The sequence below is a fragment of the Papio anubis genome, chromosome 1 (genome assembly GCF_008728515.1).
Source record: "Papio anubis isolate 15944 chromosome 1, Panubis1.0, whole genome shotgun sequence".
Taxonomy (NCBI): domain Eukaryota; kingdom Metazoa; phylum Chordata; class Mammalia; order Primates; family Cercopithecidae; genus Papio; species Papio anubis.
The window spans coordinates 106,922,720-107,066,898 of NC_044976.1; the positions used below are offsets into that span (position 1 = coordinate 106,922,720).

The 144,179-nt window shown below is 39.4% G+C and overlaps 3 protein-coding genes across 6 annotated transcripts; 1 reads left to right on the plus strand and 2 right to left on the minus strand.

Annotated features, from left to right (window-relative positions):
* Positions 1 to 17,985: 17,985 nt before the first annotated feature.
* LOC108580776 (atherin-like) lies at positions 17,986 to 45,025 on the minus strand. The gene is made up of 3 exons (XM_031651443.1): positions 44,365 to 45,025; positions 38,581 to 38,690; positions 17,986 to 18,600 (listed from the first exon to the last, which is right to left on the minus strand). Exon 1 carries the CDS (start codon positions 45,023 to 45,025, stop codon positions 44,489 to 44,491), a length of 537 nt encoding a protein of 178 aa, XP_031507303.1. The 3' UTR covers positions 17,986 to 18,600; positions 38,581 to 38,690; positions 44,365 to 44,488.
* On the plus strand, positions 44,829 to 119,501 carry FAM102B (family with sequence similarity 102 member B). The gene is made up of 12 exons (XM_009214200.3): positions 44,829 to 45,246; positions 80,675 to 80,795; positions 86,282 to 86,311; positions 92,291 to 92,407; positions 96,471 to 96,517; positions 104,742 to 104,845; positions 108,589 to 108,684; positions 108,817 to 109,006; positions 109,099 to 109,226; positions 110,015 to 110,084; positions 115,276 to 115,358; positions 118,732 to 119,501. Exons 1-11 carry the CDS (start codon positions 45,110 to 45,112, stop codon positions 115,316 to 115,318), a joined length of 1,083 nt encoding a protein of 360 aa, XP_009212464.2. The 5' UTR covers positions 44,829 to 45,109; the 3' UTR covers positions 115,319 to 115,358; positions 118,732 to 119,501.
* Positions 119,502 to 126,882: 7,381 nt separating this feature from the next.
* On the minus strand, positions 126,883 to 142,585 carry HENMT1 (HEN methyltransferase 1). 4 transcript variants are annotated; one of them, XM_009214226.3, is made up of 8 exons: positions 142,509 to 142,585; positions 141,520 to 141,618; positions 139,201 to 139,329; positions 137,330 to 137,442; positions 136,456 to 136,590; positions 129,587 to 129,766; positions 128,775 to 128,952; positions 126,883 to 127,591 (listed from the first exon to the last, which is right to left on the minus strand). In XM_009214226.3, the coding sequence occupies exons 2-8, from the start codon at positions 141,538 to 141,540 to the stop codon at positions 127,166 to 127,168; spliced, it is 1,182 nt and encodes a 393-aa protein (XP_009212490.1). In that variant the 5' UTR covers positions 141,541 to 141,618; positions 142,509 to 142,585; the 3' UTR covers positions 126,883 to 127,165. The 4 variants fall into 4 exon arrangements, with proteins under 4 accessions (XP_009212490.1, XP_003892349.1, XP_009212476.1 ...); XM_003892300.2 differs by having other exon boundaries at positions 142,321 to 142,533; XM_009214212.2 differs by lacking the exon at positions 142,509 to 142,585 and adding an exon at positions 142,366 to 142,461.
* Positions 142,586 to 144,179: the final 1,594 nt, after the last annotated feature.

Below are 144,179 nucleotides of genomic sequence, written 5' to 3' on the forward strand. Positions count from 1 at the left end.
ATTGAAAACATCTGTGCCTCAAAATACATCATTAGAAAGATGAAAAATAAAAGCCACAGAACAAAAATACAAACCTTACAACTAACAAAAGATAGTATTCAGAGTATATAAGAAATTCGATCAATCAATAAGAAAAAGACAAATAATGTAATGAATAAGCAAAGAACATGAAAAGGGACCCCACAGGACCTATAACTTATTCGTGTTTCTACATTATCGCAGTCCTCACCTCACTGTGCTCTCATTTCTTTCCTTACTCCCACTTAGATTCCATGATCCATCATCTTAACCAATACCTTACATATCCCTTTACTCCCTGATGCCTCTTTTATTTCCCTTATTCATTTGGCAAAACCATAACCTTGAGTAAATCCCTGCAACTTCACCTCTGTGGCTAACTGGAGCTATAGGCACACTTCTTCCAATGCAGCTGAAAAACGGGTCCAAATTCGGTTAAGAATTTGCAGATACGGTAGCGGAAAGATGAAGGAGGCCCATAAAATGGCTTCCATGTCTTCAGTGAAGAATGAAGCATGTTGTAAAAGTGAGGATGTAAGGATGTGAGGGAGAGAGGATCAGAAAGACAGGATGTGAGGACCAGAAGTTTGAAGGGATTTGAAGAAGGTATAGCATCATTTTTATGGAGACTGGGAGACTATGTTACCAGAGAAACTGGGCACTATGAGCACCAATTTGCAATCACAATTTTTTAGGATATCAATTCGTGAAACTTGCAGTGCATCAAGTAGCTCACAATTGAGCACACTGATCTTATGTAGCTTCAGTGGACCATTACATCAGAACCTTTTGTCAGAGTATACCAGCCTCCACTATGCTATGACACGTAGTTATTCTAATCTACAATCCGAGAGGCTCTGTGCCGATCTATTCCTCTTAGTGTACAGAGTTTAGGCATTAGGAACTGAACAACAGAGGGATCCAGGATCCTGATGACTACAGAAACTTCATGTCATCCTGGATTACATAGGTTTATGTGTGACAGAAATAAACTCGGATTGGACCTTAAGCCACTAGTATTTCAGGTTTTCTCCACCACCCCCAACTGATTGTAAATCTAACCAATAAAAACCTCCAATGAATAAAGTACAACTATTCAGAGTAACAGATCACCACAAAAATGCCCATGTTAAACCACAGTGAAAACCCTATCAATATAGGGTTTGAAACTGTTAATTAAATTGAAGTCAAAATAACTTTCGCATTTATATGAAATCAAGAGATTAGAAATATCTGTTTTACTAACTTTTATAAGTCCACATAGTAATGATATTTATGAAATAAAAAACTTTGTAAAAATGATAAATGAAGACAGCAACAATTGTGCAAATTACCTCAGCATTTCATTTAGCCAATATTTATTGAGTATATACACAGTGCTACACAGTATGTTGGCTGCTAGGGATATGAATATAAAATAGTCTCTAACTTCCATTGAGGAGCTAACAGAGACGTAAACAGATAACTTTCTCTCTGTTTATTTTCAGTATGGGTTTTTATTTATGAACAGATTTTATAGATTTAGCAAATGGACAAAAAAATATTTTTTTAGCCTTGGAAAAGATACCAATTTTGGTGGGGAAAAAGGCTAAATGTAATTTGTCTCACTGATCAGTAGAGGGTGATAGAACATCAAAATGACAGCTTAAGAATGCCTTTAGACCACATTGTAAGTATTTTTCTATAGACAATTCATTCAATTAATATTTTTCCATAAACTTAATGACATATTTAACTATGAATACAAAAGTACATGAGGAAATTATAAATAAAATGCATTCATAATTTGGAAAAAGCAAGGTGAAAAAAACAGCAATTTTCACTTATTCCTGTTTTACTTGTTATTCTTTATTACATTTTTTTCCTCCATGTTACAATATCAGGAAAGCTCATCAACCAAGGAAATACATTGCATCAGTTTTTTCTCATAAGTGTTACAAATACAGGTTGTCTTATTGGTATCTTTCACGTTAAGGGTCAAGTTAATGAAAGTCAATGTGATGGGTGCATGGCGACAGCTACGGCTGTTGACAAAAGAATGATAAAAATCTTTATATCTGTGGGTAGCATCTTTCTGAAGCATGAAATTTAATAACCCTCATTTATGCCATTCTTTTGACAGTAATATTTCATATATAATATTCACATGATAAAACTCTTTAAAATGCAACTACAGCAAAGCGGCATTTCCTCATCAGAATATATTTTGTTTAAAATTATTGTGAAAGTGCCTCTTATTTATGTTACTATAGTGTATTTTCTACAAAAAGAGAAAGTGGTTTTTCTTCATCCGAATATATTTTGCTTACAATTATTGTGAAAGTGCCTCTTATTTATGTCATTATAGACAATTAACTCTCCCTTTTCAAGGGTATAAATTAGCAGTTATTTGTGGAGCACACACTAGGTGCTCAATTTATGTATGTTGAGAGGAAGAGATTTTTGAAACTTTGAGTTAGGCTAGTATGCTGTTTTAGTTTCCTAGGACTGACTTAACAAATTACTAGAAACTGGGTGGCTTAAAACAATAAGAATTTAGTCTCTCACAGTTCAGGAGGCCAGAAGACCAAAATCAAAATGTTGGCAGGGTTGGTTCCTTCCAGAGGTTCTAAGGGAGAATCTGTTCCCTGCTTCATTCCTGGTTGCCAGCAATCCTTGGCATTCCTTGGCTTGTGGCTTCATCACTCTAGTCTCTGCCTCCACCATACATGGCATTCTCTGTGGGTGTCTGTGAGTTTTTTTAAATATACTTTAAGCTCTGGGATACATGTGCAGAATGTGCAGGTTGGTTACATAGGTATACATGTGCCATGGTGGTTTGCTGCACTTACCAACCCATCATCTAAGTTTTAAGCGCTGCAATCATTAGGTATTTCTTCTAATGCTATCCCTCCCCTTGCCCCTACCCGCTGACAGGCCCCAGTATGTAATGTTCCCCTCCCTGTGTCCATGTGTTCTCATTGTTCAACTCCCACTTATGAGTGAGAACATGTGGTGTTTGGTTTTCTGTTCCTATGTTAGTTTGCTGAGAATGATGGTTTCCAGCTTCATCCATGTCCCTGCAAAGAACATGAACTCATTCTTTTTTATGGCTGCAAAGTATTCCATGGTGTATATGTGCCAAATTTTCTTTATCCAGTCTGTCACTGATGGGCATTTGGGTTGGTTCCAAGTCTTTGCTATTGTAAATAGTCTTGCAATAAACATACATGTGTATGTGTCTTTATAGTAGAATGATTTATAATCCTTTGGGTATATACCCAGTAATGGGATTGCTGGATCAAATGGTATTTCTGGTTCTAGATCCTTGAGGAATTGCCATACTGTCTTCCACAGTGGTGGAACTAATTTACACTCCCACCAACAGTGTAAAAGCATTCCTATTCTCTATATCCTCTGCACCATCTGTTGTTTCCTCACTTTTTAATGATCATTATTCTAACTGGCATGAGATGGTATCTCATTGTGGTTTTGATTTGCATTTCTCTAATGACCAGGGATGATGACATTTTTTTCATATGTTTGTTGGCCACATGAATGTCTCCTTTTGAGAAGTGTCTGTTCATATTCTTTGCCCACTTTTTGATGGGGTTGTTTGCCTTTTTCTTATAAATATGTTGAAGTTCCTTGTAGATTCTGGATATTAGCCCTTGGTCAGATGGATAGATTGCAAAAATTCTTCTCCCATTCTGTAGGTTGCCTATTCACTTTGATGATAGTTTCTTTTGTTGTGCAGAAGCTCTTTAATTTAATTAATCCCATTTGTCAATTTTGGCTTTTGTTGCCATTGCTTTTGGTGTTTTAGTCATGAAGTCTTTGCTAGTGCCTATGTCCTGAATGGTATTGCCTAGGTTTTGTTCTAGGGTTTTTATGGTTTTAGGCCTTACGTTTAAGTCTTTAATCCATCTCGAGTTAATTTTTGTATAGGGTATAAGGAAGGGGTCCAGTTTCAGTTTTCTTCATATGGCTAGCCAGTTTTCCCAACACCATTTATTAAATAGGGAATCCTTTTTCCATTGCTTGTTTCTGTCAGGTTTGTCAAAGATCAGATGGTTGCAGATGTGTGGTGTTATTTCTGAGGCCTCTGTTCTGTTCCATTGGTCTATATATCTGCTTTGGTACCAGTACCATGCTGTTTTGGTTACTATGGCCTTGCAGTATAGTTTGAAGTCAGATACTGTGATGCCTCCACCTTTGTTCTTCTGACTTAGGTTTCTCTTGGCTATACAGGCTCCTGTTTGGTTCCATGTGAAATCTGAAGTAGTTTTTTCTAATTCTGTGAAGAAAGTCAATGATAGCTTGATGGGAACAACATTGAATCTATATATTACTTTGGGAAGTATGGCCATTTTCACTATATTGATTCTTCCTATCCATGAGCATTGAATGTGTTTCCATTTGTTTATGTCCTCTCTTATTTCCTTGAGCAATGGTTTGTAGTTCTCCTTAAAGAGGTCCTTCACATCCCTTGTAAGTTGGATTCCAAGGTATTTTGTTCTCTTGGTAGCGATTGTGAATAGGAGTTCACTAGTAATTTGGCTCTCTGTTTGTCTATTATTGGTGTTTCAGCATGCTTGTGAATTTTACACATTGATTTTGTATCCTGAGACTTTGCTGAAGTTGCTTATCAGCTTTAAAAGATTTTGGGCTGAGATGATGGGGTTTTCTAAATATACAATCATGTCATCTGTAAACAGAGACAATTTGACTTCCTATCTTCCTGTTTAAATATGCTTTATTTCTTTCTCTTGCCTGATTGCCCTGGCCATAACTTCCAATACTATGTTCAATAAGAGTGGTAAGAGAGGGCATCCTTGTCTTGTGCTGGTTTTTAAAGAGAATGCTTCCAGCTTTTGCCCATTCAATATGATATTGGCTGTGGGTTTGTCAAAAATAGTTCTTATTATTTTGAGGTATGTTCCACCAATACCTAGTTTATTGAGTGTTTTTAGCATGAAGGGCTCTTGAATTTTATAGAAGGCCTTTTCTGCATCTATTGAAATAATCATGTGGTTTTTGTCATTGGTTCTGTTTATGCGATGGATTACGTTTATTGATTTGTGTATGTTGAACCAGCCTTGCATCCCAGTAATGAAGCTGATGAAGCTGACTTAATCATGGTGGATAAGTTTTTTGATGTGCTGCTGGATTCAGTTTGCCAGTATTTTATTGAGGATTTTCATAATGATGTTCATCAGGGATATTGGCCTGAAATTTTCTTTTTTTGTTGTATCTCTGCCAAGTTTTGGCATCAGGATGATGCTGGCCTCATAAAATGAGTTGGGGGGAGTCCATCTTTTTCTATTGTTTGGGATACTTTCAGAAGGAATGGTATCAGCTCCCCTTTGTACCCCTTGTAGAATCCGGCTGTGAATCCGTCTGGTCCCGGACTTTTTTTGGTTGGTAGGCTATTAATTACTGCATCAATTTCAGAACTTGCTATTGGTCTATTCAGGGATTGGACTTCTTCCTAGTTTAGCCTTGGTAGGGTGTATGTGTCCAGGAATTTAACCATTTCTTCTAGATTTTCTAGTTTATTTGCATAGAGGTGTTTATAGTATTCTCTGATGGTAGTTTGTATTTCTGTGGGATGAGTGGTGACATCCCCTTTATCATTTTTTATTGTGTCTGTTTGATTCTTCTGTCTTATATTCTTTATTAGTGTGGCTAGCGGTCTATCTATTTTGTTAATCTTTTCAAAAAACCAGCTTCTGGATTCATTGATTTTTTGGAGGGTTTTTCGTGTCTCTATCTCCTTCAGTTCTGCTCTGATCTTGGTTATATCTTGCCTTCTGCTAGCCTTTGAATTTGTTTGCTCTTGCTTCTCTAGTCCTTTTAATTGTGATATTAGGGTGTCGATTTTAGACCTTTCCTGCTTTCTCTTGTGGGCATTTAGTGCTATAAATTTCCCTCTAAACACTGCTTTACCTGTGTCCCAGAGATTCTGGTACATTGTGTCTTTGTTCTAATTGGTTTCAAAGAACTTATGTATTTCTGCCTTAATTTCATTATGTACCCAGTAGTCATTCAGGAGCAGCTTGCTCAGTTTCCACGTAGTTGCATGGTTTTGAGTGAGTTTCTTAATCCCGATTGCTAACTGGATTGCACTGTGGTCTGAGAGACAGTTTGTTATGATTTCTGTTCCTTTACATTTGCTGAGGAGTGTTTTACTTCCAATTATGTGGTCACTTTTGGAATGAATGCTATGTGGTGCTGAAAAGAATGTATATTCTGTTGATTTGTGGTGGAGAGTTCTGTAGATGTCTATTAGGTCCGCTTGGTCCAGAGTTGAGTTGAAGTCCTGAATATCCTTGTTAATTTTCTGTTTCATTGATCTAATATTGACAGTGGGGTGTTAAAGTCTCCCACTATTATTGTGTGGGAGTCTAAGTCTCTTTGTAGGTCTCTAAGAACTTGCTTTATGAATCTGGGTGCTCCTGTAGTGGATGAATATATATTTAGGGTAGTTAGCTCTTCTTGTTGCATTGATCCCTTTACCATTATATAATGCCCTTCTTTGTTTTTTTTAATCTTTTTTGGTTTAAAGTCTGTTTTATCAGAGACTAGAATTGCAACTCCTGCTTTTTTTTTTTTTTTTTTTTTGCTATCCATTTTGCTTGGTAAATATTCCTCCATCCCTTTATTTTGAGCCTATGTTTGTCTGCACATAAGATGGGTCTCAATAATACAACACACTGATGAGTCTTGACTCTTTATCCGATTTGCCAGTCTGTGTCTTTTAATTGGGGCATTTAGCCCATTTACATTTAAGGTTAATGTTGTTATGTGTGAATTTGATTCTGTCATCATGACGCTAGCTGGCTATTTTGCACATTTGCTGATGCAGTTTCTTCATAGTGTCGTTAGTCTTTATATTTTCATATGTTTTTTAGCAGTGGCTGGCACCAATTTTTCCTTTTCATATTTAGTGCTTCCTTCAGAAGCTCTTATAAGGCAGGCCTGGTAGTAATAAAATCCCTCAGCATTTGCTTGTTTGTAAAGGATTTTATTTCTTCTTTGTTTATGAAGCTTAGTTTGGCTGGACGTGAAATTCTGGGTTGAAAATTCTTTTCTTTAAGAATGATGTATATTGGCCCCCCACTCTCTTCTGGCTTGTAGGGTTTCTGCAGAGAGATTCACTGTTGGTCTGATGGGCTTCCCTTTATGGGTAACCTGATCTTTCTCTCTGGCTGCCCTTAATGTTTTTTCCTTCATTTCAACCTTGGTGAATCTGACTATTATGTGTCTTGGGGTTGCTCTTCTTAAGGAGCATCTTAGTGGTGTTGTCTGTATTCCTGAATTTGAATGTTGGCCTGTCTTGCTAGGTTGGGGAAGTTCTCCTGGATAATATCCTGAAGTGTATTTTCCAACTTGGTTCCATTCTCCCTGTCAGTTTCAGGTACACCAATCAATCGTAGGTTTGGTCTTTTCACATAGTCCCATATTTCTCGGAGGCTTTGTTTGTTCCTTTTCAGTCTTTTTAATCTAATCTTGTCTTCATGCTTCATGAAGTTGATCTTTAATCTCTGATATCCTTACTTCTGCTTGATCAATTTGGCTATTGATACTTGTGTATGCTTCACGAAGTTCTCATGCTGTGTTTTTCAGCTCCGTCGGGTCATTTATGTTCTTCTCTAAACTAGTTATTCTAGTTACCAGTTCCTGTAACCACCTATCGAAGTTCTTAGCTTCCCTGCAGTGGGTTAGAACATGCTCCTTTACCTAGGAGGAGTTTATTATTACCCACCTTCTGAAACCTCCTTCAGTCAATTCGTCAAACTCATTCTCTGTCCAGTTTTGTTCCCTTGCTGGCAAGGAGTTCTGATCCTTTGGAGAAGAGGCATTCTGGTTTTTGGAATTTTCAGCATTTTTGTGTGGTTTTTCCTCATCATCATGGATTTATCTACCTCTGATCTTTGATGATGAGGACCTTTGGATGGGGTTTTTGCTTGGGTGTCTTTTTTATTGATGTTGATATTATTGCTTACTGTTTGTTAGTTTCCCTTTTTAACAGTCAGGCCCCTCTTCTCCAGGTCTGCTGGAGTTTGCTGGAGGTCCACCCTAGACCCTGTTTGCCTTGGTATCACCAGCAGAAGCTGCAGAACAGCAAAGACTGCTGCCTGCTTCTTCCTCTGGAAGCTTCATTCCAGAGGACCACCCAACAGATGCCAGCCAGAGTTCTCCTACATGAGGTGTCTGTTGACCCTTGCTGGGAGGTGTCTCCCAGTCAGGAGGCAAGGGGGTCAGGGACCCACTTGAGGAGGCAGTCTGTCCCTTAGCAGAGCTCGAGCACTGTGCTGGGAGATCCACTGCTCTCTTCAGAGCCTGCAGGTAGGAACGTTTACGTCTTCTGAAGCTGCGCCCATAGCTGCCCCTTCCCCCAGGTGCTCCGTCCCAGGGAGATGGGAGTTTTTTCTATAAGGCCCTGACTGGGGCTGCTGCCTTTCTTTCAGAGATGCCCAGAGAGGAGGAATCTAGAGAGGCAGTCTGGCTACAGTGGCTTTGCCACACTGCAGTGGGCTCTGCCCAGTCTGAACTTTCCAGCAGCTTTGTTTACACTGTGAGGAGGAAACCGCCTACTCAAGTGTCAGTGATGGTGGATGCCCCTCCCCACATCAAGCTTGAGTGTCCCAGGTTGACTTCAGACTGCTGTGCTGGCAGCGAGAATTTCCAGCCAGTGGATCTTAGCTTGCTGGGCTCCATGGGGGTGGGACCCGCTGAGCAAGACCACTTCCCTGGCTTCAGCCCCGTTTCCAGGGGAGTGAATGGTTCTCTCTCACTGGTGTTCCAGGTGCCACTCAGGTACCAAAGAAAACTCCTGCAGCTAGCTCAGTGTCTGCTCGAGTGGTCGCCCAGTTTTGTGCATGAAATCCAGGACCCTCATGGTGTAGGCACCTGAGGGAATCTCCTGGTCTGTGGGTTGTAAAAACTATGGGGAAAATGTAGTATCTGGACTGAATAGCACCATCTCTCATGGCACAGTCCGTCGCTGCTTCCCTTGGATAGGGGAGGGAGTTCCTCAACCCCCTGCACTTTCCGAGTGAGGCAACAGCTCACCCTGCTTCAGCTCACCCTCCGTGGGCTGCACTCACTGTCTAACCAGTCCCAGTGAGATGAACCGGGTACCTCAGTTGGAAATGCAGAAGTCACCCACCTTCTGCATTGGTCTCGCTGGGAGTTGCAGACCAGACCTGTTCGTATTCAGCCATCTTGCCCAGAACCCCCATCTGTGTTTTTATATAGCCTTCTTATAAGGATACCAGTCATTGATTTAGGGCCCACTCTAACCTAATATGACCACATCTTAATGAATTATATCTGCAAAGACCCTATTTCCAAAAAAGTTCACATTCTGAGGTTCCAGATGAATATGAATTTGGGCAGACATTGTTCAACCCAGTAGAAGTATAGTAATACTATTTAGTATGTCTTCAAATAAATTGTAAAAAGGAAGAAAATTCCTTTATGGAAATATAATATGAATACTGAATATGTTATATTTAGAATAGACACATCCCAAAGTACATTCAACTGAGTCTTTTTATTTTATTTTACATTATTTTTATATTTATGTATATTTATGTTTACATTTTAAATATTTATATTTATACCTTGCCTTGTTCTATGAGGGTTTTGGGGTGTCTTACAATAAAAAGACTTAGTTTATAATATGCGCAGCATAAAATATATGCTGCTCATTGTCAATAGTGTATAGTTTTTATTAACACTATAAAATTAGAGATTCAGTAATAAAGGAAGATATAGTAAAATCCTTACTATACGTGCAGTCTAAAAAGTTTAATCACATAAAATCCATGTCTACATTATTGCAAAGTTTAAAAAAAAACTGCTCAATTAGTCTTCCAGTTAATGTGTGCTTTATTTGTTTTCATTTATGAGCTGTGTAAGAAATAGACCAATTATTACAAAATATGTAGCATACACTGAGTTGAGAAAGCCCCAAATTATCACAAAGTAGTCACTTCCTGACTCTTCACCATGCAGAACATAATACCTTTAGCTGGTCTTCATTTGAGAATTGCACCCAGGTAAAGAAGGGGAGCCAATTGCCAGTTGAATTCCATCTGAATTTACATTATCTCAGAGATATTATCACAGTTTTAACACAGTCAAGACCAGAGAATGCTGAAATCGAGATGATAAAGGGAAATACAGTCTGTTGCACAATTCTCATTATTAGAAAAAAGAGAATGCATCAGCTCCTTTGGAAAAGCCAAGCTTTGCTATGAGTTGTTTAAAAATGTCTTGCTGAGTGATGAAGGGAGTAGATAATGTCCTTTTAAAATTGCTAAAATAATTGCAAAATCAGCTTTAAAAGACTGCTTCTTATCAATTGTTTTGTTATAGTGGAGGCCATAATGCTAAAACACAACTCGGTCAAGGCAGTTATGGGAAAGGCCAAGATAACACAAGCCAATGATTCCAGCTTATTCCAAGAATACAAGTTAAAGTAACTGGATTGTAACTAAAACAAACACCCTTCAAACTCACCTCCCCAAATATCACCTTCCCACCTAGGCATTTGTTAGGTATGGGATAGTAGACTCTACCTTCCTGTGCTCACTGATGAGAACACAGAAAAGCCAATATTCAGAGCTGCTAAATCTATACATGCTTTAAAAACAAGTGAACTGACAGATAAATTACATATTTCTTTAAATTTTACATTTAGGGGTGCATGTTCCAGTTTGTCAGATGAATATACTATGTAGTGGTAATGTTTGGATTTCTAATGAACCAACCAGCAATAGTGAATATTGTACCCAATAGGTATTTTTTGAGCCCTCATCCTCCTCCCATTCTCCCCTTTTCTGGAGTCCTCAGTGTCTATTATTTCCATTTTTATGTCCCTGTGTTCCTATTGTATAGTTCCCACTTACAAGTGAAAGATTTTCTGTTTCAGAGTTATTTCACTTATGGCCTCCAGTTCCATCCATGTTGCCGCAGATGACATGATTTTATTCATTTTTATGGTTGCATAGTATTCCTATATATATATGACATATTATATAGGAATATATATATATGTCATATATATATAAATATGACATATTACAAATATATATGTCTCATATACATGACATTTTCTTTACCCAATCAACCATTGATGTACACTTGACTTTCCTATTGTGAATAGTGCTGTGATAAACATATGAGTGCAGGTCTTTTTGACATAACAATTTCTTTTCCTTTGGGTAGACTCCCTGTAGATTGCTGAGTTGAATGATAGTTCTATGTTTAGCTCTTTGAGAAATCTCTATACTGTTTTCCACAGGAGCTGTACTAATTTTTATTTCCATCAATAGTGTATAAGCATTCCCTTTTCTCTGCATCCTTGCCAATATCTGTTATTTTTTGACTTTTTAATAATAGCCATTCTGACTGATGTGACATGGTTTCTCATTGTTGTTTACTTTGCATTTCGCTGATGATTAATGATGTTGAACATTTTTTCTGTTTGTTTCACGTTTGTTGGCTACTTGTATTTTGAGAAATGTCTGTTCTTGTCCTTTGCCCACTTTTTTATGGGGTTGCTTTCTCTTGTTGATTTGTTTGGGTTCCTTATAGATTCTGGATATCAGTCCTTTGTTGAATGCATAGTAAGTAAACATTTTCTCCTTATATTAGTCTGTTCTCACACTGCTACAAAGAACTGCCCGAGACTGGGTAATTTATCAAGGAAACAGGTTCAATTGACTCATAGTTCCACGTGACTGGGAGGCCTCAGGAAACTTATAATCATGGCAGATGGGGAGGCAAACATGTCCTTCTGTACAAGGCAGCAGGAGAGAGAAGTGTGGCTCGAAGGAGGAAGAGCCCCTTATAAAACCATCAGACCTCGTGAGAACTCACTCACTACCATGAGAACAGCATGGAGGATACCACCCCCCATGATCAAATCACCTCCCACCTGGTCCCTCCCTTGACATGTGAGGATTATGGGGATTACAATTCAAGATGAGATTTGGGTGGGGACACAAAGCCAAACCATATCACTCCCACTCTGTAGGTTGTCTTAATTTATTCTGTTGTTTCTTTCACTGTGCAGAAGCTCATTCATTTAATTATTTGTCTATTTTTGTTTTCATTGTATTTGCTTTTGAGTTCTTAGTCATAAATTCTTTGCCTAGACCAATATCCAGAAGAATTTTTCAAAGTTTTCTGCTAGGATTTTTGTAGTTTCAGATCTTACTTTTAAGCCTTTAATCCATCTTGAGTTAATTTTTATATATAGTTAAAGATAAGGGTCCGGTTTGATTCTTCTGCATGTGGTTAGTCAGTTTTCCCAGCACCATTTATTGAATAAGGAGTCCTTCCTCCATTGTTTATTTCTGTCAGCTTTGTTCAAGATCAGATGGTTGTAGCTATATGGCTTTATTTCTGGGTTATCTATTCTGTTCCATTCATCTGTGTCTATTCTTGCACCAGTATCATGCTGTTTTGGTGACTATAGCCTAGTAGTATAGTTTGAAGTCCGGTGATGTGATGTCTCTGGCTTTGTTCTTTTTCTTAGGATGCTTTTGCTATGTGGGCTCTTTTTTGGTTCCATATGAATTTTAGAATTGTTTAGAAAAGTTACATTTCTAAGACAATGAAATAAAAATGCAGCCTGGGCAACATAGTGAGATCCTGCCTCTACAAAAATGAAGTCACTAGCCTGTCAAAATACAACTCTAGACAAATACCTGAATGGTTCCTGCAGGGAAACTTGGGATTTCCTAATGAAAAGGTTCTGGGGCCTTCAAGTCCAATACAGTAGACCCAGCACAAAGCTTTTTCTTCTCTACCTTCTGAGACCTAAGGATAACATACAGGTTAACTCAGAACAGTAAAGAGAACAGTAAGAGGGTCACCAGTGGATGAGAGTTTAAAACAACGGAAGACAGAAAGAGACTAGAAGTCTATGGCTAGATAAGACAGAACCAGCAGCCTAGAATGTGCAGTAAAGGGTTTTAATGTCAGAGTGGGTCTGTCTCTATGGCAGAAACCCACAAAAGCCCAGGTCTGAGCTGGCAGGTGCCTCAGAGGTTAGGGGCAGAGGAGAGGTAAAAATAGAAGGGTTAATTGAAAGTGTGTCTAGTGCACAGTCTACACCAGACACCTACCTACACTCCCAACCCTCCTCTCCCACTCCTAAATACACAGAATACCAACTAGTATAGAAACCTGGCCACAAAAAAAAAAAAGTTTCTTTTCTTGAAAAATTGAGTACACTGGTTTGTAACACCATTCCTCCCCCCAAAAACTAAAAGGCTCCAGCATTCTAACTCTAGAATGAACACGACTAGTGGATAAGTCTATTTTCAAAAGCAATGGCTAGAAGTGAGTGACAAAAATTTGTGTTCCTCATTCCTTACTGTGATGCCTCTTGTGGGAGGTAACTTCCAGGCCAGGGACTATATTTTCCAGCCTCGCTTGCATTCCAATATAGTCATTTAGCTACATGGGATATAAGTAGAAGTGATATGTATCACTTACAGGCCAGGGCTTTTAAGAAAGTAGATGTGCCTTTGCACTTTCTTATTTACTCTTCTGCCAGCCAGAGGCAGAAGGCACCAAAGCCTGCAGAGATGCTAGTAGTGCCAGGCGAAAGAGCCTGGGTCTCTGAATCACCACATGCAAGAAGCCACCTGCCAGTCAAGCACTGGACCACAATACAGATGAGAAACAAACATCTGTTATGTAAAGCCATTGAAATTTATATAACTAGCATTACCACAATCAATTATCCGCACCAATCCCCCCGCCACCCCGGGTCCACCGCCCATGTACACAGAGCTCCCAACTACTGGCAGATATCCCATGGGAAAACAGACTTGTATATATCACAGTAAGAAACTCCTAAAAGTTACTTAGAAGTCTCATTCTGAAATATGATGGACAACTAAAGATCACAAGAAAGAAAACAAGCAACATAAAAGAGAAAGACCAAGATAAACAGTATTTATCCTAAGAAAAGAACAGAGATTATCTATGGAATAGAAAAAATTAAATTTTTAATTAGTGATCTCAGAGACATTTGAAAAGATACTGCTTCCAAGAAACTACGATTGGATACTCCTACACCCTATCCTGACTTCACACACACAAACCAAAATAAAAATCCAAAAGAAGAAAGAGTTCTTGGAAATTAAGCATATAATTGCTGACATTTTAAAAATCAGAAGGGTTGAAAGACAGCCTAGAACCTCTACAACATAAAGCAAAAGATGAAAAGAGAGAAAATGTCAGAAGAAAGATGAAACAAAGAGAATAAATCCAGAAGATCCTATATCCAGCAAATAGAAGTTCCAAAAAGAAAAAAACAAGGAATGAAATATCTTTTAAAGCTATAGTATGTATGTGGGTACACACACACACACTATATATGTATATATGTCTCATCAAGAGTTAAAGAAAGATGTAACTATTACCAGTGAAGGGCGTAAATGAGTGCCAGGCAAAATGAATGAAAAAAAGATCAACTAGACACCACATTATGAAATCTTGGAACATTAAATATTAAGAGATTTTTAAGTTAATTAATTACTTTCTTCACTGTGGTAAGAACACATAAGACCTACCTTCTGAAAAAAATTTAAGTTTACAGTACTATTAACTGTAAACACAATGCTATACAGCAGACATCTAGAACTTAATCATCTTGCATAACTGAACCTTCACACCCACTGGACAGCCCTCTCCATTTCCCCCTCCCTCAGTCCCTGGCAGCCACCATTCTACTCCCTGCCACAGAAATGGACAACTAGCTTATTTCACTTAGCGTAATGTCCTCCAGATTCATCCATGTTGTCACGAATGACTGGATTTCCTTTCTTATGACTGAATAATATTCCATTTTATGTATATACCAAAGTTTCTTGATCCATTTATCTATCAATGGACATGTAGGTTGTTTCCACATCTAGGCTATTGTGAATAGTGTTGCAATGAACATGGGAAGACTCTAGAGAGGAAGAGAATAAAGGTCACCTACCAAGGAACAATAATACAACAGCATCAAGCTGCTGCTTCTTTTTATTTTTTCTTCCAAGACAGGGTCTTGCTCACCTCAGCCTCCTGCATAGCTAGGACTACAAGCATGAGCCACAACACCCAGTTTTGGTATTTTTTGTAAAGACAGGATTTTGCCATGTTGCCCAGGCTGGTTGTGAACTCCTGGGCTCAAATGATCCTTTCACTTCAGTCTCCCAAAGTGCTAGGATTATAGGCGTGAGCCACCGTGCCCGGCCCAAGCTTCTTTTTAGTAACACTCCATGCTAAAGACAGTGGAACAATTCCTTCACAGTTCTTAAGGGAAAAAATGTTTGAATATAGAATGTTGTACTCCACCTAACTATAAATCAGTGTGAAGGCATACTAAAGACATTTTCAGATTTTTCAAGTACTCAGAAATTTCATCTCCCATCTGTTTTTTCTTATGAAGATACTTTTGGAGATATTCCAGAGAAGTGAAGTGCAAACCAACAAAAAGGAAGATATGGAATACAAGAAAGAGTAGAACTCGCCCAGGAGTAGAATGAAAAGTCATTTCGGAGTGACAGCTATGCATGGGGTTTACAGAACAATCTAAATCAGAAGAGGGAGTCAGTGGGTCTCAAGTATAACATTGATACTATCTTTGGGAAGAAAAATGAAATGTAGTTTACACAAAAAATAGCATGACCGTGGAAATAGATGATATCAGTGACATGGCAAAGAAAACATGTTTCTTCTCTCAGCAAGATGAAAGAAAGATAATTGGAAATTCCAGGGGGAAAAAAAACCAAGAATTTTTTTTTTTTTTTTTTTTTTTTTTTTTTTTTGGAGACGGAGTCTGTCTCCGTCTGCCCAGGCTGGAGTGCAGAGGCCGGATCTCAGTTCACTGCAAGCTCCGCTTCCCGGTTTACGCCATTCTCCTGCCTCAGCCTCCCGAGTAGCTGGGACTATAGGCGCTCACCACCCCGCCCAGCTAGTTTTTTGTATTTTTTTAGTAGAGACAGGGTTTCACCGTATTAGCCAGGATAGTCTCGATCTCCTGACCTCGTGATCCGCCCGTCTCGGCCTCCCAAAGTGCTGGGATTACAGGCTTGAGCCACCGCACCCGGCCCAAAAAACAAGAATTATATAGAAAAGTCAAGATACAAATATGAAGCCAGCTAAAATGTGGCACAATTTTCAGCAATTTCTGTAATTATAAAAGAGAATTTATTTAATTTAGACTCTAGAATATCCTTCTTCAAAGAGCCCAGAGGTCATGGTCTTGGACCTATAAAAAAAGAAGTGTAATTTTGGCATATTATTTGCCTATGAAATGAATATTAATTAAATAGTCATAATAACATAAATTGGGGGGTTATGTTGATTTTTAACTTCCAAAATCAAACTAAGCAACACATAAAAGATGGGTTACAATAAAGAAAGAAGTTAGCATTAACTCTGAAAACATAAAAACAAAAGTCTAGGCCAGACCTGATGGCTCATGCCTGGAATCCCAACACTTTGGGAGGCCAGGGTGGGCGGATCACCTGAGCTCAGGAGTTCGAGACCAGCCTGGGCAACATGCTGAAACCTCATCTCTATACAAAATACAAAAATTAGCCAGGCATGGTGGAACTTGCCTGTAGTCCCAGCTATTTGGGAAGCTGAGGCAGGAGGATTGCTTGAGCCCAGGAAGTGGAGGTTGCAGTAAGCCAAGATCATGCCACTGTGCTCCAGCCTGGGTAATAGAGCAAGACCCTGTTTCAAAAGGAAAAAAAAATATATATATATATATATATACACACACACACACTTGACAGAATATTATGGTAGGTGGAAGGGTAGAAGGTGGAAGAAAGGAGAAAAGGGCCAATAGTCTCATCAGCGTATCTCCAGAATGTGACCTCTTCTCACCAACTCCACGAGTACCTCCTGATCAGTACTACCCGTATCTCTGTCTTGATGACTGTAAGAGCCTCCCGACTACTCCCCTACCTCCCCCTATGCCTTCCTACAGTTCTCAGCATGGAAGCTATACAAATCCACAAGTCAGACCGTGTCACTCCTCTGCTCAAAACCTTGCAATGGCTTCTCATTGTACCCAAAGTAAAAGCAAAAATTATTTATATTGATCCACATGGCCCTATATCATCTCACCCTGTTATCTCTCTGACCTCATCCTCCACCACGCTGCCCTTTGCTCACTCCATTCTAGCCCTACTAGCCACCTGCAATCCTTGAATGTGCCAGGCATGCTCTTTCCTTGGGGCCTTTGCTGTTGCCTCTGCCTGGAACTCTCTTCCCTAAAATGCTCGCGTGAATAATATCCTCCTTGCCTTTGCGTCTCCTCAAATGTCATCTCTCAGTGAAGTTAAATCTGACCACCCGATTTAAAATTATTATCCCCACTTTCCAGACTCCTGAACTATCTTTTCCTGTCTTACTTTTTTTCTATGTTGAATGTATCGATGTCTACTATATAATTTCTGTATCTGAACAACCCTACCCCCAACTACCATGTAAGTGCCAATGAGCCTGAGAGCTCTGTTTCATTCACTGAGCACTTAGAACAGTGCCTGTCACCATAGTAAGTAAGTAAGTACCCAATAAATAATCATGATTATATAAATACAGCTTGGGCATCAAGAGGTATTATATATGGCTGATGGGACAAAAGCTAGAGGTTTAAGTGTATTATTTAAAGGTATAAAAGCAACCAAGAATAAAACTATAATAATAACTATCAAAAACTGGGAGAGGGTAGCTAAATCCTTGTTTTTATCATAGAGAATAAGTACAACACATAGAAATAAAGTCTTGAAAGATACACACCAAATTACTTGCAGTTGTAACTTTGCAGAAGGCAGTTTAAAGGAATAAAGGGATAAAAATCAGTGATTAAAATTTTAATCTTGGCCAGGCACGGTGGCTCACACCTATAATCCTGGCACTTTGGGAGGCAGAAGTGGGAGGATCGCTTGAACCCAGGAGTTCAAGACCAGCCTGGGCAACACAGTGAAACCCTGTGTCTACAAAAAATGAAAAAATTAGCCAGGCACAGGGGCACACTCCTGTAGTCCCAGTACCCAGAAGGCCGAGGGGGAGGATCCATTGAGCTTGGAAGGTCAAGGCTATAGTGAGCCATGGTCACACTACTGCACTCCAGTCTGGGCAACAGAGTAAAACCCTGTCTCAAAAAAAAAATGCAATTTTTTTTAATCAAAAAAGGGAGGTGGTTTTCCTCTGAAAAGTGGGATTGGGAAGTGTGGCAGACAGCTGTTGTTTTTCAGTATAAACTCCTCAGCACTACCTTATTTTTACTATGTATACATATTACTTTGATGAAAATTAAAAGACAATAAATTTTATTTCAATTTTTTTGCTAATCAGCTGACTTTAGAAAATACATTTTTAAAGAAGCAAAGGAATAAGCTTTATTTAAAAATAAGTTCTTTTTAAACTTATTTAAAAATAAGTTCTAGGTTCACTCTAGTACGTAAACAAACATCCAATAGATTCCCCAAAGTACCATACCTCATAACTGAGATGACGTTGGCCTTGGAAATTTTCAAAGCTGATGTTACCAGTAGATCACTATGGCTATAAAAATAAAAGGAGATATAATAACATTAAACATTTGGTTTTAGGCACTTTAACTCCCTGATATGTACCTGTATGGATTTCAAATTTTTCCTCTATTATCTAAGATAGTCACTGTTTGAAAGCCAAGGCCTCCTCTCCCATCCATCTGTTATCTGCTAGGGGATTAGTATAGTATTTTAACATTTGATCTTATTTTCTCCCTTCTGGATCATGTGGATTGGCTTCGCCATTGTATGAGTTTGCCAAAAGCAAGAGTAACATGCCAAACCAAACATCTGTCACTAAACTGCAGATTTATTATTTTTACCTAAAAGAATACTTGCTACATCAAGAATACTGTAGTCATTAAGCCAGATGAGGCCCCAGGCCAGGTGGGTGGTGTGACCACGGACACCAGGGTCTCAGAGAACACCCTGCTCTTCCCAATCACAGAGCCCTGAAGGACCCAGCCTTTCCTAGTGGAGTGCTGTCAAAAAAGACAACTAAGAGGAAAGTTCTGATGAGGGGATATGCAAATCTACAAAGAGTTATTTGAGTCACTTTTATAGTTTCTACAAAATTTAAAGACTGAGACTAAAAATGGCCCTCAGCCACTTATTCATTGGTCAGCCCTAGCATCTAATATAAATGCTCTTCCACAACCCCTAGCAAGCCAGGAGGGGGTAACAAAGACAGCTTTTGGCAAGACCTCAGGTGAAAGAGAAATTCTGATTCTCAACACTCTATCCCAGGAGGGTAGGGAAAAAAACAGGGAATTAATATCAAAGGACAGTGTTTCTATATCTCCACAGCATATCTTTAGGATGGGAATCAGGCTGTTACCTAGTTTCAAAGATCAACTTACAATAGCAAAGGTAAGGTGACAAGCCATTCAAGGTATTTAAAACATAAGTACTAAAATTTTATCCGTACATTTATGTGTGTGCTTTTGAAAAAAAAGGCCTGTATTGCAGTCCCCACTGGATAAATATATTTTTTACTAAATTTATTAGACATACAATAATTTTAGAAGACATCTGTCAAATACAATAACTTTAGTTTTAGAACTGTTAACATTATGCCATTTATTTTCTAACAGTGTTTATTATAGGCAAGGACTGATTGCCTATAATTACCTAGACTCCCCCCACACCATTATCTAAAAGAGTGGGACAAAGGATCAGAGGTGACCAAGCAAAACAAGTACTTTGTTTTAGAGCCTTTACATTTCAGAAAAATCACTCCCGTGATGCTCAGAGCTTTCAATGCTATTAAACCACAGACTTTTGGCCAGGCACAGTGGCTCATGTCTGTAATTCCAACACTTTGGGAGGCCGAGGCGGGAGGATGGCTTGAGTCCAGAAGTTCAAGACCAGCCTGGCAACATAGTGAGAACCCATCTCTACAATTTAAAAAATGCAAAAATTAGCCAGACATGTGCACACACCGGTAGTCCCAGCTACTCTAGAGGGTGAGGTGGCAGGATCACTTGAGCCCAGGAGCTTGAGGCTACAGTGAACTATGATTGCATCACTGCACTCCAGCCCAGATAACAGTGAGACGCTGTCTCTAAAAAATAAAATAAAATGCATAGCTTTTAAAGCATCAGTAACCAGGAATCTCTATTAAGATTGCATACCATTCTTGTCCTCCTCAACCTCAGTCATCTCAATTCCATCCAGATGTCCAAACCAGAACCCTGGGAGTGATTCTTGTCCTCTCCCTCTACCTCAGTCTCCGTATCAAATCATCCCCCACAAAGCCCTGTTGAATATCATTCTAAAATACATCATGAGCTTTTTCACACTCTCTGGTTAAAGGCAGTCCAAGTCAACACTGTCTTACATTGGGGCTTACATTGGGGCTTACAATGCTACAATCAGAATTTTTAAATAAAAATAGTAGCAAACACCTTATAATCCTTATTATGGGTCAGGTACCCCTCTAAGTGCTTTAAATGCATTAGCTGATTTATTCTTCTCAATAACCCTATAAAGCATTCTAGCACCACTTTAAGATGAAGAAACTGATGCACAGAGAATTGAACTGACTTTCCCAACATCACACAGCTAGGAAGTGGAGGAGCCAGCTGTCCCCTCCTCACTGACCCTTTGTATTCACACCTGCCATCCTCTGGTCTGATTTCCACACAGCAACCAGTGTGATTGTTTAAACAAGTAACTTTTATACAGAACCAGAAACCTTGAAGTGAGAACAGAAAACAACTTCTATTCTTTTCTTCCCAACAGCCTGATCAAACCGGCTCTGCAGGACAGGTTCTTTCCTGGCGCCTGGGGCAAGTCCCTTGACATTTTTTTGGCACTCTCAGTTAATACAAATTCTCTTTTAGTCGCAAATAGTCTCATTTCAATAATAAAAATGCCCAGTTCAATGTGTTGGTTGAACTTCTGAACTTCAGTACAGTTAATACTTTCTCCCCACCACCCATCCAAACCCCAAACCTGCTTGGGCTGGCAGCCTTTGTGGTGGGATTGGCTCCTCTCTCCTGGCCTCCTCCTCTTCATTGTCTCAGCCACTTCAGCCAGCCAAGGTTGGCTGTGGCAGTGGCAGTGGCAGGTGTTTAAAGCTGACTCTTGCTCTCAGGACTTTTTTTTTTTTTAGACTCTGGCCGTTGCAGGTGGCCGTGGCAGGTGGCAGGTGTTTAAAGCTGACTCTTGCTCTCAGGACTTTTTTTTTTAGACAGAGTCTCGCTTTGTCACCCAGGCTGGAGTGCAGTGGCGCATGGGCTCACTGCAAGCTCTGCCTCCTGGGTTCATGCCATTCTCCTGCCTCAGCCTCCCGAGTAGGTGGGACTATAGGTGCCCGCCACCACACCTGGCTAATTTTTTGTATTTTTTAGTAGAGACGGGGTTTCACCGTGTTAACCAGGATGGTCTCGATCTCCTTTTTTTTTTTTTTAAACGCAGCCTAGATAGTCCCTGTAAGTTCCTCTGATTGGAGCTCACTGAAATAGGCAAAGCCTCGACCTTAGCTGGATGCTTACACATCCACTCCAGCCCCACGATCAGCTTGACATGTGAACTGAATCTGAAGACATCTCCAGCCTCTTTCTGCTAAGGTTGTCTGGTGTGGGCAGAAGGTCTCTTAAGCATGATTCCCTTTTAAATGACCACATGTATATATTCCTGCCAAGGATTTCATACCTTGGAGCTGCCAATGAAACTCTCAATACCAGTTAACTTTCCAAATGCAGTTTCTTACTTTGATGACAGTAAGCTATTTACCGGGTATTTCTGTGACCCATGGACTCCATAGGCTACAAATCAAACCTTCCATATGGTCTCCTTGGAGCATCCCTCACTAGCACACCTGAGGCAAGGTAAAAATACCTGTCCTACCAATCTTTCATGGGGTTGTAGGGAAGACACGATGCATTGGAGATTCTCTCAATGGGAATTTCCAAATCTCAACTATCTCCTTGGCCTTTTCAATTTTAGTTCCTATATAGCCTTAAGATAGGCAAACGGGTGAAGATCCACAGAAGTGGTTTTAGCACCTCTTCCATAATTCTGCTATACATGATCCGACTCACTGCACTTTGAAATGTGGGGGTAATTAGGCCCTCAGCTGTGGTGAGTCAGGAAGAATCCTATTTTAACATTCTGTTAGAAATACTAACCAGATCGTGCCTTTCCATTGCCATTAGCATTAAATGCTAAAAAAACACTAATCATATTATGTCCTTCCACTGCTATTGCTATTAAATGCTAACTCTTTACCATGTTCTTTGGAGCACTGCATGATATGGGCCTTGCCTACCTGTCTAGCCTTGTTTCATAACTCTCTTTTTCAGCTTTAGCTGCATGGGTCTTCTTGTAGGTCCTTGGATTCTCTAAGCTCTTTCCTACCTCAGGACCTTCATACATGCCTAGAACATTCTTTCTCCTACCACTCTTGTCCTCATTTGTTAGGTCTCAGCTTAAATATTATCTCATAGCAAAGGACTTTCCTGAAGTATTATAGCTCTCCACCCCCAGCCAACTATTCTCATTCATATATATTATTTTACATTACAGCATTTACCACAAATTGTAAATGTGTGATTGTGTATTTTCAAGTTTATTGCCATATGGCCAGAAACTGGTTAACGATTTACCAAATTATTTCTGCTTTCCTCCAGGACATACAGTTGAACTACATATCCCAGCCTCCCTTGCAGTTAGGTACAGCCATCTGACTGTTGTAGTCAATGGAATGTAGGTAGAAAAAGAATACTTCTAGGCCTGGCCTGCAAAATCTTGCCATGTCTGATCCCCCATTCTTTTTTTCCATTCACCAACTTAATAGAGAAGATTCAAAAGACCCAAAAGAGCATAGAATTACAAGAGGAAAGTGATCTGAGTTAGTGCTTAGAGGGGAGAGTCCAGTATAGTCAAGACATCAGCAGCGGCCTCACTGGACTATTGTTTGAGCAAAAAAACAAACTGTTATTAGGTTAAGTCATTGAATTTTCTCTTATAGAAGTATTCCAGCAAGTAAATTGAAGAAAGAATGACAGAATTAGATTACCACTATATTAAACCCTAATGAATTCACGAATCTAGACAATGATCATCAATGGCTATTATTTGTGATGGGAAGAGGAAGCTTTGAGAATATTCACAGATATTAAATATATTTCATTGCATCCTGGGCTCTCTTTTCTTTCTTTTGTTTTTTTCAATTTTTATTTTAGATTCCAGGGTACACACACAGGTTTGTTAGAAAGGCATGTTGCATGATGCTGGGGTTTGGAGTATGATTAAACCCATCACCCAGGAAGTGAGCATAGAACCCAATAGGCATTTTTTCAACCCTTGCCCCCCTCCTTTCCCATTCTTATATTTTCAAGTGTCTATTGTTCTCCTCTTTATGTCCATGTGTACCCCATGTTTAGCTGCCACTTGTAAGTGAGAACATGTGTTATTTGATTTTCTGTTTCTGCATTACTTCAGCTGCATCCATGTTGCTGCAAAGAACATGGTTTCATTCTTTTTTATGGCTGCATAGTACTCCATGGTATATTAGTATTAATGCCACATTTTCTTTATCCAATCCACTGTTGATGGGCACCTGGGTGGGGTCCATGTCTTTGCTATTGTGAACAGTGCTGCAATGAACATACAGGTGCATGTGTCTTTTTGGTAGAATGATTTATTTTCCTTTGGGTATAAACTCAGTAATGTGATTGCTTGCTTGAATAGTAGTTCAACTCTTATTTCTTTGAGAAATCTCCAAACTGCTCTCCCCAGAGGCTGAACAAATTTGCATTCCCAGCAACAATGTATAAGCATTCCCTTTTCTCCATAGCCCCAACAATATCTGCTATTTTTTGGCATTTTAACCAAACCCATTCTGACAGGGTGAGATGGTATCTCATCGTGGATTTGATTTGTATTTCTCTGATATTAGTGATGAGCATTTTTTCATGTTCATTGGCTGCTTGTATATATTTTTTAAGAAGTGTCTGTTCCTGTCCTTTGCCCATTTTTAATGGGGTTGTTTTTTGCTTGTTAATTTAAGTTCCTTATAGATTCTGAATATTAGACCTTTGTCAGATACATAGCTTGCAAATATTTTCTGCCATTCCCTAGGTTGTCTATTTACTCTGTCGTTAGTTTCTCTTTCTATTCAGAAGCTCCTTGGTTTAATTAGGTCCCACTTGTCAATTTTTGCTTTAATTGCAATTGCTTTTGAGGACTTAGCCATAAATTCTTTGCCAAGGCTGATGTTGAGAAGGATATTTCCTAGGTTTTCTTCTATAATAGTTTCAGGTCTTACATTTAAGTCTTTAATCCATCTTGAGTTAATCTTTGTGTATGGTAAGAGATAGGGGTCCAGATTCATTCTTCTGCATATGGACAGCCAGTTATCCCAACACCATTTATTGAATAGAGTCCTTTTCCCATTGCTTACTAGCTGTAGATGTGTGGCTTTATTTCTGGGTTCTCTATTCTGTTCCTTCCATTGGCGATTTTCTATTTTTGTACCAGTATCATGCTTTTTTTAGTTACCGTAGCCTTGCAGTACAGTTTGAAGTCAGGTAATGTGATGTCTCTGGCTTTGTTCTTTTTGCTTAGGATGCTTTGGCTATGTGAGCTCTTTTCTGGTTCCATACAAATTTTAGAATAACTTTTTTTATTTCTGTGAAAAATGAAGTTAGTAGTTTGATAGGAATAGTGGACTCTCTTTTCTATTTATATTCACCTCCAGATGATCACATTTGGTCCCAGGCTTTTAATACATCTATCCATTGACAACTTCCACATTTTTATCTCCAGAGCTATTAATTCCAGTGAAGTTCTGGATTTCTATATTCAACTGCCTCCTCAAAGTCTCTACTTGGCTGTCTAAAAATTCCTTAAGTTTAACATGTACACAACAGAACTCTTTATTTCTCTCCAAAAACCTCCTCCCACAGTCTTCCACATGTGAGCAGATGAATCTAAGCCACCATCATATCTCATCCAGTGATAGCTGATGTCCATATAATGAGTTCTTCACACAACATCTAGGGTGAGTGAACTTTTTAAAATTCAAATCAAATAACGCCACTTCCCTGTTCAAAACCTTTGTACACTCCAATACACTCAAAAAAATTCAAACATTTTTTCATGGCCTCCTGCTTCTTGGCTGCTCTGACTTCATTTTCTACCACACTTTCCACTGCACACTCTTCTCAAATCTTCTTATTGTTCCTTGAAAGAAGCAAGCTCATTCCTGCCTCAGGACCTTTGTATTTGCTATTTCCCTGCTTGGAACTCTGTTCTACCATCTACTTATGGCTTTGTGCTACACTTCATTCAGACATCCTTGAGAAGGCGTGTCCAGTCTATCAAAAATAGCACCTTGCCTCCTCCCACTGTCCCTGCCCTGACTCTTACTCTATTTTATTTTTTTCATTGAAGTTATTACTATTTGATATTACATATTTGCTTCTTTGTTTAAATATCATCTCACTTGCCAGAATGGAAGCTTCATGAATGCAGGAATTTTGTTTGCCTTGTCCATTGCTGTTTCTTCAGTGCATAGAAGAGTCATTACCAATGAGTGGGAACTCAATACGTATTTGTTAAATAAACAAATTGATTAATGGATTATAAACAAATGATCATAAAACCTTCCAAGTTCGACTCAATCACAGTTACGAGCCACATTTAGGAAACCCTGACATACAAGCATTCTGTCATTTATTGACTGGGTAACCCTGGGAGAGATGCCTGATCTCTCTGTGCCTCAGTTTTTTCATCTGTATAATGGAAGAATAATATCATCTGTTTCATAGAGTGCGAGGCTTAAATAAATGAATCATGAAGTTCTTAGACTAGAACAATGCATAGTATAATACATTGTAGGTACTCAATAAATATTTGCTACATTATTATTATTACAGAATTCCAGATTTTCAGTGTTTTAAGAAAGTAGAGGAAAGGGCCATTTTTCACATTAAAGGAATTTTTAAAGTCATAACCAATAAATATGTATTGGTATTTACAAAGCAGGCCTTAACTGCGTGAGAGGTAAGAAATAACAGAGAAACTCAGAATGAAAGTATTAAAAACCGCTTCCAATTACAAATCAATATGAAATAAAAATAATTCTGAAAATACGATGTAGTCATTCAGATTTGATTAACAACCAAAATAAATCAGTTTATATACAACTTTTCAGGAATACACCTACAGGGTAAATTAAAGGACAGCTGAATTCTTCAATACTTAATGTCACTATAATCAGCAAAGACAGATGGAGCCCTTTCCTCCTGCCCTTGCCCCCTCTACTCCACATAACCACTATATCCCTCTCTTACTAACAACTTCTATCTTGAAGGCAGCAACATGATTCATACTATAGCCCAGGCTTATCATATTAGGGCAAGATCAAAATACTTAGCCTGAAAACGGGGTTCCACAAATGAAGGTGCTTGATTAGCTAAGCTATATGTTAAGAAATCACTTCTGCACGAAAAGTAAAGACAAAAATTGAAGCCAAACACTGAATAATTTTGATAAAACTTGCTTTTAAGTAAGTTGTTTCTGCATTTATCTCAGCTTCATTTCCTACACGTCACTGAGAGGAGTATTTCCTCTTTTTATCATCCACAATTATTGTTTTAACATTTTGTTGTTGTGTTGGTTTGTCTGTTCATTTGCTTTCTTGCTTTACTTGCATCCTGATGGATTAAAAGCATCAGGGTGAGATTCTGCTACAATCTCCTTTGGCCAAACTTACTTGCCAAGCATGCAGCAGTCTTCCTGTTCCCACATAGCAACCTCCCATCTTTTCTTAGTATTTGGAAGCATGCCAAAGCAAGAAAATGATACTGGGTGTCTCAACATACCTTAAGATTTGGCCCTCCTGTCCCTCAAACAACCTAACAAACAAAACATAGCCTTTTACAGAGCCCACCACAGCTCAGCAAGGCCTACTGCCTCTGTTGATTCCACCTCTGGGATCAGGCCATAGCTGTACAAAAGGCAGCAGAAACTTCTGCAGACTTAAACATCCCTGTCTGACAACTCTGAAGAGAGCAATGGTTCTCCCAGCATGGTGTATGAGCTCTGAGAACAGACAGACTGCCTCCTAAAATGGGTCCCTAACCCCTGTGTAGCCTAACTGGGAGACACCTCCCAGTAGGGGCCGACTGACACCTCATAAAGGCAGGTTACCCTCTGGGATGAAGCTTCCAGATAAAGAATAAGGCAGCAATATTTGCTGTTCTGCAATATTTGCTGTTCTGTAGTCTCTGCTGGTGATACCCAGGCAAACAGGGTCTGGAGTGGACCTCCAGCAAACTCCAACAGACCTGCAGCTGAGGGACATGACTGTTAGAAGGAAAACTAACAGAAAGGAATAGCATCAACATCAACAAAAAGGACATCCACCAAAGCCCCATCTGTATGTCACCAATATCAAAGACCAAAGGTAGATAAAACCACAAAAATGGGGAGAAACCAGAGCAGAAAAGCTGAAAATTCTGAAAACCAGAGAACCTCTTCTCCTCCAAAGGATTGCAGCTCCTCTCCAGCCACAAAATAAAGCTGGACAGAGAATGACTTTGACAAGTTGACAGAATTAGGCGTCAGAAGGTTGGTGAGCTCTTCTCTGAGCTAAACAAAGATGTTCGAACCCATTGCAATGAAGCTAAAAACCTTGAAAAAAAAGATTAGACGAATGGCTAACTAGAATAAACAGTGTTAAGAAGACCTTCAATTACCTAATGGAGCTGAAAACCATGGCATGAGAACTATGTGACTCATCCACAAGCTTCAGTAGTCAATTCGATCAAGTGGAAGAAAGAGTATCAGTGATTGAAGATCAAATTAATGAAATAAAGCAAGAAGAAAAGTTTAGAGAAAAAAGAGTAAAAAGAAATGAACAAAGCCTCCAAGAAATATGGGACTATGTGAAAAGACCAAATCTACATCTGATGGGTGTACCTGAAAGTGATGGGGAGAATGGAACCAAGTTGGAAAATACTCTTAAGGATATTATCCAGGAGAGATTCCCCAGCCTAGCAAGGCAGGCCAACATTCAAATTCAGAAAATACAGAGAATACCACAAAGATACTCCTCGAGAAGAGCAACCCCAAGACATGTAATTGTCAGATTCACCAAGGTTGAAATGAAGGAAAAAACGTTAAGGGCAGCCGGAGAGAAAGGTCGGGTTACCCACGAAGGAAAGCCCATCAGATTAACAGTAGATCTCTTGGTAGAAACTCTATAAGCCAGAAGAGAGTGGGGGCCAATATTCAACATTCTTAAAGAAAAGAATTTTCAATCCAGAATTTCATATCCAGCCAAACTAAGTTTCATAAGTGAAGGAGAAATAAAATCCTTTACAGACAAGCAAATGCTGAGAGATTTTGTCACCACCAGGCCTGCCTTACAAGAGCTCCTAAAGGAAGCACCAAAAATGGAAAGGAACAACTGGTACCAGCCACTGCAAAAACATGCCAAATTGTAAAGACCATCGATGTTAGGAAGAAACTGCATAAACTAACGGGCAAAATAACCAGCTAACATCATAATGTCAAGATCAAATTCACACATAACAATATTAACCTTAAATGTAAACGGGCTAACTGCCCCAATTAAAAGACACAGACTGGCAAATTGGATAAAGAGTCAAGACCCATCAGTGTGCTGTATTCTGGAGACCCATGTCACATGCAGAGACACACACACAGGCTCAAAATAAAGGGAGGGAAGAAGATCTACCAAGCAAATGGAAAGCAACAAAAAGCAGGGGTTGCAATCCTAGTCTCTGATAAAACAGACTTTAAACCAACAAAGATCAAAAGAGACAGAAAGGCCATTAAATAATGGTAAAGGGATCAATTCAACAAGAAGAGCTAACTATCCTAAACATATATGCACCCAACACAGGAGAACCCAGATGCATAAAGTAAGTCCTTAGAGACCTACAAAGAGACTTAGACTCCTATACAATAATAATGGGAGAATTTAACACCCCACTGTCAATATTAGACAGGTCAACGAGACAGAAGGTTAACAAGGATATCCAGGACTTGAACGCAGCTCTGCACCAAGTGGAATTAATAGACATCTACAGAACTCTCCACCCCAAATCAACAGAATATACATTCTTCTCAGCACCACATCGCACTTATTCCAAAATTTACCACACAGTTGGAAGTAAAACACTCCTCAGCAAATGTAAAAGAACAGAAATCACAACAAACTGTCTCTCAGACCATACTGCAATCAAATTAGAACTCAGGATTAAGAAACTCATTCAAAACCACACAACTACATGGAAACTGAACAACCGGCTCCTGAATGACCACTGGGTAAATCATGAAATGAAGGCAGAAATAAAGATGTTCTTTGAAATCAATGAGAACAAAGACACAACATACCAGAATTTCTGGGACACATTAAAAGCCGTGTATAGAAGGAAATTTATAGCACTAAAAGCCCACAAGAGAAAGCAGGAAAGGTCTAAAATAGACACCTTAACATCACAATTAAAAGAACTAGAGAAGCAAGAGCAAACAAATTCAAAGGCTAGCAGAAGGCAAGAAATACCTAAGATCAGAGCAGAACTGAAGGCGATAGAGACACAAAAAAACCCTCAAAAAATCAACGAATCCAGGAGCTGGTTTTTTGAAAAGATCAAGAAAATTCGGTAGACCGCTAGCAAGACTAATAAAGAAGAAAAGAGAGAAGAATCAAATAGATGCAATAAAAAATGATAAAGGGGATATCACCACTGGTCCCACAGAAATACAAACTACCATCAGAGAATAATGTAAACACCTCTATGCAAATAAAGTAGAAAATCTAGAAGAAATTGATAAATTCCTGGACACATACACCCTCCCAAGACTAAACGAGGAAGAAGTTGAATCTCTGAATACACCAATAACAGGCTCTGAAATTGAGGCAATAATCAATAGCCCACCAACCAAAAAAAGTCTAGGATCAGACAGATTCACAGTCGAATTCTACCAGAGGTACAAAGAGGAGCTGGTACCATTCCTTCTGAAACTATTCTAATCAATAGAAAAAGAGGGAATCCTCCCTAACTCATTTTATGAGGTCAGTATCATCCTGATACCAAAGCCTGGCAGAGACACAACAAAAAAAAAAGAGAATTTTAGACCAATATCCCTGATGAACATCGGTATGAAAATCCTCCATAAAATACTGGCAAACCGAATCCAGCAACACATCAAAAAGCTTATCCACCACGATCCAGTCAGCTTTATCCCTGGGATGCAAAGCTGGTTAAACATATATAAATCAATAAAGGTAATCCATCACATAAACAGAATCAATGACAAAAAACCACATGATTATCTCAATAGATGCAGAAGAGGCCTTTGACAAAATTCAACAGCCCTTCATGCTAAAAACTCTCAATAAACTAGGTATTGATGGAATGCATCTCAAAATAATAAGAGCTATTTATGACAAACCCACAGCCAACATCATACTGAATGGGCAAAAGCTAGAAGCATTCCCTTTGAAAACTGGCACAAGACAGGGATGCCCTCTCTCACCACTCCTATTCAACATAGTGTTGGAAGTTCTGGCCAGGGAAATCAGGCAAGAGAATGAAATAAAGGGTATTCAATTAGGAAAAGAGGAAGTCAAATTGTCCCTATTTGCAGATGACATGATTGTTCATTTAGAAAACCCCATCATCTCAGGCCAAAATCTCCTTAAGCTGAGAAGCAGCAACTCATGGTACAAAATCAATGTGCCAAAATCACAAGTATTCCTATACACCAGTAACAGACAAACAGAGAGCCAAATCATGAATGAACTCCCATTCACAATAGCTACAAAGATAGTAAAATATCTAGGAATCCAACTTACAAGGGATGTGAAGGACCTCTTCAAGGAGAACTACAAACCACTGCTCGACGAAATAAAGGAGGATACAAACAAATGGAAGAACATTCAATGCTCATGGATAGAAAGAATCAATATTGTGAAAATAGCCATACTGCCCAAGGTAGTTTACAGATTCAGTGCCATCCCCATCAAGCTAACAATGACTTTCTTCACAGAATTGGAAAAACTGAAGCTCATATGGAACCAAAAAAGAGCCCGCATTGCCAAGACAATCCTAAGCAAAAAGAACAAGGCTGGAGGCATCACAGTATCTGACTTCAAACTATACTACAAGGCTATAGTAACCAAAACAGCATGGTACTAGTACCAAAACAGACATAGACCAATGGAACAGAACAGAGGCCTCAGAAATAACACCACACATCCACAACCATCTGATCTTTGACAAACGTGACAAAAATAACAAATGGGGAAAGGATTCCCTATTTAACAAATGGTGTTGGGAAAATAGGCTAGCCATACGTAAAAAGCTGAAACTGGATCCCCTCCATGCACCTTATACAAAAATTAATTCAAGATGGATTAAAGACTTAAATGTTAGACCTAAAACCATAAAAACCCTAGAAGAAAACTTAGGCAATACCATTCAGGACATACGCATGGGCAAGGACTTCATGACTAAAACACCAAATGCAATGGCAACAAAAGCCAAAATTGACAAATGGGATCTAATCAAACTAAAGAGCTTCTGCACAGCAACAGAAATGACCATCAGAGTGAATAGGCAACCTACAGAATGGGAGAATATTTTTGCAATCTACCCATCTAACAAAGGGCCAATATCCAGAATCTACAAAGAACTTAAACAAATTTACAAGAAAAAAAAAAAAACCTTCAAAAAGTGGGTGAAGGATATGAACAGACACTTCTCTAAAGAAGACATTTATGCAGCCAACAGACACATGAGAAAATGCTCATCATCACTGGTCATCAGAGAAATGCAAATCAAAACCACAATGAGATACCATCTCACACCAGTTAGAATGGCGATCATCAAAAAGCCAGGAAACAACAGATGCTGGAGAGGATGTGGAGAAATAGGAATGCTTTTACACTGTTGGTTGGAGTGTAAACTAGTTCAACCATTGTGGAAGACAGTGTGGCGATTCCTCAAGGATCTAGAACTAGAAATACCACTTGATCCAGCCATCTCATTACTGGGTATATACCCAAAGGATTATAAATCATGTGACTATAAAGACACATGCACATGTATGTTTATTGCAGCACTATTCACAATAGCAAAGACTTTGAACCAACCCAAATGTCCATCAATGATAGACTGGATTAAGAAAATGTGGCACATATACACCATGGAATACTATGCAGCCATAAAAAAGGATGAGTTCATGTCCTTTGCAGGGACATGGATGAAGCTGGAAACCATCATTCTGAACAAACTATCACAAGGACAGAAAACCAAACACTGCATGTTCTCATTCATAGGTGGAAATTGAACAAGGAGAACACTTGGACACAGGGCGGGGAACATCACACACCGGGGCCTGTTGTAGGGTGGGGGACTTGGGGAGGGATAGCATTAGAAGAAATACCTAATGCAAATGATGAGTTAATGGGTGCAGCAAACCAACATGGCACATGTATACCTATGTAACAAACTTGCATGTTGTGCAGTTGTGCACATGTACCCTAGAACTTAAAAGTGTGTGTGTGTATATATATATACGTGTGTGTATATATATATATACACGTGTATATATATATATATACGTGTGTGTGTGTGTGTATATATATATATATAGCCTTTTAGAAAGATGGCTCTTAAGATATAAAGGAGAGTTAAAAATTAGTAAAGTTAAATATGGCATTATAATTATCATACTAAATAGGCCTACTGCATATTCCTACTGTAATTCTTTTTAGATTGAAAATGAAAAACCATAGATATGGAGTAAAGTACTGCTTGAGACATTATGTCTTTTACAGACTCACTGGTAATAACAAATCTTCTCTATCCACCTATTGGAGAAAATGCTCCAGTAAAACAACTGTTAAACCCTTAAAAACATTGTTTTAACCAATTCTACTGAAACCTGAATGTTCCTTCTTAGAAAGGTTGAATAAAAATTATGCTTTCCAACTGAAAAATTATATTTCATTTTATGACGGTAATTGTCTGCAGGCTATTTGTTTTAAATATATTAACCACATCAGATTTAATCTAGAAAGCTCTTCAATTTAAGTGTTCAAAAAGCGTATAAGCTAAAAGCTTAAATCAAGGTCATCCATGGATGGAAACTTTTTGTTGTTAAAGATAAAGATCTTTTGTGCTATTTTAAGAATCTCCTTGTTGAAAGATCTTGAATGCAGTAAGAAAATCTATATACTTCGGACACTTGGCTAAACCAAGGTCAGGTTAAGGTTACAAGAGGGATTTATCCAACTCATCAGAGAACATAAATATACTTAAATAATAAAAGACACAACATTGAATATAAGTAACTCAGCTACTCAGATTACTATCACAGTGCAAAAATTCAAGATATCCCCAGTGCACTTCACATTTTCATCACTAGCATCAGTTAAAGTTAGTTGAATATATATATACACGTTCAACCAGAATGTAAAATATTTTTCTTCCCTACAGAGTATATTTTCTACATCAATCTAAACCTGTTTCTCTTCCTCCCCTTTTATGAAGATGTACAATATTGGAGACATTTTTACTTCTTCTTTCCTTATTCTATTACTATATGCCATAAGTTGCCAGGTCTTATTGATTCTACTTTTACAATAACCCCTCGTGAGCCCCCTCCTCTCTAATCTCCTGGTAGTATCCTAATTCAGGGCCTCATAGCAACCTATCATCTGTAATAACTAGCCTAATAACTGGTCCCTGCATTTAGCCTCTCCCTACCCCAACATAACTTAAATACTTCTGCCAGATTAGTTTTCCTAATGAACAAGTCTGATTTTTCATCCCCTTGCGCAAACGCCTTACATAAAGTCTAGACTCCCCAGCCTAGCATTTAAAAGCAGGATCTAGCCACAAACTATGTTTAAAATCAGATTTTCCTCTACTTTTTCACAGCTATTTTTTCCTTTGTTTTAACTCACATTCTTCTCCTCCCTAATTTCGTGCTTTCCTGCCTCGGAAATGGCCTTTCCTTCCTTCTCTGCTGTTGCAGATTCTACACTTCCTTCAAGGCTCAAGGTCTAGCTCAGTGCCACATCCTCTGCAAAGCCTTTTCTTAATGTCTCATTTGGAAGTAACTGCTTCCACCTTCAAAGTACTCTGGAGGACATTTTGAAAAAGCCTCTTTCTCAACTTTCTTCTGTTTCTTATTTTCTTTACCAACTCCTTAAGAAGACGATCCAACTCTTATTTGCTTTTGTATTCTCTAATTGAATAGCACTCTGATAGTGCAAAATAGCACAGCAATATTTGCATGCTGGTCAACTAAATAAATAGTTGAAGAAATAAATATGTGTATATCCAACAAATAAGAGACAACATCGCATCAGTTTTATGTAAAAGAAGACATGATCTCACACACAGAAAAATACTGTACTTGATACTGTAGCTAGACATCAGCAAAAAACAAGTACATTGAAAAGGAATAAATATTTATACCTAGGTAACAGTATGAAAGAATCTTTTCTAAGAAAGATCTCAGAGTATTTACTTTAATCAATATATTCTATTGTAAAGCATGTGCATAGTTTTTAACGACCAAATATACCCAATTCTTTCATTTTCACTTTATTTATTACTAATACTAGGAAATGCTGATGATTTGGCTCTAGAAAGTTGAAATAACATTTGAAACACCATCAGTTTTAAATATGGTCAAAGTGAACCCAGAATCTGGTAATTCATTTCCTGAAAAATAGTGTTAAAGTCGATGTTTCACTATGAACCTTGGAAATCATCATAAAATTCATTTTTTTTCATGTGTGCCTAGTGAAGTGCTTGGTACATAAACACTCACCAAATATTAAATGAATCAATCAATAAATCAACAGGAGTGCTGATAGGAGTGTAGCTACTACCCTCTGAGTGATAATCCTGCACCAATACATTGAGCTGATAAACAGTTGCACAAAAACAGGTGCTCAGTAAATTTTTGTTGAGTTTAATTCATATAATTTTAGAGCTGGCCAGTCACAGTGGTTCATGCCTCTAATCCCAGCACTTTGGGAGGCTGAGGCAGGAGAATCACTTGAAGCCCCGAGTTCAAGACCAGCCTGGGCAATATAGTGAGACCTCCTTCTCTAATTTTAAAAATAGATAGATAGACAGATAGATAGATAGATATCATGTACATAGAGATTCATAAATACATATAAATATTAAAATATATATTTGAATGTATATATTTATATATTTAAATAGGTTTAAAATATATATAAAATATTTTAAACCTATTTAAATATATAAATATATACATATAAATATATATTAAAATATAAATAGGTTTAAATATATAAATATATGAATATATATAAATATATATTAAAATATACAGATAGATACATATGTACATATGTATATCTATGTATATATTTTAGAGCTATCTAAATATCTAGATAGCTCTAAAATATATAGATATAGATACACATAGATATGTATATATATCTATCACTATACATTTTAATATATATTTACATTTATACATTCATATATGTATATATTTAAATATATTTATATATTAGAATATTGGATAGCACAGGTATATTCATAGATATTTATGAATATATATCCATTTAAATCTATCTAAATATGTATCTATCTAATATATATACATAGATATACATATATAGATATATATCTGTAGATATATAGATACATATATATCTATAGTTATTTAATTTTAGAGCTGGAGAGGACCTTAGAGATGATATACCTTCTGGTTATTGCTCTCTCCTCTATGAGTACACAGAGCTTTTTGCATATGCTTATTGAAGCACAGGTACCAGCAAGTACTTAGTTTTCTTCAAGTTAAGTCCTTCAAGACAAAGATGTTGTGATGTTCTTCCCCACCTAGCCAGATGCTTGCTTGGCAGATTGTAGGCACTTGAATGCTTGCTAAGTGAGTGAATGAGAGTGAGTCTAGACCTCTGCTATCCAATATAGCCATTAGCCACATGTGGCTATTTAAATTAATTAGAATGAAACAAAATTTTAAATTCAGTTATTTAGTCACACCTATTGCATTTCAAGTGTTCAGTCACTACATGTGGCTAGTGACTACTATATTGGACAGAGCAGAGAATATTCCATTATTGCAGAAAGTTCTATTGGACAGTGTTGATCTAGACTATTTCCCTCACTTTGCAGAACAGAATGAGCTCAGGGAAGTTGTCACTTGCTCAAAATTAAACCATCAGAAGCAGAACTGAGTTAAAAGTGGGAACTCCTAGATCAATATCCACTGTTGTTGAGTCATACCTCTGATTCATTTCAGAATTCTAACTGTATGTAGCCTTAACTTAAAGCTCCATATGAGCTTATGGTATGATACTAGGGAAAACATCGTCTTTGTCTTATGATTGTCATAGAAGCGATTTTATTTTTGTATTTTACTTGATCAATTTGCATGTTTGATAAAAATATACATAACAGGTATAAAAATGTACCTGGAACTTCTGTACCTCTGGTATAAAAAGAAAAAAAAATGCTAATTTTGAAAATACTTTCCAGGTATCTAGCTAAATAAAATATTATAGTATTCTGGTCTTGTGACAATTTACTTAGAAAATGCATAGCGTAGGCTCTGGTTGAATGTGCTTTTTGCTTGGGTTTTTTAAAAGCATTCCTCTTTGGTTTATTAATTTTTGAAAATTATTTGGATCCAAATCAACAGGTTACTTTTTTCAAAAAACAAAGGGGATTTTTTAAAATTGAAAACAAAGGCCATATTTTAATACAACATCACCAGATATGTGAGTGCATACCAAAGAACTGCAAGAAATGGGAACCAGACTAACTGGAGAAAAACACACACCTCCCAACCATTTCCACATACACATATGTACAGGTTATATAAGAAAAGCAAATCAACAAATTACTAAGATTTTCCAGATTTGGAATTTAAGATGGGTTTGGTTTAAATTCTTAAAAGATTTTCGCAACTGTTTTAGAAAGTATCAGTATTTTCTAAAATGCTCTTTCTTAGAGAAAGAGCCTTATTTTCTACAACTTCTGTAAATGTGTGTTGTTATAAAATTAGTTTTTAGTATTTCCCAGAAAGAGAAATCCAGTTCTGCCTGGTGGGACAGGAATAATTATATGAGGTGAGGAAGCGATCATCCCCATAGCTATCCTAACATTACAATGTGAAGGAGGCAAGGAAGAGGGGGCAAAATTGGAGTTGAAATCACCTGCATGCTATCAGTCTAGGGTTCTTAGGGATATTACAATTGCTCAAAGAACATTTTTTGCTCCATTCTAGATATGTCTTGACTGGAAAGAAGTTATTGAATAAATATTGTGGTTTCTGATAGAAAAGTATATAATCTTGTGTTTCTTTTAAGAATTACAAAGGCAATTTGCCATCTTTCCATAGAAATTTGAAAATTAGATGAAAAAGAACTAGTTATGAAAGAGATCAAGTTTTAGAATTAAAGGAGGTGCCTCAGAAAGTATCTGGTTCTTTCCTTGAAAGCCTTTATTCTCCTGTCAGACAGACTAGTAATCAAGATGATAAAATGTCAGTACTTAGGTATCAATAGCATCCCTATTCAACCATAGGCCAAAGAGAGAAGTTTTTTTTGTTGTTGCTGCTGTTTTTTTTTTAACTGTCATATTTCCTTTGATATAAACTAAAAAACTTTTTGCTTGCCTGGGAATGTAATTATTCAAGCTCCTATGTCATTCTCTGATAATCAATCCTCAACAACTCTAGTCGAGTTTGGTTTTAGGCAATGGAAAATTAAAGCAAGTTCTCGATTCAATTTTCTTAGAATATATGCATTTTTAAACAACCCAATATAGCAGTTTTTCCCAAAAATAAATGATGTATAGGGGTAAAAAGTCATGGACTCCTGATGTTGATTTAAATTATTGTAATTATAATGTTACCTAAATGTATATTACACATAAAATTAAACATCTTATAACTTTTATATAATTATAAAACAATATAAATTTATAAATTAAATACAATGTAATGTCCTAAACATACGTTTCAAATTAACAATATTTGAATGTTCACTTACTCAGAAAACATTTTTTTGAGGATCTACTCTTTTCTAGGCACACAGTATGTAATTCTAGCTGCTATAACAAACACATCCCAAATTTCAGTGGCTTAAAAGATTAAACGTTTAAGTGAATAAGCCAGTTACAGAAGGACAAATATCGTGTGATTCCATTCATAGAGACTCAAGGTAAAGGAGAGGTTTCCAGGGAATGGGGAGTTATTGTTAAATGGGTACAGAATCTCAGTTTTGCAAGATGAAAACAGTTTTGGAAAAGGGTGGTGGTGATGGTTGCACAACAGTGTGACTATACTTAATGCCACAGAAATGTGCACTTAAAAATGGTTAACATGGTCAATTTTATGTCATATGTATTTTTCCACAATTTTTTAAAATAGTAATGTTTAAAATCACACACAGCAAATTAAATGCTAATTTCTCACTTACCTCGCAGACCGATTTCCTGGTTATAAATTGCCAGTAGAGACCCAGGCAGGTAGAGGCTTCTCCATCTTCCACATCTGGCGTCCTGCATCATCCTTGACGTCAACATCCAGCTATCAGATGGGAGAAGAATGAAAGGGTCACATGTAAGAGGTTTTTATGGGCCAGGCCTGGAAGTTGCACACATTCTACTGGCTGGAAGTCAGTCTTGCAGCAGCACCTAATTGCAAGGGAGACTGGAAAAGATAGTGGAACTGTGTACTCAACAAAACAGGTTTGGTGATGACCTAGTAATCTATGCCATAGTCCATCCATTTGATCACCAAAAAAAGCCATTTCACTCTTCTTCCCAAATAAACGATACACTCATTATCGTCACCAAATGAGATAACCTAAAATCCACCCAGTCACTGCTTCAAGTTCAAAGTGCAGGATTTCCACGTAATGCACAGAATTCTCCGTCAGATCTGAATATAATTCCACGATGTACTGTGACCCAGTTATTCTCAACTAAGAATGATTTTGTCCTCCAGGAGATATTAGGCAATGTCTGAAGATATTTTTGATTGACACAACTGGGAGTGAGGGGGACGATACTGGCAACTAACGGGTAGGGGCCAGGGAAACTGCTAAACCTTGTACAATACACAGGACAGCCCCACTGCAAAGAATTGTCCAGTTTAACATTTCAATTAGAGCTGTGGCCTATTATCTGATAAAATATCTTCCCTCACTCACATCCAATATATAGTGATATAACAAATATAGTAAATACTTCCAGGTAGGAAAGGGGGAAAAGTGGGACCCTGGCCCATCACAAAAATGAAATTTTGCAGGGAGGCATTGTGATGGCTCTGAGCTGGCAGTGGCAGCTGTTTCTCAGCTAGACCCTGTTTCCATTCTCTGTGAGGAATCTGCTTATCTGTTGTCCTCTGTGGTCCCTGGCTCTGCCCTCTGGAAATTTTCCCTCTAAGCCCACATTTAAAATGAGTGTTGAGGAACGTGACTTTCTTGAGGGGAGTACAACTTTTAATGCCGGCTCACGATTTCTTTAGCAGTATAGTACCTCAAAAACTGAAAAGTCTTTGATCTTTCTGCTTCCAGTCAGTTCCATATGCCAGCAACACTAAGGTTTCCTAGAGATAATTCTCAATCCTGATTATTTCTTTGCTTCTTCACTCCATGCCTCTCTTCCTTTCAATTTAAGGAGGCTACTTTGAGACCATCAAACTTAAATGTGAAGACCACACCCTAAATATAACCTTTGTTTCATGGCTGAGTCTTAATGGGTCCTTGTTGCTCAAGAGCTTTTTCAATCTTATTTCTTATTCTTTGAGGTATAGAGCAGTTAGTTTTTCCAATCCCTTGAGGCTCCAAGTTTCTGGACTGTCTATATTCCTTTTAATTTATGCCTCCAAACCTCCTAATTATTGCATGAGTTCATTTTATGTTTCCAATATCTTACTGAAAGCAGCCAATAAATATAACCTACTAACATTCCATTTTTCAACCTCTTATAGAACTAAGGGTTTTATAGGTATCTTACTTTCTTTCCAAATTATTGTAGGTATAAGGTTGATGGGAAAGCTTCCCTTCTGCCTTCTGAAGCTTTGCTGAAATGACTGACAATAGACAGATTAACAGGAGAAAAGGCATACAAATTTATTCGTGCACATGGACAGAGTAGTCCTGCAAATATGAGACTCAAAGAAAGACCAGAGGGTTGAGACTTAAATATCCTCTTTGTAGGGGATAGGTAAAGGGGGAGTGTACGAAATTTTAAGGGGTAGTAAATGCTTTTCAAGGGAATTGAATAAGCCTATAAGAACTGTCACACCTCTGGCAGCAAGCAGTCTATTCACTCTATTGTTTTACCTGAGAGTTAAAACACTTAGGATAGGTCTATAAATTCAGATCATTTCAAGAAACATGTATTGAATACCCACTAGGTACTGGGCTATTCAGAAAAGATACAAAGATGATCAGCAAACCACCCCTGCCTTTAAGAAACTTGCATTGTAAGTACTGGAGTAGATACTTAGACCTGCTGCCTCAACATTCATTCCACCATCCTATCTGAAGAAGTTGGAAAGCTGAAAATTACATTTCTCAGACTCCCTTGCCACTCAATTTTTGGGTGCAAATAAGGCCTGCCAAATAAATGTCCATATGAAAACACAGGTGCAAGTGAAGTGGAGGCTGTCTTCTTGCTGCTATGTCACTTGCAAGCAAGATGTGATGACATGTCTGTGGCATTCAGACTCCTCATAGTCTTAATGGGTGTGAGAGCCATTGGTGCTGGCAGCAGCAGTAGCAGTGTTCCAGTGTCAGCTTCCCATCCCAGCTACAGTGTATGTTAGTCAGAATAAACTAGCCTTATGCTGTAGTCACAAGCATCCTCCAAAATCTCAGTGGCTTAATATAATAAAAGTTTCTTTCTCACAGACAAAATGCTTCCTGCAGGTGTGGGCAGCTGCTCTCCATGTGCTGACTTAAGAGATTTGGGCTGTTTCAATCTTGTGGTTGCTACATCTTAACCCAAGGTCTCCTCTATAACTATTGCGGCAGGGAAGAGGAAGTCTAGAGAACTGCCCAAAGGCTTTTCACTGTCTCATCCTGGAAGTGACACGTCACTTCTCGCATTTTATTGGCTAGAACTCATCACAAGGCCCCACCTAACTGCAAGGGAACTAGGAACTGTAAACTCCCATATGCTCAGAAGTCAAGGAGGACCAGATACTAGTGAATACTAGTAATGTTCACCACGAGGCATGTGACTTTGAATTCAACAGCCTGCTGACCTCAACTTCTCCAGCCCTTCCACAGATTTCAGAAGCAGTGAATTGCTTGGATGAAAGCCCTTTGTTTTTTGTTTTTTTGTTTTTAAATATGCAGAGTGGTTTCAGCTTCCTACAGTGAACCCTGCCTGTATCATTTGTGTGCTGGTGGCTTTCCGTCCCCTTACCTCCATCCATTCTCTACCTTTCAGTGCCCTACTTTGTGCCCCAGGAGTCTGTCCTCTATGAACAGCATGTTTTGGGCCCCTCTACCCTCTGGCCTTGCTTGGTTTTTGGATCACGGGAGGCACCACCAAGAGATCAGAAAGTAGGAGGTGAGAGAAATCAGGATATGTACCCTTCTTCCTTTCAGCTTCTCACCAGACTGTGGGTCCCTTACCCTGTCAACTCTGTGAAGAGTCCTTTCATTAAACTTTCCTCATTTAAACACATTGAACGTGATATCTGTTTCCTGCCTTGCCTATGACTCCTATCAGGTGTTTAATAATAAACCATGAGTCTAAAAAAGAGTAACAGACTGTCTCCTATCTTCCATTTTATAAAGTAGAAGAGTTTTATAAAATGCAAATCTGAATATATCATTCCTCTGCTTTAAAACTTCAATGGCTCTTTGTTAACCCCTGTCACTGTACCCGACTCTAAGTTGCAGCCAGACAGAACTAATTTCAGTTCCCTCTGCAACATGGTCTCCTTTCCTCTGAGCCTCTGCACAGGCACTACCTCCTTCCTGGAAACTGCTCCCCACCCATGCTCATTATTCAGGCCTCAGCTCAAAGGCCTGAATTCAGGCTTCAATTACCCCAGAAAGCATTCCATAAACCTACTACTTATCCCTGTTAGATGCTTTTATAGTCTCCCACAGCAGCCTCCATTCACCATCATACACAGAGAGCACTCAGTGTTACATTGTACTGCAACTGCCTGCTTACTTCTCTGTGTCCTCCAGTAGACCATGAGATCTAAGACAGGTACTGCATCTCAGATCCATAGGACCTATTAAGGTGCTTGGCACCTAATAGACACTCAATAAATATTGGATAGTTTCTGAATGTTATTGAAAAAGCTTGAACTGTCCTCCTCTGGTCACCATTCTCTCTCTCTCTTTTCATTCACTGACAAAAAAGTCAGAAAAATATAATTTTTATTTACCCACCTTACTTTGTCACTATCGTACTTTTCACTATCATCTTTTCACTTACTTTGTCACTTTTCATCTCACTTTGTCACTATCTTTTATGATGACTTCTCTTGCCAAGATTACCAACGACCTCCTAGACCTTCAATTCAGTAGCTTCTTTTCATTCCAAATCCTCTGGGACTGCTCTGCAGCACTCTCTTGAAATGATCCTCTATCCTGCATGGATCACGGATCGCCCACTCTCTCTCTCTCTCTCTCTCTCTCTCTCTCTCCCCCCCCCCCTCTCTCTCACACACACACACACACACACACACACACACACGCACACACTTTAGTTGATCTGTTTGCATATCTCTGTTTTTCTCCATTCCTTTATAAGCTCCTATGTGTTATTCATTTGCATCTCTAGTAAACAGCATAGTGCCTGGCACACAACGGAACTTTGTAACTACGAATGTTACATGATTAAAACTCTTTGGGCTTCCAGGCCATCTCTTTCTTCATCTCCTTTTTCTCTTAACTGCTTGTTCTTAGGCACCTTCACAACCTCCTCTTTGTCTACCCTCTAAATATTCTTCAGAGGAACTCATCCTTATCCACCTTTTGGGCTTCAGCTATCAGTGATTACCTCAATTTCCAAACGTATATTTTCAATTCCCAATGCATTTTTATGAGCTAAGGCTGCGTCTCTCTCTCTACATGTACTGCAAGCAAATCCCATAAAGACTCATTATCTCTTCCATTCCCAACCTGCCCTCCTCCTGCTTTCAATTTCAGTCAATGAAATTAACATTCATCCAGTGCTCTAAATGACAAACCTCAAAGTCCCCTAATGCATCTCACTGTCTTTGCCCCCTGTCCTGCAGGGTAAGAAGCTTTACCCATTACCAAACCCCACCCCCGAACCTGCCTCTGAGTCTTTTGCCTCTGAGTCTTTATTTTTTTATTTCTTTCTCCTGGAACACCTTACCCCACTTTGTCCCAAATCATTTTCATCCTTTGAAATTCAAAAAACTGATTAATTTCAATCAATTGTTTCTCTGAGTTCTACATAACTTGGTGCTAGGTTTTGTTTTTTTAATGACCTGTCTAAACATATCTTCCTCACTAGATTGTAAAATTCTTGAGGGCAGTTACTGGCTTTTGGTTATTGGGTCTAGCCAATGATTGACATTTTAGGCAATTTTTTAAATTTTTTATATGAATGAATGAGTAAATGAGTAAACTGAGAAAGAAAATCTTTTCAATTAAACCCTTTCAGAGATTACTGTGACAGAATCTTAGCGAAAATGACAATAACTCAGTTTAAAAACATGAACATCACGTAACCAACTTTACAACATTCATTGTAACAATATATGCATGATTATAGAAGGCAGGTAATTGTTATTCATCTAGGGAGGTTTTTTGGGTTTGTGTGTGTGTGTGTGTGTGTGTGTGTGTGTGTGTGTGTGTGTGTTTTAAGCCTGCCCTGATAATTTTGTTTTGTGTTTAAGACCGGGTCTCGTTCTGCTGCCCAAGCTAGAGTGCAGTGGTGCGATATTGGATGACTGCAAGCTCCGCTTCCCGGCTCAGGCCTAACCTCCCTCCTCAGCCTCCCAAGTAGCTGGGACTACAGGCGCGCGACATCACGCCAGGTTCCCTGCAGAATTTGATTTTAAGCATTTCAGTTCTCAGTATAGACAGACAAATTTTTAAAGGGAAGGTATTATTTTAACTGCTTCTTTGCTCTTTTATCTTTTGTCCTGGGTGACAGGAACTAGCTAAGCTATACCCGAAAGAAAGTGCCTGCAGCAGTATGGTGCCTGGGCACTTGATAGGCCCTCAATACATCATTTTCCCTTTTCTTACCTTATCTTCCTTTTATATTTGAAGGCTCGTGAATTTAGAGTACCTAAAGGAAATTTTAGTTTTAGGATTTCAATTTGACCAAAACAACGCTGAGATTTTAATTGCCTCTATTAACCCATGACTCTCAACCCCAAAGGAAAGAAACCACTGGAGGGGGTGGGGGAGAAAGGAGGCGGTGCAAAAGCTCAAAAGAAAGCCGGAGAGGAAGCGGTAGAAGGAAGCTTTCTCTCTCGGGTTTGTCTTTTTTTAACCCCAGAAAGGCATGACGTGCTAACTGCCGTCGCGGGTTAGAGTCCGCGGCCAAGCCCGCGCCCGCCCACAAAGTCCCCGCCCGTCCTCCTGCTTCCGCCCCGCCGTGCGCTGCAGGCCGCGGCCGCTGGGGGCGCCCCCGACCCCCGAGGCGCTGAGGCGGCGGTTCCTCGAGCCTCTCCTCTCCCGACTCCCAGACGGGAGGCAGTGGCGGCGGCGGCGGCGGCGAGCTGCGCACCGAAAGGGCGCTCACCTCTCCGGGCGAGCTGCAGTACGACCGCTCCCCGCGGGCGGTCGGGGTCCGCGCCGCAGCTGCCGCCGCGCTCCGGCCCAGGCTGCCGCGAGAGGCGGCGGCAGCGGCCCCGGCCGCGGCCGGCCTGCGCCCCCGCGCGCAGCTCGCGGCCCCGGCCATGGGGCTGGGCGGATCCAGGGCTCGGCCAAGCTGAGGCGGCGGCGCCCGGCCGTGCGCCCAGCTTGCAGGCGCCTGGCTCTCACGATGATGAAGAAGAAGAAGTTTAAGTTTAAGGTGGACTTCGAGCTCGAGGAGCTCTCCTCAGTGCCCTTCGTCAATGGGGTCCTCTTCTGCAAGATGCGGCTGCTGGACGGCGGCAGCTTCACCGCCGAGTCCTCCAGGTAACTCGCCTCCCGCGCCTCCTCGCCCGTGTCTGCTTGGCCAGGGCTTGTTGGATAGGCAGCATCTCTCCTTGGCCCATTTGCTCGCCTTTCCCTAGGGACCGCTCTGAAATCAGTCGAATTTATTGATCTGCAAAGTGCTTTGCAAATGGGTTCTTCTCAGCTGGCCTTGGCTCCTGCGCTCCTGACTCCGGATGGTGCCTGGTGTCTGCTCTTCCCTCCCAAATCCTCTAGAAATGGGAGCAATGGCCGGAGAGAGAGGATGCTTCTGGTTTCTCTTAAGACATGTCCATATTTGTGAAATGCAAAGTAGAACTTGAGCTGTTAAAAACAAAAATAACACAAACTGCTGGAGTTCCAAGAGCCCAGCTCTGAACAGAAACCTAGGCTTAGCACAATTCTTTCTCCCTTGTAGGTTACACGGGGACTTGGCCACCCAGTCTGAGACTGGGGTAGGCCTGGCCGGGCTTGACTTGAGTCAAGTGCTCCTGGCAGACGAGACAACAGTCTGTGCCTCATCAGAGAGCGGCGTCTCCAGTTAGACGCTAATGCTGGATGAATTAGTCTTGAAGCGGCCACTAGTGGATCTCCTTGTGGAGAGCTTAGAGCCAGACGGGTAGCCCAGGCCCAGCCCTCATTTTAAAATGAGCCCCTGGGCACTCCCAGAGAGAGGCATTAGCAGGTTACAGAATGAAGCTATTAAATAATAGGTGTGGCATTAATAATAGGTGTGGCAGTGTTTCTTGAGTAATTTCAGAGCTACTCACAGGTTGACAGATGTACCCTAAGGTGCTTTCTTTAAATATGTATATAGAGAGAAAACAATTTTTTTAATGAACTTTGCAGTTCCTGAGATCAAGAAGGGTTAAAAGTTAATGTTTATTTTGCCCATATATACTGGTCTTAGACTTTATTTTTGCCCTAAAAATATTCTACTTAAAAAAAAATTCAGTCATCCCATTTATAATGTAAAGGAAATAATGTCACTGGATTGTGGAATTGGGACCAGAAACTTGTCTTCTGGGGCCATATTGAAGGCTATGGAAGCCAGAAAATGTCCAGTTGGCTAAACCAAAGGATATATGAAATTAATAGTTTGCTGAAGACAGTTTTTAAAATTAAACTGTGGTGACACATCAGTAGATATTCAGCTAAGTATTTTAAACACCTGTTAGAGAAGAATGTAACCTATTTTGGTGCAAAAAAAAATATTGGACCGTCTCTTAGTTATGAAAAAGCCTAAGCCAATTCGTGAAGGTCCTGTTGGTGCAGGTGACAGTCTTACCCTGAGGCCTAGACTGTTTTTCTGCAGGATCCCACCCCCTATATCAGGCAGTTAGACTGGCGCTCCTGGGCCAGTAGTGACACCTGGTGGTCAGGGCATTTGTCTACCGGGCTTCCTTCCTACCTCAGTTATGTTGATTTGACTTACTTCCCACAAGTCAGTTATTCTTTCGTTGTAGGCAGTCATTTATTCAGCCAATATATGTTGGCTTCTAAATATATTATCCTATTTAATTCTCACAGCAAGTCTATAAGGTAGGGGTCCCATTTTGTAGATAAATAAACAGAGGCTCAGAAAGCATAACTCACTTTCCTAAGGTCACCTCAGCTGGTAAGTGCGATGCCAGATTCTGATCAGGTCTGTGTAACTTCAAACAGGGTGATGCCAGATAAAGGAGTAAATCGTGTGCCATATATGAAAGTTTCTGAATAGGGAGCTTCCTAATGACTTTAATGAGCAAGAAGTATACTCCGCAAGACTTAGAAATGAAAAAGTTGAGTATCTTGGGTTAAACTCACGCCTTTTTCTTCCAACTAAAATATGACTTTGATCAATTTGATTTTAAGTAAGATTAGGAATAGTGCTCTGTATAGCCAAACCAAAAAGCCATATAGTGTGAGGGAAATGACTCATAATAAGGAGCCTGTGCCTTTGACATTAGGTAGAGATAGTTGGTGTAAAGCTAAGAGCAAGGGTTTGGAATGTGGTGGGTCTAAGCTTAAACCCCAGTTCCACAATGGTAAACCTGGATGGGTTACTTAGAGTCCCAAAACTTCTGTATGTGGAATGGAAACCATCACTGACATGTGGTGGTGTGAGGATTTAGTGAGATGATGTGCCCAAAACACCTAAACAGTGCTTTAGCATCCAGTTGGCACTTAAAGAGGAGACCAGGGACTTGTCCAAGAAGGTCCAATTGCTTTAGATGTTATATTTGATTCCTTTATCCTAACAACTACAAAATTGTTGGTTTGAGAAGCAGGCCTTATTTTACAAGAAAAAAAGAAAGAAAGAAAATCTGAAATATCTAAAGGAAGTGAATTATTTCAAAATCACAGAACTTTTAATTAGTGGGTGCCAGTCAAGGCAGTGCATCTCTAATTGAACGCTAGATTTTAACTTTTTAAAAATTGCTCTATGTGCCCCTTAAAAGTCATGTATAATTAACACTGTAACATTTCTCCTGTAAAAATATGAAATGAGTTACATAGAAAAGAGGTAACATAGCAGGCTCAAGACTGCTATTCTTAGAAAGGCCTATGTACGTGGCTGGCCCTTGGCTGGCATCTGGGAGCTTGAATGGTAAATGGTTCCATACATGATATAAAACTACCTAAATGGTAAGAGTGGCTCACTGTGCCTAGACTGTACAGAGTGGTTTATGCTAAATTCCATCTGGAATTTTGGTTCTTGCCAGGCAGCCTGCATGACCGGCCCTAATACGAATTTTAGGCATTGAGTCTCTTATGAGTTTCCCTGTTAGACAGCACATCACAATTGAATGCTAGGGAAATTAAGTGTGTGATGATTCGACTTTGTATCTTTACATTGTAGTAAATCTTAGCCATGAGTGGGACTGTATGCTGAGTCCTGTGAGTCCTAATGAATCACCAAATTCAGGATTAGTCTTGGAGACTCCCCGATGGATGAACCTATATAAAATAATACTCATCTTGCTACAGAAAAGCCTTAGAGGCACACAGAAAATTACGTATATAGATATAGATATAAATAGAGAGACCCAAATATATATAGGTCATATACATTTTATATATATATTAATATATTTGGCTTTGTACAACAACTAAACATGCAGATCATTTATTGTTCACCAAATATTAGTTGAGCATTTACCAGGTTTCTATTTATGGCTCTCCATCTGGGATTGTGAGAAGTACAACAAATATGAGGATCCACAAGGGAATTACTTCTAATGAAATTAGATCATAGATGTATAATTGCTTGACAGTAGAAGACAGTGTGACTTAGTGCCCAATGAATGGATCAGACAATATATGAGTGTTGTTGAAATTCTAAAGCAAAAGAGTTTATTTACAACTGTAATGGTTACTAACAACCACATTGGTATTTCAGTGGAGCACGCTGGGAGGATGAATTTGCATTGACAAATTGAGGGTGGGAGGACAGCTTGAGCAAGTCATTAATAAGAGTTGATGATAGATCAGCCTGATTGCAGAGCGTTCACGTTGGACAGAAGCAGAAGATCAGATTAGAGAAACACTTTGAATACCATTGTAAAGAGTTTCTTTCTACTCTCTTTCTACAAATGAGAGTTGCTTTCAGGGTAAAATTAAACCCAAGATTCTTGAACTGACTTGTGTGATTAAAGTGGTGTTTAACCTGGCTGATAGGCTGATGCTATTTGTATTCAAGGTTGGGTGGGGGGGAAATTAGAGATAGGGAGACAAATTAGGAAGCTATTAAAATAACCCAAGCAGGAGCTAATGAGAACCTGAACTCAGAGTTGTCTCATGTAAGTGACTGATAAAATGATTATATTATGACAGATGCCTTGATGCCGCGACAGAAGTAAAGAAGTCAGGAAAATAATTTGTTTTGTTTAAGGGGAATATTGCATATGGTGGTGGAAGATATGGTGGGTTAAGTTGCATGCTTAGCACTCTACATTTGAGGTGACAGTGAGCCTGATGAGTAGTTGGAGGCATTTATTACGGTATGTGGATTTCTTAGATGTTGTCTATTGGAGCCATATAGGACTGCTTACTAAACTTATTTAGAATTTCCTTACATTGTTTTTACCCTTTTAAAGATTATTACTGAAAAAAGGCCAGGCATAGTGGCTCATGCCTGTAAATCCCAGCACTTTCGGAGGCCGAGGTGGGCAGATTCGTTGAGCTCAGGAGTTTGAGACCAGACTGGACAACATGATAAAACCCCATTTCTACAAAAAATATACCAAAAAATTAGCTAGATGTGGTGATGGGCACCTGTAGTGCCGGCTACTCAGGAGGCTGAGGTGGGAGGATCACTTGAACCCGGAGGCAGAGGTTGCAGTGAGCCGAGATCACCGGCACTGCACTCCAGCCTGGGCAACAGAGTAAGACCCTATCTCAAAAATAAATAAATAAAAATAAAGATTATTAGTGAAAATTAATTTTAGAATCCAGTTTTTCTCAGTATTGTTTTCAATGAAGAGATTGGAAAAATATAAAGACTAAAAGGTAATTATTTGTGATAAATGTTGTTAAAATGATCAGGGTAAATTGTCAGATTTTTACATGCCATAGTTAATAAAATATTTGGAAAATACATTGTACAATTATAGTGGTCTATTCAACTGAGGCTAAATTGTTGCCTAATAAAATATAGTCATGTATCCCTTAACAATGAGGATCTGTTCTGAGGAGCGCATCCTTAGGCGGTTTCATCATTGTGCAAAAGTCAGAGTGTACTTACACAAACCTAGATGGTATAGCCTACTACGTGCTTAGGCTGTATCGTATAGCCTGTTGCTCTGCCCACGTTGTATATTTGGTCTGTTGTTGACCAAGATGTCCTCATGCAGTACATGACTGTATTTCTGAAGATGTTTCAAAAGGACAATATTATTTTATTTAAATATTTTCACAGTACTTTCTCTGCAAAAGCATTTAAATCACTTTTGAGGTTTATTAAAACTGTCAGGGCAGGTTTGATTGTGGCCTACTTAAAGGAATAATTGGAAGACATTTTTCCTATATCTTTTAGAATTCCCTAGTTTGCCTTATTTTGTTCATCTTTTTTTTGTGCTGATAGCCAAATAGTTTTCTAAGTTTCACATGAGGCTGTGGCAGAAACACATGTGAATTTGGGGAGTGTCCGGGAAGCCGATGAGCACATCTGTGTACTGGACCTTTTACTTTGTAAACAAGTGGAAAGAATTTCTTTCTTTTGGCCAGAGTACATCCTTCTGTTTTCAAGATTTTAGTTCACTGCACATTGTGTATTTGTTTTTAGTAAACATTTCTTATTGAAAAAGTAATACAGATTCATGTGGAAATTTTAGAAAATAGAAAGACAAAAAGAAAGGAACAAAAATTGCCCATAAATGAACCACCTAGGGATAATCACTATTATAAATATTTTAGTATAGAAATGAGGAGCCTTTATTGATCCGTACACATACATGTATACCCACACTCCCCCACACGACTATCACATATCCTTTTTAAGCCAAAATGAGATTATACTATACTTAGTACAGTTTTTTACTTCATATATCTTTTCATATCATTAAATATTCAATTACAAAATTATTTTAATAGATGCATATTATTCTATTGTATGAGTTTCCATCATTTATTGAACCAAGTCACTTTTAAAGTCTTTCTCCTTTCCTTTCTTTTTTATTAAAAGTTTTATACATAAACTACAATAAACATCCTTATAACCAAGTTTGGTATACCTCTATTATTATTTATTTAGGATTAACACTTAGAAATGGAATTATAGAGTCACAGGGCGTGCAGATTTTTAAGGGTTTTGATACATATTTTCAACTTGCTCTTCAGTGCATTAAATTGATTTTTTAAGATCAGTAATCACTAACAAGCAGCAAATTATCAAAAGTTACTAGCAGTAGAAAGTACTATCTGACCATATGGCACAGAATTCTTTATACCCTAAATCCAGCAACCCCTCTCCTAGGTATACATTTGAAGGAATTGAAATAAGTATGTTGAAGAGAATTCTGTGCTCTCATTGTCTTTGCAGCATTATTTACAATAGCCAAGTTATTGAAACAACTTAAGTGTCTGTAAACAGATGAATGGATAAAGAAAATGTGGTATATACAATGGAAATTATTAAGCCTTTAAAAAAAAAAAGGAAATCATGTCATTTATGACAACATGGATGAACCTGGAGGACTTTTTTTTTAAAGTGAAATAAGCCAGGCACAGAAAGACAAATACTACATCATCTCACATATATGTGGGATATAAAAAAGGTGAACTCATAGTGGGTGAGGGAACAGAGAGATGGGGAACTATTGGTCATAGGGTACAGATGGGATGAATGTGTTCAGATCTGTTGTACAAACTGGTGACTATAGTTAATAATAATGTATTATACTTGAAAATTGGTAAGAGAACAGATCATAAGTGTTCTCCAACAGCAAAAAAATAAGTGTGTGAGTTGATGGATATGTTAATTGGCTTGATTTAACAATTTCACAATATATACACATATCAAAACATTACATAGTACACAGTGAGTAGATACAATTTTTATTTGTCAACTATATTTTAATATAGATAAGTAATTAAAATTTTAAAATTTTAAAATTTTAAAAATTTTAATTAAAAAAGTTCCTTATACCCTGACCAGAAATGGAGTCATCAATTCACATTATTAAAGTACCAGGAATAATAGCAACTGACACTTATTTGAGCACTTTCCCAGTGCATCAGGAACTTTTCTAAGCCTTTACATTTAATCTTCAAGATATTCCTGTGAGGAAGGTGCTATTATTACGTCATTACCATTATGAGTACCCTTGTCATGATTATTGCTGCTATTACTCTCATTTTATACCTGGGGGAACAGAAGCACAAAGGGATGCTGAAAGTTACTCAGCTAGTAAGTAGTAGAGCTAGGAGGCATTCTAGCTCCAAGGACCACTGTTAATCACTAAATTCTACTGCCTTTCAGGCTTTGTGTTGTATGCTTTCTCATTTTTATGTTTTATAAAAATGGCAGATAAATATATAGATATACTATAACTTTTTCTGAATGTCAGTTTCAGAAAACTGGTTCCAATATGTGACATCATTAAACAGGTTACAAGACCTGGCCCCTTTAGATTTGAGGCAGTTGTATATGAAAGCTAAGTAAAGTGCAGCTGGGCATTTTTGTGGGCTCATGCCTGTAATCCCAGCACTTTGGAAGACTGAAGCAGGAGGGTGACTTGAGCCCAGAAATTCAAGAACAGCCTGGGCAACGTAGTGAGACCCTGTCTTTGAAGAAAATTTAAAAATTAGTGGGGTGTCGTGGCATGCACCTGTGTTCCCAGCTACTCAGGGAGAAGGAGGTGGGAGAATCGCTTGAGCTTGGGAGATTGAAGCTGCAATGAGCCATGATTGCATCACTGCACTCCAGCCTGGGTGATGGAGCAGGACTCTGTCTCAAAAAAAAAGAAAAAAAGAAAAGAAAAATGGTACTCATTCTTTTTTTTTTCAAGATGTGGCTTTGTACAACCAAGTTCACAAAATTTAGTCACATTATTGGATAGTCATATCTTATAAAAATAGTATTAATGCCATTTTACACCCATAAGTTAATATTCACCATTGTGTCACTGAGCCTTACATAGCAGGCATTTTGTAAATATTGAAAGAAAGCAAATATTTGGAGAAAAGATCTGTTGTAGTTTTGCTAAAGATGACACATATGCAGAGATCACTAAACTAAATATATGGGGGAAGTATATCCTGTTTTATCTACACAGCTTATGAAAAATTATGTTCAGTTTGGAGTGTAGGTCTTTGAGGGTTATCAAACGGAGGTCCAAGGAAGGTATTGGGATTCTTACGAATCTTGAGTTATGCTAATAGCAGGAGACTGGGGTTAGTCTTGAGAGAAGATAATGGTCTTCAAATACTAAAAAATTGACTTGTATATATGTATATTTTACATTCCTAATTTTATTTGATTTTTACAAAACCCCTTTAATAGAAGTAGAAAACCATTGTCACCTGTTTTTGGTTTAGGATGAATAGCAGGTGCTATAACAAGGTATTTTTAAAAAGTAACAAGTGGCTTAACCAAGATAGAAGTTTACTTCTTTTTCATATGAAGTCCAAGCTAGTGTGGTAGCTGTGCTCTGTCCAGTTGTCAGGGGCCTGGAATCTTTTTGTCTTGTTGCTCTCAGGGTATTGTTCTCATCCACAGGGACTAACTTGGCTTACCCCACATCCGAATTCCAGCCACTGGGAAGGAGGAGAGGGGAAGGGGAGGTCCCTTGTGCTCACAGTCCATTGACCAGGACATCAGCACCATGCCACATCCAGCCCCAAGGTTGAGAAATGTAGTCTTTGCTGGGTGCCTATATGCCTAGCAAAACACTCACTTAGAATAAAGGGAGGAGAGGACAGATATCAGGATAATTAGCCTCTGTCATACCGCTCTTTTAGACATGAGAAAGTTGATCCTTAGAAAATAATTTGTCCAAAGTCACATATCAACTAATGAAAGATATTTGAAAAATTGTCCCATAAAGAGGGAATAGACTTATGCTGGGTGCAGCTGAGGACAGAACTAGGACCAGTGGGGAGCTGTTAAAGAAGGCATGTTTCTATTCAGATAATATTAAAACAAATAAGTTATAACATTTAGGAGAGTACAATAGTGAGTAGGCTACCTCAGTACTACTAACAGTTGAATGACCTCACCCTTTTGTCAGGAATGTTACTCATCATTAGGAGGATGGGTCATCTAGATGATGATGCTGATTATTCTTTTTACAGACAGAGTGTTACTCTGTTGCCCAGGCTAGACAGGCTTGAGTGCAGTGGCACGATCATAGCTCACTGCAGCCTTGAATTCCTGGGCTCAAGCGATCCTCTCTCCTCAGCCTCCTGAGTAGCTGGGGCTACAGGTATGTGCCACAGGAACATGCTAAATTTTCTATTTTTGTAGAGATGTGTTCTTGCTATGTTGCCCAGGCTGGTCTCAAATTCCTGGCCTCAAGCAATCCTCCTGTCTCAGCCGCCTAAAGTGCTGGGATTACAGGTGTAAGTCACTGTACCTAGCCTCACCTAAATGATTCTTAAGGCCCTTTCTAACTCCAAAATTCTATGATTAAGCTTTCAATTTTGTCTTTTAATACTACTCTTCCTAATCCTTTCATTATAGCTGGGTCTGGACAGCTTATTATCAGCCAATTATATATGCATTTGTGTCTCCTTGATATCCTCTCCTTCACCCTTCTTTTAGTCAATCTATATTTCAGCCATTCTTTTAATATCTAAATCAGATATCTTCTCAGTTTTATACCCATACGTGTCCAACCTACAGTCCACCCACTGCTGCTAACATTACTATACATACTGTACCCTTAATTAATGTTCGTTACTTGTTGAATGAATGAAAACTTTTCTCACCATCCCACTGTGATTTCACTTCTCACTCAATTCTTACAGTTCTTGTTGCTACCAGTCATTTCACACCAAATTTACTCTTTCAGTTACCTTCATGAAAAATTACCATACGGTGTACAATTTGCAGTAATAAAAACAAATTCAAGAATAGGTAGAAAGGTGAAAGTGTTTAACTGGGAGTTTTTTTGTGGGGGTGGGATCAGGGGAAGTGTCATGGAAGAGAATTCCTTAGCAGGGTTTTTTTAAAAGTCTAGCTGGAGGGGAAAACGGAGTGATAAAGGGAACAGAAGACACGGTGACATGAAGCAGTGTTGTGTTGAGGGCACAGTGGGTAGAGTGGTGTATAACTGCTGCCACATAGAGGGAGGGAGAGGAAGTGGTCATTTCAAGGAGCCTAGACTTGGTTCTGTGCTGTAGTTTAGGGAGCCAAAAGCAGGGAGTGATATGCAAAGTTAGTGGTTTGGTTTAGGGTTGGAATTGAAGAGAATTCTCATCTGATACATGACCTTAGCTTTCTCAGTAGCAACCAAGAAAGGTAGAGTAAGGGATATGAGGATAATGATGAAAGATCAGAAAAACTTTCACAAGGAATGGGAGAGGAAGCTGACCAAAGACAAGTCCAAAAGTCCCAACCGAAATTTAAAAACATGAATTTTAATGATAGCAGTATACGCATTCATGCAGTTTTCTCCAGCAGGGCTTGTACATTAGGATAGGAGGCAGTGGGTAGTAGAATTGATTCAGGTTTGGAGGTTTATAGGTATGTGGAAAGGCCTAAGGCAATTGGGAGTACTAGTGAAAAAGGAATCTAAAGAATTGGTAATGGAGTCCAGATTTCATAAGGAGCAAAACCAGGCCAGGAATAAATAAGGAAAATATGGAACAGTTGGAGGATGAAGGCCTCAGTGATGTTAAAGGAAGATATGTGTGGAAGGAAAGACGCTGTGCAGAATTAGGTGGTGGGGAGAGGCTGTGCTCAGAGTGGGATATTAATGCTTGTGATTATTTCAGTAGAGCAGTCCACAGTTGGGTGTTGGTATGGATGTTGCTGAGATGGTGTGAAGAATGGCATAGGGCAGGCCGGGCGCAGTGGCTCAAGCCTGTAATCCCAGCACTTTGGGAGGCCGAGACGGGCGGATCACAAGGTCAGGAGATCGAGACCATCCTGGCTAACATGGTGAAACCCCATCTCTACTAAAAATACAAAAAACTAGCCGGGCGAGGTGGCAGGCGCCTGTAGTCCCAGCTACTCGGGAGGCTGAGGCAGGAGAATGGCGTAAAAACCCGGGAGGCGGAGCTTGCAGTGAGCTGAGATCCGGCCACTGCACTCCAGCCTGGGCAACAGAGCGAGACTCCGTCTCAAAAAAAAAAAAAAAAGAATGGCATAGGGCAAAGAACCCTGAGTCTAGGGCGTGTTGTTTGCATGGTATTAAGATAGCCAGAATGATTGCAGGTGTTGAATTGAAGAGAAAAAGACTGCAAAACAGCTACTTCAGTGTCTCATCAACCTGGTAGGGAAGAGTGTGACATAAGCCAGACATCATGTGCCTCAAGCTTTTAAGCCCTAAGCTTAAAACTAGAAGAGTTACAGCCTGCATGTGGCAATGAATTGTTCGGAGAGTGCTGGCACTGCCTCTGGACCTGTGGAAGATGGGGGTGGAGAATAAACATCGCCTCTGCTGTAGGGGATACAATACAGCTAGTGTCCTCGTGAGATAGCCGGGTTTCAGTTAGGCAATAAGAGGAGTGTTCTGTGAAGAGGCTGAGAGTATGAGGGTTTGTTTAATCCTGGAACAGAGGTTTCAGGTGGTATCATGGAATGAGTTGGGAGAGAGAGGAGCAAGAGAATAAGTCGGAGTGAGGAAGAACAGAACAGTAGGACAGAGCAGATTGAGGATTTAGGGAGAATAGGTGACCAAGACTTACATCTTAGATTTTTCGTACAGATTCCAGGAATGAAAGGTATAATTTGAACTGACTGGCATTAAAATTTTCAGTTTTCAATTAAAAGTGATACAAGACAGTTTCTCCAGCTGCTACTTCTTGGAGTGTAAAAATGAGGTTGCGTTAGGTCCTGCCACCCACTGCCTAGGAAGTTGTGCCTTCTTTCTTACTGTCTCACACCCCTCTACTGACAAACTTAATCTTCATCCTCACCAATCTTTTAACTATCATTTCAGAGGATGAACTATTCTTCCTCCTGTTCCTTGCCATTTCTCTGTATCTTTGATCCTATCCTTGTTTACCTTCGTTCTCCTTCTCTATACAATTCTGATACAAACTTCATGAGAAATGTATCTACATTTCCTGTCTCTTAAGCATTTGTGCTCTCCCCTCAATCTTGTACTCTGACTGTTGATCCAGCACTCAACTAAAACTGTTTTTGCTAATACCATCAGTCATCCCTGATTGCCATGTCTAGTCAGTATTTTCTCATTTGTACCTTTGTACTCGGTTTGAAACACTCTGAAAATTACCTGTTTCTTGAAACTTGACTATCTTGACTTCCATGAATCTCTGATTCCTTCTCTGAATTGCTTGAAGGCACTTCTTCTGCCTGCCCTTTTTTTATAGACTTTATTTTCAGAGCAAAATTGAATGGAAAATACACAGAGTTTCCATATGCCCACTGCCTCCTGCTCACATAGCCTCCCCCACTAGCAACATCCTGCCACACGGTCGTACATTTTTGCCAGTAGAGAACCTACATTGACACATCATTATCACCCAAAGTTCACAGCCTACATTAGGGTTTACTCTTGGTGTTGTACATTCTAGGGGGTTGGCAAGTATCTAATAACATGTATTCACCAATCTAGTGTCATACAGAATAGTTTCACTGCCCTAAAAATCTTCTGTGTTCCACCTTTTCATTCCTCTTTCTCCTCTAATCCTTGATTTATGTTATTTATTTATTTATTTATTTATTTATTTTGAGACGGAGTCTTGCCCTGTCGCCCAGGCTGGAGTGCATTTGCAATGGTGCGATCTTGGCTCACTGCAACCTCCGCCTCCCGGGTTCAAGCAATTCTCCTGCCTCAGCCTCCCAAGTAGCTGGGATTACAGGAGTGCACCACCACACCTGGCTAATTTTTTTGTGTGTCTTTAGTACAGATGGGCTTTCACCATGGTTTTGCCTTTTCCAGAATGTCATATAGTTGGAATCATGCACTATGTAACTTTTTCATATTGGCTTCTTTCGCTTAGTAATATGCATTTAAGGTTCCTCTTCCTTCATGGCCTCGTAATTCATTTCTTTTTAGCACTGAACAATAGTAATTATCTGGATATACTGTGGTCTATCCATTCATCTACATATCTTAGTTGCTTCCAAGTTTTGGCAATTATGAATAAAGTTGCCATACACATGTGTGTCCATGTTTTTGTGTGGACATAAGCTTTCACCTTATTTGGTTAAACACTGAGGAGCACGACTGCTGGGTCATATTAGAAGAGTATTGCCCACCCATCTTTAAAGGCTTTACAGGATCTGTGAGGCAAGGAGGGCAATTATTAGGATTCTACTTTGCAAATTTTTTTGAGATTCCGTCTCAAAAAAAAAAAAAAAAAAGATCAGAAAAGGTAAATGATTTACCCAACATTATACTAGTAGTAAGTGATAGAGCAGGTCTAAAATTCAAGATTCCTGCTGACTCATCCAAGACTTTTTCATTATCTTATGTGACCTCTTTATTACATAACAGAGAAATAGAGTTTACATTTCTCACCTGGAGGTCCAGGCCAAAAACTTCTACACAATCCTTGAAAAACTACAGTACCTCGTATAGCCTTGGCTGGGAAAGGGAATAGGCTGGAAAAGTAACTATAGTCTTTGCTAGGGCCTTTAGTGATGAGGATATTAGAGTCTCCCATAAATCCAAGAATTTGTTTGTATTTACAATGTATTAGGCCAAGAGTGAAAAGGCAACTCAGAAAATATTTGCAAATCATGTACTTCATAAGGGATTGATATCAAGAATAAAGAACTCCTATAACTCAATAACAACAAAAACACCAAACAACCCAATAAAAAGTGGACAAAGGACTTAAATAGACATTTCTCCAGAGAAGTTATACAAATGGCCAAAAGCACAAGAAAAGGTACACAACATCACTTATCATTAGGGAAATGCAAATCAAAACCACAGTGAGGTATCACCTCTCACTCATTAGGATGGCAACTATCAAAAACAAAAAACAAAAACAAAAAAATAACAAGTATTGGCAATGATGTGGAGAAATTAGAACCCTTTTGCATTGTTGGGAATGTAAAATGGGGCAGCCATTGTGGAAAACAGTATGGTGGTCCCTCAAAAAACTTTAAAACAGCAATTCTTCTGGATATATACTCAAAGAATTAAAAGCAGGGACTTAAATATTTGGACACCCATGTTCATAGCAGCATTATTCTAAGTAACTGAAAGGTGGAAGAAAACTAAGTGTCCATCACAGGATGAATGGATAAACAAAATGTGGTATATACATACAGTGGAATATTATTCAGCCTTAAAAAATGAAGGAAATGCCAACACATGCTACAACATGGGTGAAGGTTGAGGACATTATGCTAAATAATCCAATCACAAAAAAAAAAAGACAAATACTCTGTAATTCTGCTTAAATGAGGTACCAAAAGTAATCAGAGTCATAGAGATAGAAAATAGAATGGTGGTTGCCAGGGGCTGGGGTAGGGAAAAATGAAGAGTGTAATGGATATGGAGTTTGGGTTTTGCAAGATAAAAAGAGTTCTGGAGATTGAATGCATAACAGTGTGAATGTACTTAACACTACTGAACTGTACACTTAAAAATGATTAAGATGGGCCGGACGTGGTGGCTCATGCCTGTAATCCCAGCACTTTGGGAGTCCAAGGCGGGCAGATCGCCTCAGGTCAGGAATTCAAGACCAGCCTGGCCAACATGGTGAAACCCCATCTCTACTAAAAATACGGAAATTAGCTGGGCGGTGGTGGGCGCCTGTAATCCCAGCTATTCGGGAGGCTAAGGGAGGAGAACCGCTTGAACCCAGGAGACAGAGGTTGCAGTGAGCCGAGATCACACCACTGCACTCCAGCCTGGATGCCAAAAGCTAGACTTCATCTCAAACAAAAAGGGGGTGGGGGGTTAAGTGGTCAATTTTATGAGTATTTTACCACAATTTTTTAAATGAATAAATATTTCACCCCCCCAAATTTTTATTAAGCCAAACCAATTATTTGTACATTAATATATTCAACTAATGTAGACTTGTATTTAAAAAAAAAGTTTTCTGTTTTTTAAACTTCGTAATTTAGGAACATTTTATTATGAATTTTTCTGCAGTAGCAATGATGAGTTCATGCAATCATTCTACCAACTAATGTGATTTAGTAGAATATTCACATATGGGCTTAAACAGTAATTGATTTTTATTTAACAGTTTTAGAAAAATCCCTCTGTCAGATGATAACTGTTTACCATCAGAGGAATTGCCAGACTGTTTTTCAAAGAGGCTACACTGCGAAATGCTTCCCTGATGAAGATTCAGGGTTGCTATAGCACTCTTTAAAGTGGTTTTTCACAATAAGCACAAGTCAAAATGTTATTAGAGTCAAAATGTCTGACATTCTATTATCCCATTTTCCCTCTTCCTCGTTAAGTCCTACTAATCCTTTAAAGCTCATAGATGCCATCTCTTCTAAGGAGAATTCCCTAATTTCTCAGCTCAAATTAATAGCTCCGTTCCTTCTGGGAACTTTCAGGGATTGGTGGGACTTAAACAGAAAAGGGAAAGAGTTACCATATGACTCAGCAATTCCACTCCTAGGTGGAATGAAATTCTGTATTCAAGAGAAAAGAAAATATGTCACACAAAAATGTGTACATGAATTTTCTTAGCACCATTGTTCATAACAGCCAAAAAGTTGAAACAACCCCAGTGTCCATCAACTGATGAATGGATAAATGAAACGTGATGTATCCATAGCATGGAATGTTACTCAGCAATAAGATGAAATGAAGTACTGCTAGATGCAACAACATGGATGAAGCTTGAAAACATCATGATCAGTAAGGAAGCCAGTCACAAAAAAACACATATTCTATGATTCAATTGATATAAAACATCTGGAATAAGCAAAAATCTACAGAGACAGAAAGTAAATTAGTGGTTGGCTAGGGCTGAGGGACTGGAGGGAAATGGGCAGTGACTGCTAGTGGATATGAGGTTTCTTTTGGAGGTGATGAAAATGTTCTAAAATTGACTGTGGCAATGGTTTCACAAACTGAATATACTAAAAGCAATGAATTTGTACACTTAAAATGAGATACGATATGTGGATGATATATGTGAATTACATCTCAGTAAAACAGGCTTTTCCATTTTAATGTTATTTGTTTTGTGTATGTGTGTGTGTGAGATGGAGGTGTCACTATTTGCCCAGGCTGTTCTCAAACTCCTGGGTTCAAGCAATCTGCTCGCCTCAGCCTTCCAAGTGGCTGGGACCACATGCACGCACCACTGTGCCTGGCTCCTAAAAAAGCTTTTTTTAAAAAAGCATTTTTTGACAAAATTCCCCTAAACTAATACAATTCCTGGGCAATTCATTTTTTAATTTAGCAAATACCTGCCTAGTTAATATATTGTTTTATTCTGCTTCTATACTGAGTAGCTGAGACTATAGGTGGATGCCACCACCCCCAGATAATTTTTCATTTTTCTGTTGAGACAAGGTCTTGCTATGTTGCCTGGGCTGGTCTCGAGCACTTGGCTTCAAGCCATCCTCTCACCTCCCAAAGTGCTGAGATTACAAAGTGTGAGCCACTGTGCCTGGCTCAGTGCTATTTTTCCAACAGCATGAGCTCACTTCGTATCTCTAGGCCACTTTTTGGTAGTTTTCACAACATTTCAAACTTTCTCATTATTGTTATAGCTCTTATGATGATCTGTGATTAGTGATCTTTGATGTTACTGTTGTAATTGTTTTGGGGAGCCATGAACTGCACCCAGAGAAGGTGGTAAACTTAGTGAGTGTTGTGTGTGCTCTGACTGCTCTACTCACTGGCCGTTCCCTCATCTCTCTTCCACTTCTGGGACCTCTCTATTCCCTGAGACAAAAGAATATTAAAATTAGGCTAATTAGCCCTACAGTGGCCTCTAAATGTTCAAGTGAAAGGAAGAGTTGCGCATCTCTCATTTTGGTCAAAAGCTAGCAATGATTAGGCTTAGTGAGGAAGGCATGTCAAAAGCTGGGATAGGCCAAAAGCTAGGCCTCTTGCACCAAACATTTAGCCAAGCTGTGAATGCAAAGGAAAAGTTCTTGAAGGAAATTAAAAGTGCTACTCCAGTGAACACATGAATGATAAGAAAGTGAAACAGCCTTATTGCTGATATGGAGAAAATTTTAGTGGTTGGACAGAAGATCACACCAGCCACAATATTTCCTTAAACCAAAACCTATTCCCTGACTCTCCTCAATTCTACGAAGTCTAAAAGGTGAGGGAAATGCAAAAGAAAAGTTTGAAACTGGCGTAGGTTGATTCACGGGGTTTAAGGAAAGAAGGCATTTCCATCACATAAAAGTGCAAGGGGAAGCGGCAAATGCTAAAGTAAAAGCGCAGCAACTTATCAAGAAGATCTTGCTAAGATCATTGATGAAGGGGGCTATGCTAAACAACAGATTTTCAATGTAGATAAAACAGCCTTCTATTGGAAGGCAATGCCATCTAAGATTTTCGTAGCTAGAGAGAAGTCAGTGCCTGGCTTCAGAACTTCAAATGATAGGCTCACTCTCTTGTTAGGAGCTAATGCAACTAGTGACTTTCAGTTGAAGCCAGTGGTCACTTATCAGTGTGAAAATCCTAGGGCCCTTAAGAATGATGCTAAGTCTACTCTGCCTGTGCTCTATAAGTGGAAGAACAAAGCCTGGATGACAGCACATCTATTTACAGCATAGTTTACTGAATATTTTAAGCCCACTGTTGAGACCTACTGCTCAGAAAAAAGAAAAAAAAAAAAAGATTCCTTTCAAAATACTTTCAAATCGTTGGCAATACACCTAGTCCCCAAGAGCTCTAATGAACATGTGTAAGATAAATACTGTTTTCACACCTGCTAAAACAACATGCATTCTGCAGCCTGTGGGTCAAAAAGTAATTTCAACTTTCAAGTCTTGTTATTTAAGAAATACATTTTGTAAGGCTGTTGCTGCCTTAGATAGTGATTCCTCTGATGGACCTGAAAAAATTAAATTGAAAACCTTCTGGAAAGGATTTACCATTCTAGATGCTATTAAGCTTGTTTGTGATTTATGGGCGGAGGTCAAAATACCAACATTAATGGAGTTTGGAAGAAGTTGATTTCAGCCCTCATGGATGACTTTGAGGGGTTCAAGACTTCACTGGCTGCAGATGTGGTGAAAATAGCAAGGGAACAAGAATTAGAATTGACCCTGAAGATGTGACTGAATTGCTGCAATCTCATAATAAAACTTGAATGGACAATGAGGTGCTTTTCTACATATGAGCAAACAACGTGGTTTATTGAGATGGTATCTATTCCTAGTGAAGATATTGTAAAAATTGTTAAACTCACAGCAAAGGATTTAGAATAGTTCATAAACCATAAACTTAGTTAATAAAGCAGCAGGGTTTGAGGGGATTTTTAATTTTGAGAGAAGTTCTACTGTGGGTAAAATCCTGTCAAACATCACATGGTACAGAGAAATATTTTATGAAAGGAAGTCAATTGATGCAGCAAACTTCCTTGTTCTCTTATTTTAAGAAATTGCCACAACCACCTCAGCCCTTAACAACCACCACCCTGTCAGTCAGTAACCATCAACATCGAGGTTTGCTACCAACAAAAAGATTACTACTCACTTAAAGCTGAGAGGATTGTTGGCATTTTTTAGCAATAATGTATTTTTAAATTAAGGTATATACATTTTTTAGACATAATGCTGTTATACACTTAATAGACTACAATATAGTATAGACAAAACTTTTTTATGCACTGGGAAACCAGAAAATTAATGTGACTCACTTTATTGTGATATTTGCTTCATTGTGGTGGTCTGGAAGTGAACCCATAATATCCCTGATATATACCTATATTCCAGGCCATTGAAATATTTAAATTATTCTTCACTGCAATTTTTTTACATTATGAGATTATTTTTTAATGTTTATTATCTTATCTGCACAAAGTATAAAGATTGTAGTATCTATCCTAATTTGTATTAATCTGCCATAATATATATATTGGCTATAATTTTTATTAAATTCAGTTTTTCAGGACTAGATTTTACATACCTAAATTCTGTTAAGAATTTTTAATTTTTTTGTGGCAATTTATAGTCAAGAGCAAATGCTATCATGTCATTTTAGCCAGTGAGTTTTATGTTTGTTATTACTACCACTAATAATCATCATGGATTGAATAAAAGACCTACAGAATATTTTTCTTTCTTAAGCAAATCCAGGAGAGAATTTTGAGCAGGGTTTAGTCAGCAAAGATATTCAGGATAGAAATGTCCTGCTTTGGGGTAGGACAGAAACAGACTTGAAAAGCACATGGAAAGATACATTGCAGAGAATATAGTGGCTGAGTTGGGGAGCAGAGTAGAGCATATTTGGGGGATACAGTGAAGGACAAGACTGGAAAAGTCCTTTGGGAACCAGAATTTGGCAGGCCTTGGATGGATTTTATTCTTGGATTTGAAGATTGGATTTTATTCTTTAGGTAATATGATTTGAATCCACACACACACACTTTTTCCTGATCAGCATACAAAATGTAGAAAATATATAAAATTAGAAGAATATGTTGCCTATAAGAGGTAATCACTGCTAATATCTTGGAATATAGCTTTCCAGTTTCTTGCAGTTTGTGTTTTACACAGTTGAAACCACATTACGTACATAATTTTTTATCCTGCTTTTTTTTCTTTTTTTTTCCCTGAGATAGGATCTCACTCTGTCATCCAGGCTGGAGTGCAGTGGCACAGTCATAGCTCACTGCACCCTTGTCCTCCCGGGCTTAGGTGATCCTCCTGAGTAGCTAAGACTACAGGTGCACACCACCACACCTGCTAATACTGTATTTTTTGTGGAGATGGAGTTTCACCATGTTGTCCAGTCTGGTCTTGAACTCCTGAGCTCAAGCAATCCACCTACCTCGGCCTCCCAAAGTGCCGGGATAGGAATGAGCAATCATGTCCAACCCTCCTGCTTTTTTTTTTTTTTTTTTTAACTGAACACTGTAATATAAGCATGTCCCATGTTACTAAAAACTTTAGTGTATTTATTTCAATAATACTATACATATTCTTTCATGGATGGAGTGTAAATTAAGTAACAGTTCTTCTGTTTTGGTTATTACTGTTGTTTCCTGTGTATTCCCTTTATTGCTAATTCTGAACTGTTTCCCTTAAACAGTTGAGTATAAGAAGCAAGGTATATGACAGTATGTGGTAGGTGGCTGAAAATTTAAGTCTGAAAACCGACATAAACTGTTAGGATTGTAAAATAGTTAGGGTTGCAGACCTAGATTTTAAGAAAATCCACCGGGACAAGATAATAAAGCCAAGGATAGTATGCAGAACAAAACACAAGGGCCAGAGGACAGAACCTTGGTAGAAAAGACCTAATTGGGGCCAATGAGACCAACCATTGGGGAGGTATGTGGTATCGCAGAAGCTAACTATGGAAAGTACGTTAGAGGAGAGGGCGTTCAGCTCTGCCATAGTGTGAAGAGATGGGGTAATATGAGAAATGCTCTGTTTATTTGGCAATCAGCAAAGCTAACTATGGAAAGTACATTAGAGGAGAGGGTGTTCAGCTCTGCCATAGTGTGAAGAGATGGGGTAATATGAGAGATGCTCTGTTTATTTGGCAATCAGCAAAGCTAACTATGGAAAGTACATTAGAGGAGAGGGTGTTCAGCTAGAGATGCTCGTTTATTTGGCAATCAGCAAGTCTTCAGTGAATTCTGAGAGAAAAGTTTCAATGGAGTTGTAGGAGCAGAAACCAGGTTTTAAGGGGTTAGAGAGTGAGCATGTGGTGAAGGAGCAGAAGCATGGAGTGTAACTTCTTTTGGAAGCCTTGTTAATGAAGAAAAGGAGAAAAATGCAATTGGATAAAAGAGACAAGAATAAACAGCAATATTTTATTTATTTTTAGGAGAGGGACTTGAACTTGATTATATTTTGAGGCAAAGGATTACTGTAAATCAAAATAGTGATACAAATATTAAAAACAAACTCATGATTGAGAGTCTGTATGCTTTCTTAAAAAAAATATTTTTTTTTCTGTCTTAAAACCTGATTACTAGTTTAAGAAGAAATTCCCAGGCTTTTCCTAATCAAATGCTATTTCCAAGCATTGTGGCTTAAAAACTGGCTTACACCCGAGCCTTACTTTATCTTACTGAAATGAGGAACTACCCATAGTATTGATTTTGGGCTTTGTATGTTTGCTTTGTTTTATTTAAGTGAGTCATCGCTAGCATAGCATGAGCATAAACGCATTTAGTGACATTTTATTTCTAGTTAACATGTTCTGTATTTCCTTGTTCACAGATTGCAATCACTTTTCAATGGCAATTTCTGAGAATTCTCTAGTGCTGGTGTCTAAATATAAAGTTATTAACAGTTTATCTTCTGTTGTTACCTTTTTGAGGCCAGTTCAGGTTACCGTAAGGTTTTGTATTGTTAAAGTATCACCTCTGTGTACCATCCAAGGCATCTTTATGGTTAAGAAATGACTTACAGGAAATGCACCTGAGTATCTTATGTGGGCAGTTCTGTGGACATCACTATTTCCTTTATGTATGAGGCAGAAAACAGTTTTAGAAATAGCCTCAGGAAGTAGTTAGAAAAGATTATTCATAGTCCTTCCAAAAAAAGGTAATTGGTTGCAAGATTTTGCTTTAAGCTAAATTAATAATCTCTTATAAGCAATCATAAATTACCTTTATTATTTCCATTAATAGAAAAGTAAACATAATCATCAGACTAGTAATACAGATAATATGCATTTGTAATTATACACAATTGAAAACTGTAACTTCCGTCATTATGCTAATCAAGTGTAAGCCTTCCTGAAGCAACTAGGAACTCAGTAATAACTGCAGCATTAGCTCTTACTTGCTCATTCAAGAAACTGAAAATTATTACCAACTGGTAGTAAGTCAAAATGAATTCAAGAGCTATTTTTGCTAAGATAACTTATATAAGCCCTAGCTGCCACATGACTCTCTGCTGGTACTGTATTGCCTTCAAAGGAACATCAATCCAGCATTCAAAATAATTAAGAAGCTGGTTAACTGTTAGAGTTTCTCTCACTCGCCTACCCTGCTCCCTCTGGGGTTTTCTTCTATGTGAGGAGTGGTGTCAGATAAGTCAAGTAACACAATGTAAGGCATAAACATGAAGTCTGTTTACACTGGCTGCGATCAATATCAGCAGGAGATAGCAGGTCTGTGCCACTCAAGGAATGTCCCAGCATGTATGCTCACTACAGTCCTTTTATATACAGCCATCTATAATCTCATCCTTTCACCAATGCATATGATCCCTTCCATCTCCCCAGACCTTCCTTCAAAGTAGAGCTATATTAATAGTAGGCTGTGCTGCTGTGCCTTTGATTATAGGTTACTTCATCTGCATAATTTCTGAATTATTGTAATATCATTAGTATAAGGATAAGCAAAACAACCAGAGCAGAGCCTTCGTGGTACAGTTTGTACTAACTCTTTGTGCTGTTTTGTCATACCCTGGCCATGTCGTTGGCTCATTTCTCTCTTGATCATAAGAATGTAAACACCCTGCCATCTCCTTACCTATATTTCCAAGTATGTCTTGGTGACCCAAACATATTCTTTTGAACTTACTGCTTAATATTCCTGTTCCAGAAAACTGATACATTTTACTCCTCTGATATTATAGAGTTCCCTTTTGATAATTATACTTGTGAAAATACCAACAGAGGAATACTTTCATAATATGTGGCAATATTTTTCACAGTACTGGAGGATGGCAAAACGAATAATACATAACAGAAATTTCATTAAACTCCTATTTCCCTTACTCTCAGTAGCTTTCATTTGCAAGGAAGCTACTCCAGACATGCATGCAGAAGACTCCAGGAGTTTATAGGAACCAAAGAATCATTTTACCCAAGGACTCAGGAAATGCATCGTAGGAAGAGCTTTTGAGCAATGTCTTGAATTATAACACTTGGTGGTTTACGCAGTGGGGTGTGTGTGTGTGTGTGTGTAATGCCATTTAATTTAGTAAGTTTTTATAAGCATTTTAGATTCAGACAACATATGTTTACCAATTTGTACCTGACTATAAAACATTTTATAAGAGGAAATTTATGCAGAGGAAAATAATTACAAATTACTTTCACCATCCATTCAGTGTTGAAATTAAACTTGAGCTCAGATCTGCTGAGTCTAAAATTTGTTCCCTCCTCTTTTTACCATGTGGGTGAGGCTGTATACTAGGAAAGGATAAGAAGACATTTGGGAGGGCATCCTAAAGGATGAGAAAGCCAAGAAGGCAGACATGCAGGTGCATAGTGCCAGGGCAGAAAATAGTGAAGAACTGTAGGGACACAAATTTGAGAGGTTGAAGGGAGAAGACTGAATACTAGCTGAAGAGTTTGGTTTTTCATGTACATACATAAGAAGCCATAAGTTTATTGATCTGGAAACTGGCTGATTGGATCTGTAATTGAAGAAACTGTTTACAGCTATTATTTTCCCACACCTTTTTAGAATATTTAGAAAGAATAAAAAGTGTTTTTGTTCAAAAGTAAAGTCTTTTTGGAAGAACAAGTAACCTACTAGTTTGGTTTCTTGCCTTTTCTTTTTCCTATACAACACCAATGTACCTTTTCCTGTTTCTTAAGATCTAACTTGTAATTCATTTTTCATTTCTTCAAGTGTTTTATTCAGAAAGGGTACTTGGGTGATAGTTTTTAGCCTAAGAGTTATCTTTCTTTTTCCTTCCTACACAATGCTTAGTTTGGGCTGGTTATAGAATACATAGTTCACATTAACTTCTGGGTTTTGTGAAGTTATTTATTCCCTGTGTCCTTGTTTTTAAGAGTTTTGGAGAACATATTTTCATCTCTATGTGCATAATCTGATTTTGAATAGACTTTTTTAGAGCAGTTTTAGCATCACAGAGAAATTGAGTGGAAGGTACAGAAATGTCTCCTATACCCTCTGTCCCCACATACACACAGTATCCCCAGCTATTAATATTCCTAACCAGAGTGGTGCATTTGTTAACGTTGATGAACCTTCCTTGACGCAGCATCATCTAAAGTACTTTAAAGTTTACATTAGGCTTCACACTTGGTGTTGTCCATTCCGTGTTTTGACAAATGTATAATGACATGTATCCACCATCATAGCATCATACAGAGAAGTTTCACTGCCCTAAAAATCCTCTGTGCTCCACTTGTTCATCTGTCCTACTCCCAACCCCTGGCAATCACTGATTCTTTTACTATCTGTAGTTTTGCCTTTTCCAGTATGTCATAGTTCATAAGCTAATTTTAATTACCTATATCCTCGCAGGATTTTTACCTTATTGGTAGGAAAATTTTGTGTAGTTTTCATCAAATTTCCCAGGCTATGATGTGTATTCTGAAATTTTCAGTATGAAGTCTTTCCTTAAATTAATCTAGGAATATTTTTTCTCCTGTTATTTCATTTTTATTGTGTCCTCTGCATCTGTATTGTTCTTTCTAGAAAGTGGAGAGGTGATGCTATGTAGAATTTGTGTAGTTAGAGCAAAATAAATTCTGTGAGTTTGACTTTTTTAGGTTCCACATATAAGTGAGATTATGTGATATTTGTCTTTCTGTGCCTAGGTTATTTCACTTAGCATAATATCCTCCAGGTTTATCTATGTTGTCACAAATTGCAGGATTTCCTTCTTTTTTAAGGCTAAATAATATTCCATTGTATGTATATACACCCCACATTTTCTTTATCCATTCATCTGTTAATGGATATTTATGTTGTTTCCGTATTTTGTCTCTTGTGAATAATGATGAAATGAACATGGGAGTGCAGATATCTCTTCAAAATACTAATTTAATTTCCTTTGGATATATTACAGAGGTGGAATTGCTAGGTTATATCATGGTTCTATTTTTTATTTTTTGAGGAACATCCATACTGCTTTCCAAACTGTACCAGTTGACATTCTCACCAGCAGTGTGCAAGGGTTCCCTTTTCTCCATATCCTCACCAACACTTTGTCTTTTGTCTTTTTGATAATAGCCATTGTAATTGATAGGAAGTGTTAACTCCTTGCGGTTTTGATTTATATTTCTCTGATGATTAATTGAGCATCTTTTCACATACTTCTTGGCCATTTGTATGTCTTCTTTTTTTATTGCAAATTGACAGTTTGTAATTGTGTAAGTTATGGTATAAAAAGAGATGTCATAATTTATGAGTTTTTGTGGTAACATTTGAAATTTACTCTCTTAGTGTTTGTCTTCTTTTGAGAAATCTCTATTCGGGTCCTTAGCCCATTTTTTAATCAGGTTATTTGATTTTTTTTTTTTTTTTTTTTTTTTTTTTGCTATTGAGTTGTATGAGTTTCTTATATATTTGGGATATTAACCCCTTATCAGCTATATGGTTTGTAAATATTTGCTCCCCTCTGTAGGGGACATATGTTTTTTAATGAAATTTTTCATCAAGACATCTGTCAGTCACTGAATAAAAACCCTGCATGAAGCTATAAGACTTTTTGTAATATAGAAGATTATAAACAAGTATTCATTTGAGGACCTACTGTGTGCCAATTAGTGCTGTATTTTTATATGAAATTTCTCATATGAACAGTTCTAGACAATGAACAGTTGTCTGCTGACAAACTTCCCTGCATTAAAGCTCACTCTTTTCTTTTTGTCTCCTCATGATGGAAGAGGAGCCTCTTCTCCTGTTCAGGGCCAGTCCCTCTAGCTGTCACCTGGATCACATCCTCTCTGGCATTCTCAAGGATAGACCTCCTCTGGCACCATTACTCATACCTTCTCAAATCTTTTATCCTCACCGTTAGTGCTGGCAGGTTCTTTACTATCAGCACTAAACCATGCTTAAGTCTCTTCTTACATGTTAAAATGAAATCCTCCCTTTATGCATATCCCCATTTCGCTGCCACCCTAATTTTCTCCACTTTATTACTAAAATATTTGAAATGTCTGTGTTCCCTGTCTCCACTCCTCATAGTAATCTGGCTTCCATCCCTCCTTTTACTGAAACTACACTTGCTAGTGTTATTAGTGAATTCTTTATTGCTAATTTTTTTAAAGCCTTTATCTTACCTGATCTCTCTGCCACATTTGATAGTTCAACAATTCTTTCTTTAAAGGTTTTCCCCTTGGCTTTGGTGACAACGTAATCTCCTTTGCTTCTCCCACTGTTGACGTGTTAGCCTCCTTTGCCTGTACCCCTTCTTCTCCTATACCCTAAGTGTTCGTGTTCCTTGGAGTTCCAAACTCTGCCTTCTTCCCTTTCTCCTCTACCCACTCTCCCCGAATGGCCTCATCCATTCCCATAGCTTCAGTGACTATTTACATGCTGAGGTCTCTTGTCCTTTTTTTTTTTTTTTTTTTTGAGACACGGTCTCACTCTGTCACCCAGGCTGGAGTGCAGTGATGCAGTCACAGCTCACTGCAGCCTCAAACTCCCAGGCTTAAGCAGTCCTCCCACCTCAGCCTCCCAAGTAGCTAGGATTATAGGTTTGAGCCATCATGTGCAGCCAGTCTTTTACATTTGTATTTTCAGCCCTGACCACCTTTGAGTTCTAGGTCTGTGTATCTGTCTGCCTCCTAGACATTTCCAAATAGGGGACCCACAGGCTCCTCAACCTCAAAATGTCCAAAACTGGATTATCATTTCCCTCACTCCCTAATCCCACTAGCAAAATGAATGAGTGAATAAATAAGAAATAAATAAAACAAAATATTCTTGTGTCCAATTCTTCCCGATGAATTGATGTTACTTTTCACCCATTTACTCAAGCCAAAAATATCTCTGATATATGAGATGTTCATTTATCCTTAGTGTTGTAATTAAAAGTTACAATTTTGTAGATCTGATTTATCCTTGGAGTGTTAAAATACTTGTTTTTGCCTCTGTTCTCACAGGTTTCTTTTTTCTCAAGAGTCTGTATCTTTTAAGAAGTAGAAATCTTCATTAACATTGAAAAAAAACTTTCCTTATAAATTTGACCATTTCACTCTGGTGGGCAAATTCAGGTGGACTATATACATCCTTTATAATAACTTGCAACGTTTATTACTGAGATACACTGTAATCCAGGCACTGTTCTAAACTCTATGTGTAGTAATTCATTTGGTTTCCCCAAATTCCCATGAGTTGTACGTATTGTTACATCCTGTTTCACAGAGGAGGAAATGCAGAATACAGACAGAGAGGTTAGGAACGTGTCCAGAGTGACAGTTGGCAGAGAGCAGAGGCAGGATTTGAACACAAGCAGCCTGGCTCTGGATCTAAGCCCTTAACCTCCATGCAATACTATCTGGCAAACGGTTTGCATTCTTCATAGCAGTTTCTTATCACTGTTTTTTAAAAAGTTAAAAATACACAGAATTACCAAGACATGGCATAATTTTAAATGTGTACCTAGGGTATACATATGCAAGTTATTCTGAGAATAAGTAATGCATTTTGCTGGTACAGTAATTAGTCACAAAAAATGGATCCATAATTTTGCTTTTATATTACTTTTATTTTTTAAGACTTTCTAGATTTTCTTCGACTCCTTTGAAACACAAGGCCATCGTAACATTATCTTCTTCTGAGTCCTCTGCTTATTTTATGTCAGCAGCTGTATCACTTTATCTTAGAAATGCTTGGGTTTTCACAGGATCAACACAAATCATATTCTGTTGCTTTGTTTCTGGAAAGTGGTTAAGCAACTGTATAAAAGTCATAGGAAATTAATGACTCACATAACGGAAAGCATTTACTAATGTGACTTTTGTCTCCCATGCCAAGTAGTCTGAGTTTGTTTCCATGGTAACCCATCAGTATAACAAATGGTCGCAAACTAACTTTGCTACTTTTTTGGTTGTTTGTTTCGTTTGGACAGCTTTCTGACAGCTGTGTATGTGCCTGTATGTACACATTAAAGATTATCACACACAAAAAAAGTCTGAGTAATTGCCTTAGTTGCACAAACAAAACTTTTTTTTAGAGAGATTGTTTAAGAATTCAAGGCTATGATTTTGATGTTACAAAACTATAAAGGTTACTTAACATATCTTTCTACTTCAGTTCCTATTAAGAAAGGGTACAGTCAGCAATTTCTAAGCCCATACATTTAAAAAATTCATTTATAATATTTGTTTATTTGAAATATATCAATCATAGAAGACTCTGCCAGAAACAAGGCAGAGAGAAAGGGAAATGAGGACGCTGTCTTGGGACACTGAAGACTGAGTGAATGATGGAAGAAGTGGAGGCAGCCAGCTCTTCCCCACCCTGCCCCTGAGAACAGTGCTGTAGGGTAAGGAAAAGAGGACACTGAGAAGGGAACCAAGGCAGGCCTGGTCATATGGGACACCGAGTTGCAGAGAGATTTCTAGAGGAGGTAATGGCAAAACTAGGTGAGTTAGAATTAAACTGGTGAGTGCAGGAAGTTGAAAGGAGAGTGGATGGAATAGAAGGAAAGAAAAAGTCATGAACAAAGGCATACAAATGAGAAACAGTGTGAAGTAAATGGGAATGACAAACAGTATGAGACAGAAAGAAAGGGTCAAGAGATAAGACTAAAGACAGGCAGGGCCTTAACATAAAGAGGCCGCATTAAGGAGGTTGAACCTAATCCTATAAGAGGAAGCAGTGAAGGATTTTAAACAGAAATGACATTTTCAAGTTTGTATTTTTAAAAGACTTCTCTGGCAGCAATGAGGAAGATAGATCTGCGCGGGGACCATTAAGGAGACTGTTGCCATGCTTGAGGGAAACGATATTGAGAGTCTGAATTGTAGTGGCACTAGACACAGGAAAGAGCTTAATTTACAAAGAGTTAGGAAGTAACACAGGCAAGAATTGGTAGCTGGAATCAGTCATTTGTGGCCCATGCATGACTTCAGTTATTCATTTGGTCAACAAATCTTTATTGTTTACTGTGTTTGGCAAATGATTAGTGTTATGCTGTACTCTTTCCCACCTTCATCATTTCTGGGTTTCTTCTCAATTAAGGAGTCTTTGCACATCATGAGGTAATTAATAGACAAGTGCACATTGCACAGCTCTAGTTCCTCCCAACCTGATCTCTTGTCTTGGCTTATTTGACTTTCTTACATAAGAACCTGTTTCAGAGTCCTAGCACATTTGTCAGTTTACTACTTGGGAGGCAGTATCTATGTGTTTGGATAGGGGCTTCTTGCCCGGCAAGTAAATCGGAGTTTATTTGTGTCTTCATTGGGTGGGACTCTACAGGTCATGAAAAATATGTATAATAGGTTCCAATGTATTTCATCCATATACTTAATCTTAAATGAGGGGAACAGGACTCTGGAATGGACCATCTACAACAAGGTAAATAACATTTGAACTTTACAGATTTATTGGAAATGGTAAGACTTAGTCTATGTCAGTTAGGATTTAGTTCAGCTGCATATAACAAAACCCAAAAGAAGCATTTTAAATAATGAGATTTAAGAAGTTTGGGCCGGGTGTGGTGGCTTGGCCAGGCACGGTGGCTCACACCTGTAATCCCAGCACTTTGAGAAGCCAAGGTGGGTGGGTCACTTGAGCCTAGGTGTTTGAGACGAGCCTGGCCAACATGGTGAAACCCTGTCTCTACAAAAAATTAAAAAATTAGCCAGGCGTGGTGGCGCACACCTGTAGTCCCAGCTACTCGGGAGACTGAGACAGGAAATTGGCTTGAACCTGAGAGATGGAGTTTGCAGTGAGCTGAGATTGCACCACTGCACTCAGCCTGTGTGACAGAGTGAGACTCTGTCTCAAAAAATAAATAAATAAATAAATAAATAAATAAATAAATAAATAAAGGAGTTTGGAGGGAGACAGGCCAGGGCTACATGTTTATTAGAGACCCACCTTCCTTCTGGCTCTGCACCATCATCACGTGGCTTTTCCTGAAGGTAACCTCGTGGTCCAAAATGGCTGTTGAATCTAATCATCATCATGACAGTTTTCCAGGCAGAGGAAAGAATAAAAGGTAAAAGGGTACATTTCAACTATCCCTCTTTACTTTGCCTTTCCAGAAGTTATACCCAATAACCTCCATTTATATCTTATTAGCTTGTACTCCATCCCATGCCTACCCTGTAGCTGCAAGGTAGGGCGGGAAAATGCAGTCTTTTAACTGGACATATTGCCAGTTTGAGTAAAATCAGGGTTCTCCTTTTAAGGAAGAAGAGAGACTGCATATTGGATAAGTAACTGACAGTCTTTGCCACATACATTCCTGGGCAAACCATTTGACTAGTCAAGCGGCTAGCTTACTTACTAGCCTGCTGGGAAGTACCATGATAAACAGATGTCAGAGACCTAAAGCCTTACCTAGAGGCTAGGACTACTAGGTGAGTTCACCAGTTAACATGTTGATATATGAATCTGAGGACTAAAGAAGAAGACTTAGTTTTGTTCGTTTGTTTGTTTTCTTTTGTTTATTTTGTTGTTGTTGTTTTTCGAGATAAAGCCTCACTCTGTTGCCCAGGCTAGAGTGCACTGGCACAATCTCGGCTCACTGCAGCTTCAACCTCCTGGGCTCAAGCAGTCCTCCCACCTCAGCCGCCCGAGAAGCTGGGACTACAGGGGTACGCCACCACACTCGACTAATTGTTATATTTTTTTGTAGAGATGAGGTTTCGCCATATTGCCCAGGCTAGTCTCAAACTCCTGAGCTCAAGCAATCCGCCTGCCTTGGTCTCCCAAAGTGCTGGGATTACAGGCGTGAGCCACCGCGCCCAGCCTGAAGACTTAGATTTTTAAGTTCTCAGTACATGCGTAATAGTTAAGTCCATCAGAGTATAAAAAAAAAAAATGAGAAAGCCAAGGATAGAAGCTTGGTGGACATCAACATTTTAAGGAGACAGAGGAACAAGAAACTGCAAAGAAATAGTCACATAAATAGCAAGAACAAGACTATTGCAAGAATTTATAGAAGGGTCAAGTATGGTACTAAAAAAATTACCCTTGGATTTGGCAATTAGTTACACACTGGTGAGCAGTTTCAATGGAATTGTAGGGGGTAGAAGCCTGATTAAGAGGGACTGAAAAGTAACTGGGAGGTGAGGAGATGGAAAATGTCTATACTGTAGAGACAGTTCTTCAAATTTCAGTTCCAGCCTTTCCTGCTGAGTGACCTTTGAAAAGTCACATAATTTCTGTGTATCTTAGTTCCTTTGTCTATAAAATGGAGTTAGTAGCACCCTCCCCATATAGTCGCTTTGAGGATTTAGTAGTTAATATGTGTAATTTTTAATATGTGTATTTACAACAAGGCCTGTAATAATAAGCACTCAATAAATGCTGTTATCGTTATCCTTAGTATCATCATCTTCAGGGAGCTTGGACCTGAAGGCAGAGTGATAGTAAGTAGATGAGGATGTGGAATTGTGGGAAGTGTATTTTTTCCCTTAAGATTAAAAGACACGTGCTGTATGAAAACCAGTTCTCTATCTCTATTTTACACTGTAATTCTAATTACCTGCCCGTATTTAGAATGCTGTGCTGAAGAAGTTTTTATTTTAACAAAGTCATAAATACAAATAATTTAGAGTCTAAGTCCTACAAGACATATTTTGGAAAAGCACAGTCCCTAACCACCAACCTGTTTCTCACATGGCCCAACAGGGAAGGAGCCAGGAGAATAAATGCATCAGCTTCCCTCTCCTCCTGCCCTCTATCCTTGCAGTGTTTGTCACTTTAGCACAATCGGAGGTAGAGGGCAAGGGAGCCTGATTGATGTAATTCATAAGACTGGCCTCCTGGACCACAGAGAAGGGTAGAGTGAATCTGGAATGACAAAATATCAAGCCCAATAGTTTGGATTTCCATGAGCACTTTAATTTCCTGTATGCTTTTTTTTTTTAAAATATAGCATCCTATTCCTGTATGGTAGATGCAGTTTCTTTTTTATATCACTCAGAATTTTTTTTCTTCTTCAAGCACAGGCTCTGTTTTGTTCAAGTTGCTATTTTTCTCTTCTTTTTTTTTTTTCTTTAAGACTGAGTCTTGCTCTGTCACCCAGACTGGAGTACAGTGTGGCACACTCATGGCTCACTACAGCCTTGAACTCTTGGGCTCAAGTGATCCTTCTGCCTCAACCTTTCAAGTAGCTGGGACTACAGGTGTACGCCACCATACCCAGCTAAGTTTTAAATTTTTTATTGAAATAGGGTCTCCTGTTGTTGCCTAGACTGGTCTCAAACTCCTGGCTCAAGCGACCCTTCCACCTTAGCCTTCCAAAGTGCTGGAAATACAGGCATGAGCCCCTGCAACCAGCCAAGTTAGTTTTTTTTCTATTCATCTTGGTTTCTTTCATATTAAGAGACTTTCCTCACTTATCTGCCCATATTTAACTGTGAAGCACTAAAAGTTGATTAGGAGCTTTGTGTATGTGGCGGGTGCTTGTCATCTCAGATTTTTATTGTAGGCTGATTTGGCTGGCTGTGTCATTGGGAAACCTCAACATCTGTCTCATGAAATCTTTTCTTTGAGGCTGGTTGGATTCCCCAGAGAATATTCTTCCCACATCTTGAAGAACAGGTGCCTGGTTCTGGCATTGTGAGAAGCCAGGTTAGGGGAAGAAGGTTGGAAGTCTCAGCATTAAGTCATCTTTCATTACCCCAGCCAGCATGCCTTTGTGCTCTTTGTGCTCTTTCTGATACTTGCCCTCACTTCAGGCTGTCCAGAGATCCTTCTGTTTCATCTTATCAGGGGAATACATCTCAGTCATCTGCAGGAGTCAGGGAAGGAGAAGTCTGCGGTCTGTTTCTAAAACAGCTTTGATCAATCCTCTGCCGTGTCCCTCCTTCATTCGACTTCAAAACCTGTTTAAGTTTCCTACTCTTGGCTTTTACTATTACCAGTGTAAGGTTCAAATATCCTCAGTATGCTAAATTAGTTATCACTTGTCTGTCTGTGGCCACTTATTTTTGTCTCTAGTTCTCTTTGTGCCTGTGAGATAATGCCTTTACTGGTTTTTATTTTAGTAGGTTTGGGGAAGGAGCAGAGGCTAATACATGCAATTAACCTGCCATGTTTAACTATAAATTTGTATATAATTTTGTAAGAAAAGTAAGAATTTTATTGTAAATGTTATTTATTAATATCTGATCATATATCAGTGGTCTCAGTGACAGCAACCAAGCACCTTGATGCTCAGTGGACCCTGAAGGGTCCAGGACATCAATGTTTCTATCTATATCTCCTTGTTGGGAGCACCAGACACCATAGCTGATGGCTCCAGCAAGTCTTGAGGCCAAGAAATGTTGGGAGAGAAACAGTAACAAAAAATTTTAGGCCGGACATAGTGGCTCACGTGTGTAATCCCAACAATTTGGGAGATCGAGATGGCCAGATCGCTTGAGGCCAGGAGTTTGAGACCAGCCTGGCCAACATGGTGAAACCCCGTCTCTACAAAAATACAAACATTAGCCAGGTGTGGTGCTGCACACCTGTAATCCCAGCTACTATTCAGGAGGCTGAGGAATGGGAATTGCTTGAGCCTGGGAGGTGGAGGGTGCAGTGAGCCAAGATCATACCAACTGCACTCTAGCCTGGGCAACAGAGCAAGACTCTGTGTCCAAGAAAAAAAAAAAAAAAATTCTGGATTTTTTTTCTTGCTTATTTTTATTACACTATTCACGGTTTTTTTAATGTATTTATTTTTGAGTATACAGGTTAGCAACTGCCCTCCTTACCAAGGAGTCCTCCAGCTGCCTGACAAGTACCTCCAGGTCCATCCTTTGTCAAATAACACTCATCTCGCCTGCATTGTGACTGTACCAATAAATTACACCCTGCCTGGATTTCAAGGGAGATTCCACTGTGAACCTACACATACATTCTTCATATCATGATTCCTTAAATCACTTAAGGGTTCCTAAGGAAAAAAATGGCCAAAGTTATCATAGTAGAACTGATGGTAAAATGCATTCCCTCCTCTCCCATTTGCGTGTCTGTTTAGTATATAAAAGTAAACACGCATACACGTATGACACACAAATACATACTTGATTTTTAAATTATGTTTGGTTTTTTTGTAATTCCTGTTCTTGGATTTCTGTGTATTGATGGAGAAATCAGAAAAACCAGGCCAGGTGGCTCACACCTGTAATCCTAGCACTTTGGGAGGCTGAGCCAGGAGGATCGCTTGAGCCCAGGAGTTTGAGACCAGCCTGGATAACATAGGAAGACCCATCTTTACCAAAAATTACAAAAATTAGTCGAGTTTAGTGGTGCATGCCTATGGTCCCAGCTACTTGGGAGGCTGAGGTGGGAAGATCTCTTTGACCTGAGAGGTCAAGGCTGCAGTGAGTTGTGACCACACCACTGCACTCCAGCCTGGGTGACAGAGTGAGACCCTGTCTCAAAAACAACAACAACAACAAAAAATAACTGATAGAGCCTAATTAAAATCTATTTTATTCCCTGAGGCAGCTATAAGTTTGACTGCCTGTCACATTCACCACAGCGGTTTTCCTGTCTCTAAGCCTTTATCTAAATTTTCAACTCACCTCCCAGTCCTATCACTCCATAGACATTACTTATTACTCCCCTAAGAAAATCAAAACTATTCAACCTGGGCTCTCTTGCCGTTCTCTTTTGCTGCTTTCTCTAGTTTTCTCTTTATTTCATCCATTATCTTTTTCTCCTTCCTATGTTAGAGGAATGGTTTTCCTTTTCTTAGGCTGAGCACCCCCCACCCCAATACCTACACATGATAGCAGAGAGAACAGTATGTACAAAGGCCTGGGAGCTTGAAAGAGCAAAGTTGTGGAAAAATACAGATTTTCCTTTGTGGACAAGTGGGCTTTAGAGTTAAACAGGCCTGGTTTGAATGCCAGTTCTTCTGTACCACCTCCTACTTAAACGACCTTGAGTTCACTTCTCTCATCACACTTCATTTTCCTTATCTTTAAAGTGATGAGGCTCACACCTATAATCTCAGCACTTTGGGAGGCCAAGGCAGGTGGATTACCTGAGGTCAGGAGTTTGAGACCAGCCTGGACAACATGGCCAAACCCCGTCTCTTAAAAACACAAAAAGAAATTAGCCTGGCGTGGTGGCAGGCACCTATAATCCCAGCTACTCAGGAGGCTGAGTGAGGCAGGATAATAGCTTGAATCCAGGAGGCAGAGGTTGCAGTGAGTGGAGATCACATCACTGCACTCCAGTCTGGGTGACAGAGCAAGATTCCGTCTCAAAATAAATAAATAAATAAAGTGAAGAAAATGCCAGCTACTTCACAAGGTTATTGGGAGGTTTCATAGCATATGGTAAGCTCTCAATAAATGGTAACTGTTCTTGCTGTTATGGCTGGAGTAAAACTATGACAGTAGTTCCTCTTAAAATAAGGATTTACTTATTCCTAGAATAAGCATTTGTTCATATTTATGCCTCTTGCATTAACTATGAATATAAGCCCTACAAGGTCAGGAACTCTGTCCTCATCTTTATGTTTTAAACACGTACCACATGCGCAACATATAAAGTAAATGTACATTATGTGTTGAATGAATGAATGATGTAGCCTAATATATATTGATTGAATTGATAAAGTAAATTCACTTTTTTTCCAGCTTCCTGTGGATAATTAAAACCTTCCAAAGATTTTCAGATCACATTGTTAGGAATTTGCTTCTTTCCTGTTACACTATTTACAAATACTGGCTTTTAGCACATTACTTTTGCATGTTAGACTTGAGTGAAAGTATGGGTGTGTTTTTTAACATGTCACCAATAATAGTTAATTAATTGGCTCTTTTTTTCTTTCCTTCAGGGAGGTGGTACAAGCAAACTGTGTTCGCTGGAGAAAGAAGTTCTCATTTATGTGCAAAATGAGTGCAAGTGCTGCCACAGGCATCCTAGATCCTTGTATCTACAGAGTGTCTGTGAGGAAGGTATAAAAATAGCCTATTATTTCTTCCCTTTCAGGAACCATAATTAGTTCCATAGTCACTAGCTTGCTTTGTTTAGCTCTGCTTTATCTTTTTCATTAGAACTATATATGCAGTTTCACTTCACACTTGCTGTAGTAATTAAAATACCGTGGCAAATATGATGAAGAATCTGAGGTTATAAATTACAATTATTATTCAAGAATCTTCATCTCACTATACATATAAGTATTAATCTTATTTGTATTAGTTTGGGGACTATATATATCTATATCCACTATTTGTTAAATACCTAGTTTTTATTAGGCATTGTTCTGGGAACTTTATGTGTAATATATCCAGTAACCCTGAAATTAGGTGTTATTTTCTCCATTTTCAGGAAAACCAGCGCTCAGAGAAGTTACTTGCCCAAATTTACATAGTTAATAAACGGCAAAGTAGAGACTCAAACAGAGTTTTCTGATTCCAAGTTTGTTTTCTTTCCTGTATATTGTCTTTCCCAGTGTTAGGTTGAAGCAAATTACCAATAATCTAAAAAAAATGGTAATTTCATATGGTTCAACTTTGTGTGTGTGTGTATTTTTGTATGTATGCATATGTTTTACTTACCAAAATAATACATATAATGGTCAAAAATTAAATAGAGAAGAAGGATTTAGAATGAAAGCAAGAGTCTCTGGCCTTGCTGTTTTCCACGCCAGAAGGACGCCAGTTCTGCGTCCTTCTGTATCAGAATACCATTGCCATGGTATTTTAAGTATTATATGAAATACTTAATATGATATACTAAATAATATTTTAAGTATTATATAAAAGAAGCCATAAAAGAAAAATTAGTAAACTCAACCATATAAACACTTTATGCATTGCAAAATATAACATAAACAAAGTCTTAAATTAGGGGAAAATAGTCACAAATTGTGACAAAGGACGACTTTCCTTAGTATAGAAAGAGCACCTTCAAATAAATTAATTTTAAAAATCCACAACCCTTTAAAAAAATAGGCAAGGGGCAGAATAAACACTTCACAAAAAACTATAAATAGCTTTTAAATATAAAAATATGCTGAATCTGACACAAATTAAAACTACAAATTAGATACCATTTTTTACCTATAAAGTTGACAAAAATAAAAAAGTTTGATAGTGCACTCTGTTGCCTAGGACACAGGGAAGCAATCAGTGACCAGCCAATGGTACTATTGCAGGCACTGGGAGGACAGTGGTGAACTGGAATGAGTTTCTGCCCCCAAGGACTTTACTTTCTGGATGGAGTTGGGGGAGGTGTGATAGGAAAGACAGAGACCATAAACATGTAGCCAAATAAGATTATTTGAGCTCATGATAAGTTTTATGTGTAGGAAACAATTCAGTAATGGAGAATAGCTTGGGCAAAGGAGATTATTTTAGAGAACTGAGGCAGGAGTCAATGAAGACTTCTCTGAAAGAACATTTGAAGAAGAGGCAACCATGTAAAGGTCTAGGGAAAGGCCATTCTAAAGGAGTAGGACCTGAAAGCAAGAAGTCCCTGTATTAGTTTCCTAGGACTGCTATAACTAAATAGCACACTCTGGGTGGCTTTAAACAACAGAAACTTATTGTCTGAGTTATGGACAACAGAAGTTCAAAGTCAAGGTGTCAGCAGGGCCATGCTCCCTCTGGAGGTGCTGGGGGAGAAACTCATACCTCTTGCCTAACGTCCAGCAGCCTCAGGCATTCATTCCTTGACTTGTGGATACATCATTCCATTCACATGATTGTTTTCTCCCTTTGTGTCTTCACATCATTTTCCCTCTGTGCATGTCTGTTTCTCTGTCAAAATTTCCTGTTTTTATAAGGATACCAGTCATACCGGATTAGGACCTCATTTTAACTTAAGTACCTGTATGAAGACCCTATTTCTGGCCAGGCATGGTGGCTCACACCTGTAATCCTTGAAGTTTGGGAGGCTGAGGCAGGCAGATTGCTTGAGCCCAGGATTTCAAGACCAGCCTGGGTCACATGGAGAAATCCCATCTCCACAAAGAATACAAAACTTAATCAGGTGTGGTGGCACGCACTTGTAGTCCCTGCTACTTGTGAGGCAGAGGTGGGAGGATCACCTGAGCCCAGAAGGCTGCAGTGAGCCGTGGTCATGCCACTGTACTCCAGCCTGGATGACAGAGCCATACCCTGTCTCAAAAAAAAAAAAAAGACCCTACTTCCAAACAAGGTAACATTCTGAAGTAAGGACTTCATGTCTTTTTTTGGATTAGGGAGACAGGGGACATAATTCAACCCATACCAGGCCCTACAGTATAATAAACATGGAGATTATTTTAATACTTCTGAAATTAATGGACTAGCTTGTTGCAGACCACCGCTCCCTCTAAAAACTATTAGAAAAGCTAGACAGAATATCCAAAACAGCTGCTTGAAGGCATCGGAAGCTACTGAGGTAGTCAGGACTTGAGGGGCTTAGAATCCAGAGGGAAGGGAGGCATAAAGATAAGCCTGACATTTGGCATTGCTTTTACCCTCAAAGCATTTTTTGATTTGCAAGTAGTGGCAAAGAAGCTGCGCACAAAAGAATGAGCAGTGAAGACACTAAGTTGAGACTGCAGCAATCTTACAGGTCTAAAGGAACAAAAACTGGAATCTGGGGACCACCAGGGAGGAGGGGCCTTGGTAAACACCTCAGGTTTTCAGTTGGGACTCACTCTCTAAGAGTTTCAACCTACTAGGAAGAGTGTAACACATACAGATCAGCCTTACAAAGACTGAAACCCAGCCTCCAGTCAGCTCAATCCCTTCTTAGATGAAGGTGATCTGCCTCTTCCTTACTACTTGCCAAAAGCAAATGTATGCCTTCTCCTATCACTCTGAACCTCAAATTATTTCTTCAAGTTTTCATACACAGTTATCAAGCATATAAAGAGACATGACTACTTGACCAAAAATCAAAAGGAAGAGTATATGATAAAAAGCGACCTGTGGAAGATACAGATTTTGGAAAGATCAAAGGCAAACGTTTACAATAACTATAATTAGTGAACAAGATGGAGAATTTCATCAGAGAGCTAAAATTGTTTAAAAAAAAAAAGCAAATTCTAAAACTGAAAAGTACATTAACTAAAATTTAAAGCTAAGTAAATGAATAAAACTTCAACAGATGGATTTAACAGCAGGTTTACCATAACTGAAGAGAGCATTGGTAAATTGGAAAATAAGACAGAAGAAAATATTCAGGCGAAATCACAGAGAGAACAAGGGTGGAATACACAAGAAAGAAGGTAAGACATGTAGGAGACAGTAGAAAGGTCTAACTGTATAAGCCGTAGGAGGAGAGACAAGTGAGTGTGACTGAGAATCTTCTAAAACTGATCAAAGATATCAAACCACAGATTCAGAAGTACTGTGAACCCTATGCAGTGTAAACAGCAAGTCTGGCATGTTTAAATGACAAGACCAGCCTAGCTGCGGCGTGGGAAACAGAGAGGCAAAGTTCTTGGTAGTGGGATTGGATGCACTAGATCAGGCCGGGCCTTATGAAAAGTTTACATCTAATTATAATTGGAAGTATTGGAGGATTTTAATAAGGAGAGACATCATCTTCTGTAAGATCACTTTTGCTGCTGTGTTAGATGAATCACAGAGACCACTTAGGTGTTTTTTGAAAGTTGAAGGGAGAAGTGCTTATGTTTTGACATAGAGTTACAACATATAAATGGTCATTATTGTGCAGCCAGATATCCAACTAAAAATAGAGGATTCTGTTACTATGGAGTGGGGGGAAATGGATGATTGGGATATGACTAGCATTCTTTCTACAGAGGTTGGGTGAAGGAATAGGTCCAGCAAACGAGAGTGAGGAGTTGCCAACGAGGTAGGATTAAAACCAGGCAATTGTGGTACTGTGGAAGTTTAGCAAAGAAAATGATGCAGCAAAGGAGGTAGAGTGGCCAAGCCTGTCACCTACCGCTGAGATGTTGAATAAGATGAAGACCGGGAGCCTTTGGCTTTAACAAAATGAAGATCATTGGTAATCTTAAGAGCTATTACAAAGGGCTGAGCACACCTATAATCACACCTATAATCCCAGCAATTTGGGAGGCCGAGGAATGAGGACTGCTTAAGACCAGAAGTTTGAGACAAAACTAGGCAACATGGCAAGACCCCATCTCTCCAAAAAAAAATTAGCTGGGTGGGGTGGCATGCACCTGTAGGCTTAGCTACTCAGAAGGCTGAGGTGGGAGGATCTCCTGAGCCCAAGAGTTTGAGGTTTCACTGAGCTATGGTCATCCCACTGCACTCCAGCCTGGTTGACAGAGAGAGACCCTGTCTCTAAGAAATAAAATAAATAAAAAATGAAAAAGAACTATTGCAGAGGGAAAATAAGGATGAAAGCCCAATTGGAGTGGGTTGAATAGAGAGTAGGATATAGCAAATAAGTCTTTTGATGAGTTTGGCTATAGAGGGGAGCAAATAAAAGAATTAGCTAGCAGAAACAAGGATCATCTGGAGAAAATTTTGTTTTCTTAAGGAAAGGCGCTATTAAAGAATATGACAGTCACCTAATGAAAATGCGATCATTCATAATGGGGTAGATGTAGTAGCATGGCCACACCTGAAATCAGTGAAGCAGGGAAGGGGAGGAACAGCAAATATTCATGAATGATAATAGAGTTTATCATAGATTGTTCCTTAACATATTTGTATTCACCGCTTGAAAGATGGAAATGATAGATAATGCATTATGTATCTGATTTATGCAAAAAAGATGAGACAACACCATCCAGCAGATGCATTTTTAAAAGTAGGTAGGGAGTGGGGAGTTTGGCCCTAATAATGACAAAGACATATATACAAACACATACCATGTGCTAGGTATTGTCCTGAGTGTTTTACACTTAATTCTCACAGCTGTACGAAAACAAGTCTAAAGATTTGACAAATTTATGTACAGTGACATATTTTAAGTTAAAAAAGACACGTATCTTTTTTTATTATTTTCACTTTGGTCAACCTTGTTCACCTTAGGTAAGAGGGTTTGTACTATACTAAATGTACACTTTTACATGCATAGAGTATCTCTTCAGTGATTTCATAAAAACTAGTTGTCCCTGGGGGGTGGTTTCAAGTCCTATTGAAATCTTTCTATACCATATTAGTATGCTTAACTGAGTAAATAATTTAACCTTTCTTTGGTGATTCAGGTTTTTGCAGTGAGTCCACAACACTTTTTGACCATTTCTTCTTCAGCAAATAGATAAAATATTAGCTTATGTTCTCACCATTTGTCTCATTTAGATTAAAGTGAAATGCTAAATAAAAATTCTGGTCATTTGGGGGGCTTGTGGGAGTCTTAAATAGTTGGATTTAAGATCATCGGAATTTTACTGTCTATGATATTTTCCAGCATATATATGTCTACTTCAGAATTATTTGACATATTTATTTTTAAATCTTTTATTATATGATATCCTTACAGTATTTTATGTCTTTGGCAGGAATTAAAAGGTGGAAAAGCTTATGCAAAGGTAAGCAGATGTTCTTTAACTGCTTTGGAATGTGTAATGTTGCTTATTGCTATTTATAGGCTTAAAAATTAAATTGTTTACTCTTCTAATATCTGTTCAAGCTTGTCTCTTTTTATATAAAGCAACTTGGAGATTGAACAGTTGGATCTAACAGTAAATTATAGGCATAATCTTTCTAAATGCTGATTATGGGATATTATTCTTTAGATTCAGCCTCCCTGCTCTAGAGGATGATCTCTGCTTTGCATTAAGCCATAGCATGTGATAATTCAAAGGATCTCACCTGGGAAGTGTGGCCAGGCCCACCTCCCCCCACTGTAAGAGGACCTGTCCTTTTTGCTGTCTTAGCACTCTGTGTATACATGATAAGTACTGCTGGTTTTTACTTTTGCTAGCTCTGTGGAATTACTAGTGGATGTGCTCACCTGTTTGCTGACTAGAAGGATTTAGTAATAACATTACCAAAAACTCACATAGTCCTTTTTTACTTCCAGTCTCTGTGAATGGTACCTCCATCAATCCAGTCACCTGAACTGAGAGATTGTACACTTGTCTTTTTTTCCCCTAACTTTTTAAATTTTGTTTTTTATTTTTGTAGACATGGGGTCTTGCTATGTTACCCAGGCTGGTCTCGAACTCCTGGCCTTAAGTGATTCCTCCTGCCTTGGCCTCCCGAAGTGCTGAGATTACAGGCATTAACCACCTTGCCTGGCCCCTGTACATTAGTTTTAACCTCCATATTTACTGAACACCCTAAATCTAGTTGGTTGCAGTGCCAGGATGTTCTTTGTTAAAGTAATAGAAAACCTTCCTCAACTAGAGATTTTTTTAATATTACAAAACAAGAAGATGTGAGATAGACTTGCTCCAGAACTGGTCAATCCGCTGACTGAAGAACATCATCAAGAAGTCATTATTTTTCTCTTTCCATTCTGCCATTCTCTGTGTGACGACTTTGTTCTTGGCCAGCTCCCCTTCTGGACACCAGCTGGCTGGCTGCTTAATTTTAAGTCAACACATTCACATATGACAAAAATCCAGCTGCTTCTCCCTGTATTACATTTTTTTGAGTGAGGAAACATTTTCTAGATGACCCTCAGAGGGTTTACCCATACCTTTCATTGGCTGGAACTGGATTATATGCCCACCCTAAACTGGTTGTGGGCAATCGGAATGGATTGCCATGGTTAGCTTAAACTAATCACAGTCTAACAATGAGCTAGGGTTTGGGTTTCCTTCCTTGTACACATGGATGAACTGAGACTGGACACCTGAATAAAACCAGGGTTTTGTGACTGGGCGTGGTGGCTCATGCCTGTAATCCCAGCACTTTGGAAGGCCATGGTGGGAGGATCACTTGAGCCCAGGCATTCATGACCATCCTGGACAACATGGTGAGACCCTGTCTCAGTAAATAATTAATTAATTAACTAATTAAAAATAAATCAAGGCTTTGCTATCAAGGAATAGGAGGGCATTGATTCTGGGCTAGGCAGACAACAAGGTCTGCTGTAGTTGACCTGTCCTCTTCATTTTTTCCCTCTAAAAAGGTCTTGAAACCATACCTTCTCTCCATTCCCAGGGCCACTGCCTCAGGTTATGCCTTCCTTATTTTTTATTTACAGCCTGCACTGGCCTTCTGTCTAGTCTCTCTGTTATCTCCCTCCATCCTCCATATTATTGCCAAAGTCATCTTTCTAAAATTAAAACGTGATCATATCATTCCCCCATTTTTAGTCCTTTAGCAGCTATTCATTGCTTATAAAGGAAAATGAAAATTTCTTAACCTGGCGTGTGAGACACACCTTGTCATCTCTACTGTCATCTGCACATGAACACACACACACACACTCATACACTCATCCTTATGCCTCACACATACCACCCTCACAAACCTCCTGGAGTATCCCATGCTATCTTATCCTTTTGCTTTGTAACTTGATGTCTTTTCCTACCATTTTTATATTTCTCCCTCCTCTTGTCCTGTCAACTCATGTATCATTAAAGACTTAGCTTAGTCATCCCTCCCCACTAAGAACTTTTCTTTTCCTCTGTTTCTTGTAACTGTCTCCCTCTATCACAGTACTTTCACACTGCATTAAGGAATCTGTTCACTTTTCTGTCCTCCCCTATTAAACTGTAAGAGTAGGAATGACTTCCATATTACCTGAAATGTAGATGCTGAAGATTATTTCATGAATGAATTAATATCTGTGACAAATACAGCTAGTGTTTATGTATGTATGCCATTTCATGAGACAGTTACTCAGTGAAGCCAAAGAAAAAGTCGTAAGGAAACATAGACTTTCTGGTTCTTCACTAGAATGTAAGCTCTTTGAAAGCAGAGTAGATGTCCTATTCATCACTGTTTCCCAGTGTCTACAACTGGGCCTGTCATATAAAAGATGCTTGATAATATTGACTTCACTCATTAGTAACTGTTAGCCTGAAATATCACATTGACATGCCCCACCTTTTAATATACTTTCTTAATAGGGGCTGTCTTAGTTAGTTTGGGATGCTATAGCAGATTACCATAGATTAGGTGATTTAAACAACATTTATTTCCCACAGTTCTGGAGGCTGGGAAGTCCAAGATCAAGGTGCTGGTGGATCCAGTCTGGTGAGGGCCTGCTTTCTGCTTTGCAGATGTCTGTCATCTCGTGGTGTCCTCAAATGGCAGAGAGCAGAGAAAAAGGAAGCAAGCTCTCTTGTGTCTTTTTAAAAGGGCATTAATCCATTCTTGAGGACTCCACTCTTGTGACCTAATTACCTCTCATAGGCCCTGCCACCTAATACCACCCTTTCGGGGGTTAGGGTTTCAACATAGGAATTTTGGGGGAACATAAACATGCAGGCCTAAGAAGCACTGATCAGAGTCTCCCCTTTTTTAACTTATCGACAGTGTAATATAACAACATTACAACAGTAGATGGTAAGCCAATGGGCTATTCTTTTATTCAACAAATATGTATTAAGTGCCAGACACTGTTCTTGGTACTGTTCTAAGTACTGGAGATACAGCAGTGAACAAGACAGACAAAAACCCCTGCATTTGTGAAGCTTACGTGCTAATGGGAACAGGGGTCGTTGGAAGGACAGACAATAAGCAAATATGAAATATGTGTGTACGTGATGTGATGATAACTACTAAGGAGAAAAATAGAGCAGGTAAGGGGAGGAAGGTGGTAACTACAGGGTAAGGGAGGGAAGAGGGATGTGATATAGGATGGTCAGGGAAGGCCCCTTTAGAGAGATGACTTTTGAACATTGACCTGAATGGAGTAAAGGAGAAAGCTATAAGAAAATCTGAGAGACAGCATTTCCAGCAAAAGAACAGTAAGTGCTAAAGGCCTTGAAGTGATCTTGGCATTTTCAAGAAACAGGACATTGTGGCTGCCAGAGTAAATGAGGAAAAGGAGGAAATGAAGTTGGTCAGGTAGCCAGGCACGGAGCAATAGGAGACTGCAGAGAAAACTCTTTCAAGAGGAACAAGATCATGTCCTTTTCAGGGACATTGATGGAGCTGGAATCCATTATCCTCAGCAAACTTATGCAGGAACAGAAAACCAAATACTGCATATTCTCACTTATAAGTGCAAGCTGAACAAATGTGATCACGTGGACACAGGGAGGGGATTAGCACACACTGGGGCCTGTCGGGAGGGGGCGGGGGGGAGCAAGAGCATCAGGAAAAATAGTTATTGCATGCTAGGCTTAATACCTAGGCAATGGGTTGATAGGTGCAGTAAATCACCATGGCAAACTATGTGACAAACATGCATGTCCTACACATGTATCCTGGAACTTAAAATAAAATTAAAAAAAAAAAAAACCCTCTTACAAGAAGTTTTGCTGTAAAGAGGGCCAGAAAAAAAATGGTTCAATAGCCTGGAGAGAGATGTAGGGTGAGGTTTTGTTTTGTTTTCTTTTGTTCATTAAAGTAGGAGAAAATCCAGCATGTTTGTGTGCTTTTGGGAACGATCCAGCAGAGTAGGGAAATTTTAGAATGCACAAGAGCAGAAAGAATAACTGAAGTGATTAACTTGAGTGGGCAAGAGGAGAGTGGTTGGCCTCAGACAGTACTGTAAGTGGGAAAGCAAGTATGTGGGCACAGATGCAGGTAGGTGAGTGGATGTCACTGGCAGTAAAAGCTTATGGAAGTTAAGTGCTCTTTTGATTGCTTTAATTTTCTGATTGAAATAGGCAGTAAGGTCATCAGCAGAAAGTGAGGATGAGAAAGCAGTGTTGGAGGGTCAAGGAGAAGGATAATGTATGAAATAGGGTGCACTGATAATGTGTGATCAGTCATGTGAGTCTTCACATGCCCGGTTGGATATGGCTTTGTCCTGGACATATCCAGGCTTTTTCTGCTGATCTTTTGCCCCTCCAAGAGAGGCAATAAGACAGCTGGGCGCAGTGGCTCACGCCTGTAATCCCAGCACTTTGGGAGGCTAAGGCGGGTGGATCACGAGGTCAGGAAATCGAGACCATCCTGGCTAACATGCTGAAATCCTGTCTCTACTGAAAATACAAAAATAAAAAATTAGCCGGGCATGGAAAATACAAAAAAAAAAAAAAAAAAAGCCAGGCATGGTGGCGGGCGCCTGTAGTCCCAGCTACTCGGGAGGCTGAGGCAGGAGAATGGCTTGAACCCGGGAGGCAGAGCTTGCAGTGAACCAAGATCATGCCACTGCACTCTAGCCTGGGCGACAGAGTGAGACTCTGTCTCAAAAAAAAAAAAAAGAGAGAGAGGCAATAAGACTAGAGTAACCATGTGTGAATTAGGTGGGTATTAGTGCTGCTTGATGTGTGTTTGACTTACTGCATTTGGGGTTTGTGGTCCTTCGACTGCTCTCTGGGTTCTTATTCTTCATTCTTTTTGTATCAATTAAAAGGTGTTAAAATAATGCTCCAGCCTGCAATTAAAATATTCATCTCAAATGTGATTTATATGTGCCCAGTGTGTGTTTTAAAACCCTAAGGCAAACAACTTAGAATCACAGCAGTTTTTGAAATGTATAATACTGTGAAATGTATAATACTTTTTGTTGTATATTTATGGAAACATGCTTAATAAATTGCAACTCAATTCATTTTTTGTTGTTAATAAAAAGACCACACTTAGTCATGTAGACTTAGCTTGCTCACAAAATGATATAATGATAAAATGGGGTTGATTTGTTGTACCACATGGAAATGAGAAACAGGGTTGAGCAACATCAGAGGAAAGACTATACGGCAACCTTTGGCAGCTGCAGAAAATGGGGACTGAACCTGGGCAGTAATAACAAGAAGGAACAGGTTTGAGCTGAACTTCTGCACAGCAGCGGAGAGGGTTGATGTGGGGCAGAGCTCTGAGAAAGGGATGAATTAGGTTTCATAAAGAGAGATTCAGTTCAAGGATAATCAGCAAGAAGACACTGGTACCAAAGAAAATAAGTGATTCACTTAAGTCACTCCAGTTCTTGCATGGGGAGTGAAAACTTAATAACCTGCAACTATCTGCCTTCACCAGTGGTTAACTTGGCATAGAGCCTGACCCAGAATAGGGAGAGGAGAGTCTAATCATTCTTTTCTATGTGTATGCAAATTATCACTCTTGGTTTGCTAGTATTTCCCACAGGGTGGTGTGAATACCATTACTTGCAATGATTTTAGCTGTTTGATATACATTATTTTTACTTTAACAGTAATATATATTTTTAATGTATATAGAAAAAATATATTTACTGCATCAATTCTGATTTCAGAGATCCTGTTGCTGAAGACAAGAATAAATAAATAAATTCATATAAAAGGTGAACCAATTTAAAAACACAAAGCAAATAATAGAACAGGTATTAAGTTGTCAAAAATTACAAATAAATGAAGTTGGAGAAAACCTGTCCTAGGGTATGGGTTGAATATTTATTTTAAGGAGCATGTGATAGAAGCCTACTAGATAGTCTATTAATATAATTCTCTTTCTTTTCATAGCTGGGCTTTGCAGATCTAAACCTGGCAGAGTTTGCTGGATCAGGAAATACCACTCGCCGCTGTTTACTGGAAGGCTATGATACCAAAAATACAAGACAGGATAATTCCATTCTTAAAGTAAGCACGTTTCAGGATTTACTTGTCAAGAAATAAGATTATCTGCCTTTAAATAAGCGTATGTATATATTGTAAAGGACAAGATGTGAATCAATGCTGATATGATAAACTGACCATACCACTGAAGTATTCATCACCTAAGGAAAAACCCCATCTAAGTCACAAAAGCAGTGAAAAGTAACAAATGTTCACCTTCATGGTCCTAAGGTGTTTTTCTTTAATATTTTGAGCATTCAGAGAATACATACACCACTACAACATAAGAGTTCATTGGGAGGAAGGAGCATGATGAATTAATGAATACCTTAAAATGTTTGTAGCTCCCATAAGGTGATTTACAGAGCAGCTGTGATAGGTACATAGAAGCCACTGGGTTCTCTTGTAAACTAGTGAAGTGACAGATGGAACCCACTTCTGGGCATCTGCCCGGCTTTTTCCGAGTACCATCAGGAGCCATGTACTCTAGTAATGAGTGCGAATGTATACTTCATAGAGTTAATTGTAGTATTAAATGAGATTAATTGAGAAAATATTTGTAAAGTACTTTGCACCTAGGAAACTCCATTAGATAAACCTTTTGCAGTGTTTCAGTTAGGTTACCCCATGATGGTAAGTTATCTAATAAGGAAGGAAAATAATTCTGAATAAAAACAGGGTGTTCAGAAGTTAGTGAAGCAAAGAATTACCTTATATTCTACAATTTTCAAACTTTTTTTGCAGCAAATCTTAAGCTCTGCACATATGAAAATGTGTAAAATGGTTATTATAGCCAGTCCAATGCATAAAATGGTTTTTGTAACCCTCACACGAATTTAGCAGCTGGAAAGAAAGGTGGGACAGCGAGTTGATATGGGAAGGAAAATGTTCAGAAGACAAGGAAGAAATTAGAAAAGTATCACAGTATAAACTTCTGTACACATCATGTTGATTATATAGCTTTGTGGTTTTATAACTCTAAGAAGTTTTCAAAGCACTTGCCCATATCTCCATGAGATGAACAGGGTTAGACAGATGAGGATAGATTGTTATTCACATTTTATAGATGAAGAGCTGAGACTAAAGTATCTCACAAAAGTAGTCAGTGGCAGAGCTGGGACCACAGCGCATATCTTCTGCTGCCTGGTCAGGGGTCTTATTTCTTATATGAAAAGATGGATAATTCTTCTCTGAATGACAGTGTTTTCGTTGGAAATTGAAATAACTTTTTAATTTCAGACCCTCACATTCCTAAGAGCCAACTCACGGAGTAGTTTCCTTCTGGCTTCCCATTCATCCTTCCACACCATCTCTCCCACTTTGTCCTACAAAAAAAAACCATACTTTTTGAAGATTACACCATTCAGTCATAACACTCTCTCCTTTCCTAATCTCTGCCATCTCCTGACCCCTTAGGTACCTTCTCGCTCCTATCCATTGATGACTTAGCTCATGGCTCACAGTCTTTCTCTATATCTCTTCTCAGGTCATCATTTTTCCGTGGCTTCACCATCTGTGTGGGCGAGCTAGCCTTGTGGACTATCTTATCTGTATTTTTTTTCCTGATAGCTGATCATCTATGAGTCTAAGGCTTCTCAGTTCCTTAAACTCCCTATCTCCGGCAATATTTTCCTCCTCATCATCTCAGTTCCTACTCCCATGGTCACACTTTAGAGTCTAGACCTTTTTACTCCTAGAAACTTCACCCCCCCAAAAATTTCAATTTAAAGTTTTCTTCCTCCTACACTATCTGTTTCCAGTCCTCTTAGTCTCACTTAGCTGTCTTTAACCTTACCACTTTCCCACTGTCCATCAGCCCTGACTTGCTTCCACTTCCCTCTTTATCCAGCTTAAATTTCATGGTCCATAAGGCCAGGAGTTCAAGACCAATCTGGGCAACATAGTGAGAACCCCATTTAAAAAAAAAAAAAAATACTCCTGGCTCCTCTGTCCCTGTCTCCCTGCATTGTCTGAATAATCCCCAACTTTTGTTGAACTCAGCTATTAAATATCTATCCTTGCATGCCGAGCATTGCTGAAGAGAATCACACAACCAGACTAGCTGTCATTACTGAAGCCGTGCTCACTGCCATCTGGCAGTCATACTCTACTTCCTTCATATGCTTCCTTTCTCAATTTTAGATATTCTATCTCATACCTTTTTTCTCCTCGTATCCCAACACACTATTCCTGCTCTCAGATACTGGCCTTGCCTTATCCTGTTGAGAAAACAGAAGCCATTAAACTCAAATTCCCTCATCTTCCCATCACAGACTTTACCTGCCTCTCCTGCCTTATCCTTTTTGTCTCCTGTTACAATGGATGGCATGTCCCCTCTCCTATTAGAAGTCAGTCCTTCCTCTTGGCTTCTGGAATCCAAAGTTTGCCTAACCAAGAGCTTTACCCCTTAGATTATCCCCTCTTCTCATCATCTCTACCTCGAATGAACCATCCTCATCAACATATAAAGAAACAGCTCCACTATCTCCCATATTTATTTTAAAAAAGGACAAAAATTAATCTCTCATCTTCTCCAACTACTGTCTCACATCTCTGTTCTACTTCACTATTCAGTTCCTTAAAATCTGTATGTGCCACCTCCATCTCCTTTCTGAGACATCCATGATATTCAACAGTGCAGTTTTGATGGAGTTGGAAAGCAGACCTCAGGGTTCTATGAAAGAAGAGATGATGAGGAAATCAGTGCAGTAGGATAGATTTGCCATTTAAAGAGAAAAAGAATAGTCATGGAGGTGCTGGGGTGAGGAGATAGGAATGAAATAAGTTTATATAAGATACATGTCAGCCATTAACTGGAGAACATACAACAATGTACATATCATTTTATTCATTAAGACTATGAATTTTGCTATGTGCAGCCCTGGGATCACATCTCAGCTCTGCCCTTTACTAGTTATCTGGTTTTTAAAATATCACTTAATCTCCTGAGGTTAAAATGAAAATATTGTTCTCTCATAGGAATACTGAAAATTAAAGGAAATAATGCATATTAAACACGTAGCTTATGCCTGGCACATAATGAATTCTCAAATCATGATTGTTGTTAATGTTGCTGTTACTATTACCATTATCATTATTATTCCCATAAGAACATAAAGAGGTCCTATGACTGACTGTTAAAGGTAGTCAGCAACTAGAGAATAGCAGCATCTTAGAAAGTATTAGAAAAGCTTTAAATCCTGACTGGGCACAGTGGCTCACACCTATAATCCTAGCACTTTGGGAGGCCAAGGTGGTAGGATCACTTGAGGCCAGGAGTTCAAGATCAGCTTGGACAACATAAGCAAGACCCCATCTCTACAAAGGAAAAAAAAAAAAAGAATTCACCAGGTATGGCATGTACCTATAGTCCCAGCTACTCAGAAGGCTGAGACAGGAAGATCATGAGCCCAGGAGTTTAAGACTGCAGTGATCTGTGATAGCACCACTGCACTTCAGCCTGGGTGACAGAGCAAGACCTTATCTCAAGAATTAAAAAAAAAAAAAAAAAAAAAACTTTGAATTCTGATCTAAAGCTGGAACAAAGGCCAGAAGCTTTTTACCCTTAGAAGCCACCAGCCAGCATCCCTTGAAACATCAACGTGGCAACTTGAAGGAAAACATTACCAGACACTTAGGCACCACAGGAATTTGGGAGTAAAGACAGATAGATTAGCATGGCCACATACCCACAGGATTATTACTGATGAATTATTATTGCTATTTGTTTCCATTATTTCCGTTCTGATTTTTGCAGTTTTGAGGTTTTGAATGTTAAAAATTATTTTAATCTATATGGAGCAGTAATTTAATATTGAATATAACCCACTTCTTTTTTTTTTTTTTTTTAATAGAGACAGGGTCTTGCTCTGTTGCGCAGGCTGGAGTACAGTGGCATGACCATAGCTCACTATAACCTGAAACTCCTGGGCTCAAACAATCCTCCTGCCTTAGCCTCCCATGGATATAACCCAATTCAACAATCATTTTAGTTAATGCTTTCCCAATAGAAAATATCGGACTAGGTGCTGTGAAGGAAGCATTTTATAATTTTTTATAATCATGATGTTTCTTGTTTTATGTTTAGGTTTTGATCAGTATGCAACTGATGTCTGGTGACCCATGTTTTAAAACGTAAGTTGATACCCAATAAGTGGATTATGTATCTAAAAGTATAAGAAAGATTTATTTGTTTAAATTTTTACATTAATATTTTGTAGTGCTTATGGGAAAATACCAGTTAAGAGATAGTTTCTTCCATGGGAGACTGACCTGACCCTCTTAGAAGTTATGTTTACCTATTACCAAATGAATTCTCCATACTCTAAATTATTAATGCTATAGGTCTTTTATCATCTTCAGGTTTTGGGTAAAATTATATAAACAAAAATTTTTAATACAGCTTCTGTGAACATACTCATTTCTTCAGTAAATACCTATCAAATGCCTTACCAGGTGTTAAGCCATATTCTAGATACTAGAGAAACCGCAATGAACAAAATAGGTTAAGTCCTTGCCATCCTGGAGCTTATATTCTAAGAGGAAAATGGACAATAAGCTAACAAGTAAATACATAATACACCGATGGTCATAAGCGCTTTGGAGAAAAAGGATGGGAGGGCCATGGTGAAGAGAAGTGTCGCTATTCCATATATAGTAGTCAAGGGAGGCCCCCCTGGTAAAGATGATATTTGAGTAGAGACCTGAAGGAGGTGGGAAGCAAGTCACACCGGCATTAGGGGAAAGAGTATTTGAGGTAGAGGAAACGAGGACAGAGACCTTGAGGGAGAAGTGTTCTTGGCATGTTCAAGTAGCTGCCTGGAGAGCAGCAGGTCTAAAGCAGGGTGAATAAAGAGGCGGGTGACAGGAGATGAGGTCAGATGATAAGGAGTCTTGTGGCCATTATAAAAAGGACTGCCACTCACACTCTGAGTGAGATGGAAAAGCTATTGGAAGTTTTGAACAGAGAAGTAAAATTGTCTGACTTGTGGCTGCTGGATAGGGAATAGACAATCTGTAGGAGTAACAAAGGGGACAGGGGCACAAATAATTAGATAAAAGGCTATTTCAGTAATCCAAGGTTTTGAACCTGAGTAACTGGACAAATGGCACTTTCATTTGTTGAGATGAGATAACAAGTTGGGAGTTTGGGTGTCAGACATTTTAAATTTGAGATCCCTATTTAACATCCAGCGGGGCATGTCAAATAGGCAATTGGATAGATCAACTAGAGTCCAGTAGGGAGATCTGGGCAGGAGATAGAAGTGTGGAAATTATTACATCATTCGCATACAGGTAGTAATTAAAGCCATCAGACTTGAATAAATAACTGGAGGGAACGAGTAGAAATGGAAAAGGACCAGAGACTGAGGTGGGGACACCCCAGCGTGTTAGAGGTCAGGGAGACTGGGAAGAAGAAGGAGCAAAGAAACCATGAGTGTGATCGGAGGAGGAAAGCAAAGCAGAGTCCTGTCCTGAAAACCAAATGAAGAAATGGCCTCAGAAAGGCAGAAATAAGCACCTGCGTCACACGCTGCTGTAGTGGGTTTCAGAAAATGAGGACTGAGGATTGACCCTTGGAATTTTCAGTGCAGAAACTGTTGATGACTTTGGCAGGCACTTTGGTAGAATGCCCTTAGACTAAAGCCTTTTGAGCGTGGGTTAAAGAGACTTTGGGAGGAGAAAAATTGGAGACAGTGAGTATAAACAGTTCTTATGAGGGGTTTTGCTGTAAAAAAGAAACAGAAAAATGGAGTCATAAGTAAAGAGAGGATTTGGAGTAGGGCAGGTTTTATTCATTTTTAAGATGGAAGATGGTATAGCATATTTGAGTACCAATAGTATTGGCTCAGTAAGAGGGAGAAACTGATGATCCAGAAAAGGGACTGTTGCTAGAACGGCATCCTTGCATTGTTGGAAGGGAGGAAGGCTGAGAACGTAGCTACTGACGCAGGTAGAGGAGAAATGGAAGCATATAGAAGTTCTTTTCTAATTGCTTCTGATTTCTTAGTGCAGTAGGAAACAAGGTGCTCATTGAAGAGCAAGGACAGGGAAGACAGAGGAAGGGGTTTGAAGAAAGGAGAAGGTATGCAGAAATCCCACAGAGTGTCAGCATGAACGGAATGGGAAATGCAGGATTGCTTCTCAGCAGCCTTGAGGACACTTAATGATTAAAAATGAAAGTTCATTGATATCATTGAAATATCAGAAAAATACACATAGAAAACTAAAGAAAACATTACCTCCCTGTATATCAACTTCATGTTTTTAATAGCTGTAACTTAGAAAGCAACACCTAGCCGGGCGCGGTGGCTCATGCCTGTAATCCCAGTACTTTGGCAGGCTGAGGCAGGAGGATCACTCTACAAAAAATACAAAAATCAGGCATGGTGATGCATGCCTGTGGTCCCAGCTACTTGGGAGGCTAAGGGGAGGATTGCTTGAGCCTGGGAAGTGGAGGTTGCAGTGAGCCGAGATTGCACCACTATACACCAGCCTGGGCGACAGAGCAAGCCCCTGTTTCAAAAGAAAAAAGAAACAATTCTTGATTAAAACCACACATCTTCCTATAACTTAGCCTTCCTATGCTGTCTTCTCAGAAACCATGGTTTCCTGACTCCTTTATTTTCTGCTTTCTTGGGATCAAACCAATTTTGCTATACTATTTTTGGTGTCTCGGGTAACAGTTTGTTTTTCTAGTGGAGTAGGATTTAGGGTAAAATAAGAGAATGAGCAGCAAAACTTAGCAGAAGAAAATAAATTGATCATTCCTTCTCATGAACTTTTTATGGATATTCCCTTTCTTGCCCTTTCTCTGCTCTTTTCTCTCTCTACTTAAACTCACATACTGAAGAACTTGAAAATAGATCATCTAATGTTTTCTATTATCTCCATAAATTTAATTCTGACAATCTGGAGTTTATATTTACAGAGAAAGACTTTTATAATTCATAAAAATAAGCAGACATTACCTAATTCCAAATACATAAAAGTATTTTTTGAGAATCAAATCCTCAATAGTTTTTCTTTTCTCTTTGAAATTGTTCAAATGTCATTGAAAAAGGGGAAATTCTAACACATTCATATACTTGCACATCCTGAATATGTACTGAAGAGAAAAAACATTTTAGCTACTGATGTAAAAAGTAAATGCATTTTATCAGGTTATATTTAAATATGTATCAAATATGTAAAATCACATTACTTTAGAGCTGAAAAGAATGTTGGAAGTTGTCTAATCCAGTGATTTTTTTTTTCAGATTATTTAGCTACAAAATCCTGTGTTCGAATATAATATGAGGCCAGGCATGGTGGCTTATGCCTGTAATCCCACACTTTGGGAGGCCAAGGCAGGTGGGTCACTTGAGCCTAGGAGTTCACGACTAGCCTGGGCAACATGGTGAAACCCTGTCCCTACCAAAAAATAAATTAAAAAATTAGCCAGGCATGGTGGTGCACCTGTAGTCCCAGCTACTCAGGAGTCTGAGGTGGGAGGATCACTTGAGCCCAGGAAGCGGAGGTTGCAGTGAGCCAAGATCATGCCACTGCACTCCAGGCTGGGTGACAGAGTGAGACCTGTCTCAAAAAATAAAGCAAATATATTATGAATCCTAGTATATAAAATTTTACTCTATATCCCCTCCAACTTAGGTAAGATGAGAATAAATTTTCTACTGGGCACTCTCCCCTATCTGTTTCTACAAGACCCTAAAAGATATCATGAAACCAGTTTTAAAAGTGTTGCTGTAATCCAAGTTCTTATTGTACAGATGAGGAAACTGAGGCACAGAGCAATCGAGTGACTTTACTGAGTATCTTTGTCCAGTACGAAGATATAAATAACTGCTGGAGGGCTTCATTCTACTATTCTCTGCTTTTGTCTATCTTTAAATTTTTCATGATATAAATTTTTTTAATTTACTTGAGAAACAAGAGTACAGCAGACCCTTAGTCTCAAGTTTAAATCCTAGTTTTAATATTTTCTGAGCAGAAGATCTGTGACATAGATTGTATAATTCTTTTGAAGCACCAATTTTATACTATAAGATCAGAATTTATGAAGAAGACAGCTGGTAAGTCAGCCTAACCACCTACCCTAAACTTTATTTCATAGTTCTCTACAACTCATCAAATATCCACCAACTCTTGTAAAAAAGAATGAAACTCACTCTGAAAAGTGCTGATAAAGAAAAAAGATATTTTAAGAGAGAAATTGTATACTCTGCTGGCATTTGGGAATCTGGTGGCAAAGCAGATCTAGGGGTGATATAAGTCTCTCGAATAGCAAGGTTCTGACGTGTTCATATTCCAAAAGGAAGGAAATTATCATTTGTGAAAATGATTTCATGAATGTTACTGTCTCTCAATTTTTAAAACAACTCTGTAATGTAAATATTATCCATGTTTTTGAGTAAGGACATTGAGACTAGGAGGTTAAGGAATTATTTCTTCCAGGGTCCCAGGATGCAGTCATTCATTCAGTACATGTGTATTGATTGCCTGCCACATGCCAAGACTTAACAAGCTAGAAAAGACCAGCCCCTGCTCTGAAGGGATTCATTGATTATGTGGGAGACAGGCAAACAGCATACAATGTCACTGGGGCACACAGGATAGTATCCCTAGCCACAGTTCCTTAGAAACCAGGGAAATCTTTACTGAGAAGGGGATGCTGAGCTAAGTTTAAGGGATGACTAGGAATTTACTAAGCACAGGAGGTAGGTAGGACACCCCAGGACAGAAAACAGTTTGCACAAGTTTATGCCAGTATTACAGGGCATTGAGTATTTAAGAAGTGTCAAGTAGGTAATATTGTCATTTTATGAGGTCATTTTTCACACATTCTTAACATTACTATAATGCAATCAAATTAATCCCATCTCTTTTTCTATACTTGATCTACATTAAGTGATTTCAGATGACAGATATAAAAACATTTTCAGAACAAAAGAGGTAATAGAACAAAAACTGGCACATGACAAGCACTCAGTGATTATTTATTCAACAAGACTGAGTTGTCCAGGGAGCTAAGAGAGCTGCCAAGGCCCAGCTAAGATTTTGGATTCTAAATTTGCTTTACTATCAGTCCCCATAGCCAATGAATTTTCTCCATAGTGCTTAGTTGCCCCAGTAATGGAGCAGTTAGTACAGATGGCTGATATTATCAAGGGTTGCAGTTCTTCAACTTGAGACCGCAGAACAAGGGGTGCCAAATTGAAGGTGTTGCTTAAAGAGTTGTGGCTGTGGAGTCAGGCTGGAAGGGAGAATGGAGCCAGAGGGGAATAGAGAAGGAAAGGGCCAATGTTTGGGAGGGCTGAGGGCTGGAAAACAGGTGTAAGACACAGAGGGGATAGAGGCACTGTAATCAGGTCACCTGTGAAAGAAACTGGCATTAAAAAGGTAAGAATTTTTAGACATGCAGGCATGAGTCAGCTGTCAATGATTAATGACTATGACTATAGGCTCCGTTCTTTGTGTTTCTTCTTTATATTAGTTTTTCCCATTAAATATTTAATGCAGTGTGTTTTGTTTTGTTTTGTTTTTCCACAAAGCTATTTTACATTATTTGAAAATACGGGCCGGGCATGGTGGCTCATGCCTGTAATCCCAACACTTTGGGAGGCCGGGGTGGGCGGATCACCTGAGGCCAGGAGTTCAAGACCAGCCTGGCCAACGTGGCGAAATCTTGTCTCTAATAAAAATACAAAAATTAGCTAGGCATGGTGACGGGCACCTGTAATCCCAGCTACTCGGGAGGCTGAGGCAGGGGAATCGCTTCAACCAAGGAGGCAGAGGCTGCAGTGAGCCAAGATCGGGCCATTGCACTCCAGCCTGGGAAACAAGAGTGAAACTCCGTCTCAAAAAAAAAAAAGAAAAAAGAAAATATAGCTGTTGGTAATCCAAGAGGCAGATCTAGGCCAGACTGCAAATTCTAAGGGATTTGAGTTTTATGCCGAAGAAGCTATGGAAGGGTTTTAAATAAGAGAGTAACATGTTCAGAGGCATGTTTCAGAAAGACCACAGTGACAGTAGCATGGAGTAGAGGTTGGCAGACCAGCAAGGAGACCCTTGCAGTCAGCCAGGAGAAAGGTACAAAGGCCAAAACTCAAGTAATTAGTGAAGATGGAAACGAGATGATAAGTAGGAAAAATACTAAATGAGGATCTGGGATTTGGAAACTGATTGGATATGGGAAAATGTTATTAGGAAGGAGGCAGAGGTGATATCCATAATTCTAGTTTTGGTGACTTTGTGGATTACAATGACATTTACAGAGAGAGTAAAAGAAGAAAGCAGGTTTTGGGAAACATGAGTTTAGTTGGGTATATATTGAGTTTTATATATATGAGTTTCAAGGACAAATACTTGAAAGTGTCTCAATAGGATGTCTTAAGTCTAGAATTTAGGAGATCCTAGGCTGGAAATAGTCCATAAATGCAGTAGATTTAATAGCAATCTTAAATGTCTCTATCCCCAAGAATCCGAGTAGCCTGAGAACTCCATTAAGATAACAGGGTAAGAATTTAAGAATTGCCATAAAGCAGGTCAGCTTCATTATTCCTTCAACCACCTCCCTGTTTTATCTCAGGTCACCGAGGGATAGTTTCTAGGACGATGTGGTTTTCCTCTGCAATATCAGCCTCAAAAGGTTAGGGATTGGCTGGGCATGGTAGCTCACACCTGTAATCCCAGCACTTCAGGAGGTCAAGGTGGGAGGATCACTTGAGGCCAAGAGTTAGAGACCAGCCTGGGCAACATAACAAGACCCTGTCTCTACCAAAAAAAAAAAAAAAGTTTTTGTAAGGTTAGGTATGTTTTCTAATAAAAATCCCTATGATAAAAAGCAAACACAATGGGATGACGACAGTCAACAATAATTTACTGTACATTTTAAAATAACTGAAAGAGTCTGGGTGCCATGGCTCACATCTGTCATCCCAGCACTTTGAGAGGCTGAGGCATATGGATTGCTTGAACCCAGGAGTTCAAGACCAGCCTGGACAACGTAGGGAGACCCCCTATCTCTACAAAAAAGAATTTAAAGTCTCTACTAAATATAAAAAAAAAAAAAAGCCAGGCATGGTTCTGTGTGCCTATAGTCCCCACTAATTGGGGAACTAAGGCAGAAGGATTACTTGAGCTGAAGAAGTGGAGGCTGCAGTGAGCCATAATTGCACCACTGCACTCCAACCTGGGTGGTAAAGCGAGACCCTGTCTCAAAATAAATAAGTAAAAAATAAGAGTATAATTGGACTGTTTGTAAGAAAGGATAAATGCTTGAGGTGATGAATACCCCATTTACCCTAATGTGATTATTATGCATGGCATGCCTGTATCAAAATATCTCATGTAACCCATAAATATATATATCTACTATGTATCTACAAAAATAAAAAAATAAAAAATAAATTTTTTTGAGACAGAGTCTCGCTGTCGCCCAGGCTGGAGTGCAATGGCACGATCTCGGCTCACTGCAACCTCTGCCTCCTGGGTTCAAGCGATTCTCCTGCCTCAGCCTCCTGCGTAGCTGAAATTACAGATGCACGCCACCATGCCTGGCTAATTTTTGTGTTTTTAGTTGAGACTGGGTTTCACCATGTTGGCCAGGCTGGTCTGGAACTCCTGACCTCAGGTGATCCACCCGCCTCGGCCTCCCAAAGTGCTGGGATTACAGGCGTGAGCCACTGCACCTGGCCAAAATTTTTTAAAGAAAAAAAACTGTTCAAAATTAAACTTACCCCTCCTTGCTTCACAGCTTTTACGTGGAATAGGAGTTTGAATTAACCAATGAAAACAGATCCATTACTACTCCCAGAGAATCCAATCCAAAAAGCAAATCTAAACAACTGGGCCTCTCTGTAGACTCTCCCTGGGCAGATGAACTGTTTACAGAGATGAAGGTAGAAGATAAAACCGTGGATACTATTCAAGAAGCGAGTGGAGCCAGCCAGGGAGCACAGGCTCTGAAGCAGGAGGCATGAGGCATTCTCCTCCCAGCCTGATTCAAAAGGGCTTGGCGCTGTCTTCCTCAGCTGAAAGATGCCGTCCTGAGTTGACAGTTAGAGCAACACTCCCTTGACCAGTGCCAGGTTCACACTGACAGAGGCCTCTCTTTTTAGGACTCTATGGAGACAATGCCCTTTTCTTGTTATGTGGAAAAAAACCTTTTTCTCTTATGAATTTTATTCAAGTTTGAAAAGATGCTTATACGTTATCTGCTGATCTTTATGACTTTCACCCTCAAAGGGGTAACATTACCCAGCAGTTTATGCTAGGGCTTCCTCAGCTTACCAAACAATGACAGTGTTGCAAACTTTGAGGCTCCCCCACAACTCCTGTTTGCAAATGTTTTTTACAGGCCTCCCTCCACCTCAATGTCTATACCAATTGCTGGTGAATCTGAATCTTTGCAAGAAGATAGAAAAGGTGGAGAGACTCTCAAAGTGCATCTTGGAATAGCAGGTATGGATGTGTGGCTTACTGGTTTTGTAATTTATGAGAGACTACTTGATGCCCTAAAAATTCCCAAAGTCCTTCCAGATTTAAAATTGTGTGGATATTTGACTTGAAACAGGCCAATAAGAATCAGCAGTTTTAATTATGTAATTCTTGGTTGGTCCAGTGCTTTATTTAGTCTAAAGTATTGTGCTCTGACAGATTAAAAACTAGATGTTACAATGACACTCCGGTCATCACTGTATGCATCTACCCCCCACAAGTACAACAGAATACTACAGGATTTTTTCCATTTTTCCTATTCCATTACCCTGCAACTTCTGTAAAGCAACTTCTGCCTCTCAGGTGTTGCTCCTCTTCCATGAATCGTTTTCCCTCTGTCAGTGGTTCTCAAGCCCTAGTGTGCATCAGAGTCACCTGGAGGGCTTGTGAAAACACAGGTTGCTGGCGCAGCAGCCAGAGTGTTTGATTCAGTAGATCTGGCTTAGAGCCTGAAGTTTTGTATTACTAAGACATTCCCACAAGACCCTGATGCTGCTAGTCCCTGACCACACCTTGAGATGCACATTTCCAGGCACACTTCTGGCAGCAGTCAGAATCTGCTCCAGAAGTAAAAGCGTGGTGGGGAAAATGTCAAGGTCACAGGAGGAAAAGGACTTAGGAGCTTCCCTCTGTCTTCAGTATTACGGGAACAGGATGTATTGTTGGAAAGAAGGGAAAGAAAGATGAGGTGATATAATTAACCCTTTCACTACCTTTTAAAATATGCAAATATATGGTTTCTTATAAATAATGGTGACTCTGAAATGTCCTGTTTTGGGATCAGTGGATCTTTTGGGAACTTGTAACCATTCCATTAGCTCCTTCTCTTCAGCATGTAAATATTCTGAATTCTTTCTCATATTGAAAAAATAAAAACAAAAACTCCTTAGCCCTACATCCTTCTCTATCTACTGCTCTCCCTTAGGCTCCAGCAGGCTGGCACATGTGCTCACATGCTCTGTGTCTTTCCCCACCCTGCCCCAAATATATAGAGACCTCTCTCTCTCTCTCTGTCTGTCTGTGTGTGTGTATGTGTGTGTGTGTGTGTGTAGAGAGAGAGAGAGATCAGCAAGAGATGATATATGTACCACACATTTCTTATAGCCAAAACTTCTAGAAAGAATATACCATTTATTCCTGAACACAGTAGCCATCTGGCTTCCATTGTCTGCCCTCTCTTGATGCTATCCCCAGATACATGATTGTCAACTCCTGTGGATATTTGTTCTGGTCTCATCTGATGGCCAGTTATTCTTTCTTGACGCTTTCTCTTCCCTCGGCTCCTCTCTGACCTTTCCTTTTCTAGCTTCTTAGAGTCTTCTTCATCTTCCTCCGACTTCCCTTTACATATTGATGTTCCACAGGGTTTGGTCCCCTCACTTCCTTGAGCAATGCCATCTATACCCTTGGCTTTATCTGTCACATAAATGTAAACGTGATTGTTTGATGTAAATGTGATCAAATGCTTTGGGGAAAGGTCCACTTCATACCAAATGTTACACTGAAATCCATCTGTTTCTCTTTCTCCCCAGCCAGACTCTTAGGTTTTTCATGATCAGGTCTTATTTATCTCTGTATCTCCAGCAGAAGGCCCGGGACACAGTAGATGTTGAGTGACTGTTGAATAGGCATCCTTAGGTGTCTAATTCCGCATATCTAGCACAAGTCTTCCTACCTTTTCCTCCTGTCTTTTCTACCTCAGTTTTCCTGACACAAACTTCTGCTTTGTTATTGAGTCCTGCTATTTGTACCTAGGAAACATCTCTCACTCTCAGCCGGATTACTATGAAAACCTTCACTCATATGCCCCCCGTTTATCCTGTTGCCGAAGTGTTCTTCCCAAAATGTAGATCTGATCATGTCACACCCTTCCTTGAAGCCACTGAACTGTTTCCTTCTTTAAACTCATAGAAAGTTCTTCATCAACAGGCATCTACTCATCTTTCTAGCCTCTTTTCCCTCAGTTGTTATACTACACTACCCTATATGCCAACTTTACCAAACAATCTGCTTCCCTACAAACAAGGCATGCTCTTCCTGGTGCCTTTCCTTGCTCAGAAGTTCCCAAACATTGCTCAAGTCCTGGGGTTAACCTCCTCTGTGAGGTCTTTCCCCCATTACCAGTTTGTGTCAGATGCACTGTCCTTTGGAGCTCTTAACAGCTGCCTTTTGGTGCTTGTATTTTTGTACTTACCACATTGTATAAGTTTTGCTTCTACCTGTAAACTCTAAGCATGTATTTTGTCTTACTTATTTTGTACTTCCTATACCTTGTACAGTATTAGGCACCTGACTTGGTAAAATATTAATAAATATTGATTGAATGAATAAATTTTGAAAACCAGAAGATATGTGGATGACTTAAGATCTGAGCCAAACCCAGAAGTAAAGAGCGGTGCATAACTCTTGATATGAACTAACTTTCTGAGTTCAGATTTTGCTGCATGTTTGGGTTTGGACCACTGTAGAGATGCTTGGGCCACTTATACTCTGTCCAGAAATGAGAAACCTTTGCAGAAGGACCAGGTTACTCCAGTAGCTTCCTTGTTTTGCAGCATTTGTTAGTCCAACTGCATGCAGTATCATTTATAGAATGGTTGCTATAATAGCTATGTTACTCAGTTGCTTTCCTTCTGCTTCTATGTTAAAAACAGTTCTTGTTTCCAAATATGATTGTGCCCTAGGGAAAATGGTCACAGTTTTGCATTCTCTGGAAGAAGCCTGGTTCTGAAAATATATAATTGGCACCTGGAATATACACATGATCAGAAACTATTAGAAATGGCTTTGACACTGCCTTTTGTACATTTACTTTGAATCTGAATACTATAATCACTTTCTTAAGAACTTTTATTCTCAGTGCAACATCCCATGCTGTGTTGATTTAAGCCACAGACATTGCCCAAATTATAGCCTAGCACTAGCAACACTAACATTAAAGTAATAGAGTACTCTTTAGCTTGTTGTTGTGATGGATTTTTAAGGAAGCAGTATTTGCTTAGAAACCACACTAAAACCTACCAATTTTGTGAATATTTATAAGAATACATCAGGCTGGGCACGGTGGCTCAAGCCTGCAATCCCAGCACTTTGGGAGGCCGAGACAGGCAGATCACAAGGTCAGGAGATCAAGATCATCCTGGTTAACACGGTGAAACCCCGTCTCTACTAAAAAATACAAAAAAACTAGCCAGGTGAGGTGGCGGGCGCCTGTAGTCCCAGCTACTCAGGAGGCCGAGGCAGGAGAATGGCGTAAACCCGGGAGGCGGAGCTTGCAGTGAGCTGAGATCCGGCCACTGCACTCCAGCCTGGGTGACAGAGCGAGACTCCGTCTCAAAAAAAAAAGAAGAAGAATACATCAGAGTCGTTTTTATTGGAGAATACTGAACACTAAAACTATAGCAGTTTTAAGATAGAGTGCTGTTAAATGTTTTGAAAAACAGGAGTTTATTGCATGGACTGAACTAATAAGGACCGAAATAATTTTTTTAATGTTATGAAAAATATAATACTAAGGTATTTAAATACTTTGTATTTCTTGCAATACAGTTATTTCCATTGTACTGACTTAAAAGGATATCTCTCATTTTGTAGCTTATTGTTTTGATAATGAACTTGGCAGAGTTTATAAAGTCTGCAGATTAGAATACAAGTTGACCGTTAACTTTTTGGCAATAAGAATGACATCATGTTATGACATATTACAGATCTTTCAGCAAAGAGTGCCTCTGTTCCAGACGAACTTGGTGCCTGTGGACATTCTAGAACATCAAGCTATGCAAGCCAGCAGTCAAAAGTATCAGGTAGAGGCTAACAGTGAAGTTGAATTCCTTATTGTTCCAAAGGCACTTGAAACTGCTGTGGTGTGGGGGAAGGATGTCAGATTGCAGAGTGTTTGATATGAGTATGATATCCAAGGTGATTTTCTCTGACAGGGTATAGCACATGTCACTCCCGGTCATCTAGTTTCTCTGAGCTCTGCCACAGAAGAAATACCTCAGTGGGAAGCACATCAACAGGAGTTGAAAGTATTCTAGAGCCATGTGATGAAATCGAGCAGAAAATCACTGAGCCAAATCTTGATACAGCTGATAAAGAAGATACAGCTTTAGAAAAACTCAACAGGTATCCTTTTAGTTTAAAGAATAAATTTTAATTTTAAAAAAACTTTGTTTTCATAACATAATAAAAAGGAAAAAATGTAATTCTTTTCAAAGATGCCCAGTGAAACAAGATTCTGTAGAATCTCAGCTGAAGCGAGTTGATGACACCAGGGTGGATGCAGATGACATTGTGGAGAAAATATTACAAAGTCAAGACTTCAGCCTTGATTCCAGCGCTGAAGGTGTGTAGATAACTGTTAAGCATAGATTCCTGTAATCCAGGTTTTTGTAATCTGTGTAGTCAGCAGTAAAGAGGCTCAGAACATCATGATATGACTGTTGCATATTTGTATAGTAAATTTCATGCCCATAAAAATCTCAAGATAACTTTATAACTCATTTATTAATGAGAATGATTATTGAATTTAGAAAAAGAACACATTTTAGTTAAAAGTGATCAATTTTAAATAAAACATGTATTGTGTTTTTAATTATGCCCAGATGTCTACAATGTTTGTATACCTAATGATAGGTATCTACATCTGCTTTTGTTATAAGTGCTTTAAGCCACAGTTGTAATTTGGAGGTGGTCTTAGAACAATAGTGAATAATGGAATCCTTCATTCCCTCCTTAGAATTTTCACTGAAACTGAAAATTTGTATGCCACCAATTTGAAAGATATAATTACTCATGTTGATGTGAATAGAAAGCACTTAACAATGGACTTATTGTCATTATGTAGCTGGGTGTAAAGAGAAATAATTAAACCTTACTTATGGAAATTTGTAGGAAGAGCTATCTCCATTACTCAGCTAAAAGAAAAAGAGCTTTAGAAAAGTTGGTGAGCAATAACCTTTAGAGTATCTTTTAAATTGCCTATTTTAAAACATGTGTATGTAACTTTGGTTTTTAAGTTGTTTATTTCTTTAATAAACTGAATTGTAAAATATGGATTTTTACAATATCAGTACTATTTGACAATAGTCTAATAATTGTGCATGTAACAAACATTTTAAATGTGTATTGCAGAAGAAGGACTAAGGCTATTTGTGGGTCCTGGGGGAAGTACAACCTTTGGCAGTCATCATCTTCCAAATAGGTAAGTAGTACAAATAGTGTCTTATTAAAATATAGACTAATTTTTTTTTTTAATCATGAGTAGAGGATGATGGTTGCAAAGTTTATATTAGGCTGAAGCTAGGAAACACAGCAGTAGTTACATAAGAAGAGTTACAGCTCTTAGCGTAGCTCTGTTTCCTTTATTCTGGATATGTTTGACATTATATTTTATAAATTAGTTTTTAATTTCCTTAGAAGTATTTTTAAAGTGTATTAGTCAAGGGCCAGTAGACCATTGGGAAAGCTGCAATATAAAAGGACATTTAGAAAAGAGTTCTTAGTCTTTTAAAACATTAATTTTTTATTAATTTATTTTCTAGAGACAGTGCTGTTTCCCAGGCTGGAATGCAGTGGTGCAATCATAGATCACTGTAGCCTCAAACTCCTCAGCTCAAGTGATCCTCCTGCCTTAGCCTCTTGAGTAGCTGGGACCATAGGCATGCGCCACTGTACATCACTAGTCTGATATTTTAGGAAGAGCAAAGCAAAATTACATTCCCAGTCAATGGTGTTATCTTTTCTGAGCAGTTACACAGCCACTGAGCAACTTAAGCTGCTGTTAACCTTTCTTGTACTCTCCTTTTCTCCACCCCACTGCCATACATATTAAGAAAAGTTCTGAAAACCAAATACCGTTTTGCTAGTTATTCAGATGCAGATGAAGAAAAGTCACCTGCCAAACTTACCACTGATTATCAGCACTGCAGCAGGTAACAGTGAGCACAGACGCCGAGGACAGTGTAGGAATTCTGATCACTCCCTTGCTCCTTACAGCCTGCTCCCCACACTTCTGTGCACCCCTAATTCCATTCCATGTCATATTTATGTAGAGTCCCTGCAAAACTACAGAGTGAGTTACAGTTTCAGTGGGGAGCCCCTTGGACCAAGACAGTTATTTTATTCTCTCATGCTCAAAACCTAAAAGAATTTTGCATTCATTTCTTTTACTAATACTCATTTTAATGAGTACCTCCTATTTGTCCAGCACATTACAAGGCTCAAAAATAGACTAACAGCAAAAACCTACATCAACAATTAACTACAATCAGATATTATAGGTAGGTAAGAGAGAGACATATAAAACTACTTCCAGGGAGTAATGTGAAAAGGGATTTACAGAAGATGTAACACTATTTAGATCTTTAATTGACTCATCTGCTCATTAAATTCAGTAACTGTTTCTTGGGCCAATTTCTGGGTAAGAATGCAAGTAGAAAAGACCAAGCTCTTACCCTCTGCCGGCTTATGGTCTAGCACATGGGGCTGGCAGGCTATAGCTCATAGGCCAAATTGGCCCACTGCCTGTATTTATAAAGTTTCATTGGAACACAACTATGCCTGTTTATTTGTGTTGTGTTTATGGCTGCTTTGATGCATTACAGTAGCAGAGCTGAGTGGTGCCGCAGAGACTCTGTGGCCCACAAAGCCTACAATATTTACTGTCTGACTCTTTCTTACAGATGAGATGGACAAACTAAAAATCATAACATTATAATAAATACTGTAATAGAGAGAAGTAGAGGGAAGTTTGAGAGAACAGAAACGGGACCTCAGAGTTCACACTTGAAGAGAGACTTTGGGAGAATAAAAAATAAGTGGGGGGCTTATAAGGTGAATATGATGACTATGAATACTCCTGGTAATGGGAACAAATAGAATGAGTTTATAAGTACAGTTATTATTATATATAATTATAATAAACATATAGCAACTATAGGTAGCATTGAGCATTTATTAGTTATATGCCAAGCACAGGTACATATATATTTTTTTATCCAATTCTTATATAGTATCTTTCAGTGCTCACAACATACTACAATTAGTTTGGTGGTTTTTTTTTAATGGAAACAAAGATACAAAGAAGTAATTTTAGGCTGGATGTGGTGGCTCACACCTGTAATCCCAGCACTTTGGGAGGCTGAGGCGGGTGGATCACTTGAGATCAGGAGTTCAAGACCAGCCTGGCCAACATGGCAAAATCCCGTCTCTACTAAAAATACAAAAACTAGCTGGGCGTGGTGGTGGGCACCTGTAATCCCAGCTACTTGGGAGGCTGAGGCAGGAGAATCACTTGAACCCAGGAGATGGAGGCTGCAGTGAGCCAAGATTGTACCACTGCACTCCAGCCTCTGCGACAGAATGAGACTGTCTCAAAAAAAAAAAAAAAAAAGAAGAAGAAGTAATTTGCCCAAGGCCTTAAAACTAGTAAGTGGTAAAACCAAGATTAAAACTCATGTCTCTTTGAGTCCAAATCCCATTGTACTTAACCACTATATCTTACTATATCTTACCAAATCCCATTGTACTTAACACATTAATAATATAACATAGTTCAGGTTCTTCTGAGGAGAGGGGGTTGTGAACACGTATTTAAGGGCATGAGGATGGCAAGCATCTCTGGGCTAGGCTGTAAAGGGCCTCACTTGCCATAACAAAGTTTCTTCTTCTCATGTTCACAGTGGGGAGCCATTGGCTGTCCTTGCAGGGAAGTGACCTATCAGATTGGCATTTTAGAAAAATAACTGGCTATTATTTGAAGGTTAGATCAGAGCAAGGAGAGACCAGTAGCAGGAGGAACCAGGTAGAAAAGTAACATTTATAAGGACAGTGGTATGAAGGATGGAGAGAACATATGTTTTTGAGTTAGAGACTTGGGTTCACATCCTAGCCAGACCACTTATGGGGCCTGAGTAAATCACTTAACTTCAATAGAATTTTAGTTATCTCTGCTGAAAAGTAGGAATAACCATGCCTATCTCATGGAGTAATTTTAAAGGGCAAATGACATAATATACTCAGTAAACCCGGGCTTTATTAATTTAAATAGAGGAACAGCAGAAAATATAGTTCCAACCAAATGGTATTTTTTTCTAAGAGATAGGGTCTCACCCTGTCACCAGGCTGGAGTGCAGTGATGCACTCTCAGCTCACTGCAGTCTTCAACCCCAGGCTCAGCCTGCTGAGTAGCTAGGACTACAGGCGGGTACCACTACGCTCAGCATTTTTTTTTTTTTTTTTTTGTAGAGACAGAGTCTCGCTGTGTTGTCCAGGCTGGTCTCAAACTCCTGGCCTCAAGTGATCCTCCCACTACAGCCTCTCAAAGTGCTAGGATTACAGGCATGAGCTGTTGTGCCAAGCCTTCAACCAAGAGGAATTTAAATAGTAAATGATCAAAAGCATGGACTGTCTTATCAGACTGCCTGGGGTCAAGTCCTAGCTCTTCCACTATTGATTGATATTATTGACCTCTGTAAGTCTCCGTTTCCTTGCCTATAAAATGAGAGTGATAAATAAGATACTGAACTCATAGGATGTAACATTAAATTAGATGACTTATGTAAAGTTTTTTGGTTTTCATTTTTGAAAGACAGGGTCTCACTCTGTTGCCCAGGCTGGGGCACAGTGATGTGATTACAGTTCACTGCAGCCTCCAATTCCTGCACTCAAGTGATCCTCCTGCCTCAGCCTCCTGAGTAGCTAGGACTACAGGTGTGAGCCACCATGCCCAGCTTTTCTTTTTTAACTTTGTGTGGAGATGAGGTCTTGCTGTGTTGCCCAGGATACAGCCTGGCCCACTTGGGTTTTCTTACTGGGACCTGCATGCACCTGCCTGCTTGTCTTTAGGGACATTAAATTTTTTCTGACAAGAAGTCTGTCTGTATTTTTATTTTATTCTTCCGTATGTGATTTGTCTTTTATATATATCTGGCTGCTTTTAAGATTTTCTGTTTATTACTGGTTTTTAGCACTTTGACTATGATGTGCCTTGGTATGTTTTTCCTTGTGTTTATTCTGCTTGGGGTTCATCAAGCTTTTCCATCTATGGGTTTACAGTTTTCATCAAATTTGGAATTCTCAAGCCATTGTTTTCCCCAACCCCTCCTTCTGTTATTCTGGTCTACAAATTCTAGTCCCCAGCCCCTCTGAGCTTTGACCTCTGACTCCTCCACTCAGAGAGACCAGCAGGCTATATTTGGGGTCTTCCTCTCTGCACTGCAGGCTCGGAGGATCCTGAAGGAAACTGCTTCAGGCAGCTAGCTGGGGCGGTTGTTGGGCTCTCTTCATTTATTTCTTGTTTCTTGGGACCACAGTCCTGCACTGCCTGTTGTCTAGTATGTGCAAACTGTCATTTCACTCATTCTATCCAGTTTTCTAATTATATAGGGCAGGAGGGAAAGTCTGGTTCCTGTTACTTCATCATGGCCAGAGGCAGAACATTTTTAAAAGGGCATCTAAAAGCCAGTGTGCCGTGCTGCCCACCATGGTTTCTTCAAATTCTGATTTTCTGTAGGTATGAATGGGTGCTCACTGGCATTCTGTTGAGGAAGTTCCTATTTCTTCTGTAGAATGAATCTGTGAGAAAAGGAGTTTCTGGGCGGTCAACTGAGAAGTCCAGTCAAGTCCATGGTGGGCTAGTAATCACTGCTACCTTACTTCCATTGTTTAGAATTTCCTCTTAAAATGTCATTAAGGGAGACACTAGTCATGGTGGTTGCTTCTGGGCTTACTAAACTCAGGCACACTCAGGGTGAAATGACCAGTAGTAAGGTATACCCTGACATCTTGACAAATTGGGAAATGGGTACCTGGTGATAACTTCAGGCAATAATGGGCCAGGCATGGTGGCTCATGCCTGTAATCCAGCACTTTGGAAGGCTGAGTTAGGAGGATTGCTTGAGCCCAGGAGTTCTGGTTGCAGTGAGCTTCAATCACGCCACTGCACTTCCATCTGGGCAACAGAATGAAACCCTGTCATGAAAACGCCACAATATTATGACAGCTGAAGACCATCATCATTAACTCAGTGGGAGTCCTGATGCACTGCCAGAGTCAACATATGCTCTTGGATGAGACCGATTTTAGAATGGATAGATAAACATGTTTGAGGAGCACTTCTTGCCACCGTTTGTTGATTGGTCAAGAATTGGGAAATTCTAATACATTATTTTGGGAATAAGTGCAAAAGAATCAGGATCTACACTAATCCAATGTATTAATTATAAACATTTAATATTTCACATAGTTTCTATCCATGATGCCTTTAAACCTTGTGGAAATCAAATCTAGTAGAAAAATACCTAATGCCCCATCTCTCCAGGGACAAGGTTACTTGAAACAGTTTCAAACACTACAGCTCAAAATTTTGAAGTTTTTTTCCTCTACTGTTTTAGGGTGGGGTCTGGAGCTTATGAACAAGTTGTGATCAAACGCTAGAAGTCAAGCCGGTGAAAACATTTCCCAGTGGATTTAAGATGTGAGTAGTTGATGTATCAAGGAATTTTATTCAAGCACTTAATAGAAAATGAACCTCAGCTATCAAGAGGAAAGCCAATGCTGATTTCTTCTCTGGAAGGACCCACCACCATCCTATACCAGCCACCAAAGGGGAACATCTGCATGGCAGTCTCCAGGCACCGTGCTGCTGTGTGCCTTGGAAGCACCTGGCTTCTGTGGTCACTGCACATGATAATGAAAAGCCTGCTTTGTCTTTTAGAACACCCCAGTGGAGAAAACAGCATTATACACATCAGAATATCATTTTAGGATTCAAGTGTAAAAATCTGTGATCAAGGTGCTCAATAGATTTGGGCTCTATGGTTTGGTTTTTTTAGTTTGAGAGACAGTACATGAATATAACTTAAACCCTATAGATTTGTCAAGATAGGCACAATTCCTGTTCTGGAAATCTTCCCTATTACACTACCTACAGCGTTGTATAAAGCGTGGGTGTTCATGCTTTGAGAAAATGTTAGACTACAATTGAAACATGTGATGTGCTTATTCATAATTCTCAATGTATCAGTCATAAATGAAATAACAAGTGCATTTCAGTCTGAGATATGTGAATGGATGTAATGCCGTTTTTATGCAGTATATATTGTTAATTGTCATTAATATTAGATGAGCTGCAGAATCACCCCCAAGCACTACATAAAAGACTCAAAATAAGTTTAACACCCACTGTGTTGGGCACCCTAACAGAAGAGCTGTCTTAACTCACTGAATAGTAAGGTCTACTGGTTTCAGGAGTCAAAATGTAGAAAAAGAGGAGAATTGTAATATGGTCAGAAACAGAGAAGCCTTTTCCATGTAAATTCAGATTTATCTGAGGCTAACAGTTTTCCAAAGTGGTGGTGGGTAGCAGCATGACAGCTGCTTGCCGTGACTGATGCGGACTGGTAGGTTTCCATTTTAGTTCTCTGTAAGTACTATTTTCTTCTCCACTGTGTCAAAAGTTAGTTGTTTTGAGGCAAGAGTAGAATATAACATACATCAAATACAGCTTTTAAAATAAGAATACCTGGTCTGGATCCAGTTGAGCAGCACAGCAGATAAACCTTAGAGTTTTTCTGTCCTTACATGACAGTTTCCACGTGGAAAGATCTAAACTTTCTTGGAATCACTGTTAGTGAAGAAAAATGTAGAATCTGTATAACCAGTAATTCCCCAATTCTTACTTTCAAAGTCATATCCAGGAAAGACAATATGTCAGAATAGAATGACTTTGGTCTAGGTGTTTTCACGTTGGCAAAAATAAGGAGGAAATTATATTATTTTAATATCCAAATTTAAAGGTTTGGAAAATTTTGAATAGTTAATATTAGGACTTTTGTTGCTGTTTTTTATATTTCAAGGATTGGGTATTCTGCATTAATCCAATACTATATTAACCAAGAGATTCTGGAATTTTTTAAAAGATACCCTGTTTTATATTTTGAATGTAGAGAGACTCTGAGAGAGAGAATGTTCTGAGTTATTATACTTTTTATTTTTTAAGATTTATTTTTAAGGATAAAACAATGACCTGAACATTTTAGCCTAACCAAGGGAATTAAGTGGTAAAGACTTGCATTCTGTCTTCACGTGAACTGATCCATTCATTATATATTATGGGAAAAATCAAAGAAAGTTTTTTATAGAGATATGAAGATATTATTTAGAGAGATATTTATTATGACATTTTTTAGAAACATATTTTTCTATTTTCAAAATATTATTTCTAGGCTATATTTTTATTGGTGCTGTGCAGATGATTTTGCAGTTTTGAAAATGATAAAACTAGATTGTAAGTGGGGTTTAGTGAGAACATTCATCAGGCATGTAAGAGGTGCTGCAGTCAGGGCGGTGCCCATCTTACTCATCCTTGGCTGCCCTTGGTCCGACACCTCTCTATACAAGACTGGTTCTCAGTATTTTAAATGGTACAGAATTCTTTTTAAAAAGTAGAGAGATTTTGAAAAGCATAAAAATCATGCCTTTATAATCTTAGCAGCCATCAGATACATCTTGATTTATGTAGTAGTAAATATAACAAATATTTTAATAAATAGAAACACTGATTAGGAAGAAAAAAGAACTAATGTCTATGTCTTCTGTAGTCAGCAAAAGTCTGGATCCATTTTATTCCATTTTGTGTTCCATTGGCACACTTTGTATTCAAATTTCAGTGCAGTCCTTTCAAAATACTCGCTAAGGGTTGCCTAAGTGTCTGCCTTACGCTCTGATTTTCCTTTTCTGAGAGCATGGTTAAGAACATCTTAACCATGTAGCCATTGAAAAAATCTGTTTATTAAATAGTAAGTCCACTTCTGTTTATGTTTTGAGTTTAGAAAATTTGACTTGAAAATTTAGAGTATTAATAAATGTATTTTTAAATATTAAAGTCAAATTTCAAATCACCCAGTGTTGAAGAATTTGCAGATGTATACAATACTTTTTCTGATTATATCCTAGAGAAAAAGACTAATGGTATTTCAAAGCTGTGTATTTGTGATGAGATAAAGAAGAGTCTTAAATATCTTGTTTGGGAGAATGCACAGGCCAGTCAGGAGACCCACCTCCTGCGCCGTGAGCTGCTCACTGAGACCCAACAGGTCATGAAGGCTAGTAGAGGGCAGAGAAGGCCTTGGGCCATCAGTTTACACTCGAATGGTTGACTCCCCTTTGTGGTGTTTTTGAAGGCTGCTTATACCAACAGCTAATGTGGATTAGTGCTTATGATCTTGAAAAAGTCTTGACCAAGAGTCCTAAACTCCACCACTCCAGCATCCCATTCCAGCTTAACACTATCAGAATAATATCCAAACTCTGGATTCCTTTTTCTTTTTCACTTTTTTTTTTTTTTTTTCCTTTTTTAAGAGAGACAGGGTCTTGCTCGGTCACCTAGGCTGGAGTGTAGTGGCGCAATCGTTGCTCACTACAGCCTCCAACTCCCAGGCTCAAATGATCCTCCCACCTCAGCCTCCCAAAGTGCTAGGATTACAGGCGTGAGCCACTGTGCCCAGCCTACTTTCTTTTGTATATGCTTTTTCTACAAAACTGTGAGCCACAGAGGTTGACCACTTAGCCAATTGGTTGCTAGAAGGGAGAAAAAAAATCTCCAGCTAGCCTCCAGATAAAACATACTCAAATTCAAACAGCAGTTAGTTTTAATTAACATACAGAAGTAATTTTAGGCTTTCAGATTTCTATGCTGACTAGAACACTTTGCAAACTGAAGCTGACATTATTATCAAATACTTCATTTAAGTACATACTCCGAAGTGTCAGGCTTCCAGCATATGTAGCAACACTCTGAGAGACAAACTGGGCTCATATGACGGGGTTGCATTTTATTTTCTTAACAGGTCTTTAAATTGGGCAGTTCTGAAATTCTGTTTGGTCACTTCTAGATGGTACGTCATGTGAATACAACCAAGTACTGTAGTTGAAATTGTGTTATACCACTACTCATATGTTGTTTTAGGTACTATGCATAATGTTAATAGCTGAGATGTTAAAGAATTTGAAGTCTAAAATATAAAAGATAAATATACCTATATTAATCCTATGTTAAGATGCTCTGGAAATAAAGGCCTTATTCCCTTACATATGCGATTTTTGTAAGATAATATATACACAGTGTATTTTAAACATTTGTGTGGGTGGTCCATGTAGTTACTTCCCATATGACAAAGCTGACAAAATTTTTAATTTACACAATGTATTCTGCATTTTCAAATGTTTATCTTATATATATAGCAAAGAAATTATCTTACTGATATGCATTGACCAAATCCCATGGAGAAAAGACATTTAGATACATCTCATTTGAGGCTCCCCTTCCTCTCATGTGTTTGATTTTTTGGAAGATGACACAAGGTGTGGGTAACCATGCAAATGTTTATGAATAACTTTATTGAAGTGATTCCATCAGTATTCTGTTCTAATACTTGGAGAATGATCTTCATATTTATGTATTTTATTTCTTTGTTTCAACTATACAGTGATAATCCAGGAAATGTTTCCTTTTTTTTTTTTTTTTTTTTTTTTTACAAAAACTGATTTTTTATTTGTAAAATGTTTGTAATAATGTAAAGGTGAACATGTTCAATAAAAATCATATATTAAAAGGTTAGATGTTCTTTATCTTTTTAAATTTATCAGTTAAGATTCCATCAGAAAATTGTGCCAAGGTAAGAAAACAGAAATGAAAGGACCAAAATAACTTATCCCTGAGGGTTTCTTTATTTATTACCAGGGAGCATGGGACAGATTTGAACGCCCCCTGTGGCGGACTTCTCTTTGAACCCTGGGGCAGCCCATGCAGTGGCATGGACCTGGGCTTTGGGTGAGACAAACCTGAGTCTGAATACAAACTCCCCTCTGAACCTGGCCTCAAACTCCTGAGCTCAAGTGATCCTCCCACCTTGGCCTCCCAAAGTGCTAGGATTACAGGTGTGAGCCTATGCGCCTGGCCTGAACCTATTTTCTAATCTAGGATGGACATAACACCAACACTCTATTGGGTTGTAATGAAAGACATGGGCATTATTGTTAAGAGTATGCTACTTTCTAGGCACTCAGTGGTCCGTCAGGCCAAAATTTGCCTTTATATAGCATCTGTACACATATACTCATTTCTAGTGTTGGACATACAGATGCTTATTAAATGTGCCACTATTAGTGTATACCCAAAAGAAAGGAAATAAGTATATTGAAGAGATATCTGCAATTTTATGTTTATTGCAGCACTATTCACAATACCCAAGGTTTGGAAGCAACCTAAGTGTCCATCAACACTTAGATGAATTCATAGAGAAAATGTGGTATATAAACGCAGTAGAGTACTATTCAGCAATAAAAAAGAATGAGATCCTGTCATTTGCAACAACATGGATGGAACTGGAGACCATTATGTTAAGTGAAATAGGCCAGGCACAGAAAGACAAACTTCACATGTTCTTACTTATTTGTGGGAACTAGAAATTAAAATAATTGAGCTCATGGAGATAGAGAGTAGAAGGATAGTTGCCAGAGGCTGGGAAGGGTAGTTGGGGGGTAGGGTGTGAGAGGTGGGCATGGTTAATGGGTACAAAAAAGAATGAGTAAGACGTAGCATTTGCTAGCAAAAAAGGGTGACTATAGTCAAAAATAATTTAATTGTACATTTTAAGAGTATAATTGGGCCGGGTGCAGTGGCTCACACCTGCAATCCCAGCCCTTTGGGAGGCCGAGGCAGGCGGATCACTGGAGGTCAGGAGTTCGAGACCAGCCTGACCAACATGGTGGAACCCCATCTCTACTAAAAATACAAAAATTAGTTGGGTGTGGTAGTACACGCCTGTAATCCCAGCTACTCAGGAGGCTGAGGCAGAAGTATCGCTTGAACCCAGGAGACAGAGGTTGCAGTGAGCCCAGATGGCACCATTGCACTCCAGCCTGGGCAACAGAGCAAGACTCCGTCTCAAAAAAAAAAAGTATAATTGGATTGTTTGTAACACAAAGGATAAATGCTTGAAGTAACAGATACCCCATTTACCCTGATATGATTATTACACATTACATGCCTGTATCAAAATATCTCATATACCCCCCATAAATATATACACCTACTATGTACCCACAAAAATTTTTTCACTATTAAAGATCATCACTTAACAAATGGTATTTAGTGTCACCTATATCCTCATATAGACTGTTCTATTCCCTTAGACCAGAATGTCCTCAGAGAGCAAAAACAATGCCAACAGTGTCCCTCTGCTGATACTCAAATTATAATAGCAATTTAATATTAATAAAGAACTATAGTTTAATGTCAGTTTGAACCCAGATTCTTCTCTGCAGATTGTCAGGGCCTCCCTGGACAGTGCAGATTTTAAAAGGTTGTGTGACTAAAGAGAAAGCACCCTGTCTCTTGTCAGGAGAGAGTAGGGTATGGACACTCTATGGGAAACCCTCCACACTCCTCCCCAGTACAGAGGATCACCCAGAATAACTTTGTACCAGATCACAGCAGAACCTGGCAGGACTCTGATCTGCCCACATCTCCAGCATGGAATTCTCAGACCCAGCCTTCTTGTTTCACCTTGGCCTACCTTTCTTCAACACCTGGTGATTTTCTTCCTCTCTCTCTGTTTGTCCTTCCCTTTCTCTTTCACCTGTTTTCACTTCTTCGCTTCCTGTACCTATGCATCACTTATCATAGCAGCACATAAGGAAATCTTTCCTTCCATTTGTGTGATAGGTAGGAAATCACTGGTGGAGTTAATTCATTCCACATTATACAAAGTGTAACAAAAAATTAAGAAACCTAGGCCGGGCGCAGTGGCTCACGCCTGTAATCCCAGCACTTTATGAGGCCGAGGTGGGTAGATACCTGAGGTCAGGAGTTTGTGGCCAGTCTGACCAACGTGGTGAAACCCCATCTCTACTAAAAATACAAAAAAAAAAAAAAAATAGCTGGGCATGGTGGTGGGTGCCTGTAATCCCAGCTACTTGGGAGGCTGAGGCAGGAGAATCGCTTTAACCTGGGAGGCAGAAGTTGCAGTGAGCTGAGATCATACCATTGCACTCCAGCCTAGGCGACAGAATGAGACTCTGTCTAAAAAAAAAAAAATTAAGAAACCTAAACAGGCATAAATTTAGACATTCCCTGGGTCAGTGATCTCTATTCCATGTGAACCTATTTAATAGGAAATGTCAGAAAATTTCCCAAATGAATGTTTAGACCTCCTTCCCATGCATTTATTACCCAGCTAGGTTGAGGTATCACCTCAACCATTTCTTAAGAAATTGACTTCACTGCAGATCTTCAGACCATTTCAAAACTGTTTTTCCTTAGTGTATGCATTGCAGAAAATATCAAACCTCTGCAGAAAGTTGGCATGCCTAAGATTTTTGGCATCTTTTTTTTTTTAATCTTATGTTGGAGAATCCTTAAAGCGAGTATGTGCAGCTACTTAAAATAGGAAAAGTGTGCCACCTTCTGGCCTTAAACGTCTGATGATTCAGTCAAGTCTACCTGTCTCAAGTGATCCTGTCTGCTTCTATTTCACATATATTTCATGAAATTTACACCAAAGGAAAAACACATTTTGTATCTTTTCAGTAATTTTTAAAATTTGAAATAATTTCAACAGACTTTGAAGCATTGCACATTTTGCTTAAAGTTAAATTGTTTCCTTTGGTGTGGAATTAATGAAAAATTCTGTAAGTACAGTTCCATGAAGATTTCTACCCAAAGGCACTGCTTGGGCAGCATGGCAAAGCACATATTTACAAGGCCAGGCGGGACACAGCAGTGAGAACACACAGAGCCTGTTCAGTGAAAGCAAAGGCTCTGATGGGTCAAGGGTGATGTGTGGGAGCAGGGAGTCGTGTTGTTGGGTAAGACAATAAAATCAGATCACAGCTTAATCTGACTAATTATAGCTTGAATCTAGCACACAGGATGAAGTGGAGCAGGTAGAAAGAAATGAGATCGTTTCAGCAATGGAGGCAAAAGTGTGCAGGCAGAGTATATACAATTCAGCAGGAACATTAAGAACCCAACAGAGAAATAGAGGACACGAACTGTTAACTTTCAAGATAAAAAGTATATAACACATGCTGCTGGCTTCAAAAGCTTGTATTTAACATTTACTATACACATTTCTGACTGCCAGCTTCTAGCAGCTTGCTAGACCTCAGCAATATTCCCAGCTGTCCCCTTTGTCTGGATCGCAATCACCAAGGATGTGCATTATATATGTGAAAGGAAAATATCTTGGTCCCCTAAAATCACTAAGCTGAAAGGAAAATTCAAACTGGAAACTGCTCAGGGCACACCTGCCTCCCATTCTATTCAAAGTCATCCCCCTGCTCACTGAGATAGATGCATATCTGATTGCCTCCTTTGGAAAGGCTTATCAGACACTTAATGCAACCATTTGTCTCTCTTCTACCTGTGCCCTGGAAGCCCCCTCCTTGCTTTGAGTTGTCCCCGCCTTTCTGGATGGAACCAATGTACATCTTACATATATTGATTGAGGTCTCATGTCTCCCTAAAATGTATAAAACCCAAGCTGTGCCCCGACCACCTGGGGAACATGTCGTCAGGACCTCCTGAGACCATGTCATGGGAGCGCATCCTCAACCTTGGGAAAATAAACTTTCTAAATCAACTGAGATCTGTCTCAAATTTTAAGAGGTTCACATATGTAATGATAAGTCATGTTTGCCGTAGTTAGCACCTAGCATTCTCCATGAAGGCAGAAACCCATGGTTCTCAGTCTTCAAAAGACCACATTGCCACTGCTGACGCTGCTCAGTCCCTGACTTCCTGTCAACTGCTCGACACACAGTCTCCACGGGACCAGGCATAACGAGATAAAGATTTAATGTTCTTGGCACCCAAACTCTAGTTGAGGAAATTGGCTTTATTTGGAGTTCTCCCTTGATAATCACTGGCGGAACTGAGGGCTGAGAACACTTGAAGGGAGTTGAACTGCTGGGCGTGCAGTGGAGCGGGAGGTTGGCAGTCACAGGAGAGGAGGGGAGAGGGTGGGGCAAGCGAGGGCAGCTGGGGAAGGTTAGCTGGGAGCTGCTGCCTGGTGAGGAGGAGGGTAAGGCAGGACATGTTTGAGAAGCCTCAGGGCAGCATAGAAGGGGCTGAGATTCACATCTCACTTGTATGGAACTGAACTTGAAAGCAGGCAGTGCTGTGATAACTTAAGCTTTCAGGAAATCATAGAAGTCTCAGAGTTTTGGAGTTACCCAGACTATGGAAATAGGAGTTGGAGGCAAATTCTATTCAGATCTCAAGGGCCAGGGAGGTTTCAATACCTGGTAGTGCAGATTTCCTATCTAGTCTGGGAGGTGGGCAGTGGCAATGAGAACCTTCTCTCAAAGAAGACTGCAGATTAAACTCTGTCTCCTGCTGAGCCCACTTGTTTTCACATTGTCTGTGGTGGCTTTGACTCAAGCAGAGTTGAATAGTTGTGATAGAGACTGGATCACCTGCAAAGATTTACTATCTAGCCCCAAAAGCATGTTTGGCAACCCCTGACCTCAAGTATTAATGAGTCTTTCAGTGTCAAAGAAAGGCCTGTATCCAGTCTAGGGGAAAGACACACTTCTCAAGAAGAACGTAGGTACAGAAGTAGTAGAGAGAGCAGGAAGGCCATGGGAAAGAGTGGCTCCAGCCCGCATGGCAGTCATGAGCACTTAAAATATTTCCATGTGGGGGCTCCAGTGATTAGGCTCGAACAAAGTTAACTGATGAACTTTCAAGAAAGATCGGAGAAAGGGCTGGTCTTGGCTAGAAACCTTGGCTCTACCACAGAAGACCAATGATGAGAAGGGAACTCTAGAGTGAAAACTGCGGAGATCTAGAAAGGTGAGGACAGAGGGCCTTTGAGAGCAGGAATAGGGTGGGGCTACAAATCTCTTGTTCATGTGCGCCTTTGAGCATTCATGAGGGAAGTCTGATAGCAGTATTAGAAATTTCCGGAAAAAAACAGCTGGTTTACCAAAGTAATGTGATTAAAAGATGGTTCTCATCAGAATCCCTTCATTCTCTCCCCCCTCACCAAATCCCCTTCCCATCTGCTTAATTATTAACCCTTGGAAACTCAGCTTGAGAATTACTCCCCCCAGCCCTCTCCCAGGCACCAACTCTGCGTCGGCATAGCCCCCATTCCAGACTGGTCAGGATGTCCCAGCTGTGGCACAGATGGTTATTTGCCACAATGTTCTTTCTCCCCTTGTTCCTTGGCAGACCAAGTGGACACATGACCTCCTGGAATAAAAACTACATTTCCCAGCTGATACGGTTTCGATTTGTGTCCCCATTCAAACCTCATGTCAAACTGTAATCCCTGATGTTGAAGGTGGGGCCTGGTGGGAAGTGATCATGGGAGCGGATCCTTTGTGAATGGTTTAGCACCATCCCCTTGGTGCTGTTCTCATCACAGAGTCCTCCCAAGATCTGTTTAAAAGTGTTTAGCACCACCCCCTCACTCTGTCTTGCTCCTGCTCCCACCACGTGAGACACCTCACCCCAAACCAACCCTTTGCCTTCTGCCATTATTGGAAGTTTCCTGAGGCCTCCCCAGAAGCACAAGCCACTGTGCTTCCTGTACAGTCTGCGGAACCATGAGCCAATAAACCTCTTTTCTTTATTACCCAGTCTCTGCTATATCTTTACAGCAATGCAAGAATAGACTAATACATCAGCTTCCCTTTGTGTGGCCTGAAGACTTCCTTCTGATCAACAGGAAGTAAGCAGTCGTGTTGTGTAACAACCCACAGTAAGCCTTACCAGACGGCTTGTGTGTGCCCTTTGTCCCTTCTCTTCTTTCTGCTGTTTTAGAATATGAAAATGGTAGCCAGAGCTCAAATCTCTCTGTTCCTGGGTGGCATGCTAAGTAGCCACAACATGCAAGATGGACGTCTGGGTCCCTAAAGTGGCAGAGCTCCCATGCCCGGGGCTTACCTCTGGACTCCTGTGCCTAGCATCTCATTTAAATTACTGTTTTCCCCCATGAGGTGAAGCTGTTTCTTTCTCCCATTAGTACTACCACCCCAATTCCATCCTGAGAATAGGGTGCTCAAAAAACAATCCCAGCATTTTGGGAAGCTGAGGCAGGCGGATCACTTGAGCCCAGAAGTTCAAGACCAGTCTGGGCAACATAGTGAGACCCTGTCTCTACAAATTTTTAATTAGCTGGGCATGGTGGTACATGCCAGTAGTTCAAGCTACTGGTGGGGAGGTGAGGTAAGAGGATTACTTTAGCCCAGAGGCTGAGGCTACAGTGAGCCGTGATTATGCCACTGCACTCCAGCCTGGGTAACAGAACAAGACCCTGTCTCAAAAAAAGAACAACAACAACAAAAAAAAAACACGGACAGCAATTACATCATGAAGAGGCTTCTATGCCCTCCAACCACCTGCATTGCTGTTTCATCAATGTTCTAGGCTAAATATTACACAGGTTAGAATTTGGCATAAAGGAGACAGAGAATCCCAGAAAAATTTTAAAGCTACTCTTACCCCAAGGAAAAGGTTTTGAATACTATATTTGATAACTTTCTCTTAAATTTTTAATATCACAATTGATATGGTTTGTATTTCTGTCCTTGCCCAAATCTCATGTCAATTTGTAATCCCCAGTGTTGGTGGAGCAGGCTGGTGGGAGGTGACTGGGTCACGAGGGCGGATTTCTCCCCTTGCTATTCTTGTTGTTAAACCTGGTTGTTTAGAAGTATGTAGACCTCCCCAAGCTCTCTTCCTCAGGCTCTAGCTATGTAACACGTGCCTGCTTCCCCTTCAAAGGCCTTCCACCAAGACTGGAAGTTTCCTGAGGCCTCCCCAGCTTCCCACATGCTTCCTGTGCAGCCTACAGAGCTGGAAGTCAATTAAACCTCTTTTCTTTATAAATTACCCAGTCTCAGGTAGTTCTTCACAGCAATGTGAGAACAGACTAACAACAATCAACTCATGGCTCTAACACAAAAAAATATAGGTAAGTTCAAAATTAACATATTACCACATCCAACTTTTTTATTCTTGAGAAAACAAAAAAGTCCAAGATCAAAGGAAAGCACCCGTTTTTAGTTAAACCCTAATATCTTTCTCAGGGCTTACTGCAGTCTGGCCATATGTCAAGCAGGTCTGTCCAATGGCTTGGAACACAGACTTTTGCAGTGAAACTTTAAAAACATTACTTGAATTAGGATTACACACACAAAAAAAAAACCTAAATTCTAAGTGAGCACAACTATCAATGAGACCCTGAAATTTCAGGAAATAAACATGGTTCAAAACTCAAACTGTTCATCAAAATAATTATACAGGTCAGTCACCACTGCAGAACCATCACTGCTCAGAGGAATTGAGTCAGCAATGACGGATCTCATCATCTCTTCATTAGCACATAAGCGGTTCAACCTGGGATAAGCAAGGAGTCTCTGCAGAGGTACGAAAAATTTATCTCCAACACAGAAGGGTTTGGGAGAGTTCTCGATCTTGGCCTTCTCAACCTCTGTGAAGACTGGTCCAAAGCATGGGACAGGGGCCTTTGAACCGCCAATGTCTTTGGGCTCATCACCCCGTTCCCCATCCTGTTCCTTCCGCCTTGGCAGGTGGCTCACTCTTAAGCTTTCCACTTGTTGGGATACCTCATTAACCAACACAAGTTTAAAGAATCTTTCCTGCTGTAAGCTTGGGTATGAGGTGGTAAAAACCTGAAGGGAAAAAACAAAACACTTATATGGAAAATACGTGGAAAAATTTTCAAAGCCATCAATAACTTTTTTGCCATGTAAGAATAAATGTACATATTGAAAATATGTCAGATCCTACTAATCGTAAATGCCTCAATTATAATGGGAATCAAATTACTGACACACAGACATTAACTATCTGATTTGCTTTCTAATGCTAATGCCCAATGTCTCCCAGCCAGGTTTCTACCAAGTCACACGAACCCAGTATTTCTACTTGATATTACAGGGGAAAGGGCAAAAAAACGAAAAATGGTTCAGTTAAAAGGGAATATGTGGGTAAATGCAGTGGCTCACACCTGTAATCTCAGCATTTTAGGAAGGTGGGGCAGGAGGACTGCTTGAGGATGGAAGATCAAGACCAGCCTGGGCAACATAGTGAGACCCTGTCTCTACAAAAGAAAAAAAAAATGCTGAGCATGGTGGTGCACGCCTGTAGTCCTAGCTACTTGGGAGGCTCAAGTGGGAGGATCACTTGTGCCCAGGAATTCAAGGTTACAGTGAGCCATGATTGTGCCAGTGCACTCCAGCCTGGATGACAGAACAAGACCCCTAATTAAATAAATTTTTAAAGAGGGGGAGGATGTGTTTCTTCTTCTTCTCTTTAAACAAAAAGGGTCTGAGAAGTTTGTAGGCTCAAAGAGTAATGTCCTAAGCCAAGCTGGGGAGAAACTGCTGCTGGCTTTCCTTTTTACTACTGATAATCCTAACAGATTACAAAAAGAGGTTGCTGAAGTATTGCTTTGAAATATTCTGGGTGTTTTTTTGTAGAGATGGAGATCTCACTATGTTGTCCAGGCTGCACTCGAACTCCTGGGTTCAAGCAATCTTTCTGCCTTGGCCTCCCAAAGTGCTAGGATCACTGGTGTGAGCCACTGTACCCAGCCACTTTGAAGTATTCTAAGACAACCCCAGCAATCATTCCCTTTAACATGCCTTGAAACACACCAAAGGGCCAGGCAGTCTCAAAGGATACCATAGGCTAACTCGGACAGAAGTCATGGGCCTGAAGAATTCTCCTAGGGTGAACCACAAAGCAAGGTCATTTATACTCATCTCTACTTTGGGGATTCTTACTCCCCAAAAAAGTTCACCATCCTAATGTATCGCTAGCCCTGACAGATATCTCACAAAGAATACTCACAGCTTTATAAACATGCTGATCATGCTGCTCTGAAACACATGCTTCTGTTGCCTTTCCTCTGTTTTTCTGGAAGATTCCTATCTGGGTACAGTATCCAACATTTTCAGCTCCAGCTGGTGGTTCCCCAACACCAGTAAACTCCACAGAGTAATCATAGCGATTTGCCACATATAAAGCCCTGAAACCAAAACGAGGACAGCAATCATTTTTCTAAATGTAGAGCTACTGTTAAATAAGGAACCATTTCTGGTCAGCAGTACAACAGAACATGAAAAATACAATTAACATAAATACTTCTAAGTTACAAATTCCTAATTTATTTCTATGAGAAATCAAGGCAAGGATATAGTGTCAGTTTCCAATTTACCCTAAGAATATGGAAGAGGAAAGGAACATCATGGGCAGGCTATAGGGGTGGACAAGGAGACCATAAGGGCTCAACCCAACTATCCATTTGGGTTTGCAACAACACCAGAAAACATGACTAAGCCTCAGGAGATACCCCAGGGAGCGGCATGAGGCTCATTCTCACTGCCCCAAACCTTCCCTCTGTTTTGTTCCTCATCTCCATGCCAGTACTACAGATGCCTTCACATAAAAGATGCCCAGTGACTACACCTCCTCCCTTTCCACACTTGCGCAAATGCAATGGTTCCTTTGTGATCTTATTACCTACTAAGTCACACATTGGAATCAATTTTATTGGAAGAAAGCACAAAACAATTTAGGTAATGTATGTATATCAATATTTATTTCCTAAGATTTTAAACTCCAACAGGATCCCAAATAAACAAAAACCCTTCTGAACTTACCAGGTCTGAAACTCCATTCTGGTCCACTCAAATTTATGATCCGAATCTCTTAAAGTCACTGATGGAAACAGGGGATTGAATTCAGAGTTTGGTGTGCTGATGACAATCATGGATGGAGACAGGTACCCAAATACCACTTCAGGAAATCTGGCCAGATCACCTGAATCCAAATGTTCTATTCTAAAACGGTCAATAAGAAAGACATAATAAAATTTAGCTTCACCTGCACATATTTTTCTAATTGATTTATCAAAAACAATTTCCATCTGTATATCGATTTCTCCCTTCTTTGAATATGTAATAATGCTTACATGACCTAAGAACAATTCTTCAGGCCAGCACAGGGGCTCATGCCTGTAATCCCAACACTTTGGAAGGCCAAGGTGGACAGATCACGCGAGGTCAAGAGTTAAAGACCAGCCTGGCCAACATGATGAAACCCTGTCTCTACTAAAAATACAAAATTTTGCTGGGTGTGGTAGCGCACGCCAGTGATCCCAGCTACTCGGGAGGCTGAGGCAGGAGAATCGCTTGAACCCAGGAGGCAGAGGTTGCAGCAAGCCGAGATTGCACCATTGCTCTCCAGCCTGGGCGACAAGCAAAACTCAGTCAAGAGAGAAAGAGAGAAACAGAGAAAGAGTGTGAGGACACAGAGAGCGTGTGAGGAGAGAGAGAGAGAGAGTGAGGAGAGAGAAAGAGAAAGAGAGAGAGAGACTGAGACTCTTGTCGCCCAGGCTGGAGTGCAATAGCATGATTTCAGCTCACTGCAACCTCCACCTCCTGGGTTCAAGCAATTCTCCTGCCTCAGCCTCCCGAGTACCTGAGATTACAGGCACCCACCACCACCCCTAGCTAATTTTTGTATATTTAGTAGAGATGGGGTTTTATCATGTTGGCCAGGCTAGTCTTCAACTCCTGACCTCAGGTGATCTGCCTACCTCAGCCTCCCAAAGTTCTGGGATTAGAGGCATGAGCCACCACGCCCAGCACAGAGGGAAATTTGTAAAAGCAAAACATACACACACTCTTAAACCTACGACCTACCCAGTAATCCCACTCAAAAGTGAAGTGAAGTTTATCTCTGCACAAAACCTGTATGTGAATGTTTATAATTGTTCTATTCATAATCACTCCAACGGGAAACAATCCAAATATCTTTAAATGGGTAAAGAATGAAAGGTGGAGCTTCCATACAATGGAATACTACTCAGAAATTATGAGGGACCAACTACTGACACACAGAAGAACTTAGATAACTCTCAAAGCCATCACAAAGTGAATGAAGATTGTCTCAAAGGTTACAAACTGTGGCCAGGCGTGGTGGCTCACGCCTGTAATCCCAGCACTTTGGGAGGCCGAGGTGGGTGGATCATGAGGTCAGGAGTTCAAGACCAGCCTGGCCGACATAGTGAAACCCCATCTGTACTCAAAATACAAAAGTTAGCCAGGCGCGGTGGCACGCTCCTGTAATCCCAGCTACTCGGGAGGCTGAGGCTGGAGAATGGCTTGAACCTGGGAGGCAGAGGCTGTGGTGAGCCGAGGTTGCGCCACTGCACTCCATGCACTCCAGCCTGGGCGACAGAGCAAGACTGCATCTCAAAAAAAAAAAAAAAGATTACCAACTATATGATTCTATTGTCATATATTCTCAAAAGGACAAAACTATAGTGATGGAAAATAAAGGAAGATGATGGCAAAGGAGTAGTACAAAATAGGTGTTTGGGGTGATGGGCTGTTCTGTACCCTGACCATAGTGATGGCTACATTAAACTATGTGTGTTCAAATTCACACAACTATACCACCTAAAAATCATCAATTTTACATGTTATTTTTTTAAGTCATTAAAAATAAAGACAAAAAACAAAGTGGGGGTAAATATCTGCTATGTGTATCATATTAACTGGGCTAATTTCCCTAACATAAAAAGAAAGCATATGAATTAGTAAGAAAAATATTAACAATCCAATAAGAAAAATTCATTAAAAAAACACATAGTTCAGAGAAGTGCTCTGAACTCTGGAACAGGTGAAAATGTGATACAGGAAAAATATAAGTTGAAAGTACACTGAGATTACTTTCCCCCTAGCAGGCTGTCAAAGATCAAGTAGGAAACGACAACACTGGAAAAGTCATATGGTGAAGGGGTAGGAAAATAAACCCTCCTACATGAGCAATAGGCATGTGAATCAGTACAACTCCTAAGGAAGGCAGTTTGGCAAGGACTTCTGTGGTGGATGCTGCTAGCTGTCCACCAAATTCTACTCTATTCTTCCTCCATAGGAAGAGTTGTCACAGGCATATGGCTGCCTGTTTACAGGATCCATTTCCAGCCTCCTTTGCAGCCAGGTGTGACCACAAGCCTAAGTTCTCACAAACAGAGGGTGAATGGAAGAGATGTTTTCCCCTTCTGGGTCTTAAAATATTTAGCATACATGCCTCTGTGATTTTCCCCTCTCCTATTAACCAGGAAAATATGTCTGTGACCCAGCTATGACCACAGATAGGTTTAACACTCCAGGGGACGGTAGAACAAGACACAGGAATTTGGTTCCTAGTGACTTCAAGGAGCCAAGTCACTGCCATTCTTAGACTAGTAAGTTATTGGTCCATAATGTGAATGTGAAATGGTGCAGCTGTTACAGAAAACAATATAAAACAGTATGGTAGTTCCTCAAAAAAATTAAAAACAGAATTACCATATGATCCAGCATTTCCATTCTGGATATATACCCAAAATAATTGAAAGCAGAGCACAAATGGATATGTGTATACCATGTTCAGAACAGCGTTTTTTACAATAGCCAAAAAGTTGAAGCAACCCAAGTGTCTATCAACAGATAAATGCATAAACAGCCTATGGTATATACATATACCATGGATGATTCAGCCTTAAGAAGAAGGAATTTCTGACACATGCTACAGCATATGGGTGAACCTTAAAGATATTGTGAGAGGTGGCATAAGCCAGTCACAAAAGTACAAATAATGCCTGATTCCACTGATAGAGACAGAAAATAGAATGGTGGCTACTGGGAGACAGGAACAGGCAGTTTTAACAGGTTGGTAATTGTTTTAGTTTTGCAAGACAAAAAGTTCTGTGGGGATGGTAGTGTGGCAGCATGACAATGCTAATGTATTTAATGCCACTGAACTGTACACTTAAAATGGTTGACATGGAAAATTCTGTTATGTGTATTTTACCACAATAAAAATTAAAATAATAGAAGAGGTACACGGGAAACTGAAACACTAACTTCAAGAAGGACAAACTGGATATATTTAAGTACGAATGATGAGACCAAAATACCTACGAGTAGATTTTCTTATTGCCAGTTGCTGTTCTAAACTTGATATATGGCTCCTTTGTTCTTCATTCAATTTTGTTTCCTATAACTAATATGTTCCAGGCAATAGAAAATACAAAAAAAATACAAAGTAAACTCTCTGCTTTGGAGGAGCAGTACATATTAGTAAAAATTAGAAATCAGGCCAGGCACAGTGGCTCACGCCTGTAATCCCAGCACTTGGGGAGGCCGAAGCAGGCAGACCACATGAGGCCAGGAGTTCGAGATCAGTCTAGCCAACATAGCAAAATCCCATGTCTACTAAAAATACAAAAATTAGCTGGGCGTGGTGGCATGTGCCTGTAATCCCAGCTACTCAGGTGGCTGAGGCAAGAGAATCACTTGAACCTGGGAGGTGGAGGTGGCAGTAAGCCAAGATCGTGCCACCACACTCCAGCCTGGGTGACAGAGCGAGACCCTGTCTCAAAATACATAAATGCATACATACAAACATAAATAAAAATGAGAAATCAACCTGAACACACAACCAGGCAAAATGACCACAGAGCAAGCCCTTTAACTATTAAAAGTCATTAAGAAGCACCTATCTTAGGTTCCTAAATACCAATCCCCATTTAAAGGAAACAGAGCTCCTTTGAGAAATAAGTTATTCCAGGACCAGAGAAGGAAAAGTAGGAGGGAGGCCTGGCACATCTGGGATGTCAGAGAGTACTTACAAAAACGAGACTTATCTCAAGACTCAGGAGCCAGCTCAATGGGGCCCCCACTAGCCAACCCTGGGACAATTTGAATAAGAAAATAAGTGCAGTAATAAATCATAAACCATCAAAAAGTAAAAATTCATGAGTTCACTTACTGATAAATAAATAAGTAAGTGGGGAGAGGGAGGGCTCTTCCTCCTGGTAAAATGCCAAGGGTTGACTGGTAAATGTCTAGAGGTAGTACTGGAATTACAGTAAACATCATTTGCCTCCACTGTCATAAAGATTGGATCAGAAAAGAATCACTGATGATGCTAAATCTAGGGGGAAATACGAATGTGTGACAAAGTATCTACATGGTCTCAATATGTCTCCCTATTAGTTGTGAGAGAAAAAGGCAAAATCAAAACAGTAATTACACAGTGGAGCAAACACCTTGACCGGGGAGCAGGAGAAGGGGAATCAAAATTAATATCATCAAGGAGGGACAGATGGACATTATGTGTTTCAGATGGGAGGCCAAGAGAAAGACCCAAATAACCTCTGTGGCGTTCTGCAGTATTCCAAAGATGCAGAAGCTGAATCTAATCAATGGGAGCCCAAAATAAAAAAATATTCTTATTTAAAAATGGGGGACAGGGGACTGGTTACATAATACCCCTTGCCTTGGAAATAAGCTGAACTGTACATATTTATAGGATGCAGAGTGATAGTTTGATACATGTAGACAATGTGTAATGATCAAGTCACAGTAATGAGGATCTCCATCACCTCAAACATTTATGATTTCTTCATGCTACAAACACTCAAAATCCTCTTCTAGCTCTTTGAAAATACACAACTGTTAACTATATTCACCCTACAGTGCTGTAGAACAATAAAATTTATTCCTCCTATCTAGCTGTAGTTTTGTATCCATTAACCAATCACTCCCTATCCTCTCCTCCTTACTACCCTTCCCAGCCAATAATAATTCTACTCTACACTTAAATTTAAGCTCATTTTTTAGGTTCCCAGATATGAGAACATGTGGTATTTATCTTTCTATGCCTGACTTATTTCACTTAATGCCCTCCAGGTTCATCCATGACAATTTCATTCCCTTTTACAGCTGAATAGTATTCCATTGTGCATATATCCCTTTTTTTTTTTTTTTTTTTTTTTGAGACGGAGTTTTGCTCGTTGCCCAGGCTGGAGTGCAATGGTGCAATCTCAGCTCACTGCAACCTCCACTTCCCAGGTTCAAGTGAGTCTCCTGCCTCAGTCTCCCAAGTAGCTGAGATTACAGGCACCCACCATCATGCCCAGCTAATTGTTTTGTATTTTTCTAGAGATGGGTTTTCACCATGTTGGCCAGGCTGGTCTTGAACTCCTGACCTCAGGTGATCCACCTGCCTCAGCCTCCCAAAGTGCTGGGATTACAGGCGTAAGCCACCACGCCCAGCCTAAATACCACATTTTCTTTATCCATTCATCTACTGAGGGACATTTAGGTAGATTCCATATCCTGGCTACTGTGCTGTAATAAACACTGGGGTGCAGATCTCTCTTCAATATAACTGATTTCTTTCCTTTGGATAAATACCCAGTAGTGGGATTGCTAGATCACATGGCAGTTCTATTTTCAGTTTTTTGAAAAACCTCCACACTGTTTTCCATAACGGCTGTACTAATTTACATTCACACCAATTTATATGAGTTCCCTTTCTCTGCATCCTTGCCAGCATTTATTGTCTTTTTAATAACAGCCATTCTAAATGGGATGAGATATCTCACTATGGTTTTGAGTCGCATTTCCCTGATGATTAGTGATGTTGAACATTTTTTCATCTACTTGTTAACCATCTGTATGTCTTTTGAGAAATGTCTATTCAGGTCCTTTGCCCATTTTTTAATTATTTGGGGTTATTTTTTTGCTGTTGAGATTCTTGTATATTCTAGATATTAATCCCTTGATGAATACTTTGCAAATATTTTCTCCCATTCTACAGGTTCTGTTCACTCTATTCTTTGCTGTGCAGAAACATTTCAGTTTCGTATAGACCCATTTGTGTATTTCTGTTTGTAGCCTGCACTTTTATAGTCTTACTCAAAATCTTTGCCTAGACCAATGTCCTGAAGCATTTCCTGTTTTCTTCTAGTAGTTTTATAGTTTTGGGTCTGCAATTAACTCTTTAATCCATCTTGAGTTGATGTTTGTAACAAGTGAGAGATAGGGGTCTAATTTCACTCTGCATAGGGATATGGAGTTTTCCCAGTACCATTTATCGAAAAGGGTGTCCTTTTGCCAACATATGTTCTTGGTGTCTTTGTTGAAATCAGTTGGCTGTAAATGCATGGATTTATTTCTGGGTTCTCTCTATTCTGTTCCATTGGTCTATGTCTCTGTTTTTATACCAGAACCACGATGTTTTTATTGCTACTGCTTTGTAGTATATTTTCAAGTCAAGTAGTGTGAGGCCTCCAACTTTTAAACTGAATTTTTCAGTAGAGGCAAAGGGCCATGGGTACACCCTTACTTGACTCAGGAAAAAGAAAAAAAACTCTAAAGGGAGATGGAGGAGGGGGAAACAGAAGAGGGAGGGTGCAATGTACAAATTATTTAAAAAGTGAGGAAGATGTTAACATCTGGATAAAGGGGGGTATAGGTATTCTTGGTACTATGTATTTATGGCAATTTTTATCTGTATACTTGAAATTTCTAAGTAAAATGCTGGAAAAGCAGAGTAAAAAGATATTCTCAACCAATGAGCAGTTTTCCTTACAATAATCAAGACCTAAATATTTAGGACACTAAGATCACTGAGACTTATTCAGGTTTTGCAAATGAACAGTTATACAGTATATCAGTTTAAAACTTACAATTCAATACACGTTATCAAGTCAAATCCAAGCAAACGAGAGTCTCTCTCCACGACCGAGCCATGATACAATATGATGGTCAAATTCAGATCCCGAGGTTTCAGAAAATCCCCCATGAAAGGAGCTAACGAATCCCTGCAAAATAATTATTGAAGAAACTTTCTGAATATAATCTATTTGAAAATTCTCACCAGCTACAGAACTCAGATCCTCTGACAATTATCTTCTACCTCTATTGATGTAAGTCTGCCATGGCCTGTTTTCTTTGTCTTGATATATTAAACACCAGGTTATGGGGAAACTTCCTCTCACAGTGGGAAGCTACTGGTCAATGAAAAAAAGATTTTGAATATTTAATATTGTTATATTGTTTTCATTTGTAATACTTTTGGTTTTCCAGCTTACTTTGATTCAGTGATTTTGAGATTTTTGTTCTTTAGAAAAAGAATATTCTTCAAGCAATCTCTGGAAATCTAATGTATATATACTATATGCACAAGAGATAGGAGAAATGCTATGGTTCAAAATGGAGGTGGTGGCCTGGAGCCTTGGCCTCAGTGTTCTGGGGCATTTTAAATTCTCTGCTATAAATTATCATAGTGTCCAGCATTGAAGTGATGAGATTCTGCCATCTGAATTTTAGTTTGCAATGCTTTGAGTATTATAATCATTTAACTGAGGCTATACTTTAAGTTGGTAGCAATAAAATGCAGGTATTTTTAGTGTTATGGCAAAGCCTGATCATTCAGTGAGAAGAAAATCCCTAAAAGCCAATCTTTTAAAACAAGTATAAAATCAACACTTTCTCTAAACTCAATTAATAATGCCATTAGTTTTAGATTAATGCATAATTCTTTCAGAAAGTAGGTATTACCCTCTCCATCGTAATTTATCCTCATTAATATCTACTCCAACAAGCAATTCAATGCATGGATTGACTTTTAGCAGCCTTAAGAGTGAAGTATCACCACATCCCAGGTCTGCAACCTGTAGATGAGACAGAATGTTATTTCAAAGACATTTATAGCCAGAGAAGCATGATCAAAAACTTTTTTTTTGAGGAGGAGAGAGGGGAGTATATATCAGTAATAAAATAATAAAAGTATTATATGGAAGGATCTTTTTGGCAGAAGATTCTACACACACACACACACACACACACACACACACACACACACACAAATTAACCTGAGACTTTATAAGCCCACAGGCAAATTTCTTTTTGATCATATTAAAATAGAAAGGTCCATTCCTATTCCAGAACAACTGTTACTGTCTATATTGAACTAATGAGAAACAATTAGGTACACAGTTTTCCCATTCAGAATCAGAATTTGGAGTCTTATTCTCAGCATATTTCAGCAAACAAAGCTTTCTAAAACTTTGCTTTCACCCCTCACACATTTGTTTGATTAAACAATTACCTCAAACCATCTGAAATTCCATAGTGAACTTTGAGCTGCCAAAAAGCCAATTTTAGATGCTTTACCTGAATACACATGCATAGATGGCTACAAAGACATAAACTAATACCTGCGCCTTTGTGTGCAAATGTAGAAACAGTAGTGGTGCAGTTAAGGGAAACCTTCACACACAGGAATCTTCACTAAGTCTTCAATATTAAGTAGAAAAAGAAAGCTTTCATCTAGAAATTCACCTTACCCGCATCTAATTCACATGCAATTCATTAGTATAGTAACCAGGTATGGATGTATGTATGTAGATTGTATGCAATTATGACTTTCCTCTGAAGTTAACTGAGTAGGCTCATTATGATCCAATTTTCTTTTTGAGACGGGATCTTGCTCTGTTGCCCAGGCTGGAGTGCAGGTGGTAACAGCTCACTGCAGCCTCAATTCCTTGGGCTCAAGGGATCCTCCCACCTCAGCCTCCTGAGTAGCTGGGACTACAGGCACGCACCACCATGCCCAGCTAATTTTATGTTTTGTAGACACAGGGTCTCACTATGGTGCCAGGTTGGTCTCAAGCTATCCACCTGCCTCAGCCTCCCAAAGTGCTGGAATTACAGGTGTAAACCATCGCACTCGGCCCATTATCATCTAATTTTGAAAGAACCACAATAGCTGTGGCTACAATACCAGTTTGCCCGATATTCTAACTAAATGCTCTAGAAATACAGTACCTACAAGATCATATCCAACTACAAAATCTCAAGATTTTCTTCACATTTGAACCTGACAATGCTGAATTCTATCTGAGCCCTGTGTTTCTGGTATCTGCTAAAGGAATCCACCTATGCTTTGTGTTCCAGGAAAGCACTCACCGCAAAGAACCAAAGAACGACCCTCCTCCATAAAACTTAGATAAGATTCCTTGTGTTTCCATTCTTTGCCTCAAATGATTATCATGAATACTTGTCCCCACTGATCAATGGGAAGAAAATTCCTTTTTTAACCATACTTTATTCAAACTTTCCTTCTTCCCCAGGGCCCTGAACTTTAGTCTGAGGAAACAGCCCCCTCCTTAAAGCTCCCCATTCTACTGTCCTTTCAAACCACCCTTTCATCCCACCTCCCTAGTTTCTAGCTTTGTTCACTTCTCCAGTAAAAGAAAAACCTCTTTTGCTTAACTCTTAAGACACTTGCAGATCTTGTGGTTACGGCATTCTCCCTATTGCAGTAATCCCTGTGAAAAGTCTCTCCATACTAATCCATTTGACAAAACACCTCATAAGACTAGTCTACTAGTCTTAATAATTAAATGTTTGGAAAGAGAAATACCTACCTTCTTAGGCTCATGTTGATCCACTAAATTTTTAACGAACTGGTACCGCTGTCTGTATAGTGGAGGTTTAAACTGAATTGCCGTCTCCCTGGGAACTTCTTCAAAATTACCGTCAACCACACTACTGCACTAAAGTTCACAAACAAAAAAAGACAGGTTCTAAATCATGCATGACTTCAGAAATTAAATAAGGGGCAAAGAAAAAAAAACCCTTTATTTCCCCCAATCACTTTGAAAAACACACTGGCCTTCACATATCCCTTGTCCTAAAATCATTAGGTAGGACTGCATTTCCTCCACAGTTCATCTAAGCATCCTCATGCCTTTTATTACGTGAGAATCTGGCTCTATGCTCCCTATAGCTTAGTTTCAGCTGAAGGGAACATTACTAATGAATGTATTCAATGAAAACAATTAGAAGACTCCTAACCACAAGGGACATTTTATGAAGTGAGTTGCCAAAGCCTGTGGTCCAAGTAGGCAGGAGGCTGGAAAATATTTATAATGACTGAAATATATATATATATATATATATAATATATAAAATATAAAATATAAAATACATATATATATATATTTTTTTTTTCTTTCCTTCTCCAAGACAGAGTCTTGCTCTGTCACCCAGGCTGGAGTGCAGTGGCGCGATCTCAGCTCAATGCAACCTCTGCCTCCCTCCAGGTTCAAGCAATTCTCCTGCCTCAGCCTCCCGAGTAGCCGGGATTACATTACAGGCACATGCCACCATGCCTGGCTAATTTTTGTACTTAGTGTTGGGCAGGCTCTTCCTGAACTCCTGACCTTGTGATCCGCCCACCTCCCAAAGTGCTGGGATTATAGGCGTGAGCCACCGCACCTGGCCAACACTCTCTCTTTTTAAGTGAGACCCCTGGCCAACACTCTCTCTTTTTAAGAGAGGTGGAGTCTCACTATGTTGCCCAGGCTAATTTAAAATTCCTAGGCTCAAGCAATCCTCCTGCCTCAGCCTCCTGAGTAGTTGGGCATCTGTAGGAACATTCCACCACGCCAGCAAAAGACTCTCTCCCTGACCAAACTTTAGTCAGGTTCCTCTGAGCCATCTTCTTGAATAGACCTCAAACCTGGCCCCAATCCTATCTTTGGGCTGCCTAACCCAGTTTTAATAAGAATACTTCTAAGTCACTTTAGACAGAATCTTCTACCCCGGCTATCTGATCACCCTATGTGGTCAAATTCTTCATCTTCGCAATGTTCTTATTGCAACAGTCCTCAATAAAGTCAGACTAATTTTTTCTTTACCATGACCCCAAGAAAAAAACAGGATTTATAAGATTAATCTGTAACAGCTGTTACTGTTCCTACACAGCAGTATTATAAAAGTAGTCCAAAGGGTATTTGATATCTGGTGTAGCACTGTTCAATAGATAAATACAAGTAGGCAACTTTCTTGTAGCCCAATAATTGGAATTATAATTGGAATTAGAATATTTAACCCAATATATCGAAAATATAATTTCCATATAAAATCAATATAAAAGTGAGATTTTAGATTCTTGTTTTTCACATTGTCTTCAAAATCCAGTATGCTATATATTTTGTACTTCTGCATCTCAGTTCCAAAAGTTTCATCAGAAATACTTGTCTGTATTCGATTTTAAAACTTTACATTTAAAATATACATTCACGTACCCAAGTTATTCCATACTTTTTTCCAATAATGTAATCAAATATCCATTTTTAAACTTAAAATTAAAAATGAAGTTATGAGACCGGGTGCTCAGCGCTGCAGTGAGCCATGACTGGGCCAGTGCATTCCAGCCTGGGCAACAGAGCAAGACCCTGTCTTTAAAAAAAAAGTTAAAGTTCAGTTCCTCAGTTCCACTAGCCACATTTCAAATGCCCAGTTGCCATGTGTAGCTACTGGACAGCAGGGAGCTACACCCTAGATACTCCCAATGTGGTTTCCAAACCAGTGGCATCTTCACCTAGAAACTTCAGAAACACAAAAGCGTGGGCCTCACCCGTCTTAGACCTCCTTAAACAGAATCTGCAGCTTAACAAAATCCCTGGGTGATCCATATGCATGATCACACTGGGGAAACACTACTTAGAGTGTTTTTAAAATAGATTTTGCTACTTTAACAGCTAGTGATAAAAATAAAAACATTTACTTACATACACCAAGTGTGACTCTTTCATCTATGTATACCCTTGTTTACCTCAACCAACACCCCAGGAAATGCTAGGACCTAAACGTGATCAATTTTGCTTGCAATTATCTCACAATACATCCAGGTGATAATTCTTAAGAGTCAAATACACAGCTAAGAAGGGTGGCATTACCTGTAGATTATTTTCTTCCATTTTGTTTCCAAGTTTTGTTGAAACAAAAATGAAGATTTATCCTTCAGGCTCTATTTGAGACAATCAACACTGACTCAGCTGTAATAAATACAAAACCGTTTTTGTAAAGAGTTGCCTGAAGGAAATAGCTGCTTAGTTCAGTAAGGAAGAAGGAAAGCCTCTTTCTTACTCCTTACTGCAGTATATAATTTAAATAGAACGCTTAAAAGTAAATAATAAATTCACCTCTGGGTACTCAAAAAAGAAAACAAAACAAAACAAAAAAAACCACGAAAGCAGGACTGGAACAGATATTTATACACCGAAGTTCATAGCCGCATTATTCACAGCAGCCAATCTGTGGATTAAATGTGGACTATCATTTAATCCACAGAATGTATCCAGTATTTTTTCAGACATTCGCAAACAGGCTCAGAAAGCGTAACTTTTCACTATCTCAAACCCTACTGAGAGCAAAAACACTCATCCTTTCCCTTTACTATCATTAATAGTTCAATTAGATACAAACGGAGCAATCTTAGGAGTTCTGCCCATTTCATTGCTAAGACCCTCAACTTCAAATTTTTTCAAGAATTTTTCCACGCATCGTCAAAATGAAATTTCGAGGGGGAAAAAAGTGTCCTTGATAAACCAGAGATGCTCCAACATCTGTCCAATTCTCTCACGAACTTGAATTTAAATTTTGGTTCTCTATTGCACATGTGTCTCCAACAACTAGACTTTAGTCTCGAATCTAGGCAACATGTTAGTCACCAACTTGTATTACGAAACCCTGCTCACTGAAGCCAACGCTTCTGTCTTTGTAATGGCCGTCGCTTCCATCACCTTGCGGTAAGAAACATGCCCAACCGAAAAAGCAAAGCTCGGCGCCGTGCCGCCGGCGTCCTCAACTCAGAGCCGCCCTGACGCCTGCGCACGCGCGTCCTTGCTGCGTGACGCTACCGCCGCGGCTACGCCGGCGCCCACACCTGCGCCTGGGCTTCCTCGCGGGGCTCGCCAACCTCGTGCGCTCTCACGGTCGGCCTTGGGCCCCGGGCGTCTCATGGTGCGCCGAGCTCTGTCCCTCTAGGCTCTCGGCTCCGAGGCGTCGGTTTTGCGTCTGGTAACGGCCGCTGTGGCGTATGCCCGGAAGCCATTTTCAAGGTCCTCGTCCGCACCTTGGCGGCGAGGACCCCTGCGCCCGCCGCGCCGTTGACCCCGCTAGCGTGCGGCTGCGACCCGGCACGGTACGGCAGCTATTGGCGGAGGCCCCCGACTCCGAGCATGTCCGCAGACCGCGAGCCGAGAGGCGGCTTGGGCGGCTGTTGGGTTCGTGGCGCTTCCGAAGCGTGGCAAAGGCCTAAAAACGGTCTCGGCCAGCGGAAGGCGGCAAGAGGAGGAGCAAGGCTCCACGCGAGGCGGCCGGCGGATGGAGTCCCAGTCAGCCTCCGCTTTGATCCCAGAGCAGTCCACGGGAGCCTTAAAGGAATGTAGCTGGGTGAAGTTGGCCCAGTGATACCTGCGCTCAGAAAAACGTTCTTTCCGCTCCCAACGCCCCGTCCACCACCCCCGCCACCCGACCCCCGAAATAGTTTTACCCGAGTGTTGTGGATAGAACTGTCAGATCTCTTAGAAAAGTTACTGTATCCTGCCATCCTTCCCTCTGGAGACGCTACTTAATATATATAAGTACTTTATTACCTGTGTGTGATGGAAGAGTATTAGGGGGGTGAGGAGAGGGACGAAGCTGCCTTCTTTAGGGAAAAAAGATTGACATATTTTAAAAGATGCAAAAGCTGATGTTTTTACGACTGAATTAATAGCCTATTAATATGCCATAAATGATATATTGGAACTGTATTTTCAAACATTTAACACCTACTATGAGCAAAGCACTATGCTAACAGCTTAAGGGTAACACAGTGATAAATTACACCAATCTTATTTTTGGTATTTGGGAGTCTAGTGTCATGGGTAAAGAAGTATATAACTAACAATAAGCTTCAAAAATTCAATTGTAAGGTCCGGCTTGGTCGCTGCCGCCTGTAATCCCAGCACTTTGGGAGGCAGGCGGATCACTTGAGCCCAGGAGTGTGAGACCCCGTCTCCCAAAAAAAAAGAAATTAGCTGGGCATGGTGGCGCCTGCCTGTGGTCCCAACTATTTGGGAGGCCGAGGCCAGAGGATCACTTTAACCCAGGAGTCCGAGGCTGCAGTGAGCTATGATTGCACCACTGCACTCCAGTCTGGGCGACAGAACCAGACCATGCCTCAAAAGAAAAAAAACTCAATGATAATTTCACATTACAGTTTGAGAGATTCCTGTTGACTTGGGGAAACTAGTTTTAGCAGACTGTCTTCATTAAAGGAGTGTACACCTTATTACAGTATATAATTTAAAAGAGAACGTTTGAGGGTAAGTAATAATTTCGCTTCTGGGTATGTACTCAAAGCAGGAATTCAAACAGGTATTTGTACACCAAAGTTCGTAACAGCATTATTCACAGTAGCCAAAATGTGGAAACAACCCGAATGTCCATTAAAGGATGAATGAATAAGCAAAATGTGATATAAACTTATGATGGAATATTCAGCCTTTATTTTTCCAATCACAGAGTTTCAGGAAAATCAACCTTTAAAAGGAGTAAAATTCTAACATTT

What these genes read in the sequence shown, in the direction of transcription:
- LOC108580776 (XM_031651443.1), bottom strand. Translation starts at nt 45,025, where the DNA reads ATGGCCGGGGCCGCGAGCTGCGCGCGGGGGCGCAGGCCGGCCGCGGCC.
- FAM102B (XM_009214200.3), top strand. Translation starts at nt 45,110, where the DNA reads ATGATGAAGAAGAAGAAGTTTAAGTTTAAGGTGGACTTCGAGCTCGAG. An exon ending in AGGATAATTCCATTCTTAAA is followed by an intron (nt 92,408 to 96,470) that starts GTAAGCACGTTT and finishes TTTTATGTTTAG; the next exon opens with GTTTTGATCAGTATGCAACT. An exon ending in AGTCATCATCTTCCAAATAG is followed by an intron (nt 110,085 to 115,275) that starts GTAAGTAGTACA and finishes CTACTGTTTTAG; the next exon opens with GGTGGGGTCTGGAGCTTATG.
- HENMT1 (XM_009214226.3), bottom strand. Translation starts at nt 141,540, where the DNA reads ATGGAAGAAAATAATCTACAG. An exon ending in ATCAACATGAGCCTAAGAAG is followed by an intron (nt 137,443 to 139,200) that starts GTAGGTATTTCT and finishes TCTCATCTACAG; the next exon opens with GTTGCAGACCTGGGATGTGG. An exon ending in ATCAGCATGTTTATAAAGCT is followed by an intron (nt 127,592 to 128,774) that starts GTGAGTATTCTT and finishes TTTTCCCTTCAG; the next exon opens with GTTTTTACCACCTCATACCC.